Below are 127,677 nucleotides of genomic sequence, written 5' to 3'. Positions count from 1 at the left end.
TTAGATGGGCTGTGACAAATTTTACACTAATTTGTCAGGTACACCTTTCTAAAAATCTAAAAACCATTCAATGGATCCTGCCTGGATATGATAGTTAGATGTATTTTAAACAGGTTTTATACAAGGGGGCTTCTGCTGGTTATGGTGCTTCACGGACCTATTCTCTCACGGTGTACAAGGACTTATTATTCACACAAATCAAATGAGCAAGTTCTTCATAAATAAATTACAAGATTTTTAACAAAATACTAAATGATTAAATACACTAAATTAATTGAATGAATAGATAATACGATGAAAGGATGAAGTTCAGTTGTCATAGCCTTTCAATCTTTATCAAGAGATTTCTTTTTGATGTTTTCTACAGAGAAAATCATTTAGATGTCCCAACAATTTACATGTTTTCCTGTATATCATTGTACATTAATGTGTGTCACCACCACTGTCCAAGGTGCTAATCTTGGGAAGACGTGGGTTGCAGAAGCTGTCAGAGTGACTTCCCTTTGTTGATACAGCAAAAGGCAGGATTCTTGAGGAAACTATTGGGCACCATCAATATTTTGCTTGAACTCAACTCATCAAACTGGAGCTGACTTTCCCCTGTGTGTATTGTAACAAAAATGAATGTGTAATTCATTTTGCAGAACAGTTGTATGTCCCCGTAAGATTAAAGTATTGTTGGAATGCATTGTCTAAACTATTTTATAAAAAAAACAGCTTGTTGATATCTATTCTACTTGTTTCATAATGACTATACATATACATATATGTATATGTGTAACAGATACAAAAATGGAGAGAATGGCTAACGTCGAGAAAAAGGACATAATGAGAAATTCCAACGAGAAAGCGACATCCAATACCAAGATGCAGTGCATGGAGTTGCAGATGAAGGGAGAAATACAGGCCCTTCAAAATGACGTGAAAGTTGTGAATTTGAAGTCCCATGCTAAAAGCAAATCAATTTCTGCGGCTAAAGAGAATTTGGAATTAAAGGGTCAACCTGAAATTGAGAGGGCTCAAACAAAGAAGCTACAAATTGAATTAACAAAGTTGGCAGAAACTCTTAAAAGCCAGCAGGAGTCAGCAAAACAAATCAAGGACAGATTCCAAGTCTTCCATAAAACCCAGATGAACAGATAAACGGTGTTGAGTCTGCCCTGAAACCAGGACAGGACAAGCTCCAAGCTGAGAGGATGAAGGGGGAAAAAATGGCCCTTCCAAATGACGCAGAAGCTAAGAAGCTGAAGGTCCGTGCTGAAGTGAAGCTCGCTAAAAATAACGTGGAGTTGAAACGTCAACTGGAAATTGAGAGGGCTCAAACAAAGAAGCAACACATTGAGTTATTCAAGTTGGCAGAAGCTCTTAAACACCAGCAGGAGGCAGCAAACCAAATGAAGGAAAAAGTGGCCCTTCAATATGACGTGGAAGCTAAGAAGCTACGGTGGCCGAGAAGGTTCAGACAAATACAAAAGCCACAACACACCCGCAAATGCCACAACACAACACGAACGCCACAACACAAAATACAAAAGCCACAACACAATCGCAAATGCCAAAGCACAACACGAACGCCACAACACAAAATACAAAAGCCACAACACAATCGCAAATGCCACAGCACAACACGAACGCCACAACACAAAATACAAAAGCCACAACACAATCGCAAATGCCACAGCACAACACGAACGCCACAACACAAAATACAAAAGCCACAACACAATCGCAAATGCCACAGCACAACACGAACGCCACAACACAAAATACAAAAGCCACAACACAATCGCAAATGCCGCAACACAACACGAAAGCGAAAACGGAAGTAGCTAAGAAACTGCCCACGGGAGCGAGCGCAACGGTGTTACGTGCCTACTGGTTTTTGAACCTACTGGTTTGGCTACGTGTGCGTGTTTGTTTTGCCCCGACAGTGGCATATGTTGTCTGCCTCAGTCACCTGATCAGTCACACATTCGCAAACATATTGCTGAAAATGTTCAAAATGCATCCCATATCCAATGGATATGGTTGTCGCGTGTGTTGTCGCGTTCGTGTTGTGTTGAGGCATTTGCGGGTGTGTTGTGGCTTTTGTATTTGTCTGAACCTTCTCGGCCACCGTAAGAAGCTGAATGTCCGGTGTCGGAAATGAATCTCGCTAGAACTAACATGGAGTTAAAATTGGAAAGTCAACTGGAAATTGAGAGAGAATTGTGATTATGATTGTATAAGTGAGCACTACATCACTGCCACGTATAAAGAAATAAATAAAAGAACATACGTTTATTACAGTTTTTTTCGATTGCTAAACGACAGTGAGCACAACTGGAACTACATGTGCAAAACTCTAACTACAGTCTGCACTACCAACAGTCACCTGAGCTAAACAGTTGACATCACCTGCAAAACTCACTCCAAGCAACATAACTCTTAACACATGGCTCAAAACAGGCTCAGTGCAGCCAAACACTATGCACAACCCTCACTGAGATAACACACACTGTCACTCAGAACACACTGAGAGTAAAAACACTAGCATCAAACACCAATACAGAAAATACTACATTTTCATCTTTACAGTTTGAACAATTTTAGTGACTTCATAGAAAGTAATATTTTCTTCAATGAAAAGATTGACATTCTTTCACATGATTTATTTTATTTACATTTTTAGAACATAACAATTCTTTAAGGTAAATGAAAATTAGCAGTTTGCTTCAATAGTCTGTACTGTAATTTACAGAATTACAGTAATGAGAAAAAAAAGGTAGAAACTAAAAGTACATACTTTACAGTAATTCTAACAAATAATTGAGGGGCTAATCCTGCCTCTCTCTAGCATCAGGCCACAGGTTTTCGTCAACATCACATCTAATGTTCTCTCTTGCCATGCACCTATATATATATATATATATTTTGTGTGTGTTCACTAACAAGTCTAAAACAAGACACCTGCTTAGTCTTTCAGCTGAAATTGCAATCAGCAGTGTTTGAAAGGCACAAGGCTGAAATCTATTCTGTTTTGAATGTGTGGTTCACAGTTTTGACAGCAGTGTGTTAGCATTTGAACAAAGTGCTGTAAATCCACAGTGTTGTGCAGGTTGTGGTTAAAGTCATGGGATAAGTGTGTAGAGTTTTGAAAACTGTGTTCAAGCAATGAAAAATGAACTAGAGTTTGGTCCACATGAGCTGCTGCTGTGCAGATTGTAGTTAGAGTTTTGCACATGTAGTTCCAGTTGTGCTTACTGTCGTTTAGCAATCGAAAAAAACTGTAAAAGATCGCCACAACCTGGATTCGAACCCATGCAGTTGAGCAAAATAGCAAAATTTTATAAGACATCGGCGCTACGCCGTCGGCCAACCGAGCTGTCAAGTGCCACTGCTAATTTCAATACTTATCATGAAATTGCAAATCGTCAGTGGCAAGAACATCTTTTGGTTCAGGGTGAGCCAAGACAACTGGTTTTTGGTGGCGTAGTGTGAAATACATAGTTCTGTCAGGTTTTCTAGCACATTGCCCAAGTAGGATTACTCTCTTAATAACATCTAAACGCGTAGCCAAACCAGTAGGTTCAAAAACCAGTAGGCACGTAACAACGGAGCTGGAGGATGCCAGATCGTTTAAGAAGTAAGTGAAACATGATTCCTTGCGGCTATTTAACTAACAAACTAACGTTAGCTAAATGGTGCCACGCATCTTTTAGCTAACGTTAGTTAAATAACTAACTGTAGCCGCAAGGAATCCCGTTTCACTTACTTAAACTAATCCGGCATCCTCCAGCTCCGTTCGTCAAATATACGCTCGTTCCCGTGCGCGTTCCTCCAAAATACGCTCGCTCCCGTGGGCAGTTACTTAGCTACTTCCGTTTTCGCTTTCGTGTTGTGTTGCGGCGTTCGTTTGTTTTGTGGCATTTGCGATTGTGTTGTGGCTTTTGTATTTTGTGTTGTCGCGTTCATGTTGTGTTGTGGCATTTGCGGGTGTGTTGTGGCTTTTGTATTTTGTGTTGTCGCGTTCGTGTTGTGTTGTGGAATTTGCGGGTGTGTTGTGGCTTTTGTATTTTGTGTTGTCGCGTTTGTGTTGTGTTGAGGCATTTGCAGGTGTGTTGTGGCTTTTGTATTTGTCTGAACCTTCTCGGCCACCGTAAGAAGCTGAATGTCCGGTGTCGGAAATGAATCTCGCTAGAACTAACATGGAGTTAAAATTGGAAAGTCAACTGGAAATTGAGAGGGCTCTAACAAAGAAGCAACACGTTGAATTAATCAACTTGCCAGAAGATTTTAAAAAGCAGCAGGAGTCAGCAAACCAAAATGAACAATTGGAAAGCACAGATAAACGGTGTTGAGGCGGCCCTAAAAGCAGCACAGGACGAGCTCCAAGCTGAGCGGATGAAGGGGGGAAAAGAGGCCCTTCAAAATGACGCAGAAGCTAAGGAGCTGAAGGGTCGTGCTGAAGTGAAGCTCGCTAAAAATAACGTGGAGTTGAAACGTAAACTGGAAATTGAGAGGGCTCAAACAAAGAAGCAACACATTGAGTTATTCAAGTTGGCAGAAGCTCTTAAACACCAGCAGGAGGCAGCAAACCAAATGAAGGAAAGATTCCAGGCTCCCCATGAGGACACAATGAGCAAACAGAGAGCGGAAACAGACAAGATGGCTGCAGCCCTGACAGCATCACAGGACCTTCTCAAGGCTGAGCAGATGACGACTAACCAGGATGAAATGCAGCTATTTACGGACTTCAGCCAAGCTAAACTGGAGGAACAGAGGGTTGCTATCATTAAGCTCAAGGCTGCTCTGGAAAAGTCTGTGCAGGACCTGAAGGTCGGTCATCTCCAGTGGCAACAGGAAAAGTTTTCCCTCAAAGAACACTGTGCCCACTTATCTAATTCCGAGGGACAGCACATGGGCACGCAGACCCTGGGAACAGCCCAGGCTGTCCATCAAGAGATGGACGAACAGAGAGCGGAGGGAATCTTAGCTGCCCTGAAAGCATCACAGGACCTGCTTATGACTGAGGGTCTACAGCTGAATACAGCCGCAAAGAAGGACAAGGAGATACTCCAGAACCTCTGTCAAGCTCGACTGGCCGAACAGACGCAAATCAACGAAAGGACCAAGGCTGCTCTTCTTAAGACTGAGCATTGCCTGCGTAATGCACGTCTTGAGTGGCAAGAGGAGAGGTCTTCCCTGACGGCCAAACATGCAGAAGTCTTTGACACTTATCAATCCCAGCTGAAGGTCATCGCTTTTCTTCAAAGGCGGGAGACAGAGGCCAAGCAGACACTGGAGGGAATCCAGTCAGCCCATCAAGTCCAGCTGGAGGGAATCCAATCAGCCCATCAAGGCCAGATAGAAGAACAGAAAGCTGAGACCAACAAGATCTTGTTAGCTATGAAAGTTACCAATGATCTGTTGGAAACCTGCCGTCAGGAAAACTCCTCCCTCACTGCACAGCTGAAATCCTCACAAGGAAACACTCTTGCAGAGCTGCAGACGCAAGAAACGGTCAGCAAAAACCTCACAGCTGCTCTGAAGAAAGCTGAGCAGCAGCTAGAGAGTCGTATTATTGAGTGGCAGCAGGAGAAGTCTTACCTCACAGCCAGGCTGAATGAAACATGCATGGACACACGGACACCAAAACACATTAGTTAATATATATATATATAAAAATTTACAAAATGTGTGTACATAAACACACTAAAAATTATTTTTAAAAACCCACAAACACACATAATATAATATAAAATAATATAATATTATTATTTTTTTACATGTATACCGTACATGTATATTAGATAAATGTAAAATGGGCAATATAATGGTCTCAGAACATTTTAATTTTTAGTAACTTCACAAACTCCAACAACAAGTGAATTAGCAATCGGGCTTTATGTGCCCCTTGTTTATACATTCTGTGCTGTCGCTGCTAAATACAAATACGATTTAAAAGATAAATTAGAAAGCACTAGAGCTGCAACTAACGATTATTTTAATAATCGATTCATCTGTCGATTATTTGTTCGATGAATCGATGAATCGGATAAAAAAATAAAAAATGTAAAAACATTCATTTCCAACCCTTTATTGAAAAATAGAACTGACTGTGCACTTTCTAAATATCTTTTGCACTAACAGATTGCTCCTTGAACATCCCTAAGTAAGCAAATAAAATAGACTAACACAAAAAACATACACACATCGCATGATGTATACTTTACAGCCGCCAAATTAAATATATTAGGCACAAAATCATGAATCATCCCCGTGGTGCTCCCGTGCCCCTATCTTACAATCAGACATGTCAATCCTCCCGAATTTCAAAGCCCCTCCCGAAAATATCCCGGACCGACGTTTCTCCTGATTTCCACCCGGACATCAATTTTGCTGCACCACCCGTCACTGGGCGCGCTGTTTCAGACCGAACAATAATAAAGGTTACACCTTGAAGTCGAGCGCGGCGATTAGAACCTAAAACTACTGGCGCTGCAAAGAAAACCGCAGCACCCCCCCCCCCCGCCCCCCCGTTGCCCGCTAGGACCCGCACCCCCCATTTCAGTGTGAAATATTTAGGTCGCATTGGCTTCTCTTCCTCCGCATGTTTCAGAACAGTAGTACGGGTCTCTCCGATGTTCTGCTGCGCGAGCGCTCAACTTTTTTTTTCTCAGCTCTGCGCGGCGCGCGCAACTTTTTTTTAATACTCAAACATAATAGTCGCGCGACACAACGAATCGATAATGAAATTCGTTGCCAACGCTTTTAATAATCGATTTTAATCGATTTCATCGATTCGTTGTTGCAGCCCTAGAAAGCACAGACCTTTATCAAGGATAAAGCTGTTTCGTTGAATAATTATTGCTCTTTCAAATAGTACTACAACCACTACTAATATTTTAGTACTTCTAGCAGTATTTCTAGTATTTAAACTGGTAGGCCTATTAATAGTAAAATTACTTTTAGTATTACTAATATTACTAGTCCCTCTAGTACTACTGGTATTTCAACCCCCCATGGAGGAAATTCTTACTGTAATGTTTGATGAGACCCATCAATTAATAACTTCTTAGTTTTCTTAGCTTAGGGCGACTGTGGGGAGCGCGGTCTGATCCCAGGCCCGGCTAACCTGCATGTCCATGTGTCCTTGGGCAACACACTTAACCCCAGCATTGCTCCTCTAGCTGTGACTACAGTGTGTGATGTAAGTTACTGATGGGCAGGTGCCACTGTGTATGGTAGGTCCTGTCATTAGTGTATGAATGGGTGAATGATGTTATGTAGTGGTAAAGTGCTTTTAGTGGTCAGAAAACTAGAAAAGCCCTGTACTAATCTATTTTACCAAGTCCATTTCGTTTGAATAACAAACATGTCTCCCACTCCCCCATCCCAAGCCATTATTCAAAAATAAAAGCCTCAATGATTATCTGTACCTCAACCATAAAGCACAGAATGAAGATGTTTTGTTAAAATATGAACTGCTCTTTCAAATACTAGTACAACTAGTACTTACTTCTTCTACTGCTACCTACCACAATTACAACTACAACTAGTACTAAACCTTAAATTACTACAAAAATAAAAAATTCAATTCACAACTTTTATTATTTCTGTATTTTTTCCATATCAGCTTCTCCCATTTCTGTATTTTTTGCAATTCTTTAAAATTCCTAAAAAACTCAGCTTTTCCTATTTCTAATCTTTGAGCAATGTTTAGAAGTAATTTCAGCTTTTTTCATTTCTGTATTTTAAGCAATTGTTAAAAATTAATTTCAGATTTTTGCATTCCAAAGCATTTTCAGCAGGAAATGCATTTTCAAGTTACGTAATGTTACCCCCTTTACTTTATGATCAAGATAGACTGTTGTACATTGGTCATCAGGCATGTTCAATGGCATGACGTTCTCTCATGAAAAATACATATTCACCATGGACCCGGCTAGATTAACTTTTGATGTCTGTAAAATGTGTGCATATTTAAGTATTTAAGGGACAGCTGAGTCTTTTCTCTCTCTCTCTCTCTCTCTCCCCTCCTTTCTCTTTCTCATCTGATGCCTATCGCTTACAGGGTTTGCCTGTAACTTGAACTCTCATTTTCAACGACCGGCTACACTTCAATTTTTACACTGCTCTGTGATCAGATGATTAATTAATAGTAGTGAGGTCTATCGGGGAAGTATTTTAGCAACCGACCCTGAATCAGGTGGTAACCAGAGAACCTGTGGCCCAGCCCCTGGCCCCCAAAAACACAAATGGCTCGGGGACTACCGAGTCACGAAATTAGACACTCAGCTCTGATACACTGAAGCTCACGTGCCCCGAGACTCTCACACACACAATGTTTTTTCAGAAAGTCCTATGAAGGGCTGAGAACCGAGAGTGACCCTCGACTATAAAGAGTGTTTGAAGCCACTAGGAACTAACCAGGCCGGGGATATATTTTTTTGAAAGAGAGAGAAGATGATGTGTTCAGAGATCAGCCTACTGAATGAGGGATATCCTACATAATGTGCACCTTTACGTTGAAGTCTGGGATAAAGTGATGATGCACTAATAGGGTGGTTGCTGATGGTGGACAACGTATGCTTCACAAAATGAGAAGACATGCTGAAATGGAGCACAGCTATTGAGGATACTTGTTGGCATGGATCAAACTAAATGTCTTCACTGGATTAGTGCAAGCTTTTATTTTACTGTGTTTTTTTGTCAGTTTTGAATTTCGCAGTATGCACGGACTACCTTGTGCCTCTCTGGGCTGTTTTGGGCATCCATCTGATGTTAACACTGATCCGGCACCCGCTCAAGACTCTAACTACTCCAAACACACCAGAAATGACAGCAGACCTGCAGCACCAGACCCAGTGATATCCCAACCAGACGCTGCACCATGCAGCTCACAGCAGCAGCAGCAGTACAAACAGAGGAATGTCAATTATATCGCCGACCACTCCACCAGAACCCTTAAAGTAAAGGCTACCGACTCAAACTCTATCTGCCGCCGGCAAGAAGCAGATGACGACCCATGCTTTGAGTGTCCTCCGGCCTGCCACAGCCCGTCCCAGAGCTCGGAGGTTGATGAGGAGGAGGAATTCCGTCCAGAGATTGAGCTGAAATATCCTCAAATTCCCAGACCATCTATTATTATCAGACAGTGTAAGGTAAGATGGTTTTGGTCAGTAAATTTGGTTTTGAGATACATGAATTAAATAATAAACAATATATTTAACACATAAACTTAATAAAACAGGAGGTAGATCAGCTATAATATCTATCAGAGAAATATCTACCATTCTAATGCAGTTGTTTAATGTAATATATTATATCACCACAAGGTGGATGTAGATCCAAATTGAAGCTCTTCATACTCCCGTCAGGCACTTGTCAGGATATAATAAATGACCTCTCATCAGAAAACAAAATCTTCTCATCAATGAGATGTAAAGCTCTGAAAGACAACACATGTTTGCGGTGAGAGAGCACAGTGACTATATATTGGATGTCAGTGAAATGAGTCCTGATCTCCTGTTCAACTCGATATGTGAATCCTGGTCCCTCTAAACACACGTACCAGTGTCTTTCTGTCTGCGTCTGGTTGTACATATGGGTCAGCTATTCAGTCTTCACTGAAACTGCTTAGGAGATTTGAAGCCCAAGATTTGACTTTCTACTCCAAGATGATGATTAATACTGATCAGCAGTGGAAAATGTAGAGGAATGAGATGAGGGAGGGGTAGGTTTTAGGAGGAATCCCACAATCAACTCTTTTGATAACCTAATCCAAAGGGACGTTTTATCACCAGATGTTCAGACATCTGGTGGCTTGATTGTTTTATACAGGATTGTAACCGTTTCATACGATCTGAGTTAAGAAATGTCTTGGCATGAGGATTCCTTGAGCAACTAAAAACATTTAGCCATCTGCAATCAGTTCTTAACAATCTATGTTATGGCACCTTTTAACTAGCTTGCACCAGGCCCCCTATAAAACGGTAGTGGACACCTCCCAGGGTTACAAAACTGTGAATGTGTACAACCAACACAACGCAGCCATTATTGTGTTTTTGTAAGAAAGAACCCCAACCCTAAATAAGAGTTTTCCAAATGCTTACTTCAGCAAAATAAATATCAAACGTGGTCAACGCCCGGTGTGGTTTCTTCATCGAAGTGTAATACTGACGATCTAAATGCTGCATCCAGTGGAGAACAGGCCTGATCTGAGCATGTACATTTACCGTTGTAGGGCTCCATCTTCTCATCAGCTGACCCCCTTACAAACCACAGCAGAGGTTCTTTTTACTGCCCTCTATGTTGAAGAGTTCAAACCACTGAGTGTGAATATACTGTCATTTAACAACAGGAATATTGTGAAACGGAAAGAGAAACGAGTAGGAGTGCGCAGAGGTGTGGACTCGAGTCATGTGACTTGGACTCGAGTCAGACTCGAGTCATGAATTTGATGACTTGAGACTCGACAAAACGTACGTACGAAGACTTGCAACTCGACTTGGACTTGAACACCGATGACTCGTGACTTTACATGGACTCGAGCCTTTTGACTCGATAAGACTTGCTACTTCCCATGAAAACTGGGGGAAAACATTTTCACACCACCGCGCCGCTCTGTTTATCTGCATTTGTCAAATAAATGTGCGCCACCTGTATGCAGAGAGCGCGCGCTGCCTGCACGTCATCCAATCACTGCAGTCCATTTGACCGTATCAACGAGACAGCTCGTTCATGGTTACAAAAATCGGGATTTTTTAACCCGGATTCAGACTCCGATGGAAATCCTCGCCAACATTATGTCAACGTCCGTTTTAAAGTAGTGTAATGAGCTGAGTTAAAGTTATTAGTTAATCAGTTGGGCAGATGTTGCATGTGTTCACGTTATGCTCTGTTACCAGCTGTAGTTACGCGAGACAACCCGAGTTTTGGGGGGCCGTGTATGCGGAAGTGTTCGTTCGGCGTGATGACGGCCAACAGTCATCACGCCGAAGTTGAGTTGTTTTATATAAATAAATGCAGCGGAGTTGCAAGCCAGTCATCGCCTCCTTATTTACGCTGCAGCATTGGGGTGAGCGTTACAGAACTATAACACAGTCACAGTCGATCCACCATTACCCTTCCCTTCGTAGTCTATGTCTGTGAGGCAGCGCACCATCACCCAGGGTTCCCCGTCCCCACTATAATAAGATGACTTGAAATGACTCGAAACTAAAAAGGTACAACTTATGACTCGACTTGGGGCTTGCTTCGTCTTTGACTCGACTTGACTCGGGACTCGAGGGCAATGACTTGAGACTTGCTTCTGACTTGCCTTACAGTGACTTGTTCCCACCTCTGCGAGTGCGTGAGCGCGACTAACAGTCCAGCGTGTCGTTCCACATTCTGCAATTACTGCGACTTAATCATTAGTGTATTTGTTAAGATATCCGGCGCAGCCACAGATGTAGCTTTGATCCCCTGGGCCCTGAGGCTTTATCTATCTGCATGTCCGTATCAGAGCGTGATACGGTTGGTGCCTTTATCTCTGACGCCTATCTCAAAGCCAGACGACTTTATGGGACACTTCCAAGCCCGAAGGAATGGTCAATGGAATGTTCAGTTGTAAACAAAACATGCAAAGTCTTCAGGTTTACTTATCTTTGTTTCACACATGCCCACACACACACACACATACAGCAGTAAAAGATTACTGTTTTTATGCAAATGTGTGGGTGGTGTGAACAGGACAACAGACAGGAAAGAAGATGAACACTAGGTATTGCATTGCAATAATGTGTGACATCCTGTGTGTCTTTATTAGCCACTGTGCTAAGGCCATTTTTTATGACCTCATAATCACAACTTGATTTGTTCGGCATGTATGTGTGACTTGTATGACTTGTTATGCCCATTAGATTGATGTGTTTGTCATGACTGACAGTATCTTTTTGTGTTCCCTTCCCAAACACTTCCCACAGGAGTCAGAATTCCAGGAAACAGCGTGTGACACGTGGAACAGTACGGAGACAGAGGATGGAGGGTTATCAGGTACAGAAAACAACACCAGCTTCCTCCTCTTATCCCTCCACGCCCCCTTCTCCACCCTTCAGCTCCTGCGAGCTGGAACGATTGAGAACAGATTTGACAATGGAAAAAGTTTTGTCCGGACCTGTCCTCTGCTGATGGAAAAACAAGTGAGATTTTTATGGGGAGAGGAAAATATTTTGGAAAAGAATCTCTGTGCGTGTGAGGAAATGATCGGGTTCACACAGTTGTGCCCCCAATGTGTCGATGTGTCCTTGCGAAAGAATAGCTGTCCCATAACTTCTCTGTTCATGAGCGATCAGAGAGTCTTCTCTTTATCCGATCTGTTGAAAACTGTGATCCAGAGGAAAGGACGGGCATTCTGTGTGTATGACTGTGTGTGTGTGTGTGTGTGTGTGTGGGTGTGTGTCTGTGCAGTGTGTGTTCACTCACCTTGCCAGTATGTCTGCGAGGAACTGAGTGCTGGCGGTTACCTTGGCAATGAGTCTTGGGGCAAAGCAATGGGAGGGGTAGAGGGCTACAAATGGGTAAAAGGATTGAGTTGAGTGCCCCGATTAATAATGTGATTTGGTGTGTACATTGTGTGTCTACAAGAATGGCTAAAATGTGAGTAGTGTGTGTTACAGTAGACCTACAGGAGAGGGTGAGTAGCCCCCTCTGCAGCCAATCCCACTGGCTTTTGTTTGCTAACCCTATCTGAAAACATTACAATGAACGGATTTTAAGGGCAGGGGTGGTAGAACATCAACCAAATAATTAAGCCCGTCATAAGAGAACACTCAACAATAAAAGCTAACCTGACACAAAAGAATGTTTAATTTGAAAAGCTAAGAAGGTAGAGAAGAGGGAACTCCTCTGATGTACGGCGGATCAACAGGCAGATTTAGTTGACCAAACACTGATATTAATGCTTTACTAACCCAGTATGGCACTTTCGGTGCTTTTAAAAGATTAACTATGCATACACTCACTAAAAGAGGAAACATGAGAACATCTGCTGCAGTAGGTCCTCAAAAAGTTTTAATATCCACACAAAGGGCACAACTGAGGTGTTTTTATTCCAGTGACAGATATTATAACAATGCAAGCCGCTTTTGTCCTCTCTATTCCAAGGATGAAATGGGAAAGATTATGATGCACCAGGGGGTAATGTAAGTACAGACCCTCCTCTGTCTTTCTCTCTCTGACACACACACATGCACACAATTGTCACACTGACCTTGTTTTCCTGTGGTCATGGTGTGCGTGCGTGTTTTTGGAGGGCCTTCCTGCTCTCTGTGTAAATCCTGCTTATTCAGCTTATTCACACAAGCACACAGAGAGGCACAGACATCGAGAGAAATATATGGCTCTCCTGTGTCTCCTATAGGAGCTCACCCAGATCTGCCCACCTCCTACATTTAAACTCAATTATTTGTGTCTAATTTGTTGCTACACCGTTTATGATTAACAGCTGAATTACATAAAACAAATAAATAAAATAACCAGTTGTCATGTCCATGCTAGGATCTAGGTTTTGAGTTTGATTGCCCTGTATGTGTGCACGTTCCCAAGAATAAAAAGCTTTTATGTCTTTATTTAGAAATGGTACAGGGAGTCATAAATTATTCAATTTGTGTATTCAGGAATACAGTGTTCATAATTGTTTGAACATACAGTATGTGTGGTTTTTGAATTCTAGAGTCTCAAGCAAAATAAACTTTTGTTTGTTTATATGACATGGCAAGTATTGGGCCCTTTTGTCCAATTGCAGCCTCGCTGTAACAGAGCTATCTGCTCCCGTTCCTGTTGGCAGTCATCAGGGCGAGTGGAAAGGCTCTGTACAGTAGAGTTTAATACATCTGGGTGGCTTGGCCAGTAATAACACCCTCTGAAACAACATATGGGGACTGCAATAAAATGATTGTTTCTTGATCTTTTTGTATGTCCTCTTCAAACACTCACAGGAACAGTATGTATAAAGTATAAAGGCAGGAAATGGCATGCTGTCTGTCATTTTCTCATCAGTTACTCTGAAGTGAATTGTAAGTCATTTGAATAAAATTTCTTTGTCCAATTGGGACGTAACAAACAGATAAGAGGAAGGCTACAACCTGCCAAAGTTTTGATTACACAGAAAATACCCCACAGAAAGGCAGCCCTGAGAAAGTGTTAATGTTAAACAAAAATTAGATGTATTAGCCACAGTAATGATTATGGCTCTAGGGTAGGATTTATGTCTTTCTCTTTGCTAGCTCATACAGTCATGACCAGAGAAATGGTATTAAAAAATGAAATAGCGTCAGCTGATTAGAAAAACAGAAAGAGAACGTTATAAAGCTGGGGAACAAGAGACTATTTGCCTTGAGAGGCTGACGCAGCACTGACTTCACCAACCTCATCCAGCCAATCATCATGTGTGTGTGTGTGTGTGTGTGTGTGTGTGTGTGTGTGTGTGTGTGTGTGTGTGTGTGTGTGTGAGAGAGAGAGAGAGCTGGTGGGCCGACGCACTTGGGGGCCGGTCGATAGGCTTATACAATTTTTTATTTTATTTATTTTTATGCTTTTGACCGGCCCATAAAGCAGGGACAGCGGCCCATTGGTTCATTTTACGTACTGACACTGGGCTGGCCCAATCATCTCTTAGCAGAGACGCTGCGTGGAAACGCTGTGGGAACGCCCCTGCGTGACCGTGTCATGAAGAACGTGTGAAATCTAACCACTGGCGAGCTGGTACGTCATAGGCGTTGATGGACCCCATTGACTTCCATAGTATTCCTACTATGGAAGTCAATGGGGTCCATCAATTACTTTGTGTAATTGATGCTCCACTGCCAGCTTTGATCACCAGGGACTGGGAGTCAGTCAAGAGAGAGTGGGTACACTGGTCCGTGGCACTTACAGTAGTTCTCCGCTTTGTATGGGTTTTTGGGAACGGAACAGTAGATATGCATATCTACTGAGTCCGCAAGGATACTGTACTGGTCGGTGGTTGTGTCCGACCGATTTTAGTGGGCCAGGGCCATTTTTTGTCCCAGTCCAGCCCTGGGCTCATCAGCAGAGCCCGGGGCCCCCCCTGACTGACTCTGACTCCCAGGTTCATTCACTTTGTCACTTTCACATGTCAATTTTTTTTTATCATATAGTATCTTTTCTCCTCCCTCCCTTAGGATAGAAGGGATTTTGGGGGTGGAGAAAGACACTGGGGGGGGGGGGGATAATAGGGGGGGGGGGGTGGCTGGGGGGTGGGGAGATGGGATTTGGGAGGGGGGGGAGAAGGACATTTGAGGGGGGCATATTTGAGGGGGGGGTGGATAGAAGTGATTTGGGGGGAAGCTTTATAAAGTGTGACATTTGTATCACACACTGTCTACACTTTACTTAGTACAGAGTGAAAAGGCTTGGCCCACCCTGCTGAAGAACTTGCCCATGCGGGTTCTCTTCTTGTTGTCCTGTGCAGCTGTTGAAGGAGGCTTTGGAGGAACGCCTTTCGGTGGGTCGACCTGCAACTCTGGTGTACAAAACGCTTTCGACAGAACGTTTGAACTCTGTGACTTTATGAGCTCGAAAGCTTGTGTGATACTTTCAACCATCCAGTGAACCTCACAATTGTTAAAGAAATTCAAAATGTTCATGAAGATATACACTTCTTCAAAAATCTCTTTACTCATTGCTGCATGGTTGGCATTATTCTGGTCTATCTGAATGCGTTCGAAGAGGAAGTCCTTCAGACATGTCCTGATGAACACAGAGGTCATCGAAAGATAGACCTTTTTATTTGGTGTGTCGCCAGCCAAATTCACCAGCTTTGGCATGAATTGTTTTATTGCATCCACCAATATGGGCCTGTATTCTGCGTCCCTGTATTTTGCCTGAATTGGATCCTGTATGCGATTCAACCACGTTTCAATGAACCACTCTTCAAAAAACATCTTGAGAGGGGCTTGTTCAAATGTGTCTTTCATCGAAAGTACATTTTCACAAATGTCCAAAGGAACGTGGCTTCTGAAGGAGCTGTGTCTTTCTGACGTGTCATTCAACAAGGAACCTATAGCCTTGTTCCCCTCTCTCAGAATCATTGCTTTGATACATTTAATATCTTCTCCTTCTGACTCAGGCCGGCTGTCTGATGTGACATTGTCTGGATCTTCTGGATCCACGACTGGCACAAGCTTGTTGCTCAAAGCCATTTTCTTTCTTCGTACTTGACATTTGGACGTTGGGTTCATCTTTGCAGTAAATTCCCACAACATTATTGAGGCATGATGAACCATTGAGTTGAGTGTTTCAAGGGGAACGACATGCTTTAGAATAAAAGCATGTTCCTCTTTTCTGTCAGAGCTGTTGACATTTTCTGACACCTCCATGCGAATTATGTCAATCAAGTGTTTTGCGCTTGTACACACAACTTTGTCTCCAACTTCGAGAATGTCTTTGAAACTTTGAGTCAACATCTCATGTAGAAATCGACTTTTGTTGAATGGATTCAAACTGCCAGTCGTCGCTAAACATTTGTGGCATTCTCTGGATAGCTCGATTATGAATTCCATAAGAAGTTTTGCCAACAAAATATTAGTGGAGACATCGGAGATGCGTTTCTCTAAGTTGATCCACTGATCCTCTCTCATGCTGTAGAAAAAGCACCCGATCTTTGATAGCATGCTCCATTTTAAATCCTCTTTTATGATGTCTTCCCATTTAGGGTTGAACAAACATGGACAGCAAGTCTTAAACGCATCCATGACTGTCTTCAAACACCTTCAAATGAACAAATGATATGAGACTCGTCAACAAAGATCAGTCCCAACGGTTGGCTTCGTGTTTGACGTCATGGGTTGCTGTGACAACCGATTTCACAGCGGCTGGCTTGATGACGTTAAATGACGGTAAACGGTGGTGGAAGGTTTTTGCGGAGGTTGCACTAGTCTTGTGGAGATTGAATAGCTGTTACCCAAGAAAGGAGGGAAACAAATACATTGGCATTATTAGAGTTAATACATAACATGTATACACTAACTAAATGCTGGTCACGTGCTGTATCATACATTACAGCACCGCGTTAGAAGAAAGCCACGCAGTGACTTAAGGCCGGCGTGTGGATCTACTGGATTTATCCCGTCGACATCTAAAGATCACTGTAAATTTCCTTGCGATCGGGTCGCACCGAACGAAGCGTTGTCGGTCTGAGGCTCGTGATCTGACTGTAGATCTGTGGCTTTAACCTCTGACCCCAGGAACCCGAGTGGCTCCCTTCCTGTGCTGTTGTCCCACATGGACACCCGGAAAATCAATTCATTCAGTGCTGTTGTAAAATAAGAGCCTTTATTGTGGGGGTTGCACCCCACCAGTAAAATCAGCAACTTCAAATAAGTATTTGTGACTTTGACAATAAGTTTCTCCATAAAACTACATGATTTGCTTATATGATTTGATGCAGTTTTCGATTTAAGCATTAACTGTCCACACGTAATTCATTGTAAATAATTTAATTAAATAACACTGTGATAGGGAACATTTTTTCATACTGGGATGGGCAACTGGCGGCCCCAGGCCATTTTTGTCATAAATCTTGCCAGGAAGTGCGCTCCCCCCTCAATCATTTAAGTTGCCCTTCCCTGATATAAGGGTTATATTTTCAACATTTACGTAACATAAGCAGGCAGTGCTATATGTGTCACAAGACTAACTACACCAGCAGACTAGTGTCGGAAAAAACAGCCAGTCAAACAAATTACTTCTCAAAATAAATGAATAAAGTTAAGTTCTGTTACTGTTTACAAAAAGTATAGAGTGATATTAAAAAGTGCTCAAAAACCTAGTAAACAACAACAAACTAAAGGTATACTTTATACTCTTGTGGCTAAATAAGTTGAAGGATGTGAAAAAAATGTAACACATTATATATCTTGTATATTTGTTTATACAAGCGACAAACAGTGACACTCTAAGATGTTAACTGTTATTGTACATGTTGAGATGACTTCTTTGGCAGCTGCTGCAGCAAGTCGTGGTGACCGCCGCGGCAAGATGTGGCCGTTGCACTAACCACAGGAATTACAAGGCAGGAACTGTGGCAAACTGATCGATCACGTGTGGTTTACAATAGCTGAAATGATGTTGTTTGGGCCTCATGTGGTCAGATTACAAATACACACACACACACACACACACACACACATATATATATATATATAAATAAATATGTATATATTGTGGCGTCACGAGAGGCTGGGTCCTGGAGGGACGCTACATCCCCAGAAGATGGCTGTGTCCTGGGACAGCTATGGCCCCATCTGCTGGTGGACCCGGGAACCCCACCCCTCCAGTCACGCACACCTGAGACGGATCAACACATGATGAATTGAAGGGTTTTTAAGAGTCAGAGAGAGGGAGTAGGGGGGAGGAGAAAGCTGAAAGAAAGGAGCAGCAGACTGGGCGCCGAAGAAAGGACCAGACCACGACAGAACAGTAAGAGAGAAGAAGGGTGTTTTCCTGCCGGAGGGAACCGGTGTTTTTAGTTTACCTCAAGGAGAGGGTCTACTTAAGTTTATCACGGAGAACGTTCATTTCTGTTAGAACCCCCCCCGAGCAATAAAACATTATTTTCCGTTAACCAGTGTCCGAGCACTTCTTGAACTGTTCCGCAGAGAGCGGTGTGGCCTCCCGTGACGTCACAATATATATATATATAAAATCCATTAGGTTTTATGGGATCTTGATCTTATAATATTTTTAACGTTACAATGCATCTTACCAATATTTACAATTTGCATTCTTTCGGGGAGCAGGCTGAAAGTGGTTATTGTTACCAAGGCAACGAGCGCAAACTGGTCTTAATTTGTGCCCCCCACCTTAATATGAAAGTTTAATGTTAGTGCGGCCTGCAGGTTTTATATTGTAGCAACTCCGCTGTTAGCTGCTGTGTGGGATAATGTTATGATATTCTGGTTTCCTACTGTGTGTGTGTGTGTGTGTGTGTGTGTGTGTGTGTGTGTGTGTGTGTGTGTGTGTGTGTGTGTGTGTGTGTGTGTGTGTGTGTGTGCGCGCGCGCGCGCATCTGGGAAGAAAGGGACACTGGTGTGTGAGTCATCTAGTAGTGATTGAATTAGCTGAACTTTGGCTGGACACTCAAAGTGAAAAGGGGAACACGTAGAATAAAGGGAATGCATTACGTTCCCCCGACTGGTAAACACATCTCGGAGAAAGACAGGCTGACAGTAGGATTATCACCCATATTTTATTTAAATCACAGAAACAAAAGCAAACATCCTCTGTGTTATGTGCACGCAGCTCACAAAAATGCTTACAGTTCTCTAATGGCAATATTGTCCAAAACACACGTTATATTTGCAAAATTTTACTTGAGTACTGAGTTGTATCTTGTGGTTTTTCCACTATTGCACTGAGGTTGTAATCCCTAACGGTTGCTGGGTCAGTCACAAAAACACAGTGGAAAGAAAAAACATTAATGAGTTTGGGACGAATGAGAAAAAAAAGATTGTGGCTTAATGTTAAAAAAGAAGGGCGGATGACCAACAGATTATCAAATCTAACCAATGGACGATGGAACATATGCCGCTTCTCCATTTTGTGGATGGACTGCTGGTGTAAACCCACACTCATTCACAACTAGGTCACATACGAGGGGTGGTGTTTATGTACACTACAATTACATGCAATTATTTTGTAACTACCTCTTTACTGTGCTGCTGTGATGTGAGGTTTTACATTCTTCACAGGAGCAATGAATAAATAACTTACTTCTTCGATTTCCTAGAGCAAGAATCTCTCTCAAAACTCTGCATTAGGAAATTCACAATTTTCAGTTTTAAGAGCTGCTCCCACTCACAGGAAGGCCTCTCTGTCACCATGATTTCAGATAACTGCTATTTCCTGTTTAAAGTGGAAGTCCTTCGAGGCCTGACAAAGAAAAAATACAAGGGCCTCACTTGCAAACCTAGATGCACACCTGCACACACATGAACTGTAGGAAACCCTGGAGCGATAAAAGAAACTTCCGTCTCAGATATTGCACTTTAGATACCAGCAGTGTGAGATAGCGATGGGGGGAAGGGGAGTTTTCCACTTCCAGGCAGTGACACTGATCAAGGAAACCCCCTCCGCCCCAACCGAGGCAACAGCAAGACCTTCAGGGTTCAGACGTGTCTGCCTCACACATTATGTACGCTTATACACAGATATGCGTCCACACATGTCAGCTGAGGGACATATTAACGTTTGGAGCCGTCATCCCATTGGCACCATGCATGTCAGAAACTGAGAGTATAAGGGGTAAAGAGCGCAGCAGTTTTTGTGTCTTTTCTGGAGCAGGAAACCAATCGCTATCTGGACGAGTCTCATCAATGTAAATGTACCTCTCGATATCGTCATTGCAACAGCGGTGTATAGGAAGAAGAAGCACAAAAACTTAAACGGAAACCACTGAAGTTGCTTCACAAACAAGCCTGTTGCCATAGCAATTAGGAAGTGCTTTCTCCCTCTAATGGTAAAGGTTATCTGTTTAAAATAACTTTTAGTAAACTTTAATTTAAAGTCTTTTTTTAAGGTTAACAAAAAGAAATAGTCTGTCAAGACAAGGACACGTCGGTACATTCATGTTATTTATTCCATCTAAATGTGGTTTCACAGTTTGTAAAACACTTTAGCTTTCTTAACAGATGTTAGACAACTCAATTATTGTATTTGCATATGTGGTGGTGGGGTGTGATTAGCTCAGCTGCAAGGGGGGGGGAGCTGGGAGGAGGGGTGCAGGGAACGGTGCCGGCAGGTAATAAGCACGGCTGAAAAGCGTTGAACTAATTGTCTCCCCTGTGCTTATAATAGTGAACAGGTGCTGAACACGGGAAGGGGGTGAGCAAGTGCAGACCGGACGCGCTGAAAGCACGAGCGAACGAAAACCAAAAAGAAATAAAACATATTGAAACTCTCATTCTGGCTGTCGTTACTGGGGATCTGGCACGACCGTGCTACAGTGGCGCCCAACTAGGTATGGAACCCGGCGATCAGCAGGCGGAGGGGATGGCGCAGCCGGCGATCGCGCTCGGGCGGATGCTGGGAGAGATCGCCGCGATGCAGCGGGAGCAGGCCGAGGTCAACCGGCACTTTCTGGGGGCGCTCCAAGCCCAGTCGGATCGGCAGACCCGGGTGTTGGAGCAGCTGGTGGCCCGGCCAGCCGCGGCAGCACCGGTACCGGGTCCCCCGGCGTACGCGGGGGTGGTGCTGCATAAAATGACGCCGGCGGACGAGGTACAGTCGTACCTGGAAATGTTCGAGGCGATGGCGGAGGCATGCGGGTGGCCGGCGGACGAACGGGCAATCCGCCTGCTGCCACTACTGACCGGAGAGGCGCAGACAGCTGCCCTGGGTCTGCCGCCCGGGGCAAGACAGGACTACGCCGGGGTAAAGAGGGCCATCATGGACCGGCTGGGGCTCTCCCCCGAGGACCACAGGCGGCGTTTCCGGGAGGCGAGGCTGGGTCCGGAGGACCGTCCGTTCGCCTTTGCTCAGCGGCTACGGGACGCGGCCAACAGGTGGCTGCAGCCGGAGGGCGCGGGCGGCGCACCGGCGGTGGTGGAGAAGGTGGTGGCGGAGCAGTTTCTGCAGGGGCTCCCGCCGCGGACCTCGTCGTGGGTCCAGTACCACCGTCCGGCGACGTTGGAGGCCGCGGTCACCCTGGCAGAGGATCACCTGGCGGTCCACCCCGGCGGACGGGGCGACGCCGGGCGCCCGCCCGCGCCGCCGCAGCCGGTCCCCACGCCGCGAAGGAGGACCCAGCAGCCGGCGGCAGGGTGGCCCTTGCCGATGCCGCGGTCACCAGCTCGTACCAGGGGGGCCGACCACGCAGCACCGACCGGGGCCGGCACTCTTCCCGACCCGCCGAGGGCGCCTCAACCGCCAGGGCAGGAGTGTTGGAGGTGCGGGCAGCCCGGGCACTACCGGAGAGAGTGCCCACTGATGGAGGTGGGCCAGACGGTGAGGGTTGCCGGACCTCCAACACCCTCCCCCGGTCCGGGAGCGACGTACTGCGTTCCGGTAAGGATCCAGGGGGGTACATACCAGGCGATGGTGGATTCGGGCTGCACGCAGTCCATGATCCACCAGAGGCTGGTTCGACCCGGGGCATTGGTAGAGGCATCGCGGGTGTGTATTAAGTGTGTGCATGGGGATGTTCACGACTACCCAGTGGTACCGGTAGAGATTAGGTTTGGGGGGAAAAAGCATAAGATAAAGGTTGCGGTTAGCTCCCGCCTTACGCACCCCCTAATCTTGGGGACGGACTGGGCAGGGTTTCATAAGCTAGCGGGGCAGTGTGCGGGGGTGCGGTCACGATCAGCAGGGACATGCGGGATGTGTGCGGTGCTCAGTGGTGACGCGAGGTTGTCCGACGCTGCAGACAGGGACGGGGAACCGACGGAGCCTCCCCCGGAGACTCCGCGGGCTCCCGAATTACGCTCCATGGAAGATTTTCCACTGGAACAGTCTCGTGATGATACTCTACGCTCTGCCTTCGACCAGGTGATACGTATTGATGGTCATATGGTGCGCCCTGACACAGCATTATCATACCCGCACTTTTCATTGATCAGGGACAGGTTATACAGAGTGAGTCGTGACACTCGTACAGGGCAGGAGAACACCCAGTTAGTAATACCGAAAAGCCGTCGGGAAATAATTTTCCAGGCGGCTCACTATAACCCGATGGCGGGCCACATGGGTAGTGACAAAACTATGGACCGGATAACGGCCCGATTTTACTGGCCAGGCATTTGGGCGGATGTGCGCCGATGGTGCGCGTCCTGCCCGCAGTGTCAGCTAGTGAACCAGCCGGCCATTCCGAGGGCGCCGCTGCGACCGCTCCCGTTAATGGAGGTGCCGTTCGAGCGCTTAGGTATGGACCTTATCGGGCCGTTTCACCGGAGTGCACGGGGATATCGCTTTGTGCTAGTTCTGGTGGATTACGCAACACGATATCCCGAGGCAGTGCCATTGCGCAACATCTCCGCGAGGAGTGTTGCGCAGGCGCTGTTTCAGGTCATCTCCCGCGTTGGAATCCCGAAAGAGATTCTGACGGACCAGGGCACCTCGTTCATGTCACGTACACTGCGGGAACTTTACGAATTACTGGGAGTTAAGTCTGTTCGGACCAGCGTCTATCACCCCCAGACCGACGGGCTGGTGGAGCGGCTGAATAAAACCTTAAAATCCATGATTCGTAAGTTCATTCACGACGATGAACGTCATTGGGATAAATGGCTTGATCCTCTGTTGTTTGCAGTACGGGAGGTGCCTCAGGCCTCCACGGGATTTTCTCCCTTTGAGCTTCTGTTTGGCAGGAAACCACGGGGGGTGCTCGACCTGCTTAAGGAACACTGGGAGGAGGGTCCGAGCCCCGGTAAGAACGAGATTCAATACGTCCTGGACCTGCGAGCCAAACTCCACACACTGGGTGAGTTGTCACGTGAGAATTTGCTCGAGGCCCAGGAGCGTCAACAACGGCTGTACAACAGAGGAGCAAAGCTGAGACAATTTACACCGGGAGAAAAAGTTCTTGTATTGCTTCCTTCCTCCAGCTCAAAACTCCTCGCCAGGTGGCAAGGGCCCTTCGAGGTCACACGGCGGGTGGGGGACGTCGACTATGAGGTGGTGCGATCTGACAGGGGCGGAGCTACGCAGATCTACCACCTCAACCTCCTCAAACAATGGAGGGAGGCGGAGTCTGTTTCGCTGGTGTCCGCAGTAGCTGAGAGAGAGGAGCTGGGGCCCGAGGTCCCTAAATCCACCGATCCGACCCGGCTCCACTTCGATGCCCACCTCTCTGCGGCCCAGAAAATAGACTTAGCCCGGTTGCAAAGCCAGTTTAATGATGTGTTCTCTCTCCTGCCAGGTCGCACGGACCTCATAGCGCACCATATTGAGACGTCCCCGGGCGTGACCGTGCGGACACGGCCCTACCGGTTACCTGAACACAAGAGAAAAGTGGTTCAGCGGGAATTAGCGGCGATGCTGGAGATGGGGGTAATAGAGGAGTCCAACAGCGCCTGGTGCAGCCCCATCGTCTTGGTAGCTAAGAAGGATGGGTCTGTGCGGTTCTGTGTGGACTATCGCAGGGTGAATGACGTATCACGTTTCGATGCCTACCCGATGCCCCGGGTCGACGAACTCCTGGACCGATTGGGCACCGCACGTTTTTTCACGACACTGGATTTAACCAAGGGCTACTGGCAGATTCCCTTGTCACCAGAGTCCAAGGAAAAGACGGCTTTCTCCACTCCGTTTGGGTTATACCAATTCGCCATGCTTCCCTTTGGGTTGTTCGGGGCCCCGGCCACCTTCCAACGCCTCATGGACCGGGTGCTTCGCCCGCATGCTGCATATGCTGCCGCCTACCTGGATGATGTGATCATACACAGCACCACCTGGGCGGGGCATGTGCGGCAGGTGGGCGCGGTGCTGGAATCCCTGAGGCAGGCCGGGCTCACCGCCAACCCCGGGAAGTGTGCAGTTGGAAGGAGGGAGGTACGGTATCTGGGGTACCACTTGGGGGGCGGGCAGGTGCGCCCTCAGGTAGACAAGACCGCGGCTATTGCGGCCTGTCCGCGTCCCAAGACAAAAAAAGAGGTGAGGCAGTTTCTGGGGCTGGCCGGGTACTACAGGAGGTTCATCCCGGGCTTTGCGGAGCTGACCAGCCCCTTGACTGACCTGACCCGGAAAGGTGCCCCAGATCCGGTCCAGTGGACCGAGCGGTGCCAATGGGCGGTTGAGGGGGTAAAACAGGCTCTCTGCGGGGAACCTCTTCTCCATACACCTGACTTTTCTCTCCCTTTTGTCTTGCAGACTGATGCGTCGAGCAGAGGGCTGGGGGCCGTTTTGTCCCAGCAGGTGCAGGGGGTGGACCGCCCAGTCCTCTACATCAGCCGGAAGTTATCGGAGAGGGAGGCCAGGTACAGCACCGTGGAAAAGGAGTGCCTGGCCATCCGGTGGGCGGTCGACTCCCTGCGGTACTACCTCCTGGGACGCTCATTCACCCTCTGCTCGGATCACGCTCCGCTGCAGTGGCTCCACCGCATGAAGGATACCAACGCCCGGATCACTCGGTGGTATCTAGCTTTACAGCCTTTTAACTTCAAGGTGATCCATAGGCCCGGGACGCAGATGGTCGTGGCCGACTTCCTCTCCCGCCCTCCGGAGAGGGAGGGGGGGGAGTTGGTTCGGCCGGACGGCTCCCCGGCCTAAGTCGGGCGGTGGGGGTATGTGGTGGTGGGGTGTGATTAGCTCAGCTGCAAGGGGGGGGGAGCTGGGAGGAGGGGTGCAGGGAACGGTGCCGGCAGGTAATAAGCACGGCTGAAAAGCGTTGAACTAATTGTCTCCCCTGTGCTTATAATAGTGAACAGGTGCTGAACACGGGAAGGGGGTGAGCAAGTGCAGACCGGACGCGCTGAAAGCACGAGCGAACGAAAACCAAAAAGAAATAAAACATATTGAAACTCTCACTCTGGCTGTCGTTACTGGGGATCTGGCACGACCGTGCTACAGCATACTACTTTGAATTTACGCAATCGACAGAGCAGGGAAAGTATGACTTGTAAAGGCAAGTGCTTTGGGGTTTCTGGTACTTGGATGTGCACCACATAGACATCTGTTTCCTGCACGGCTCTGAAGGGAGTGTGCTGCCCAAGAAGGCGTCCCTCATATGACTCATCCTACTGTGTTGAGCAACACTCTTAGTCATTACATTATGAGAAAATCCATACAGATGTTCCGCCTCTTAGTTACCCCCACCTCCCACGGGTTTGTGAATTAAAGCTAACCCTTGGGTCCTTTTCTTTTGTTTGTCCTTTCCAGTAAGCCTGAATGGTAATATTCCAGTAAGCCTGCTCTGGTAATATTTTGGCAACTTAGGTCTTTAACAGGTCATACAACATAGATTGAACCCAAAGAGATGAAGAGAAAAAAGACGTATGCAGCCTAAAACAGACAGGGCGTCTTAAGCGACACTGTGAAACTGCAGAGGTTTGGTGAGCCGATTTAACAGAAGGGTGGTGGATTAGTAGATCCACTGACCATTCATCAATAATCTGATTACTCGTCATCCCAAAGAATGCCCGGGATATAGAGTCTGGGGACATAGCAGATAACAGAGGGAAGTTTTGTGATCAAAGGGAAGAATTAATGATCTTCTCCTAAAGGGCGTGCTCCAAACTTTAATCGTGTATTGTTAGAGAAATCATTTTTGAAGGACACTATTACACAGGCCAATGCTGCTCTTACCTCTGGTTTTGTCAGCTCAAAGAAATGAATGGGTTTTCTTTACCAGCCAGTCGCTGCACTCCCTTCACAGGAGGTGTCGGTGGGGGATGTTCAGTGTGTCAATCCGAGCCGTTTGACTCACAACATCTGTAGCTTGAAATGTGCAATGAAAGTGAATCCAAATGTCTTAAAATCCAAATCATGAGCTAAAAGATAATAGAACACTTTGGAGTTTCACTTGTGTTTATGGTGATGCTTACTAGAAGGTAACGGGGTAAAGTATGGCCCACATGAAAGAAAAAAAAGTATAGTCATACCTAAACCCTAGAGCTTCAAAGTAAACCTGGAATGTTAAAACTCCAGCAAACCATATTTATCAAATTCAAATGTTCAAATATATCACAGGAAACCACTAAGACAACATTTAGGAATGTATGAGTCGGGATGTTAGGAATACTTCTCTTTACAAAAAAAAAATCACTCACTTTTATTACAGGCGTTTTTCAGCCAGGCACAAACACCCTCGACATGTTCCCAATGATTTCCCAATGTGTGTGTGTGTGTGTGTGTGTGTGTGTGTGTCGGACGGGGTGCGGATGCCCCTCTATGCACACCCCGCCCTTCACTCGAGGAGTCCCCACTCATGTTGTTCAGGGAGCGAATGAAGGCAGAGGAGGAGGAGCCTTTACGTGACGTCACTCCATCCCTCCCACCCATGTGGAATTTACATTTTCTATGGGTCCTGACTGAGTGAGCGTGTGCGCTACAGTTACTGAGCAGTTAACGAAACCAGAGTCCCGCAGACACACCTCGAGCCGTGAAGTGACCTTGAGACCCGCCGATGTAGCCGGAACCACTTTGTCATTTTAAATATTTAACAACTCGAGTTGGAGAAGTCGGGTCGAGGTCGACTTTGAGGTAAGGTGTGTACGTGTGTGTCTGGCGCTCGCGTGCGCGCGCGTGTGTGTGTGTTTTTTCCTCCACCACTAACAAAAGCAGCACGTTTCAACTGGTTTCTGCTCCCGTCGGAAAAAGCAGCAGATTTGAGTTGTTTTTAAACTGAAAAAGTGACGACGAAAAGACCAAGGAGAAAGCGAGAGAATGAGATTGCAAAAAAAGAATACAAACTCTTGTCTCATTGTCTCCTTTTGTTGGGGCACGCGCATGAAGCTGACGGGACAGTGAGGAAACAACACGTTGAGGGTGCTGTTCAGCACGGAAAGGAATGATCGCTGCTATTCATGACACTTGATACTCTTTACGCTAGGAGAAGAGTAGTACAGCTAAACAAATCAGTGTTTATTGTCACTGGGGTTCGGAGGGAATGATACCGGTGTTTATGGGGCACGTTGTGTTCACGTGTGACAAAACGATTGTCTTAATCTGTATATTCATCCATCCCAACATTGGAGTGCTTAACAATCTGTTCAACTGCGCTATTTTCTTATTTGTTGCCATAGTTAACAGAAAAATAGTGTAAACTTAAGTCTTTAAATTCATAAGACAAAGTATTGTGGGGACTGTATTTTGTGGAAGTCCTGTTTCTGAGACCCTCAGTGAGTAAGACTTGTATGACTAATTGTGTGTGTGTGTGTGTGTGTGTCAAAGCACATGGCCTCAGTCAGAGCTGACACACTAGCCGCTGCTGTCACCAGCCTCAAACCCCACCTGGCGTGTCACGAGGTGTGTGTGTGTGTGTGTGTGTGTGTGTTTGCATGTGTCATATTTTTGACATGGCAACAAGTCTCAGACTAATGCTGTTTATTTTTCACAGTGCCATAAACTTAGTGAAACAGCCTCGAGAGAGATGCTGTCAAACTTTAACAAGTTGTTAATCAACCTGGGCTGGACCGACTCCAGCCGGTGTGTGTGTGTGCTTTCTGGGTGGAGGCGGATGGTGGCCCCGCTTTATCGTTTGAAGAAGTTCAACTCTGGTTCATCACATGGGCTGCAGTGGCATGAATGAGTATGTTGGAGGTGCCGAGCCTCCAAGGGTGTGCAGGGAGGGGAAAGTGTCTCCCACACGTGTGAATCATTTAGAAGAGAGCTTTGTAAACCATTTACATCTGTTCTCTGATATTTGAACCCCCACCATCCCTCCATATCTCCTGTTTCTCCCTCCCGCTGTCGGAAGAGGCTGATGCTCTCACTGCATGTATGTGGGTGGGTGGGTGGGTGTGTTTGTGCTTTGTGGGTGTTGCAACTGGAAGGCTCTTTGAATTATCATTGCACTCCAAGGACTTTTAAAAATATGAATGAAATGTCTGAGTTTCCATTCTATAATAGCATGAGTCCATTTGTGGTTCTGGTGCAATTTCTCAGATGTATCATTATAGTCTGAGTCCTTGTCCAGGCCTGAAGCTGACCTCAAGAAAAGCAAGGTATTTGGGTCAGGAATGTGTGTGTGTGTGTTTGTGCCCAGGAGGACTAAATGGCTACCACATGTAAGTTGACAGTGTTATCTCCCACAGTCCTGCTGCTCTTCTGTGACCACAGAATCTTCATTACTCAGCAGAAAGCACTGATCCTTTAGATCCACACTGCACAAGACGGTGTTAGTGTGTGCGGTTGTGCTTGCGTGTCACTAGACGTTTTGTTCTCTCGCGTTGGAAGACTACCTTGTTGCAAAAAGGTATTTTCCCCTGTAAAGAGCAATGTAAGGTGATGTTTGTGAGTTTCAGAGGGTCTCCGCTCCAAGAGGGAGGTCCATGGTTTTAGTAAACTCAGCTTCACTCTGTCCAGTTTAAGTCTGCATGGGGAAAAAAGTTAGTTTATGTTGAATCAAACGTCTTCTTTTGATAAGCATGTTTCTTACTCCAACAAAACAAATACAGCAGTGTTCAGTGTTGTCTGAACAAAACAACAAGCACGTAATTTTGCCTTAGAGCTGGATCACCTCCCCTGAAACAAAGACCACCATTACAAGCATGAACATTACTACTCTATGGTCATGTGAATTCACTTCACAACACATACGTGAATGATATTGATGCTTGTTTTTATAATCTGATTTGGTTGTTTTTTAAAGAGACTTGATTATTGGAAGACTGAGTGAAATTTTATGATGCAATGTAAATCCAAGTGTTGCAATCACAGACCAAGGATCTGTTTACATTGTGCTTTTGTTGCCATGGTTTTATATTATGATGTCACGATTCAGGTATTGCCTTTCTCAAAGTGTGTGTATGTGTGTCACTTCATACCAAAGTCAGACATCCACAGGCTTGACTTTTGTCTGAGCAGGCTTGGGACGTGATGTTAAGATAACATGCATACCAAAGACTAGAACAGAGACACACACACACACAACCGCATCAAGAGAGATCCAGCTTCTCAAAGCATCACATTGATTTTCCTGCTGTTATGCGGGCGCTTCCATCACAATAAAGCACCATTACTGTGCTGTACTTTGCATAGTCTTAGAATGGATGACACACAGAAACACAACCAACGGACTCTGAAGGCCTTCCTCCTTGCATCTGCTTATGTTGAAGTGTATAAAGGGATTGGAAGTCTGAGCTGCATGAATTAGATTAAGCTCTTTGTAAGTTAGTATCATGATATATGATCCTGTTGTATTACAACACAAATGGTAATGTAGGTCCAAAGAACAGAGCCAAGTCACTCTGTCAGAAACTTCCATAAAACGACGAAACCACATGATTGCCTAGTATCGCAACTAAAAATATGCTTATACATACTGCGCATTCTGAGTCTTGTCAAGCATAGAGCCAGATAGAACAAAGACTCGCTTGCAAACACCGGGTTATCATACGTGTGTGCGTGTGCTTGTGTGTGTGTGTGTGGACGATCAGCTTGCACCCCTGTGTGTCTGTCTGGCTAACTGTGGATTGTCTGGTTGCCCAAGGTAACACTTGTTATTGGGGCTTTCTGTACTAGCGTGTAAACAAAGGAGAACCTCCTAAATCCTCCCTGGTGTGTCCCCCCCGCCCGCCCCCCCCTTACCAATGAGAACTAAGCTCCCAGCTGGGCTCAGCCAGTAGCCGGTGAGGAGGGGCGTGACGCTGCTCCAGAAGGGAAAAGCAGCAGTAAAGCACAAAGCTTTGAATCTGGAACTGGAGCAGACAGCAGAGCCATAACAAAGACTCCTCCTTTTTTATGAGCCAACGCCACTTCACGCTGCTGAGCGGGACGAAAGCGCTGTGGCCTCTTAACTGTATGGCTTTTACACCACCACGGAGGCAATAATTGGAACTTCATTTAAAGGGCTTGACGTGGGTTTGTGTGTGTGTGTGTGTGTGTGTGTGCGTGTGCGTGAGGATTATGCAGTATAGGGGCACATGCCTACATCTCAGTGAGGAGGACGGCGTAAGGCGTGTCTTTGCAGCAAAACTGTGTCAGCCCACCTGTTCTCAAAGGGCCTATACATAAAAACACAAGACCATGTGTCTGTGTCAGCTGTGAGGGAGTATAGAACAGCCTTTTGTATTTGACTGACAGGTGCGACACCGATCTGTGCGCCCTCCCCAAAAATTCAGGACATGTGTTCAGAATTTGGTTGGAGTAAGCGCTTTGATTTTATTATTATTTTTAACCTATTTTAAGGAGAAATGCAAATCATTCTCACTCAGCGTGTTAGTGAAGGAATATATGTGTATGTGTGTGTGACAGTGTGCTGTTGTGTGTCTAAAGAAATAATCACTTTGCAGGTTCATCACATTCCCACTGCGTGACTCAAAAGTGGTGTCTGTGCCATTTCAATCCACCCCATTCACTGTGTAATCTGCCTCAGCCTGTGGCTCACAACGTGTGGCAACAGGACTGCATGAGCATGAGTTGAATACCTTCAGTCAGTGGGCTGTATGAATTGTCAACACTTGCATGTTTTATGTCAAAAGGGGACATCACCGTACAACCTGTTCAATTTGGGATTATCTTAATCCTTTGAACAGCAAAAAAAATGTTAGTTTAATCTTCATCCAAAGACTTTGGGTAAAGTGAACACATGTGGACCGACGCTCTCACTTCTAAAAGGCCAGATATGGAAGTAGTGAAACTGTCATTCAGTATAACAAAACAAAAACAGCAGTGATCAGTGTGCCCCAAAAAAGGTGTACAATTGGAAAGTGTATAACTTAAACCAGGAAATCTCTAAAGGACATGAGAGCCAGGGTCTCCCCTTTGGGTGTTTTCATAGTGGAGGTGGTCTGCCTCCCCTGCAAAACAAAGACCACCATTACCTGCACCATAAAACACTTTTATGAAAGAAAATGTTTTTCAGGCAGTTTTTCACTCGGCAAGTGTTGCATAGGTGAGTTTGGCTATTCAGAAGGCCGTCATCCACAGACCGAACAGGGCCAGTGTGCAGGTGTGTCTCAGACTGTGCGGGTTATCCCCCGGGCGCAAGTCACAACGAAGTACTCGGGCACAGATATGAAGATCTATGGACACCATTGTTCATACAGTTGTTACCAAGTGTTCTTTTTTTGTTCAAATGCAGAACATGTTTCTACACAGCATACGAGAAGTTGTCTTGCAGAGGTTCCGCTATTTCATTATCCAAAATTACAGTATCAGCTTTTTTTCTTTTTTTTTTAAAGGTTATTTTAACCAAACCACATCTCAGATTTCTAACTTAACCTTTTCTAGCTTTAGGAGTCATTTCCGCAGCACTTTTATTGCTATGCAAAATATCCAAATCATCAACGGAAAGTGTTTTTCTTTATGTAAAAGTGTGTGTACGTATTCGGATTGACTGGATTTGCATCTGAAGAGAACTATGAAATGGTGACACTTCTTCCCAAATACCATAAGAAATATCAAAGCTGTTTATACCTCAACACAAATATGCCTGCAATGAACTATAATCCATCATGATCTGGTAGTTATTGGTATCACTCACACACCAAGTGAAGGGAAAAAATGTTTTCACTGTAAACATTGGGCAGCCAGGGAGATAAAGAGCCTCATCAATTCAGATCTTTTCTTTTTTTTTTTTAAACAAATATTACTCCTGGCATTAAGGCGTAATAATGAGTTTGGGTGTTTACTTTTCATCATTATTGCAGTGCTCCCACAATGACATCTGGTTTTTAAACACACACACAGCTTACACCTTTTTTTTGTCTGTTTGTCCATGGACTTCATCTGTGCTCTATGAACCCTGATTGTAGATTCCCATAGCCCCGCGTCTCCCCTGTGACATCATCACATTGTGGGTGCTTTCGGGGGTCGGTAAGAGATGAGGCCCCAGTAATTCCCCAGCTCCTCTTCTCCTCTCGCTCGGAGGCAGGAAATACAAAACAGATTTCAACCCCCGAACTCCGGAGCGTACATTGAGAAACCGTTTCCCTCTTCACTGTGTCCTTCACAGCGTCTCATAATTAAGTCCTCTTTACCCGAATGTTAGATGTATTGGTAGTCTACATATATCTGACTAAAGATCACATTTCTGTAGCCACACTATTGTGTTCTGTATGAAAGTATACATTTGAAACCAGTGACGTCTTTGTGTACAGACAGAAATCCCATGTGTCCATGCTTATTGGCTGCTGCAGGTTAGTTATTCCCGAAGGGGAACTTGCACATCATTTTGCTTACACACACACATTCAGGCGTAGACTGACGATAAAGCTGTGGGTTTATTCATATTTTAATTTTTTCGATACTGACTTTGAATGTGCATCTGACTCTCTCTGTGCGTCACCGCGCTGTGCGCCGTGATTTATGTGTCCTCAGGAGTGGAGGTTCGTAAATGACCACGTACGCGCTGAGGCGGCCCGGGAAATGAGCTCATTGTCACTGCGAGGCCCTCAACTCTCTACTTCTCCTTAGCCTCCTCTGTCACTTTCTCTCGCATGCGCGCGCACACACACACCCCGCTCTCCCTCCCCCGACTCCCCCCACAGCTGTCAGTTAAAAGCTTGTGTGTGTGTGTTTTAATTAGGGCGTCCACTATGGCTGAATGGCCGCTTCATTTAGAGGAGCGCTAGGAGACGCATGCTCAGATCTGTCCCGCTTGTAACACGCAGTGAGGGGAGGGGATTTGGGGCGGGGGGGGGAGGGAGAAAGAACTGGGTGTGGGGGATGCTTAAGGGGTATTGATGACGCAATTTCCCCTGAGGGGTGGACCTCCCATCTGTGAGTGGAATAGACCGGATCTTGCCACAAGAAAACAAGACCCACAGAGAGCAGCTAGAAGAACTATGTGGGACAAGAGAGCATTTGGGGGTTGAAGTTTCAAGAAAATGTTAGATATTGATGAGATGTGAGTGTGACTAAACGCTAGCTGAGCTCATTGTTCTGTTTACGTATGTTTGTGTCAGAATAGGTGGAATTTATGTCTCTTTGGGGGGGGGGGGGGGGTTTCCCCTTGGTGTGTATGTGCTCCAAAACCCCAACAACGATAAAGAAAGCATAAGCCCAAAGCTTAGTTTAGTTTGCAAAATGTGCTCACTGAGCTTCCAGGTAGAAATGTCTTCCTCCTTTTTTAAATGATTAAGTGCTTTTCTTAATGTTAGTCTCCATGAAAAGCCTCTGTATATCGATTTAAATAGTGAACTGCTGATGCGTCATTCTTCATAAGCCTGAGCACCATCTCTGCGGCACACTGTGGAGAACAAACCCTGGCTGGCTGGTGACGGAGTGGGTGTCGTCGGCCATGTGTTCACAACCAATGACGGCGAACGGCCCGCCCCGTGCAGAGCCCTGGATGGTCTGTGCCCGTATCCTGCAGGAGAACAGGGGGAGGGGGTCAGATGGTGAAGCAGGCCACCAGCTGCTCTCCTCGCCTTATTTTATCTCAAAGGGGTCTGCGGCAAAAAAAGATGGCGTCGTTGACTCACAAGACCTGTGTTCTCCGACCCCCCCCATCATGACTTTTTCTGCCCATCTGCGCTCTTCATAGTTGGGTCAGATGAAGAAGAGGTCTTTTCAAGCGTGCATGTCGGGCTCGTTAGCCTCTAAATGTTCTTCTGTGTTTTGCAGCTTGTCTTTTAAAGCAATTGGGTTTGGCAACTAGTACCAGGCTGAAGAAAACACAGATAGTGAGCTGAGGGGTTCTGCAGAGTTGGGTGGTAATTCTCTTTGGACTTCCAGGCAACACCTTTCAGAGGACACATAGCGATTTTGTCCTTTGTTCGTAAAGATTATTACTGCGTTTGGGGTTGTCTTCGCCATCGGTGAGGCGCACTGGAAAAGGCTTTAGACTCTCAGTGTTGGTTGGCAGCAGCTTCTTCCGGTCCCTGAATGCTTTGTCAGGGCGGATGGCCGGTCTCCATGGCGACTTGGAGAAGATGACAGTTGGGGAGGAAATTGAGAAACGAGTCGGTGTTCTGAATGTGTTGTGTGTGGTCATGTTGCGGTGCCGGCTTCTGGTAATGCAATCAGTTGGCACCGTGCACTCTTATCCGCCATTGTATCCGCTTTAATGCAACCTGCCACAGTGGGTTCCACTCTCACACTCTCACACACACCACTGCAAACATGAACCACATGAACCACATTCATCCTTCTACCTTTCTTAATCTAAGAAAAGCCAAAGAAAAGCTTCCAAATATAGATTTTCTTGTGTGTGTTACTGTATGAGTGGTATATTATTCCAAATGTTTTAGTTTCAACCTCCGGTGTCAGTGCTGCTTTTTTGTTATTGCCCTTACAAGATTGATTTGATATTTCCTTAAACTGCCAGATTATAAACATGTGTCATTTCATAGCACATGAGATCAGTCATGAGGATAACAAGGAGTGAGTAAAGTCTCTTTCTTCTCTATTTTTGTTTCTTTACCTACTAGATGCATCTTTGATTTTGTCCATCGAAGCATCTGACCCAGTTTCTTTTCTTCCTCAATGTTTTTTACCAACGGTCTTCTCATTTTATCCTGGAATGCTTGGACATTTAGAATACTCTACATGTGGACATAATGGGGACCCAGTTCTGCTGGATGCTCGTTATAAGTTTGTTTGTGGATGTGTCTGCTGCTCGAGGGGTATGTTTCAACAACCAATAAACAAACATTCCTTGATTCCTTGAAGTTTTGCCCCGAAAGCTGTGTAACCGTATCCACACACTGACGTGGTGGGAGGCTTCGCTTCCATGGAAAACGATGTTCAATACTCCAGATATCGATGCATAAATCTCCTGTTTTTGTTGAATACAGCGCTGAAGCCCACACATAGCATGACACGTGTAAAAGGACAGATTGTGAGGCATTAAATGGAGGTCTCATTGGAGCATTTCAACTTGTTTATTTGTATCTTCGTCTTTTATCTGTGTAGTGTAAGATGTTCTTTATATACTCGCTTTAACCTATAGAGGCGCCCCCCGTGATAAAGCCAAATTGAAGGGGCTGCGGGGCTCCAATTTGAGGTTGCAGGCTCCCTTTGAACTCCCTATGTCACTTCCTCGCTCCCTTGGGGCAGAGGAAGTCGGAGCAGATGTGTTACACTAACGGGACACTTTGACAACACTGCTAGTCTGTAAATTCCTGCGTCTCACTACTACCGGCTTTAACCAGAAGCACCTTTTACGTACACCGTACCTCTGCTCACACGCAGCCCAAACCTGCTCTGTGCACCACTGCCACCTCATGCACAACCGCTGTCACTGGTTGACAACATGCGCCGCTCACCACATTATATCCTGTGAAGCAGCATGTGGACGAAATGTACAAAAACACCTCACTGAACTGGTAGTGTCTCCTTTTTAAGATCAGATTCATGAATATTTGATGATTATTCCATGTGTGTTCAATGCACCATTTTAAGATTTGCGCTGGACACATGGGTTAGTAAACAGATTTTTTTTTTGAAAGGTGAATAATCTGAGATTATAAGAGATTACCCATCACTGTGACTGTAGATGATGACCAACTGGAAAAAGCCGTATTTGCACAGGTCAACATATTCAGTCCATCCAGCGCACTATTATGTGGTGTTTTTGCCCCTTTGTTCAGCAGTGTGCTGCCACACACCATGTTTATCTCAGGCTTCTTTTGTTATGTAACTGACATGGTTTAGTTTATAAAATGCATGAATGTCGACCTCTTGTGGTGTCTTCACCTCATTGCAGAAATCCTCTGCATGTATGTTTTGGTTCTGAGGACCCCCCCCCCCCCCCCCCACACACACACACACACCTTTTTTCATTTAGCACGTGCAGTGAAATGCGACTTTGGCATCTCTGGTGCATGTGATTGGCCCGTTCTGGTTCCAAAATGTACCTCCTTGTTTTCAGTCTTTATCAGTGGCCAATACGAGAGACTTATTCACAGGCATGTGAGGACATGATTGTTTATAAATCTGAGTCATTCCTCAAACGGAGGGGGGGGTTGATCCATGTAACCACTATTTAATTTGTGTATGACGTTTATCAATTTACTCCTTTCGTATATGAGACTATATTACCAAAAATGTCACAAAATGTCCAAGGACGAGCAAGAATATTCATAAATTGCTTATAAAATCTACTTCGTCTCGCGATGTACATTTACAGTGAGTGGGAGGGAGGGAGGGAGGGAGGGACAGAGAAGAGGGAGAGAAAGGGGGACAGTGTGTGCCTAGCTATAAAACCGACTCACATCTCTAACCAGCTCAGTAGCAGACAGCTGTGCAGCACAGAGAGTTTTGATAGCTTTTTTTGGAAAATACATTCAAGATCAAAATAGCAGCGATGACGACCGTGTTCAGATATGCCGTCTTTCCTCATCTGCAGGGTGAGTTCAGCAAACACTGCACCTTGTGCGTTTCTTGTCTTAAATGTTTTGACTAATCTTTTGTCCATCATATTCTGTTCTCTATTCAGTTGTTTGGATCACAACTTTTATTTATTCATTTTTGTTAAATGGAGAATGTGAGCCATAAAACAGATACAGATGTTTTTATTTTAAATCTATAAAGGTTTGCTTGCAATACGGTATTATACTGTATGTACCCTGTGATTAACATGAGGAATGGGTCAAACTTGCTGTATCTGTTTATTTCTCAGCTTAAAGATGACCTGATGGTGACCCTTTGGTCCAGAGATGGTATATCTCGACACGTGAGGTGGTCAAAATTCTATTAAAAAAGGAAATACTAAACAAATAAAATCACAAGTATAGGTTTCTAATGTATTAAGGCAGTGTGCCCACATTTTAGGGGGCCAATTGGAAATCTCATCGATTTTTGAGGTCAGAAATCAGTGGATTGAAACTTTTGACGTGGATTGAAATATTGACATTATGCCTATAAGATATTGACAGTAATGTTCTCATTAATTTCTTCATTATACCAGGGAATACAATGTTCCTTTTCACTTCAATTTAATTCCAGCGCTGAATCCTTCTAGCACTATAGGGACAATTAAAAAAAACCTGAGCTGGTACCAGAGGATCAGACGGATGCTCACATCACGGGTTGAAAGAAGAGATAATCGATTACTGAAAATGCAAATCAGACTTTTAAGAGTTCTCTCCTCGCTGCTTTCGAGACATGTATGTCATAGTGACAATGATGGTCAAATTAAATTGATTGATTAAATCTTCACTTGTCTTTGTCTATGCAGATCCACGTGAGCCTGTTCTGTCGCTGTCCCCGGGGAGGAGTGTCATGGCGGAGCCCGACTACCTGGACGGAGACTGTGATGAGCTCATCAAACCTAAAAAGCTGATCAACCCTGTCAAGGGCTCCCGTAATCACCAGGACCTGCACCGAGAGCTGCTCATGAACCAGAAGAGGTCAGGAGAAAGAAGAGAAAATACGACATTAATACCTTTTGTCTGTCTCATTGAGATTCCCAGTTTACTTTTATGAACGGATGGAAGATTCAAATTTTACAACTAGTAACCAGAGCTTTACAAGATATGGTTGGAAATAGTGGTTTACTACATATATTGTGTGGTAAAATAATTTGAATGTCCAAAAGAAATAAACTGGTCCGACAGAGTGAAACGGTACCGAGTCCAGATCCAAGCTAATTTATTTACTCCTGGTAGATGAGTTAATACAGCAGCCCTCCTACTTCCTTGTAATTGGTCTGATTGTTTCCACGCAGACTCTGCTGATACTTGTGCAGTTTGTCACTGTTGTTGACCACACTGGTCCCTTCGACCTCCTGCAGCAGTATTATGTAAAGCTCAGGAAACACAACATTCACAGTGATCTATTATAGAAAACAATATGTACAGTCACATCAGTACTGCACAGATGGAGGAACCTGGTCTGGCTGCTGATACTAATACTGGATCATACAATACGGGACCTAATGCTGTTTGCGTGAGCATCCATGCATCAGCAAACATGCACAATGTGTTTTGAGAAAACCCTTTTGACACCAAATGTTTGTTTTTTCTCTCACCAAACAGTGGCGGCCTCTTTGTGCCTGAGCTATAAATAGCTACGTCAACACACATGGTGTTGGCAGCTGTTACATCACAGCAGCAGTGATGCTCTGTCCTAAACAGATCAAAGAGTGAGGTGCTTTCGCAGTGATAGAGGCAGGGCATTAATGAGGAATGGTAAGCGGCAGAATAAGGAGGTCAAACGGGAAAATGCTTTTTTTAGGGGAAAAATTTGGTTCCAAATGCTGCAGAAATTTGTCTGTAGTCTAGACAGAGAATGTCAGTATCAGTAGAAGTGTTTGAGATAAACGTAGTGGGCTTTTGGCAGGAGGTACTAGTGGTTTTTTTCGACATTCTACCGTGTACTGAAAGGATGGAAAGCCAGTCTGCATGCATGGTGGATTAGTCACGCTGGGGGGGTGGATGGAAAAAAAGGGTTATGTAATCAAGATTACAAAACATTCCTAGCTGAGGGCCTTTCGCTGCCTTTGCTTCATTAGCTGTGATGACTCTTCCCACACACACACACACACACCCACACCCACAGAAGAACATCAGGGCTTCAGCCACTACGTCTGGGGAAGCATTTGACATTCTTGCTAGTGTGCTAGTGTGCGCTCATGGGACGGGAGTCATAGATGCAAATTATGCCTACAGTGATAGAAGAGCAGAGTAAGCATCTTTTATAGTCCGGTCTTTTGGTTGTAAACACCCTCTCCTGCTTGGACCCCCTTGGGCTTGGTGACGTAATCTTCAGGATTTAATGATGCATTTAATTAAGACATTGTTGCTACTGAACTAAGGCAGGCCCACTATGATTTCTTTAATGAAATCAAACTGCCTGTTCAGAGTCGAGCTTTTTACAGAAAATGTTTAACTACTCCGAGTAAAGTCATCTTGATAATAGTAAGTAAGTAATCAAGGGCTGCAGCATGTTTTTTTTGACAGATTCCTTTTACTGCTCTTAAATGATTTTTTTTCTTGTGTGGGCCACTTTTTTGTGCCTCCATAATCCTTTTGGGGATTTGCTGTTCATTGGCTTCTGGCTTTTCTAGCTGACTCCAGCTCATCTCTCCTCCAATACGTCTCGAGTAGCCCTTCTCCCAAGCCTCATCCTCAGCCCCCACCCTTCTCTCCTTGAAATGTGTTCTTCTTTGACATTACGTAACATTTAATATGTTTTGCTCTTCGCAAGGGTTGCTCAGACTTTATTAAGATGTCCATTTTTGAATGTTGCTGCACAAACCCAGGCTGTCTGGTTTGTCACTGACTTGATCAACAACTTCCAAATGAGGAAAGGTTTTCCATTAGATAGTTTAAGATATGGGTTGATGTATTGGGATTGTTTTGTTACTCATAAAAGGAAAAACCTTCATTTCCTAAATCAGTCCAATGCTGCGTACCACTGCGTAGTCAGACATGTGGAACAATCTGAGATTGGGCTCCGGATCAAAACTGAAATAAGGATCTGCACATCAATCTAGAATGAGGTGGTGGTCATCACGTGCTACGCATGAATGTGAATGCTAATCTCCCTCTGAGTGCAGCACGGTGCCATTGTCCGAGGTTTACCGTAGTAATGCAGGGTCTCTCTCGTTGATTCTGCACAGGGGTCTGGCTCCTCAGAACAAACCTGAGCTCCAGAAGGTTATGGAGAAGAGAAAGCGGGAGCAAGTTCTCAAGGCTCAGAAGGAGGAGCAAGAGGCTCACAAGAAGAGGAGTGACCTGGAGATAGAGCTCATGAAAAGACAACAGAAACTAGAGCAGGTAATACATGTATATCTATGCATATATGTAACTTATATGGAGGCACTATGTAACTGTAATCACAGGTTACTGCTTGGACCTTGCAAGATGTATCAACAGATTATCACTTCTTTAATTGTCTGTGTTCTGGCAGCTGGAGCTGGAGCAACAGAAAGGTGAAGAGGAACAGGAGAACACCCCGGAGTTTGTGAAGATGAAGAGCAACCTGCGCAGAACCAAGCAGGAAGCTGACGGGGAGGAACGGACCACCTAAAAACCAGCCGGGGTGTCTGGGTCTGGCTGATTGTGCACGTGTTTGTTAACATGAAGACTTCAGGAGTGAGTGTGTGTTTGTGTGTGTGTGTTGTCTGTGGTGCACGGCGGTGACCTGGCGGCGGGTCTCGGACGCACTTCCTGGTTTTCCCCAACCTAGTTGTTCCTTCTCGCAGTGAGGAGAGACTTTACAGACTAAAGACCCCCTCCGCCCGCCTGCCATGGAGCGCCAGTACTTACCTCCGCTCCCCGCAACAGTCCAGCAGCACACAGCACCCCCTGCAGGAGGGACACTGACAGACATGTTTCATGCTGAACGCCCTGCGAGGGTGAAACAAGCTTCCGATGAGCTCTGATGGCGAAGAAAAAGAAAGAAAAAAAAAAACAACCAAACACACACAGAGGTTTCAACCCGTCTGTTTTCCCTCCTCTCACCACAGCAAGCTGCCGTTTCTCTTCACTGTTATCAATGTTGTTTTCATTGTTGTTATTTCTGTTCTCATCTTCAGAATCAAATGAGGAAAAGTGGACACTGGATAAACTCTTGAAGCTGTGTAATGTAAAAGCCAAACAAATGTGCTTTTGTTATTTATGTTTGTAGCTTTTAGCCCCAGGACACTTTTAGTCGTTCTGCATTTTAGTTTGTTTACAGCATAGTTTATTCAGCCAGAACAAGACAAAGGGAGTCTATGGTTTTGTGAAACACCCACATTTGCTATATATATATATATATATAAATATATATTTTCTTTCTTTTTTTTAAATTCATAACATGCCATTCCTCACCAAATGCAATGTTGAGCAATAGTTGAACTCCCGGGCATGAGCGTGACCTTTTCTCTAAATATTCTGTTGTTTTTTGTATGGATAAAAGTGTTACTTAATATGTAATTTAAGTTCTTGTTAGGGCGGTCTTTAAGAGTAACCCTTGAGCTCTGTCTGACTAGTCTTTGTGTGCTTTTATGAGCAAAGGACTTGTTAAGAAGCATACACACGGAGGCCACGGAGGTCATAAAAAGGTATAATCAATCAATCAACAGTTCTTGGGATCTGTGTGGGTCCCGAAACGTCTCTGATGAATCCTGGACCCTAATCACTGCAGTATTTTGTCTTTATAAACAATGGAGCCATACATGTGCAGGCAGATCATTTAACTAAATGAATCTAAACTAAAGTATCTGTTTACTGAAAAACAACGTGGGTCTCCAAAGGATTATAGTTTTTATTCTGATGGGAAGAAGCAGATTTGTGACACTGTTCTTCCCAAGAATCTTCTTTTGAATAAACATAATTTTAACAGATTCACTTTATTTTTCTTTATTTTGTCTGAAGTTAAGTCTGTGGATTTGTTATCAACCTAATAGAAGTCTTTATTTTCTAATCCATAGTGATCTAGAAAATACCAGCCGAGCGGAATGCCAATCAAACAGCTTATTGCAGTGATATTTTTACCGGTGATGGCGTTGACTTTGCTCACCGATTGCAACAGTCAAATGTGGAGATTAATAGTGTTTGAAATCACAGTTGGTCATATAGCATACGGGCACGCATTGTGTTCTGTGGCAATTTGTGTTGAATAAATTGTCAAGAAGAAGTAAATTAAGTTGAAATGAGAGGGGACTCGAGATTCAAGTTTACAGTGGAAATGAAAAGAAATGTTTATCACAAGAAAAATTAGTGAAAGTAATTTTATACTCTTTGGAAATAAGGGTTAGAGTTATATTTTGACACTTTAGTCGGTTGCAGTATAGTTTTGGCCTGGATTATCGTAAGAATTTTCTGGGGTGTGTAAACCAAACAAAATTACACTGTTTAGCCTTAAATCGGGTACATCCACATATGTCAAAGGCCTGCTTTTAGAAATAAAATAGCAACACATTCATAATTAACACCGAATTCAAAAGGATGTTAAACCTCCAACGTGTTTTTTTCAACATTGTCATGTCTGGTACCGTGATTATGGGTGTGTTTGGTCTAAAAGAGTAGTTATGACGATGAGTTAATAAAATGATAGCCTGACGTAGAGGGTTAACTAACTCTACCGGCAAAGCATCAGTGGGGGCGCCAGCTGCTGATCAACCTCAAAGAAGTGGAAGACGAAGAAGAAGATCCGCTGAAATGCAAATCCGAGAAGAAGAATTCGGTCTGTCATCAATACGCGACAAAGATGGCCGCCTGTGGGCTGTTCCGCTCCCTCTCTTCCAACTTTTTCACAGTTCTGCCTGTACTTACCCGCTCGGCAACACTTTCCCCGTTGCGGCTGGCTTCGCAACCTTACTTCGAAAGGACACTAGCCACTTCCTGTCGTTTAACAGCAGGTATTACCCCGTGTGTGGGTTTTAATGTAGCATGTTAGCTAACACTTGCGGTTGCTAGAGGGTAACATTAGCTTAAGAAAGGACACGTAATCTGACGGCGCGGCTCTACGCCTGTCTCTGTTTATTCTGGTTGTCATACACGACAGAAATACTCCGCACTCGTGCAGTAAGAGCATTGTTTTGGTCTGAGTCTGTTTTTGTTGTTTTGCAGCACTTAAATTCACAGACAAGCACGAATGGATCCGAGTAGAAGATGACGGAATTGGGACTGTCGGTATCAGCAAGTTTGCTCAAGTGAGTTGCCCCGTGCGTGTACGCGCACAGAAACACTCACATCCGTAGGTTATTTGCACCTGCAAACGGCAGAGTAAATACTTTTGCTACAGTCTTTGACCTTGCTTTCTGAAACTTGCAGGAGGCTCTGGGAGATGTAGTTTACTGTGGACTGCCAGAAGTGGGAACGCAGCTGGTCCAGCAAGGTATGTGAGTGACTGGTGTGGTTCAGGCTAACAGTGCAAACAGGGATAAAACCTTAAGTCATGCAACTTTATTTGAGAGCATGGAAGAGGACATTTAAACTTTATAACTGATGAAATATAACCAAATTTGAAACTTCATTTTTTTTGGCTGCGATGATTTAATTTACTTTTTTCTAAAAGCATGTGACTTGGACAAAACAATTATTTACGTTTTTTATCAGAGTGCTACTGATTATCTTGTTATGCTTAACAGTCTTAATTAGTTAAATCTCTACTTTCTTTTGAAATACTCAATTATTTAATTCTTTTCTTCTGCCATTATGAAAAATCGACTTGCACATAAGTGAGTTATTTTGCCTCTTGGTTTAGAGGAGTATGTCTGAAAAATGCATGAACATTTTTTGCTGTGTTGAGAAACCATCAATTGCTATATTTTTCATCCATCAAGTATTTTACTAGTTCAGTGAATTTGTTAAACTCATGGTTTGGCAAACTTGTATATAAATGGACTTGTTTCTAACCACTACTGTCACAGATGAGTTTGGAGCTCTGGAAAGTGTGAAGGCTGCCAGTGAGCTTTATTCCCCTTTGACTGGAGAAGTTGTAGAGGTTAATACACTACTGGCCGACAATCCTGGTCTGGTGAACAAATCTTGCTACGATGATGGTAAGCACACACATTATTAGGCAAAATTATACTACATAGATTTGACTATCGTTGGAGTTTGAACAGGATACATTTTTAAATATAAGTTTGACTGTTGATTCCCTGGAGTCTTTGGGTCATTGGTGCGGTTTTTAACTAATTAGTCTTTGTTAACTTCCAAAAATGATTACAGCAGATTGTTGTTAATGGTAATGCATTCGTTAGAACATATTCAAAAATATAAGTGGCATTGAGTGAAAAATATTTTAGTACTGACGACTTAATGTTTTCAATTTTACTAATGGTACTTTGTCAAAGCAATGGGCTGTGAAGATTGAGGAAAATGCTCTCACTTTACAGAATTTCTTTGGACAGTAGATGGCAGTGATGCAACATTACATAGGAGCCACTGTGAGATGAGAGAATTCCCATCTCGTGCCTCGTTTATCCGTTTTGTTTGTAGAGTTAACCTTTTTATAGTATATTGTGTCTTTGAGTGTGAACATCTTTCTTTTTAACTGAAGACTTTGCACGTGTTTAGCTCATTCTCTACATTGGAAGTACTTTCGTTACTGCTTCAATTAAAGACTTAAAAGTTGGATGTTAGTTATCCATCATCCAGAACATTTCATACTTTTTGCTATTGTCAGAAATACATCAATTAATCCGCAGTGCAGAAGTTCACCCATAACTGCTTTTCTTTGCTTTGTAGGTGGAACTTGTAAAGCCAAAAAGTTAATTCTCCTTACTGTAATAAGCAATGGATGTCAATGACTGAGTGTAAAATGTATTTGACTTGAGCTAAATGGTATGCAAAACTGTTTCTGACATCGCAGGTTAACTGATTTTGACTCATTCGTTGTAGGTTGGCTGATGAAGATGACCATTGGCAACCCTACAGAGCTTGATACTCTAATGGATGAAGCAGCCTATGAGAGATATATCCGCTCTATCGAGGACTAATCCAACCCATCCTAGCAAGTGCTACGCGCTCTTACAATCCTGGCAGGAAGATCCACAAGTTGTGCCTGTGTCAGCTATGATGAAATGCTTAGCACCCACCAGTGGATCTCCAGAAAGCTGACCAATGTAATGCTGTGAACATTAGAAATCCCTCTATCATCTACTGCTTAAGACTGACTTTAAAAAAAGCACTTTGGTCTTCAATTATCAATCATAATGTTGGTCGATACTGCATGCATGACCGATACATTGTGGATGTGGTACCTTTTTTTTATTAGAAAATAAACAATTCCTGAGACACTTTTCTTTTTCATTTTTATTAAATTCCGAAGTTCCGCCTTCATTATAAAAGGTCAGTTTTCATAAAATGACTGGATTTGATTTAGTGTTCCCCATGTGACTACACAAATGTATACCGTAATATTTACACATTAACATTTTTCATCACTTATTTTTAGTCAACCCATCCGTTATATCCACACGCAACCAAAAGTATTCACCCAATGTACAACACTAAAAAGCAGCCAACTGTAAAACATGAGGTAGAAGCCTTTTGTGTAACATGCCTCAGATTTGTGTGAATTTGCTGAATACTAAATTTGTCTCAAGAAATTTCCCTCACTCAATCCAGAGTGTAGAGTCCAGTCTAGAATCTTTTTTGTGTATCTTTTTAATTTAAGGATTTCTTTATTTGTGCATTTTACGGCTAGTAACTGGTCACTTTAAACGTGTTCCCTTTCTGTCGCGGTCTCTGGATCACCGGGCTAACGAGGCGGCGCCACAGAAAACTTGTCCTTGGCTGTTGGAGTCCTTCTGGCTGTGCCCCGAGGCGCGGGAGGCTGAGGGAGTCCCTCGATTCTGCGATAATTGCTCTCCAGCCTCTCCCTTCTCTGAACGCCCTCATGCATCACACTAGCAGTAAAGTCTCTCTCATTAAGGAAGGCGACCGTCTCATCCCGCTTGCGGCTCACGTATCCTTTCAGAACAGCATTGTAAGGATTTGAGGCGGCATCTGCGTCTGGATCTTCCTGTTGGTGTTTGAATTCCATGCGGGTGATGACAGGCAACAGGAACCGCTTCCCTTCTGTTACCAAACCCGCGTCCCGGTGCGCCAGGCCCAGAGCCTGAGAGACGAGGCGGGGGGGCAGAGGCACCAAGTCGCAGCCTGAACCCTTGTCCACGTACTGTCCGAACTCTTTCCGCACCAGAGCTACGTCTCGCAGGGAACGACTCCTCCGCTCCTCCAGGTCTGTAACTATCCGCTCGGCGTATGTCTGGCCAAAGACCACACCTGACCAGTGACGATAGCAGAAAAAGCAGAATTGCAGGTTACGGTGCCGAATTTTGAACTGGTCGTCAGGTTTTTTTTCATGATAATCGCCTCACCTGCGCGTCGAAGCATGGCTGGCGGACACTTCCAGGGTTTGTGAATGAGCTCATCGGGCAGATCAGCAAGTTCAGGACACCATTTCCTGACGTAGCTCCCGTAAGGGTCACAGGTCATTGCTGCATCAACGGGATGCATGACAAAGTTCCAATGGTCCAGACCACACATGCCCCCGTTCTGCCACATCATAGCGTCGATGGCAACGTCGGCATCCACTAGGGTGTCCTAAACACGAGCAAACGTTGGACACGGTGTCGCTTTGTGATATCTACGCGGGGGCATTTCTGTCCATGCGCGTCTCACCTGGAACCAGCGGTAACCTTCTTGCCAGGGCAGATAGAGATATGCGATGAGAAAAGATGCCACCACGTGTCTCATGTAGTTGTTCATCCAGCCTGTCAGCCACAGCTGCCTCATGGCTGCGTCCACCAGCGGGTAGCCCGTTTGTCCTCGCTGCCAGGCCTTCAGGTGGCCACGATCACTGCTCCACCGCAGAGCCTGCAGATACCAGTGGAAGAATAATGCCTTGGAATAAATGCAGTCCTTCGTTGTGTGATATAGGATTTGTACATTAATGACGAAAGTAAAGGGTACTTCGGGTTAACATGTTTATTCATTTCTAAGACATAGTGACTGCCATCAATGTGCCTGTGGCCAGTTTCTACCTTGTATGGAGGTCTCAGGGATTCCCAGGGGAGATCGGGAAACAATGTCAGCTGCCAGTAAGCCAAATCTCTCCACGCCAGCTTGCGTTGGAACTTTGGGGGGCGACAGCGTGCCCCTTTGGCATCCCACAATAGCCAGCGTGGGCTGAGTTGACCAAAGTGAAGGTAGGGAGACAGGCAGCTGGTATTTGGGGCATCTGCCCTGCCGGACTCTTTTTCGTAACGATAAACACCTTGGATACATGTCGAAATCATCAGATTAATGTCACGCTTAGCATTCCTTCAAATACAGATATGTTTACGGGAACACAAGGTCTCACACCATCATTCAGAAAGGCCTCTAGCCGGGCTGATGCTCCTTCCTCACTGAAATCCCAAGATGTACGGATGTTAGCCGCCCAGTCAATCTGAAGGCCAAAATAAACAGAAAATATTGAAAACCAAATTCTAATCTGATCTTCACCTCAAAGATTTTATTTTATTCCGTTTTCTCCTTTAACAGAACGTGTTGACAGGAATGGCAGGGCATTTCTGCTGCGGTTACTGACCGTTGTGCCATCCTTCCTGCGGGGCATGCGTGCCAGGCCTAGCGCGTCCAAAGAGACACCCACAGGCCAGTGGGCAGGTGTGGGGAGAGATGCAGGAGAGTCCAGGGGGGCCCCTAATGCAGACCCTGGGTTCTGTCTACAGCAGTTCCTGAAGTGAGACACTGAACCTATTCCTATACCAAGAGAAGAAAAAAACAGTTCACCGCCACATTACCTTATTTTTTAAAGTATTTATAGAGTTATTTTGATATTGACCAGAAATATTTAAGCAAAGAGGATTTTCATGTTGTTGTGACTTACCTCTAAGTCCAACCCCCTCCGTGCTGACAGAGTAAGGGTCTCGGAGACAGTACGAGTGGAACATCTTGCAAACGACACCATCTCTCCGAAGGGCTGACTCCACCACGTCATCCCTCTCCTTCAGCCACGGCTCATAGAGGGCATTGGCCAAGACAGTTTTCGCCCCAGTCTCCTCTACTAGCTCCTTAAGGGTATGCAAAGAAGATCTATTTGCCTCCAAAAACACAAGATGGCTGCCAATGCGCTCCAGAGATGCAGAGAAACAAGACAAAGCTTGATGAAGCCAGTATTTACCTGTTGAAAAAGGAACAGGAGACTTAAAGAGGAATTCATATTCATAAGCTGAAGTTATCTGTTGTGCGCAGCCATTACATGGAGAACTTACAAGCTCCCCCCACAGCCACTGTGATCCCAGGTCCCTCCTCCTCCTCAGGGCTCCAGATGAAGACCGGGATGACGGGTGCACCGACCTCCAACGAGCCAGTGAGAGCAGGGTTGTCCCCGAGTCGCAAGTCCCTCCGGAACCACAGCAGGACCGGTGGCCGGGCCGACGGGGAGCGGGGCAAACCAACAACCTGCTGGCCAGCGCCTTTACGCCGCTGCCGCCTGTTCTTGGAGCGCTTCGGTTTCTCCGATGGACTCAAAGCCTCGTCGTCCATCATCTTGTCACTTTCTTTGAACGTGTCTTGTTTGGAAACTGGCCCGGAGACACGCGCGGTCTGACTTGTTTCTGGTTTGTCCGTTTCATATTTGTCAATACGGGTGATTTTGTGACGCTCAGGTGCGTGGTTTGTCTGTGGGGAGCTCGCCTTGACCGAGGCCCCCGTTTGTGGTGAGCGGATGCCTCCCCGAGATACAGAGGTCGGAGGATTGGCTCCGTCTGCAGGTGGCTGAGGTCGGGACTCCTGGCTGGTGCCAGACAGCCGGTGATCATTCGTTTCCACAAGAGACAGCGACAGTGCAAGTTCCAGCTCGTCATCTTGAGTCTATAATTGAATCAGAAATATCCATTCTTATAATTAATGATAAAACTACTGCGTATAGTCATTGGGGGGAGGGTGACAAATGTATTTACAATATTTGCAGAACGTAGAAACAGCAACAAGCACAACAAGAGCAAAAGAAAAACAATACTTTTTGTTAATAAGATAAAACATTTGTATCTTACACATTTTTTACAAATAATATTTGTTTAGTCTTTTATTTCTTAGATGCCTTCAGGCGCTAGAAACTGCATAATGTATCTAGAAGCTGCACTATGTAGGATTATGTCATTGACAAATGAACGTGATTTGACTTACTATCCCACAGCAGATGCTAAGCTAACACAAGCTAGCTCTGACGTTGCCTAACACATTTTGAGCGCATGTGACGTCAGTTAGGTTGTAGGAGACGAGCAGTTACAGAAAAGTTTATAGCGAAGTCGTTAAGCAGGTTCACTGAGCCGAGAGTCGGCAACTCGTATCGAGGTAGACAAAAACAAACTAATACATTACAACACGAGGTGTCCTTGTATAGGACGCAGACCTTAGAGAAGTACTCCTTGTGGATGGAGGTGAGGGTGGCGTGCAGCGAGCCGTTGGCGGTGGCCAGCGGCCGGATGAGGGGCAGGAACTGTGAGCTGGTCTCCCGGTGGCCCAGAACCGACACACACATGGCAAAGAACCCCTCCGGATCCTCTCGACCCATCAGCACCTCCACTAACATCCTTCTCACTAAGACTTTACTGTCTTCGCAAGCCGATGTAGGCATCTTCAAACGCGGGCTGACGGTAGATTGTAGCTATAAAAATAAACGATTGACTGACTGCAAAGATTTGCGCAAATATACACCACACGAATGAGCCCCTTCGTCCTGAACATACTCTTCGGTCTCGGTTATCAAACAGGTTCATGTCGAGTTACACAAGCCATGTGTTAGTGTTTTGTAACTTGCAAAGTAAAATGGTTGTAATGGCGTCGTCTCACCTGTAGGGGGTGGACCAGTCTAATAAATAAGCGCTATGAGGTGGTGAAACCCAAGGGGGCCTGGCTGTGTGGTTTTTTCCAAAGCATCCAAGCAAGAAAAAATTGGGATTCCCTGTTTGCATTTTTATTTATTTGATTTTAGGGTAAAGGGTCAAATATATGATTAATGCTCTGGTAATTTCTTTTCTTTTTTCGATTCTCTCCATCTGCAGTGAGGATCACTCTGAAATGGTAATGAAGGTCTCAGATAAGGTGTAAAAGTGTAATGAAAAGGACCCACACAAACAGAGATCTTTTGGTAATTTTCCTTGACGTTAAAATGAAGTGGGGGGGGGGTGTCGTCTCCCTTGAGATAATCAATCGAGATTTTTTGTGTAGCCTTCATCTAGACAGGAATATGGTCCTTTTGAAGTTCACCCTGTTATGTGAGACAAAGCCAGGAGCCAGGAGTACGCAGCAGTGAATCCTACATCATAGTCTATATCCATGCTGTAGAGGGCTAAGGAATTGATTTTGTTAATGAGACCATGCATACACGCAGCAGGGAACAATAATATTTGACATTTCTGAACCAAACTCTGAAATGCTTTGAAGACATTGTAAGCTCCAGTTATATTACTTTAGTACTGGAATTAATCAAATACGTGTTTTGTTCATTCTCTGAAGTCATTTTCCAAAATACAATTTGGGGTCCCACGTACAAGCCAAGGGCACGCAGTCTCCAAGCTTTGATCTGATGAGAAGTCTGAGTGTATGAAGGGAACATGTGTTGAGAGCTATGGTATGTGGCGAGAGCAAGACAGAAAGAGAGGTAGAGAGAGAAAGAGATTGAGAGAGAGAGGGAATCAATAGTGTTTAGACAGAGAAGTGGAGTCTAAGTGTGTGATCAATAGAGAGCAGAGAGGAGAGATTAGCTGCTTTTCTCTCTCAAACTAACACTGACAAATTGGTGAATTGGTGTATCGGCCCTTGGGCTAAACGGATTGACCTGCTGTTTCCATGTTCTACCGTGTACTGTCAATAAAGATCTGTGTTCATTGTGCCTCTCAATGACGAGAGTGAATGAAGCACCGGGGAAAAAAAGCAAAACCAAGGAAGGTAAACCGGGAATTCTGAAGAGAGAAAAGCAAAGATCAGCTCAGACGCCCGAATGGCCTCGATTCTCACAAAATGTCCTCACCTTTGTCTCATTAACACACATGTGCACTCACATGTGCATCGTCGTGAACACTTTTATAAAACCATAATAACGTCTCCGGGAAAATTAATGGAAAGACAGATTAAAAACTAAGTGAGGAGAAACGGGCCACTGGTGTAGCTATTTGCAACTCATAAATCATTCTGACACACCCACGCGCATGTAGACGCATGCATAGACACACACACACACACACACACGCGCGTACTGTAATTAACCACAGGCTATTTACTCTCTCCTGCTGTAAATTAGACATGCAGACACAGTTATTACATTAGGGGGATCTGCCATGCAGAATACTAACAGGAGGAGGAGGGGACACTGGTACACACAACAAACTGCAAAATATAAACACACACATACAGATCCACAGAAAAGAGGCTATGGAAGAATCATAGACTGACGGTGGTGAAAATGAAGCTGCAGCACAGAGAATAGGGGCCCCCAGCTCTTTGTTCCCTGCTGCATTTCATTATCTGAAACGCCAGCCAACACACACGCCACACACACACACACACACACACACACACACACACACGCAACGCACCTCCCCCTTCCCCAAAGCTGTCTGCCTCCCCTCCACGCACACAGCACAAAAAGAGGAAAATAGAGATACTGCGTCAGTGCCATTCACTGGCATCTGAACTCCGTCATGACAACCATGTCTGCATGGTCATTCCGAGCAGATCTGCCTGTCCAGAAGCTGCTCTCAGTTGAACACTTCCATTCAGCACGCGCTGGCAAAAAGCACTTCCCCTTACATTCTATTTCAAGCAGAACAATAGGAGATACGGACTTGATTAAAGCAAGTATTGATACCCTGTCTTCGGTAGCTTGTCTCCATTAATTTCATTTGAAGTTTTTTTTCTTCCTGTCCTGGCAGTCCACCTCCTTCTGTTCGTGTGTGTGTGTGTCCTCTGGTTCCCCCTAACTCCCTTACCCCTCTCTGTCCCTCGGTTTTCCCACGGTGATCGATAGCTCATTACAATCATTGACTGCGGCTCATCAGCACCTGTTAAGGTCTGGAGAGACAGAGAGACGGTCCATGAGCGTCGGACAGAGTTTGTTACGCGATGCAAGCCCATTGATGTGACATTACAATACTTATTTTCCGCATTCATCGTTGCGGGTTTCTACTTTGTCGTCGCTTTATGGTCCGTGGTCTTAGAGACCATCTTATTATGCAACTCACGTGGGTACCATGGTTTGTTGCTATGGTGATTGCCAAGGGAGCCAGAGTATTATAGGTGTTTATCCGAGACAGGAGCAAGGCAACTCACCGTCTATCAGGGCGAAGCTTGAATTTACCACACAGTTTGGACCACACGTTAAGATCCATGCAGCAAAGGGACAAATTCAAAATACAGACGTCAGAACAGTCTCAGTGGATAGATTATTCAGTATTCATATTCCTGGAAGAAAGACCTTGTTCAAACACTCAGTTGTTTGTTTAATGCACCACTGCAGGGTTTGTTTTTGGAAAAGGGAGGTTGTGAGCAGGAAGAAGCAAACAGAGAGACTCTTTGAGACCATTATACACTTCAAACCCAGGGTGAAGGCAAGGATAGATGTGTTAAAACACAAAATAAAAGAGATAATGGTGAGACCTCAAGAAGTCCCCCCCATGGATTCATTCACAGTTGGTAGTCTAAGAAAAGGGCAAAATTGGAGTGTCAAGTTTTAAGGAAGGGGGATACAAATTACAATGGAGGACTGAAAAGAGTCTCTCAGCCTGTGCGTAAACGACACACATCATTTACATATTCATTATGTTTTGTGTACTAATGAGAGTGTTTGGATAATGAGTTCCACCACCACAACTGGCGGCTTTTGTTTGGCGCAAGATATTATAAATAGGAGGAAGAAGAGACTAGGGTCATTTTAGAAAAAGCGGGTGAGGTCAATGGTAAGCAGTTGATTTTAGTGATAATCGGATCAATTGTATTTGTTTATAGAATGTTTGTGAACAAGTACAACATCTCTGAGGCTCATAGAGATGTCAAAAAGAAAAAGCGCACATGATGGGGGTTGGTACAAGTTAATTAAAACATTAAAACTCAGGGCTCTCTTCGTCTTTCTCCTCGTGTCTCGGTGGAATAGGTAACTGCTGTGGTAATTACTGGCAGGGCATCAACTCTGAGCATTCTTTCAGGTCCCAGAAAAGTCTTCCAAATGACAATGAAGACGGACAATTTGCGACGCGCATTTGAGGAATGAAAAGTTGTTCGCTCATGTGTTAATTTACAAATGCAGCATTTCATAGACGAAGAGAGTAAACGATGCAGAAAGTGAATGAATGAGAAGAGAGGGATCGAAAATGTAGGAACAGGGGGAAGGGCAACGGAGAGATGAGCTACAAATGAGAGCGATGGCGGTGGCAGGTTGGCACAGTGCCATCCAGTCAGGACTTGAGCGGGGGCGGGCATGGGCACGGGCGAAGGGGTGAGGACAATAAGAATAGAAGAGGAAGAGAAACAGACCTCCATACTGCTACCATGGTGCCACGTTGGCACAGTGGCGCAAAACGAACAGCAGAGCGGGCAGAGAAAAGGAAGATAGAGAAGATATTCAAGGACAGCAGTGCGTAGAAATGACTAAGATGCCAGAAGACACGTGACGACTCAGACGAAGCCGGAGGAAGAGAAGCATCTGAGGAAAGGAGCGGATGATAACGTGAAACCGTAAACTGTCACTTGGTAATGACCATTAATGTCGATGGACTAGCCCCCATTCCATTCCTTTTTCAAATTTTCATTCGCTCCATGCCAGCCACTTTGTGGCATCTGCAGCGTGCCAGCCAGCGGGCGCCATGCCAGCCTGCGGTCGTGGCACTGCCGGAGCGATCAAAGCGTACGCCGTCTTTGCCAAAGACAAGGGGACTCACCTCTGAGGAGTTGCAGCTAATCGCCGTTTGTTTGCCTGGACAAAGCCAAGAAGAGATGCCCAGACAACGGTTCTCAGCGACTCAGGGATGGCACCTTTTTTAAGGGCGGCAAGGGCGCGAGGAGAAAGATGGCGCGCTGCCAAGCCAACAACCCCGCACACATTGGCGAACTCAAACCTCCATACGGTGAGCAGGACATTTCGGATGCCTTAAATGTTTTGGCAATGGCATCCCCTCAAGGGAGAAACCAGAAACATAGATGGCGTCATGCCAAAGGCAAACAGAGGGATTCGCGGGCGGAACCAGAAGCTGTAAGAAAAAAAGCGAAGTAAATGGATACAATAAATAGCAGCAGAAGGTTTGAAGCGAAGCCAAATTCAACAATGGTGGGAGTTTTCGACAAAAACATTTCCTCGATGCCAATTGCTGCACTGGAAGGAAGGTGATGGCCATTACAAAGACCTACATGGGATCATACAATTTCAACATAAAGAGAAAGAGTGTGTGGAAGACGAGAAATAACGAGCAAAATGAATAAAGGATATTGGAGAGGAAGAAAGTGGAAATATTGTGCCTAATGAAGAATAGTTGGAGTGGGTGGACAAGGATGATGAAGAGCCTCTTTCCTGCACATGCACACCTGGGCCATTCTTAAAGGGATATCCCCTCAGACCGCTGAGTGTGTTAAAGGGAGGGATGTGTTGGCATCATCTCCAGGGTGTCAAGCTGTGTTTCTGTATTGCCAGTCAGGAAGGGTGCTGCAGTCGTCAGCTGCAACTGTCTGGGCATCTCATCTGCAGCTAATTAACAGCCACACACTAATTCTAACAGCCGATCATAATTAGAGATTTAATCGCTCGTCAACGCTTTACTCCCCCCTTAAATTGTGCCTCCTATTAGGACACGTGCGGATAAGCTAAGGAACGCCGGATCTCCCCTCCCCTTCTCCTCGTCCTTCTTCCCTTCATCCTTGGCTCCAGACTCCAGTGGGATCTTAATTAAGCCTGGGCTTCATTATGCAAATGGAGTACAATAAACGACAGCGGAGGTGGAGTTGGATGCAGACTGAAACGGAACGGTGGGAGGGGAGCACTGGAGGTTGAAAAGGAGGAAGGTTACCAAAATCGTCCGTATAATGTTACTGCATTACAATATTTGTATGCCGTTGTGCCATGTACGTCTGCCGTGTACCACAAAGACATGTGGTTTGAGAATCAACAGATTTTTCTCAGATCCTCCATCTCTCCTGCCATTTGAAAAACTTCTCTGAAATGACACTGGATTCACGGAATCTTATCTCTCACGAAGCAAATTCATAGGGGAACGGTGACAATGAAACCCTTAATATCACCAGTTGGCCGTTGTCGTGGATACGAAGAACGATGGTAGCGATAGGAAGAGAGAAAGGAAGCAGACAGAAGCACTGACAGTTGCAGCAGCATGGCAGCTAATGTCATCTCAGTTTAATCATCGCATGGGATCATGGGGTTCATGAAAATTCATTTGCATATCATTAAATGGAGGGAGGTTATTTGGTGCAGGCCGCCGAAATGGGATTGGATGAAGTAGGAAAAAAAAGGCAAATGGTGAGGCTCGTTATTAAACAGCAATGTTTTATAGTCCGCAAGCCAATTCATTTAATTTGGGCGTAATTAAAATGTGTCAGACTCCATCAATCATTCCAACAAGGATACTATCAGTCTGAAAAAAGAATAATCATTGAATATGCGGTTGGACATTTTCCAATAACAGATTAACTGCTTTAGTTTGCTGTGAGCTTGACCCATTCACTCTTTTCTCTAATTCATCTGAAGGAGTGTGTCAAAACATTATTTGTGACTTATCTGTATTTTGTCAAGATATGTCTATCTATCTGACAGGTGGGGATGCCGCCTCAGGTTAGTCAATAACAGAATAGCTCACACTGTCTTTCTGACCTCAGTAGTAAGCTGTCAGTGGTGTGTATGCACGTGCATGCATATGTGAATTTTACCATTTGCATAAGTGATGTAATTAGACTGCCCTTTCACATGCAGATCAGTTTGACAACATGGCAATCACTTCAACACACACACCGCCATACACACACACACGCTTACAAACGCGACAGCACGCGCTTACTGCCGTGACCATCCTCATATCATGGGGAGTCTGTTGTCTGCGAGCAGAGAGTGTAAAGATTAACATAATCCAGCTAATAAGTGTGAGTAATATTCACACAGTGACGCATGGCGTAGACACTGTCCTGCTGATGCGTATTTGTATCTCATTATAGATGTAAAGCACTGAAAGGGAGGGGGGGGGGGGGTGTTGCACAGTGGATGGGGGAGGGTGAGGTGTCACAAAAAAAAGAATGAGTGTGTCTGAATAGGGAGACACCCAAGATTGACAACAAACACACATATTTTTTATGAAACTATTCAATCCACCTTTTCTACAGATTTAGAGAGTGCAGCTATAATCAATCAAATGTTTCAAAGGGTACCTCATATCCAGGATGCTGGTGATCGGTATAGGAGGTCTTTCTAAGACAATTTCACTCTTTTTCCTGCTTGTTTCCAATTCTAGGATGGGAAAGAGTGTCAGTTTTTGCAGCAAAGCATTATAAATAGAGTATATTTGCGCTTGCAGGCTAGCTCTGCTACATGATTGATTAAGATGGTGTGACGACCATTAAAAAGTCATTTAAAAGATGGATAGCGACCACATTTCCAAATAAAAACCACTTTATACCTGATGAAGTGCTGAACAAACTCTCTTTCAAAGACATTTACTGATTACTCTGCCTGTGTGTGTGTGTGTGTGTTTGCATGTGTAGGTGTATGATTGTAAATCAGCTGTAGAAGATACCAAAGCAATCTTCAGGACACAGTTGGGCAGTGGGATTTTTTTTTAAACTTAAATTCAGCTCTTACATTTTTTAGATTAGTAGAAGCAAAATAGTGTTCATTTGGACATGGATGTAATCTATACAAAACGTCAGAAAAAGGCCAACAGACGCACAACTGATTGAAATGTATCTGATAGCAAAGCATTGCGTCGACTGAAGCCTTATCCCAAGAACCAGAGCTGTGTCTAAATGTGTGAATGTATTTTAGCTCTGTCTCTTTAACTCGGGGCTCCACCACAGCAGCGTGCTTCGGGAATCATGCATAAACATGAGCTGGCCTTTCAGCTCTCTCCTCACATAACCAATCTAAATCTAAATGAGCCCCCACTACTGATACACCAGCAGGCAATGACATTACACCCCCCTGCCCCAGCCCAATCCCCTACTCTACTCTCCTACCCCCAGCAACACATATACACCAGCAGGCAATAATTTCACGCTATCCCTCAAAGCCCCCCTCCCTCTGCACACGCACTCGTACCCCTTTTTGCCGCAACCCCACCAGCTGCACAGTACTCATTTGATTAAGAGGGGGAGGACAGGGAGAGAAGGAGAAATGGTTGGGGATCACTTTATCAGGATGACTCTCTGAGATGGCTATCATCAGCTACGAAGCTAGCTCGAGGCCTGTGTTTACTTTGCAATTGTTCCTGCCGTGTATCGGTTCTGTCTGTTCCCTGCCACCCCAATCAGAACTGTTTTCTTCTGCAGGCGCATTCATGTATAATCGTTAAATGAACGGCTTGCTGCTTGAGAACAAGAAGCAGATAGCGGTTTGTGCTCGAGACTGAACGCCTACTGTGAAAGGTTGTTTTCCTTCTGAAGGAAAACAAAATAATAAAATTAGCTCTACCAACCTACGCTGTGGTCTTTTAAATGTTGCACGTGGAAATCTGTAAATCTCTAAATTCGCTGTAGTGTGCAATTTTACTCCCCTCTCTCCCAGACTCGTAAAACACATTATCATCAGCAGCAGAAGCAGCAATGTAATTCATCCGAGGTCGTTAATATTCATCATATCATTTAGTTACAAAGGAAACTCATCTGGCTGAATGTCACAGATGTAATTAATGAAGTGACCCCAGAGGTCAAGGCTCCATTCACCAAACGCCTTCCCCACACTGCCATGCTACACACATACACACGGTTGCACATCAAAAGCTTCCAGCCAGACACACACACACACACACACAACCTGGAATATGAAACACAGAGAACAGAGACGCTCGCATACCACAACATTCCCAAAATGGCTTCTCTTGGTTACCCAGGGATGAGACCAGAGCATGCACCAAAGCAGACTTTATTTAGCTCAGTGGAGTATGGGAAGGGAAAGGAAGAGAAACACACACACAAGTAGGGAAGAACTTGGGCAGGGAGAGTATAGAGACGCACTAAACCACTGGAGCAGGACATAAGGACAGGTGCACATCACAGGTATCTTTTTGGTCATCACTATGGCAACAACATATCCAGAAAAAAATTAAAAGAATAGTTTTACCTACAGTTAGGATAACAGAGTCTCATCACCATAGAGGACCCCAATATGTACATCTTACAGTCAATAAGATCAAGAGAATATGACAAATGAAATTTAAAATAATCAGCATACAAAAAACTGCCTTTGTGGTATTTGGAATGCACATTTCTGTACAGAAGAAAGCTCATTGGTATTGTCGTAAACATTGGTTAGTTTAAGAACAAATCATGACAGAGTAAATCAGTCCACATCCTTTGGAAAGTCGGTAGTGATGTCAGTCTGAGACAAGTTCAGCAAAGCTGTTTGCGATGGGCAAATGACTAGAAACTAGAGACATTGCAACACAGAAAGGCTGACACTACCAGTAGAACATTTGGGGCTGAACTCCTTCAATTAGCTATGCAGTACCAAGTATTGAGAAATGAATGCCCCAAACAGGTTTCTCTAAAAATGAAGCTTGAAAAAATATTTCTTGTATTCTGAAAGCCATTTTTATCTTCTGAGTCAGGGTAATTATTGAGATACTGAAAAACAAACCTGATGGAATTGAGCCCCACATATCCATTTGTTTACAACGGAATAACATAGGAGCAGTTTATCAACAGCATCACAGGTATCATTACAGTTTGTAGTCATTAAAGCCTAGTGGTAAAGCGATCAGAGCATGCATCTTTCTACAGTATCATTAGAAACTACAGTACATTAGCAGCAAACTGGACATCCTTAAGGGCTGAAGTTCAACACTATGGTAAAAAAAGAAAGAAAAATAAGCTGCAACATTTCTCAAGAGAAGTAAAACTCTTTAACCGCTATTTTACAGACTGCCATGGCTCTAGTTTGGGGTTTTGGTTACAGTTTCCAGTGTGCTTATGAGAGGCAGAAAACAGTAGCTTAGATATAGGGACTCCTTCCTTCTTTAAAAACAGCAATACATCGTCAAGTAAACAGTAGCGCTTATTTTTGTAGGTCATATGGTTAAAGTATTATCACGTCTTTGGATTTTTGTCTTAAAGCATTAATTATTGTTAGCTATTATTGTTATTATATTATCATTATTACAGTTAGAATAAAGACTGGTTGCAAATGAACAAAAGAAAAAAGAGGAAAGTTGTAAGGTAGGAGGAGGGGAAATAAATTAAGTGTACAAAAATAACATCAATAACATCCAGTTTTTCTCAGTTTTGCGCAGTAGCTCCCCATCTGTAAGTGAACAAGGGAGCTATGTCTCAATCATCCAATGAAGTCTCGAGTCAACCATACAAAAGCTAAATACTGTACATTTACCCCTCACACTATTAAACACTTTAGTTTCAATAAGGTTTTTGTAACAATCTATTACTCAGTGGTGAAAGCTCAGATCTTTTAAATACAGATGTTTTTGTAAATATCTTTTAATACTTAGTCCTAGGTTAAACCATGCCTCTTCTGTTTCAAAAACAGAAAAGTACAGTATTAAGACCACAATTTCAGCGGAGCCATGTTGAGCTGTTGACCTGAGCACAGAAAGCTTTACATCAATCAAATAACATTGGTATGCCATTGGTATATTCAAATAGAATGGAAAGGCAGTATGTCACCTTGCCTGAACATATCAAAGCTGTCATAATCGTTTACTAATCATGACACTATTATATCGAAGCAAGACAGTTTATCTCAGTCCATAAGATTTATATTAAGAAACTATTACTAAACACACACACAATGTAAATTTCAGTTTGGTTAAAGTTTTCATATACAGTATAATGGTTGAGTGCTATAAAAAATAGTTTGCCCCGTTCAGGACAAACTGGCCTTTTCGTTCTGTGCTATTTGGGCTGTTATCCAGTAAAGGAACATAGAAGGTGTACATATACAACAGAAGACTCATCATTGGCTTGTGTGGGGGTGAGGCTGCATTCTGGCACCGTATCAGTCTATTGGTACTCGGCTTAATTTTGCCAGCTGCAGATTTCACCCATTCACGGTACAGACGTCAGCTCTGCAGTTTGTTATTGAAAACAAACACAAAATTCACAGACATGAAACATTTTGGTTAGGAGCTTTGGAATCTGAGTCAGTCTTTACAAAAGCTCTATGCGAATACCTCCATCCCTTTCAAGGATATTTTTCCACGTTCTTTTTTTCCACCCAACTCTTCTCTCACTGTGAACTGCTTTGTTTTTCTTCAAGTTTATCTTTTGGAGCTCTTTATGTACACTAAAATCTCTTTGACAATTTATTTTCCAGCCTCTTTCAGAATGGCACTACATGCTACACAGCTGGTCATCTAGCTCTGGTGGAGGGCCCACTGTGAGTCTGTCATGCAGACTGAGAGGTAGACTGCAGGTCTAGCTGGGCAGTGAGGTCACATACTTGGAGAATGCTCTTTGGCCTCTGTGGCATCTGGTTGGTTATTTTAATCAAGGTGGTGTTTGGTTGTAGTAAGGTGTCTCAACCTCATAGGGAGAGGAGCTCTTTTCAACATTAAATGACAGACCGGGAAAGAGTTTAACAACGATATGAAAAGAGGAAAGCTGTATCGAAAGGACTTGGTTTGGGCTCTCTTTCAGTCAGGAGAGTTTCTCTTTGGGCCACTGTGGCTCGGCATCTTTGGGGTGTTCAGGTTTCAGGTTTGGCAGCAAAGTGGACAAGGAATATGTTTAGACAACAGTAGGTGCAGGGGGTTTTGTGGGGGAAGGGGGGCAGGGGAGGGAGGCGAGGGGGGAGGGGGGTGTCGGGGACAATGTAGTAGAAAAAAAGCTAAACGGCCGTAGTCTGCCTCTCTAAGCTCTGTCTCTCTCCCCTGCCCCTGCTGACAGCTCGGCCTGCTCCCTCTCTGCAGAGTCAGAGCTCAGGCTCCTGGCCCTCTTCTCCTTGGCTCTGGCATTCTGGAACCACACCTGTGAGAAAAAAAAAGATTTTACAATATCTAATTGTTCTGAAACAATCATTTTCAATCTTTAACAAATGCCCATTCAACCTGCAACCTATCATTTATGAATATTTACCTGCACAACTCTATGAGGCAGTCCCAGCTCCTGGCCCAGTGTCTCACACTCATGTCGGTTAGGGGTGCGGTGGCTCCTGTAGAAGTCTCTGAGCTGGAGTACCTGGAAGTGGCTCATCTGTGTCCGTTGACGCTGCTGCTGCTGATGTTGGTGCTGCTGCAGACTTAGCGTATCACCCCAATCTGAGCTCGGACCCCCGGATCCCTCTGGACTGGGAGAACCTTGGTCAACCATACTTGAACCCTCCTCACATGGGTACTCCTCATCGTCTTCCTCGTAGTCATCATCCTCTTCTGGGTTGTTCAGCTCAGTGGTTAAAGACAAAGAGCTCACAGGTGGCTTCATACTTAACTCTTTGTTAAGGATGACATAGCCATTGTTTGGGATGGGGTTGGAGGAGATAGACGGGCCTGGTCTGTCCACGACAGAGGACATAGCCATCCCTATCGGCCCGTTGGATCCATTACTCATCGATAAGTTGTAGCCTGCTCTTTCGGCCTCTGCCCAGTGGCGTGACCTCATATGGGCATCAAGAGCACTCTTTACCTTGAAGAGAGCCCTACAGAATGGGCAGCGCAAGTGGTTCAAACCTAAGCTGAAACTGGATCCTGGACCCATTGACCGGAACTGTCCTTTTCGCTCTCTGGCTCGTGTATTCTGAAACCAGACCTGTAAAGAATGACCAGCATGATTTAAAATTTTTGTTACACAACATCATTGCATAATTTTCTTTCCATCCCTCTCTTCAAAAACATTCACACGTAATTAATTACAACAGAAATCCATGAAATACCTGAACCACACGTCTCGTCAGGCCTACATCGCGTGCAATGCCTTCCAGGACTCCTCTGGTGGGGTTGGAGTCCATACTGTAGCGCTGATACAACACTTCAAGCTGTTCTGGAGTGATGGTGGTTCTCTGACGCTTATCCCTTCGGTGCTCTTCCTCAATCTCTCCAACGCTCCTCTGCCCTTCAAAACTTGTTTCCGACATGAGCTTTGAACTCTGCTTCATGGGTGTCAGGGAACTTTGAGAGAGGTTACTGAGGTTATTACTCGAGTGATCAGAGAGCGTGTTATTCATTTGTATGCTGTTTAAGTGTGAAATCATGGAATGTGTGGGATTAGGGTGCATTTGGGACATCATTTGGCTGGCCATCAGGGTGTGGTTGGGATGGAGCATCATGTAAGGCATGGTTCGGTCTGTGAAGCCAGAGTGTAGAAATTGGACCTGGGACTGAGCTGCCAGGAGGTGCCTGGTCTGATGTTCTTGCCAAAGCTGGAATGAGGGTAAGGACACTGGGCAGAGACTGCACTGAAACTGAGCCTGTGTTTGGGGTTGGTTTTTTTGCTGGGTTTCAGTGGACAGACAAGAGGTGGCATCAGGCAGCCGGATGTGGCTAGTGTCAGACTCTGAAGAAGCAGGGAGGTTTGGTGATGTATCCACAGGTTTTTCAACAGCTATATCAGAAGGAGGGTTGCATCTATGGCCCTGGCTAGAATGAGCCGTGGATGCAATGGCAGGTGCATCCTTTTGTGAAGAGGAGGAGTGAGGACGGGGTCTTTCTGGAGTCATTTCTGGCTGCAGGTTGGGCTCAGGTGGTGGAGTGGACACCGTTTTCTTGACCATAGCAACTTCCTTACATTGGATGTCTACATCTGAAATTTCATTTGGAGTTTGAACCAGAGAAACGCTCTTGTTAGCCTCAGAAGAGATTGTTTTATCTTCTTGTTTCCTAGTAACAGGTGTTGGTTCACCATTGACTGTTATATGCTCACTTTGAATGCAGAAAGAGGAAGAATCAAGGACAGGTGAGTCAGGGTTGGTGTAATACTCATAAGTCAGATCCATGGAGTTTTCATTCTGAGATTCCCCTTGTGCGTCATCGCCACAGCTATTATCCTCGTCATCATTCTTGTAGAGGCCATTTCTCTTTCTGTGTATGGTGTCGTGTTGGTTCTTACCCTCAGATCCATCATCAGTCCCCCGGTCTTGATTTTTACGTGCTCTCTGTCTTGCATTTTGGAACCACACAACAATGACTCTATTAGGGAGGGACAACAAAGCGGACATGCTATCATATTCTTCCTCTCTGGGATAGGGAGTTGCCTCAAACACTCTCTGCAGGGTCTCCAGCTGTTGTTCCGTAAAGCGGGTTCGGGATGAGCGTCGGCCCCTATGGGGCTCTCCTCTTGGGAGGTCTGTTGTGTGGGCCTGTGGGGAGGTATGGGCTTGAAGGGCTGGGGACAGCGGACATTGGGAAAGTGACAGAGGCTGGGTTTGTGCTAGTTTCCTGGGCTCCTCCAGGGCTATGGTTGGGGGATTATTGAAATTGTAAGGGGAATCCTTGTCTCGCTGGCGCTCTTTGAATAAGGTGTTGCGAAACCAGTGTTTGATAACTTTATGAGGCAACCCAGACAGACCAGACATCTTGTTCATGTCTCCATCACTGGGGAGGCTGTTAATATCAAAGTGTTTCCTCAGGACAGTCAGTTGCTCCTCAGAGATTCGGGTTCGGGTTCTCTTACCCTGATGTTCATGTATTGTTGGGCTGACCTGAGCTTGCTGTCCTGTTTGGATAGGGCTGTGTTGGGATGGTTGACCCATCAGCGCAGAATTGATCTGGGATGACTGACCTTGCAAAGCTGGGCTGAGCTGGGACTGCTGGACAAGCAAAGAAGGACTGAGCTGTGGCTGTTGCCCTAGAAGTGCTGTGTTGAGTTGAGATTGGTAGAGTTTTGCCAACTCAGGGTTCATACTTGAGTCTAACCAAGGCTGGGGCTGGAGACCCACAGACTGCATCACAACCGGAGAAAGGAGGGGTAGTTCCATGGGAAAAGGAATGTGGGGTAGAGGGAGGTTAGGTAAAGGCCGTTGGGCAATAGGAAGCTGGGACAAGCCTGGAGGAAGCATAGGTATTTTCTGTAAAGTAAGAGGTGTGGCCTTAGCTGGGGTTGTTGTTTGAGAAGTAGCTGTTGCAGCTGTGCTGGGGATGGTTGACTCTCGTTGTGAATATTCTTGAGATTGAGGAATTAATGGAGGAGAAGAAGAAGGTGTGGGGGTAGTTGTTGATAATTCTGTAGCATGAGCACACGTGTTTGTTATGGGATCTGAAAACGACGGTGCAGGAGAGGGCTCAAGACTTTTAACTTGGGACATAACTGGTTCCATTACTTGTTCTGATTTTGAGGATGGGACAGGAGCAGAGGCTGAAGCAGTTGAATTCTCTAAAGATTTAGGTTGTGTTATCGGGTACATCTGGTCATACTGCAGCCTGTACTCTCTGGAAAATCTCTCCAGTGCAGGAGTAGGAAACAGTTTCCTATGAATGTACTCCCGGTGACTTTTTAGAATCAAGGCATCTGAGAAAAATTTGCCACAGTCTCTACACTTTTCTCCCTTTCCACAACAACCTTTCTCTTTCTTTACCGATTCTTCTTCTTTATTTTTTTTGTCATGTGGCAAACTTTGGATCTCTTCGTTGCCTTCTAATTCTTTGTTATCCTTGATACTGCCTTCTGGCTTTACATCCTGTAGTCCACTTAACTCAACTTTTTCTTCTTTTGAGTAACTCTCCATCTTGTCAATATCAGAGCCCCCTGGTTCATCTGTTATCATATGGATTGGTATCTGCTGCTGGTGTCTGTGTCTACTTTGTAGGTATTGCAGTGCCAACTCATAGCCATAACTCTGCAGCAGGGCCCGAACAGGCTCACCATTTACAGCTGCATAGGGCACTCTGGGAGGAGGATATTGCAATCCATGACGAGTAAATAAAGAGGAATCCATTTCTGCTTTCTGACACTTATTTTTAATACTAGCAACAGGCATTTCTTCTTTTCCTTCGTCTTGATTAGAATTGCTGTGTCCTTGTTCGGACTTGTTGTTGGCGGATCCACTGCAGCCAGCTTCAACATTGGCTTCACACTGCACACGATCCTTTAATTGGCTAACAGTTGAACTTGAATGTTGTCTCGGAGTCTGGTTCTCATCGACTTGAGTTTGGCACTCCCTTTTAACTTCCACCGTAACTTGTTCTTTGGAGATGGAGTTGGCACATGCTAACTGACCAAGTTCTAGGTTCTTAATACTTAATTCTGGGTTAAAATTCATGTCCCCTGACAAATAAAAGGGTAAAAGAAGTTGCTGCTGCAGGGAGAGCAAGTTGTCTGGTGCCAGGGAGAAGTGTTGCTTAAGGAGATTTTCTGTCCCTAAGGGAAGGTGCTGCATCAATTGGGACTGGAGCAGAGCTGTGTGTTGCTGTAGCTGAGCGTGGGCCTGTGCCTGAGCCTGGGCTAACTGCTGCTGTTGTATTAACATTATCTGGTTTCTTGACGCTATAAGTTCTGCAACTCTACTTTTAGCCTGCTGGCTTTCTGTTGGGATAGAGAGGCTTGGCTGGGCGTCAGCTGCTGTACCAGGGCCTAATAGTAAAGAGGTTGATGAGTTTCCTAGATCTGGCCTCTTGGTGAACGGTAAACCCTTTGATGTTTCTTTCTTGTTGGGAGCCAGAGTAAGAGTAGTGGGGACTGAAACTGAAGCCCCTCCACTTGATGCTGGGGTCTGTGGAGCGGAGTTCTGGGCAGCACGAGCTCTAGTCTGATGAAGAACAGAGCGAAGATGTATGTCCAGCGTGGAGCTCTGGCTATAGCCCACTCCACACAAGCGGCATCGGTAGGGCCTAGGATCTGGGCCACGGGGAGCCTCGAGGACAGCAACACCTGTGCCAGAGTCCTGTAGCGCCCTTCTGGCCCGGTGGAGATGGGACACTGAGTTATAGTGGACCAGAAGAATGGTTTTCTGGGTAAAGGATTCAGAGCATATTGTACATTTGTAGGGCCTAGCTGGATCCAGATAGCGGTCCAATGTGGGATTGGAGCTCTTTTTGACCAGGAAGTTTGAAGTAGGTTCCATTATGACCTCCTCATTCGGCCCTTTCTCTGGCTCAGTTGAAACTTCATCATCTCCGTCACTTTCCCCGTTTACGTCATTCTCTTTAAATTGTACTTCCTCTTTTTGTTCCTCCTTTTCCTCCATGGCTAGGGCTTCTTCCTCCATCTCTTCATCCTCACCCTCTCCTGCTTCTTGACCCGCTTGAGGTGATAAACTAAAATCTTGTTGAACTGAACTCTTTTTTTGTTCCATGTATTGAGCGGTGTGAGTTGGTGAGTGTGTATTCTGTCCCTGTGTGTTGTCCAGCTGTGAGTGTGTGTTCTGCATGTGTCTCTGCAAGGCCTCTTGACTGCGGCACCGTCGGGCGCAGAGCGGGCACTCTGTTGCCGCCCTCATGGCATGATACTGCCAGTGCAGCTGAAGCTTCTCTTGAGTGGGGAACGCCAAGCTGCACCTGCTGCAACGGAACCGGTAACCATGGCGATCAGAAAGAGGAGGGGGGTCGCCAGTCGGAGAGGAAGGGGGGGTCTGAATTGGGGACTGAGGAGCCAGTCTGCCATTGTAAGGGTGAGTGGTGTTGTCTTCTAGGGGTGGGGTGAGTAGAGCTGTGACATCTTTGGGTGCGCCTACATCTCCCTCAGTGTTTTCAACTGAAATGCCTTCAAAGTGGAAAAATGAAAATAATAAATAGTGCATTTTAAATAACATTAGAGCCGAGAATTCTATGTATTTTAAACAAATTACAGTGACATGGTTTGGAAATGGTTACTCTAAATCTCTAAAAACTGTTTTTAGAGTGTATTTTAAACCAACCTTGGTTTTTCTGTAAATCAACCAAGACACTAGAATCTTCTGTCTCTGATTCTGTCTGCAGCTTAGACTGCGGTTGTTCCATGGATAGTGTAACCTGCAAGGAAAAAAAGAATGACTGTGTGTCAATTTTTGTTTTGTATTGGTGTAGGGATATTGCCAGTAATAATCAGTGCCCCTTTACCATGAGACTGAGAGAAATATGGGTTATTACCATATTTTCTTGATCCTATATTATGAATGAAACATTTAATTGTACAGAATAACAGCAAGCAAATATCCAGTTGTATAAACATGAGTGCCTGCACACCCTTTGCTAATATCATAAAACATTAAAGTGGGAATCTGTGAGTGTATCGTTACATCTTGCACCTGCCTGCACAGCAGTATAGACAGGAAAGCACATCAATTTGATAATAAGTGTATATGGTGAGATATGTGGGTCTGCCCTTCAGCCTCGTCCAGCATGCCCCCAGGGTTTAATAAAACTTTACTGAGCTGAATAATGAATTTATTTAAAATCATTCTTCATACAGAAAACCTTCATCTCCACAGCTTCAAGCACTAAGAAAAAATACCATATCTATGCGAACAGCTAGCTACCCTAAGGTAAGGAAAGACAGCTAAAGATGAGATTTACATGACAAGAGTTTTCTCTGCGTAACCGCGTCATATGAGAGGAAGAGAAGAACAACCACACATACACACACGTGTGTGCACACACACACACACACACTGCGGAGAAAACTGAAGGTCAGGCTTAATCTAGAGAACGTAATTGGAAAGCAAGGTACATAATGGCCATCATCACCTCAGTCTGAATTAATGAACCTCAATTACTATCTGAGAGTGAGGGAGGGTCGGAGGGGAGGAAGATGGTGGGGGTAAGGAGGGGTAAGGGGTATACAATACGAGGAAGAGAGAGCATTGAGAGAGGGAGAAGGTATTGGGCAATGAACAAAAAAACGGGTTCGTAGAGAGAGAGAGAGTAAGGGAGGGGTAACCCATAAGAAATCGAGAGAAGGCTTGGGAGAGACAGAAAGGGAGGGGCAGGGACAGGGACAGAGAATAGGAATGATAGGAGTAGGTGAAAGGGGGAGGGGGGAGGGGGGGACAGCAGAGGGGAGAAGGGTGAAAAGCAGTCAGTCAAGTGGAGGCGAAGAGCACAAGAGACAAAGGCCACTTAGCATACAGGCCAGGGAGATGGAGGATGGTGATGTGGATAGATGACCAGTCTTTGTTAGTTGGAGAGACACAGTAAAAAGCATGGGGGCCCCTTTTTAGCTTGACTGCACTTCTGGTAATAGAGGGCTACTTAAACATGCATTATAGAAAGACTGGCTTTTCCCTCACTCACTCACTCAGTCAAACCCTTCTCTCTTCCACTCTAACACACGTGCATACACATACACGCAGAATGCACGGCTGCATCAAAGATGATAGCAGGGAGCTACTTAAACATGCATTAAAAAAAAGCGGTGCCTTTCTCTCTGGTGCCTTCTTAATGGAATTGTCTCCCTACATTTTACTCTCCCCCATCCCCCATTGCTTGGCTTTCTCATTTTCTTTTGCTTCCTGACAAAACACAAATACAACAAGCGAACACTCGCATACACTTACTGTGCTGATGAGCTTGTCTACACAGTCCTGTGCCACACTGTGCACGTGCGTGAGATGCTGTCGAAGGTGTGTGTGTTGGAGTTCAACCTGGCACAAAGGGCACTGGACAGTCTTATAGAGAGAGGGGAATGGTTAAAAAACAGTTGAATTAGTAGGCTGGAAGAAAGCCTGTGTGTGCATGGGTTTGTGGGATTACAATGTGTCCGTTTATGTTTTAAATACATAAGTGCATGCTTAAATCCTTCAAATGTGTGTCAACTGCTCACCTGCTGGTTTGGATTCTGCTGGTGTATTCTGGGGCGTTTGGTTGAGATTAAGTTTTCCATTTCCTCACATGCAGAGGATGGACGCTTGACTGACGGAAATGACTCTCTCTTTTCTCTTTCCTCCTCCCTAGTTAGTTCTTCATGTGAAAAGTCATATGAAAATGTAAATTAATTGATATTTACCATGTAAGTAATCATTTTATCATGCCACCATTTTTGAACAAACTATGAATCAACATGCCTGTCTCTTCAGAAATCTGCTTTGTCCCCAAGTTACAATTGTCTTTGGTTGTGTCCAAAGGACCAGTGGTCTCACTGGAAGTTTCAATATCCTCACTGAGTTCTCCTGGAAGGGGACATGAATAATAGTTATGTTACACAAACATTGTACTTCATATAATATTATATGTGTTATATGTACAATATGTTCCAAGAAAACGTTAATTGTGCTAATTGTAGTTTACATAATCCTCTAGGTAGCATCCTTCAAAAAGACCAATGTTTTTGGACCTCACTCTATTCTTCTTGTTTGCCTCGGTATACACTATTGATCAATTATTGATTCTCCATTAGATTCTCCTCAGAGATGAGGTGGAGGTAATATGGACTTACAACTCATCAGTTCACCTCAATAAGTCTTAATCTTCACATAAACAAATCACAGGATTCAGTTGATTTACAACTGAAGTGTTGAACAACTAATTTTAGATTCCACACACTCCAGAGGATGTAAATTCAGTATTTTATCTAAAACAGATGGGTGAGCCTTTACTTCCCCCGTCCTTATCCAAGGAAGTAGTATTGGTCCATTGATTAGCAGGTGCTAGTTAACTGTTGTCAAGGGTTATTGGGGGTATAACAAGGATGTGTATCGACAAATCAATTTCCTTGATCAATATCTCAGCAACAGACATGACTTATTTTCTCCCTCTTTTTGTCTTAATCCCCTCTGCTCGATGACGCCAGATATTACAAGCAACACAACCACATAGTTCATATTCTCACCTGTGACACGGTCAGGGCTTTTCCTGATGGTAAAAATGGCTGCCAACTCCTCTCCACCCATTGGCTCCAGCTGTAGTAGCCCTTCCCTCTGCTGATGGGTTGGGGTTTGACTGTGTTTCATTACTTGTAGTTTAGAAGAAGATGAGTGGTTGCATAAGAGACAATGGAACAGCCACGATCCCCCATCAACCTCCCCGTCATACTGCTGCAGGAACTGAAAATAATGAGGCAGAAAGGAGAGAATTAAGATATTACAGTTTATAGTTCACGCTGAATAGATTTACGCTTAGAATGCTGCTTGTGTGTCCTAAAATACACATGTTATCAACGAGAGATTACTGACTCGGTAAACCCGGATGCTGGCCTCGTGGTGTGAACTGAGGGAATGTCCTCGCAGCTTATCCAAACTGCCGGTCACGTAGTCGCACAGGTTGCATCTCATCTGGACCGGGTTTCCCTTGGCGATGAGGGCCGCCCCCTCCTCACCCCTGTCCCCGCCCTCCTGGAGGTGAGCAGCGAGCTGGTATCGGGTGCGGTGTCTATCCGTCTGGCAGTGCAAGGAGAAGTTAGCCCTCAGCTGGGTGGTGTAGCCGCACAGCCTGCAGTGGCAGCCACCAGCGACCAGGGAGCACCACTCAGACTGGGGCAGCGACCGAGGGGCGTTCAGGTGCTGCTCCACAGACTCTAAGCTGTCAGACGAAAAGCAGGAGCAGACAAGGCATTGAAACACGCCCCCCTGGGAGAGGGGTTCAGTGGGGGACAGAGATGGGGCTGGAGGAGGTGAGGGGGAGGGGGAGGGAGAAGGAGTCAGTGTAGACCCAAGGGTGACGGGCTGATCTGCGACTTGCTGACTGGTCAGTCGCATATTCAAGGAGAGCTCCGCACCTATAACAGAGAGGGGTTCACTGTGACAATTACCAATTCAAATTCTCTTTTGCCGCCGTCGTTTTTTGGGGGTTTTTTTTGCTGAAGATCACGGTGTGAGATGCATTACTCACCTGCGTTCTGTAAGTTTTTCAGCTGAGGGGCAAGACTCCTACAGTGCGACAGGTAGTAACCTCTCTGGAGCCGCAGCATGTTGTGGGTGTGTTTCTCGCTGGTGGTGTGTATGCGCAGGTTGCGGGCGATGCTGGTCTCATAGTCGCACACATCACACCGCCACCGCTTGCCATGAGAGTGAGTGTGTGCAGGTGGTGTGAGCTTGGTGGGCTGTGTAGTGGGCGTGGGAGTAGAGAGTGGGGGCTTGTACGTGGGCTCATCCGCCGCGTTACCGTCGGAGAAGCTGCTGTTGCTGCTGCTATTGTTGATGGCGGCAATGTGGGACGTGTGCACGCTACCGTTCGAGTGTCCCCCGTTTTGGACGTTATTAAGGTGTTTATCCGACTGCATGTGTATGCTGAGGTTGCCTTTCGATGAGGTAGCATAGTCACACACCTCACAGCGGTAGGGCTTGTAGCCACAGGCATAGGTTTCACCACGGGCCAAGCGGGGATGGGGTTTTCCCGAACTGCAGTAGGCACACACACCTCGCGTTGCTGCGCCACACACACACTTTACCCCAGAGGCCGCGCACACACACTGGCCTCCCGTCTCCGGATGTTTCTCCTTCATGTGCACTTGCAGAGTGTGTTGGGACTTGTAGTGCCAGTTACACTTGGGGCATTTCAGCGTCTTGCAGGAGTTGCGGGAGTGCATTATGGTCATGTGACTGGTCAGGGAATTAGGAGAGAGGTCTTGGTTGAGGTTTTTAAGGACAGCTTCTTTCTGTTCTTCTTCTTTGTCTCTCTCGTCATCCATCTCCGTGTTTAGCTGGCTGTCATTTGGTTCTGGAGCTTTGGCACCATCTCCATTGGAAATGGAAGAGTGAGAAACCCCTGCTGGCCCATCATCCTCAGTAGCTGTACCGGCAGGCTCCATACCTGCCAGTGGAAAAGCCACGGTAGACTGCTGGGATTTAAAGCTCTGAGGAAACTCAGAAATCCAGCCCTGATCTCCCTTAATGTCTTTTACCTCGGTCTCGCTCAGCAGGGCAGAAAAGGAGGACGGACAAGTGAAGTGCTTTGGAGAGTTGGAAAGAAAAGGGGAGGGCTTTGGAGAGGTGGAAGTAATGGGGGAGGGCTTTGGAGAGGCGGCAATTTTGCTGTTGAGTGTGCCACTGGCCTTTGCAGTGCTGGAAGAAGAGCTGTGCTGGCTCTGTTGAGGTAATAAAGAACATTTGGATTTGGTTTGGCTTTGGTTTGAGATGGCCTCCTCCTCTTCCTTCGCCGCCTCCTCCTCTTCCTCCTCCTCCTCCTCCTCCTCCTTCTCTTTGCTGCTAAGGGCTGCTGGGAGGCCCCTTGTAACTGACGCCTCTACTACACCTACAAGCACCTCCCCTTCTTCCTTCCTTTGCCCTGACAAACATCCCTCCCCGAAGTCTTCCTTCATGCCTTGCTTTTGACACGCTCCATTCTCCTTTGAATGTCGGCCTCCTTCTTTCTGCTCACCTCCCTGGGTCTCTCCTCTAGCCTGGGACCCCTCTGCTTCCTCTTCCCCCTGCCGTGGCAGGGTCAGGGGCTCTTTGGCAGGGGCCATGGCTGAGGTATGAGAAGATGACCCCTGCTCTGGACTGACCGCTGGGGTCAGGAGAGGAAGAGATAAAGCCTGGGGACTGAGGTCAGCATCTCTCTCCTCTCCTCCCCCTCCGTCCCCTCCTCCTCCCTCACCGCTGTCCATACCAGAGGCTACAGCTGCCAAGCATTACTCCCCCACCTGTGTTTCAGATACAGAGAGAGAGAGGAGGAGAGCGCAAAACAGACAGAGAGACCGAAAGAAGAGGGAAGGGACAGAGAGAGAAAAGGAAATAAATCAGTTATGTAAATAATATTGCATAACAGCGGAGGACATTGATTACAGTCCCTAGATAGCATCTGTTCAATATGGCCTTCACAGTGCGCAATACAGAGGCTGGTTACTCAGGGGTTAGTGTTAGCCCTTAATGGGAAAATCAATAGCGTGAGCGCTAAACTAGGTAGAGGAATGCGGGTGAAGGCTACGCAGGAGGTCTATAATATTTCTCAGGGGATTGGATTAAATAAAGAACTGAATGCTTCTGAGCTGAAGGGCTTCCACTAAATTGCCACACTTTGATACACAGGGTTTGAAAACTGTTCTTTTATCTGCTTTTTCTATCTGTCGCTATAGATATTAGGAGGGGAAACTAAAGCTTTGTTTAGCATGAGCCTTTTTATTACATGCAGTGCAAACATGGGATGGTGACGATATAATAGACACTAGTTTAGTGATAATTCCACAAATTTGAAAAATACGGTGGCTTAGAAAATGTTGTTAGATGGGTTTTAAAGAAAATCTGAGATTTTTTTAGGCAATAGTTAGTGTTGGTGCAGTGCTGTGTATTATTTATCTCCTCTCCTCCTTGTGTATAAGATTATATACAAGCCTGCACAATACGAACACACCCATAAACATGAACAATGAAGCAATGGTGTACCTTAAAATGAATCCCATAACCCCCCCTTAATTCAAACATTATACATAATGCATTCATAGTCAATAATGATGTTTAAAAGAGAAACAATTTTAAAGCAATGTTTAATTAATCTTTATTTAAGAGTGTACTTCCTTGTTTTTTAAAATCTGGAACCAGCAAAGATTTGTGATATATTTTCATACATGAATTAGCATACACATTCCAGTCAATATTTTAAAAAATCCTAAAATGCATCAAGGATGTTTAAAAAAATAATCTTCCAAAAAAAATTAATCAATCATACATCAAGACAGTGACTCCCTAAAAAAATAAATCCTCCTCCTCCTCCTCGTGTGTTTTTTAACTGACGGAGGGATACCAGATGAGACAGATACATCTCTCTTACTCTGTGTGTGTCTCACAATCTCATTACTGACCTTTTTTAATCAAGAAGAGACCTTAATGTACCCTTTCACCTTCTACTTCAACAAACCACCCCCCTCCTCCTTCTCCTCCTCCTCCTCCTCCTGCTGCTGCTGCTTGAATACCCTCTCTCTCCCCTGCAGCCACCGCCTCTCCCCTCTCTGCACCTTAAAAGATATATGGCTCATATCGGCACTCTGATAGTGCTTTAATGTACTGTGTTTATGTCACAGGCCACAGACCCTTGCCCACTGCAGCTGTCCACTGTCCCGCTGGATAGTGCTGAGAGGCTCAGCCTGACTGCCAGCAGCTGAGAGGAGTCTCTAATCTGATAAAGATTTTCATTTACACTGCAATCAATAACCTGGGTCTATCGGCAATGTAACTATTTATACAAACATTCCTGGCTCTCTATCGATCACAAGTGCGGGAAACCATCATTTAACAACGTGGGTGTGTAGGCTTACAACTATGTGTGTGTTAATGTGAGTGAATCCTGTTGTGTACTGCAAACTGATCCTGATAATGTCAATTAAAACACAGGCATCAACACGCCTGAAATTTGACCTCTAATTACTGTACATATTAATACATGCATGCTTGTTATTGGGTGTGAATACAATAGAATTTGCAATAAAGGTTTCTAATAATAAACGTGCCCCCCTAAAATGTATCTCAGGCGTGTGTGTGTGTGTGTGTGTGTGTGTGTGTTTGCGCGTGCTTGTGCGTGTATGTGCTAACAACGGAAAGAAAGGGGTGTGAGGGGATGAGAGAAAGACCCTGAGAGTAGAGTTGTGTGGCTAAACTTTAAGAAAATTAATTTTGTTTGTCTCCCCAGGACCGAGACACATAGGACTGGACACGGACTAACGCGGTTTTGAACATCACGAGCTTTTACGTGAGGACTCATTCAGCATACACCAAGGTAATAGCACTAAGCTGCATTTTTTGCACTATCCTGGCTACCATACAACCGGGGCTGTTGGAGGACACCGGACGGGCAGCGACTTGAAGTTCACTCCCCGTCTCGGTCACCGAGCCACCGACCAGCACGCAGCCTCCGGACCACTTGAGCCTTTGTTTACAGTGCGAGCGCAACGTCCAACACTCCCGATCCAGCTAGAGCAAGAGTGATCGCGTCCAGTCCTCAGTAACAGGTGACTCAATGCACAAGCAGATAAACAAAAGCTCGATTTGCGCGATTTTACACGATCGCACTGAGCAAACAGCCCTTCCTTCCCCACCGCCCGGGGTCGCGTCCCCACGTCCCTTTAATATCGTAAACACACGGCAGACTTACATTTATGCAGCGGCTCTGGTACAAAGCTCCGTACGCTGAATGGGTAGTAGTCCAGAAAACAATCGCGTAGAGAGACCACTCATTCCTTGTGAATGATCCTCTGCGTTTTTACGGAGCTAGGAGGAAGGAAAAAAAGGGGTGAGGGAGAGAGAGCAGCGGGGTCCAAGTTGTTACCAAACAACAGTGTAATTAAAGCTACATGTAGGCTGTAGTGAACAGAAGACAGGGGACGGAGGGGTTTGTGCGAGCTCCAGAGGTAGAATGAGTTCTGATCACTGTGGGGGGAAAACACTTGGCTCTTTATTCCTGCTAATTAGTTTCCTTCAAAAAATGGCTGAGATTGCGCCTAGTGCGCATGTGCGTAATTGCGCAGACACCGCTAATTAGCCCGTTTGGATCAATAGGATTCCGCGAGAGACAGAGCGAGAGAGAGAGAGAGAGAGAGAGGGAGGGAGGGGGGAGAGGCTACAGCGGACGCATAGGGAGGACGCGGTGAAGACACACATTTTTTAAAAAGTACACAAAATTCAGATGAAAGGTTTTTTTTATTGCAAAAAGAATGCTGTCGCTGTAAAATTCTACTTTAGATCGATGTTAAGACAAATCCCAGCTGATTAAAAAAATATATATGCATATTTAGAGAGAAAACGATATTCGAAAAACAATCTCTAAATACTATAGTAATCTGAAACATGCTAAAATACCAACATTAGTGTCAAAATTCACCAACAGAAAGACACAATGGGATTTTACAGGAATACTACCAAGCCAGAAATCTCACACAAAACGCGTCAGAATCACCGCGACTCACTATTGAGAACAAAAACGCACATTCCAAGGCCTTTGAGGATTGTTTTAGCAATATTATGCAGACATATTCTTCGTGTTAATTCATACATTTAACCCTCAAATATAAGCATTATGTCTAGACATTATTTTCATGAAATGTTTAAATTGGTGTTAGAACGCCCACCTGCTTATGACAAGTTGTGGGATGTATTTGCAACCTTTCTGGTAGACACATATTCACATTTGATTAACAAACAAGTCAAAATATGAATATTTATAACAACAAGGCCAAAGGTTTCGTCTATGCTGGAATATGAAAAAAGAAATTGCACTCTTGACTGTTTTTGGACCGAGGTTGCAGGTGCTTTGCGGACATCGCTTTGCTGAGTAATTTCCTCCGTTTGGATAACGTTAAAATACATAAGCCTCAATTGATGTGTCCACCTCTGTGTTTGTCATCACATAAGACCTTTGGGGTTTTCCCCCTGCTCCGGCCGTCCCATCTTCGCCACTCGGTTCCATTGTTATGATAATACTATTGTGAATTTCACACTGGATGCGCAATCTGTCGATCGTCCATTTTCAAAAAGGTGAAAACTGCATTTATTTGTAAAATAGAATATTATATTTTATACTTACTTAGGTGTCGAATGTCCCATCTGACCTCGCCTTTATTTTAGTCTTGTATGAATATACATTTAGAAAGGTGTGAAATGAAACAGAGAAAGTCACAATGGGTAAAAACGGGCATATCATTGTAGAGAATTTAAAAAAAAAAGGCTATAGCATCAACTGCAGTCAGGTTACTATCTGCTTGCTGTTGCGTGAAACAACCGCACTGCAAGGCCATATCAGAATAGTATATGAATATTAATGCTATTTCCTTGTGTTGGTTTTGCAAGGACTGCTATTTTGATTTTTGCCTGTGTTGTTACAGGTCGGATTATTGTGTTGCATTTGTACTATAAATATGTGAATCTTGAAAATGAGTGGTGATATGATTTTAACGTTTTGCAACGTGTGTGTCAAAGCAGTGTGTGTGTGTGTGTGTGTGTGTGTGTGTGTGTGTGTGTGTGTGTGTATATATGTGAGTGTGAGAGAGAGGGAGACAAAAAGTGATTGATAGTCGGGGTGTGTCTGTGCGTATATGGGTTAAAATGATAATTGAAGTTAAAATTTATGTAGATCTGCTGTTATTTTTCATCCTTACATTTGCATCCTTTTTTAATACTATGATGTATCCATAATATACCAAATGTTTGGTTCTTTGAATGACCTGTAAGCAGAAATACAATATTAGGGAACATGTTGCTTTACATTTTAGACCAAATATGTAGCATCTTTGAAATTCATCACAAACAAAGGATTTCACATTTTACACTGCACTGATGGGACGGCATAATAAAATGCTCATATTATTTGCATTGCTGACCCTTGATGTAAATATCCATTTAACTTATTGCATATTTTCTTGCACTATTTAAAACAATGAAAAGGGCATAACATACACACTCATATCACCTCTTGTGCAATAAAAAACGTGAGAGGTCCTTGCATAAAGCAATATATGTATAGAATAGAAAAATTCTCTTGATTAGTTATTAAGTCCAGCACAGAAAATGTAAGACATGTGAACAACACTTCTGTCGTGATAAATAAAGAGATTTATTATTTTCCCGATATTAAAGCTCTTATCTGAATGCACATTTACAATTTATGAAGACACACACTCTCCTTTTCCTACACTTAAACATGCACAGGCGGTACTGTAAAACGCACCATGCCCTCAGGTGTATGCCAGGGGTTGTTGTTTTCACTGTAATATATAGTTAGCCCTACCGCCAATTTACCCTGTCAGTGTTAATGGGGCAATTAACCACCATGATACCCCCCAGGCAGAAGGAGACCCAAAAGCTCCCCAACTCCAAACTCGTCTTTATGACATTTATATGACAATATGTGGGGAAGCTGGGGACCCATCTGACACCTTGGAGGGTCCTTAACGTCACTCCCTCTCTTGCCCCCTCCCCTTTCTGCCCTGGGGTATGGCACTGAGCAGGAAGTGTAATACATCATGTACAAGAGAGGCCTCGTCCAGCAGGGATACAACTTTGTTCTCCAAAGCTTCAGTGGGACCATTCTGATTTACACACTGTGTCCACTTCTGCATGGTTCTGAATGTAAACCGACTTCTATAGAAAGCCACACAAACACAAACACACTTCCAGCTAACATACTCAGACTTGACCTCTCCCTTCATTCACGTCTATAAGTCCCCCCTATCTTTGTCTCTGCTCACATTCCCCCTGTCCTTCTTACATCCCCAAGGAGGCAATAACCTCCCTAGCAAGTGCCTCCCCTTGAGCCGTTGTCATAGTAACTTGTGGACTGGTCGACATGACAACCCCACCGTGGTCCAGAGATAAATGATAGGCCAGAAATGGAGAGGGAGAAGGCACAGGGGGATTTGAACCCCCTTTAATTTGGTTTGCCGGATTCTGATTTAAAATATACGTTTTCTTCCTCATTCAACATCAACCTGCTTTACATTTATACAGGTATTTACAGAAAGCGCCGGCCTCCGAGCATCTTCGCGCGATTGGCCTTGCTCTACGGCGTGCAGATGGACGTTATGAAAAATGTCAATTCTAAAAATGTTTTAATGATAGTGCTATTTTCCTTTCCTCTATCCTTACAACAAATGTCAACAATGGTAATTCTTTTCAAAGCAAACAAATAGAAATGATGGGTGCAGAATACCGGCAAGTTTTTACACTTGGATCTTTTGGAGTGTTAAACCCAGACTCTGTTATTCATGGTTACCACGCAATTCATTTGGAAGGAATGGAGATATATGAAATACCCGGAGCATAAGAATATGTACTTATTAAACCCTATCTTTCTCAACTTCATTTCCTGATACTGAGGACGGTAATGTGACCGACCCAGCACCACTTTATTGTCATACCAATGTCATCCCACGGCTTAAACAGATTTAGTTTTACTTCAATTTCCTCAATCAGTCTTTTTTGTCTGAGGAACAGGATTCATGGCTCCCTCTGAAAACACAAATGCAAAGAATTTGCCTGGATCGTTATTGAATAATATACATGTGTAAAAGGCACAAGTGTGGTGTATAGGTGACATAGTAGATTTGCACAAACAGTTTTCACTTATTTTTTCCATCATCCATTTTTCACAACTGTCCTGTTTTTTATTATTGGAGCGGTCTTTCAAGAAGAGCACCCGGCGAGAAAAAAACGCAGTCCTGAGCGAGATCGATAGCAGCCCCGGTGGTTTTGCGCCTCAGCTTTCCTCGATCTCTGACCCCTCTGTGGCAAACTTAGAAGAGATATGTCCTACGGGGATCAATATGGACTGTTATTAATCAGTACTGTAGATTTTATTTTTTAATAAATCAAAGGTTTTTATATGTACTTATTATATATCCTTAACAAAAATATTATACATTATAGTTTTATTACATATTATATCCACTCGCACATTCTGAGGCAAAACAAGACAACTGAATGATAAATGTTACCCTGTCATCCTAGAGGTTTCTTTATTCTATTGGCAAATAATTTCATGCATTAAACATTGTTCACTAGAAATTTAATATAATATAAATTTGACATTAATTAGATTTATGCTGTTTACCAAAATTCAGTGGCATAAACAAAGTACATACTGAAAAATAATGTATAAAACGTATTTGGCTTATACATTTTTTTTAATTTGCTTTGTCATTTTGTCCTTAAATGTGTGTCAGTAATAGATTTTCACTCTATTTGACTTTGTACAATAATAACAGCCCTGGCAAAGACAACTAAAAAACTCAGGTATGTTGACATCCTCAAACAAAATGGTTTCCGTTTTGTGCTGATTTTTTTTTCCTCTGTATTCTGCACTTTGATTATGATTCAGTCATGTTATGAAAGTGCTACTGTTTCTTTTTTGTTAAGGATATGTTTGATGTGGGGGGTTGTTCTCATTTTTGGTTGAATCTGCCTTTGACGGATGAATTTCTCCTTAGGGATCACTAAAGTGTATCATGTAATTTCATCTCGTCTCATCACCTCTGCTATGGCCTCCTGCAAAAGAACATTAATAACATTAATGTTAGATGTGAATGAGTCTGCCTACTGATAGCCAATATTTAGATTCAATCAAATTCAACCATAAGTTGGATGAACAGACAGACAAGGGGATAGAAAGGCAGACAGACAAGATGGATGGATGGGTGGATGAATAGATGGGTTGGGGCAATATTTAATTGTTATTCTTTCTATTTGCAGTTCACAATAAATGGCTTTGCCACAAGACACTCGACAATGAAAGAACCCGAGCAACAGCGCCCCTTGTTGTTAAGGGCCCGAAACTGCAAACATGCCGTGTAGAAAGAAAAAAACACACACAATGGGTTTCTCGGCCACCGTACATTCGCGGAAGTTGTTCATGAGAGAAAGGAATGGGAGATTTCTTTAAATACAACGTTAATTAAAACGATTATTTACGTTTCTTTCTCCCGCTCCCTTTTATAACAGGGTTTTCTCAATGGATGATGAATGGGAAGAAGAGGTACGGACAGAGTGTTTATTGTTTCCTGATAGCCAGATTACCTCCATGTGGCTAGCACGTTACCAACATTTTTCGGGGTTCTGATGGGATTACAAACACGGTTGATTTTTATGTCACCATTCATTCATGTGTTAGCTTTGAACTTTAACAGGTGGTCGTTTCAGTTAATATCATTTGTGTTTCATATAACTACTTCTGGTGGTTTTAACTTGTTAACTACTAAAAATGTAATTCCCTGTTGTGCTTGTTTAAATGTTTAAAAGTCCAAGTGTCTCTGTCTCGGCTTTTTTAGGAGCAGCTCGTTGTGGTGGAGCTCTCTGGTATAATCAACAATGACTTCATGGCCAAGTGTCGGGGCAAATGCAAGATACTGGTGAGTATCGGATAAGAATGTTGTTGTTTTGTCAGTTGTTGTTTTTTGTAATGAAAGTGAACAGGTCTCTGCTTGTGGCTGTCTCTGAATACCTTTTGTCCGTGTGTTCCAGGGTATTGACAGTGAGAAGCCCATGATGCAGGTGGGACAATATGTGTTTGCAGGGGAATATGAAGGTAAGGAGTAACCTGAATATCAATAGAGAAAGCATCTAATTAAACCACGTTGTCATGATGGAAATGTGTCCAAAAAGGTTTTGAATTTTGTGGTTGAATTAAAAATGAATGGCCCTGAACCCCTCCCCGCCCTCTAAAGTCTGATAATCAAGTTATAATAACTGCAATAACGGTACGCTAGGTTAGTCAGTCTAACATTAAAGTTAGTCCTTTTGATTCTAAAAGGTTAATTAACGGGGGACGTTGCACTTTCAAATTGTCCTAATTCATCAAGGGATGGTAAGATGTAGCGTTAACTTACTAAAGTAAGACTACTGATACTCCCGTGTCTTACGAAAGCCCTGAAATGAACAGGAAACCTGCTTCGGTGTGGATTAAAGTTGCATCGTCACTGGTCGCATAGTCACTGGTTGCATAGTCACTGGTCACTGATGGAGATCTATGTTCTCCTTTTTCCCCCCACCAAAATGTAACACAAGTTTAGCAAATTGCAAGTTACAGTAGATTGCATCACTTACAAAAAATGAGCTATGCAGTTCAATTCTGAGAATTGGCACAGAGTAAAGACCATTCAATAGAAGGTATAATAATAATAATATAGCATGTTGAATCTAATATCCATACATTGATTAGCATGATTTCAGAGTTTTCCAGCTCGTTGGAGTTTGCTTAAACACCTATGGATTCATGGATCATAAAATATCCTGCTATCCTTTGCTCTTCACAGACACTTTGGGAACTTGTGTTCTGTTTGAGGAGACCCCACAGAAAGGTAAGGTTTTCTGTATATTCTTCAATGTTAATTGTTTGGTTTACGATTTTTTTGGGGGCCTTATTATCCTTTTTGATATCTTTGCAGGAAAAGCAGGCAGTGTTCCAGCGCTTAAGTACATGTGCCACACCGCGAAAAAACTGATGATGCAACGAATCTTTCTTGTTGAGAAGAAAGAGGGTACAACCAGTACAGGTCAGCAAGAACTGCTTTACTCATTATGGTGCAACATGATCATTTTGTTTCAATGCAGTTAGTTAGTAAACTTGTGTTTAGTGACACATTTTTACACCGTGTTGCTCTTCAGGAGAAGCTTGGCGCAACTCCTTTTGGATTTTATGCAGTTTTACAAAGAATTCTGCATTGTGGAACATTGTTAAAAACGTGAATATAGCTTTTTTTGTTGTCCCATCAGAAAGTGGTGAGCAGATGGATGGAACCTGTCAGTCCAATCAAGAAGAAAAGCTCAACCAACCGGGAGAGACAGCGGGAAATATAGAAGGCACAGATTCAGAAGACTCAGCACTGGGCTGAGATATCAATGCTATGCTATTTTGTGACCTTTTTGTACTAGTGAAGGGACTACTCCATGTCTAAAACAGACAAGACAGTGGGATTCATACAGTTCTGTTAGAAGGAAAAAATGTATTAGTTGTATTATTCCGTATTAGTGTACGTCTTGTGTCTCAATTTCCAGGAGAATGTAACATCTCTTCCTCACTGAACCTCAAAATAAGTAAATTTGCTATTTCATGCTTAATTTAATTGCAGTTGAATGTCACTTTTTAAGTTAAGGATATATCTCAAAATTTCCAGAAAGTAGGGTTCGGGAAAAGGCAGTGCTACACCTATTTGCAGCAGGAAGTCCTGTCATTGTGTTCTGTGGATTTTGTCCACTTATCATCTAACCAGCGGAGAGACTTTGGCATGAATTGCCATGAGATGGGAAAGAGCTGGCATTTAAACTTCTTTAAAAGTGAGTTGAATACTCCATTCAATATTTAGAACCTATTTTTCAGACTTGTCATACATTGTTACATCTGCACTAACTATTGATTTATAGTGGTGAAGGAAACACAAATAAAAGCTATTTATTTTTTTGAGTCTGGGTGTTAATGTGTTTTGTTGTTGTTTTGTTGCTTTCATTTATTTTGGTAAAATGTTTGCCACAGAACAATTGTATTAATTTGGCATTTGGTTTGTTATTTGGGAAAACTTGTTGTTGAAATTTAAATGAATGATATACAGACCATTTGTAAAGTGTTTGCCATTGTTTTATCTCTATAATATACGTTAAAGTGCCGATTTGCGATTTGCTGTTGTGAATATTAACAGTTAGAAACGCTGCGGGTTTGTCTTATGAATGAACCGAGTTTGTTGTCTTTGAGGACGTGGCGGTTCTCAGCCAATCCAATCACCGATGCACCCTGAAGTGGACCAGTCAGCTTGCGACATCGCACTTGGCGTCTGAGCGCCTGATTGGTCGGTGGCGGTGTTTGTCATCGTAGCACAGGAAGTGCCTGGGTGTGTTTCCGAGGGTAGGGTCTTAAAACCTATGTCTTAAACTGTATCGACGAACTTCTCTGAAGACACCGGTGAGTTCTCTTTATAAATTGTGTTTAAAAATACAAAAAAGTAATTGAAAATGGTCTCTTACGTAGCTGGTGTTTAACAAGACGTATGACAGTTACGTTTCTGCATATTTGCATTCATCAGACGAGCACAAATGAAGGTTCGCTGAAAAAATAACGGTACGCTAGGTTAGCCAATCTAACGTCAACGTTAACGTCCTTTTGATTTTGCAAGGTTAATTAACGGGAGACGTCACGCTTTCAAACTGTCCTTATTCAACATGGGATGGCGAGATTCAACTTCTTGAGACGTAACGTTAACTTACTAAAGTGAGACTACTGATGCTGTCCCGTGTCTTACGAAAGCACTGAAATGAACAGGAAACCTGCTTCAGTGTAGAATAAAGTTGCAGAGTCACTGGTCACTGATGGAGATCTATGTTCTCCCCGCCGAATACTGCTTTACAATTCATGCTAATATAAAGATTGAAGATCATATTATAATAAAATAATTCTCCAGTGTTTGTGCTTGACTGATCATGTTTGTACTTTGAGAATGGTTAAACCTTAGGAATACAATGCATAGTAAAGTGATTTCCTACAATTTAACAGAAGTTTAGCAAATTGCAAGTCACAGCAGATTGCATCATTTTTTTTAAATTAGCTATGCAGCTTTACACTTTTAAACTGGGGCAGAGTTGAGTTTTGCTTAAAGTCCAGGTGTCATTGTGTATTTTTTGTATTTTCTGATGATTTATGTACTCTAACATTTAGCGTGGAGTTTCCTTAAGTAAAAATCTATGGTCAGTACTTGCATGAAAAACTATTTAAGCAGATTGCCCTGTTTGAGCAGTCATCATACATTTGTGTTCTCTTTACCCGTTGTCCAGACATTGCTGCAGAGGACGCAGGATGGAGCTGCGACCACTCGTTATGTGCTTTGCTCTCTGTGTGGTTTACGCCACCAGTAAACCCACCGAGAAGAAAGAACGTGTTCACCACGACGAACCCCTCAGCAACAGAGCTCACGATGATATGGAGAACTTTGACTATGACCATGAAGCTTTTCTGGGACAAGAGGAGGCCAAGACCTTTGACCAGCTCACACCAGAGGAGAGCAAGGAGAGACTCGGGTAAGAAAAACTGTTTGGGAAAATGTGCATTTCTTCTCTTGAAAAGCTGTGACTATTTAAAGTCACCGCTGTAATGACCTAGTCGTACCTAGTTTTTCGTCAAACAGCAGTTAAGTTTGTCTGAGGTAACACCATGTGATGTGAGGGAACACGCTGCATGTTTGCCAAATTTCTTTCATTCACCCACAGCATGTTAGTTGAGCGTATAGATGACGATAAGGATGGCTATGTCACTGTTGAGGAGATGAAGAAGTGGATCAAGCATGCACAGAAGAAGTGGATCTACGATGATGTGGATCGACAGTGGAAGACTCATGACCTAAATGGGGATGATGTGGTGTCCTGGGAGGAGTACAAGAATGCCACATATGGATACATCCTGGGTACAGCTGCAGACATATTTTCTTTTTACACAAATTATGTATCCCTAAAGTATTACCTGTGCACGGAATGGACACAGAAACAAATTTACCGTATACACATCCACACACTATACAAAGATGTGACTGCTGACTTGCAGATGATCCCGAACCCGATGATGGCTTCAGCTACAGGCAGATGATGGCTCGCGATGAGAGACGATTCAAAATGGCTGACCAAGACAAGGACTTAAAAGCCAACAAGGAGGAGTTTACAGCCTTCCTTCACCCTGAGGAGTACGACCACATGAAAGACATCGTTGTACTGGTGAGTGATTAACGCACCCAGCTGTTAATTGATAACACTAACACCGTTGTACTTCCTTTCTTACCGCTCTGTGTTCTCTTTCCTTGCTATAGGAAACTATGGAAGACATTGACAAGAATGCTGATGGTTTAATCGATTTAGACGAGTACATAGGTAAGTTTTAGTTCATTTTTTAATATAAGTACCATCAATTTATGCCGCACACTTTTTCACTTTTTTTGTATTTGGTGAAAGCGCAAAAATACAAAGTTAAAGTATTGAGCGTGGCAACACAACACCACCCTCCTTCTGTGCTGCAGGTGACATGTACAACCAGGAGGGAGATGCCTCAGAACCTGAGTGGGTGAAGACGGAGAGGGAACAGTTCACGGAGTTCCGAGACAAAAACAAAGACGGGAAGATGGACAAGGAGGAGACCAGAGACTGGATCCTGCCCAGTGACTACGACCATGCTGATGCCGAGGCCAAGCATCTGGTCTATGAGTCAGACACAGACAAAGTATGTACTGGAAATTCTGTGACGCATTTTGAATTTCATCGGATATGCATTGCATGTGCTTTTCCCTCGTTGTTCATTGGTAGGGGAAACACTGCGCTTTGTGTACTGACACAAGTCTTGTCGTGTGTTCTTCTCTCTCCATCAGGATGGCCGTCTGACCAAGGCAGAAATCGTGGATAAGTACGATCTGTTCGTGGGCAGTCAGGCGACCGATTTTGGAGAAGCTCTGACTCGACACGACGAGTTCTAACATCCACCTGCCTCCAAAGACTGTGTTCATCTTGCGTAACACCGTACTCCTCCAACAGTGGATGGAGTAACTTAAACAAGATGAGCTCACCTAATCCAACGCCATGAACAATAATTTATTTGATTTGTTGAATGTGTCCCATTCTACACACACACACCAATATTAAACACAGAGTTTGTCCTCATGCTCAGTTCTGTGTAAGATTGGGACATATCGCTAGCGTGTACTCTGCTTCCACACACACGCGCTTCCCTTTTCCAGTTCAGGCAAAGGACAAATAGTGTTGGTCGACAACTTTAGTCTTTTTTTTTTTTATCTGAAATAATGTTTTGTAATGAGAACCTAAACGAACAAATTTAAGATGGCATAATACAGAGTAGTTTATTGCACCATTTCTTTTACCAGTTCATTGAGCCGTGAAAAGAAAATCTTTATTTCTAGCCAGTAGAATTTTTCTCCTCTTTCTGTTATGTTTTTGTGCCTCAACTGAAGACTCCAGTTGTTGATTGATTGTATTTCATGTTTGTGTCACTGATCATAATGCGGTAACTCTGGAGTACAGAAGGGAGTTGAACGAGGAGTTAATATTAGATTCCAGTGACGAAAACTATTTGTACCAGTGCAATAGAGTATCATCAGTGGTGTCTTTGCTACACTCATCCCCACAGCATCCATGTTAACACAAGCTATAGTTTCTACACAAAGGCAGGTTGTTGAAGGAATCAAGAATTCATAATATAGGGATTGATGGATGCTTTTGTCCACAAAGCTGCCTAATTTTCTTTTCTTTTTCTCATTAGTCACATGTATGTGTGTACATGGGGAAACTACTTGTCTTCTTGATTACTGAGTTATCCTTTCTTTGTTACATTTTGTTAAATCTAGCTCACGTATGTGCCAAGCATTAAACCTTGTCTGAATATTTTTTTTAAAGTTTAGATTTGAAGAAAAATAATTTCCCATCAAACACTTTCCCTCCTAATTATGATTTATGCTAGTATTATCCTTACCACCATTTATAACCACTCTTGAGATTTTTATACTATAATGTATATGATGTTTTTTTACAGGCTCACAGCACCCTTTCACTTGTGACTTTAGTGGTTGGTCTGCAAACTGAGCACTCAACAATCAGGTCAGGTTTTTGTGATTGAGAGGAATGTTCTCAATAAAAAAAACAGCTAAATTATTTGTTTGCCAACTTCTTTTGACTTGAAGTACCATTTGCCAGGTGTTTTCACATGGCAGCTACTATTACAAGTGACAGGGTGTTCATCGCACTCAAGCCAAGCTATTGTTCTCAGGAAGTTGTTTGTGTTTAGAGAAAAACATACCAATGTTTTTTTTCTCTAGTCAAAAAACATCCTCACATTTACAATAACTGCTTTTATGATAATCTTGTGTTAGTACATAGCAGTTTAAAATATTCAGTTTATTCATGTTTATCCCAGCTTTCTTCCATTTTAGGTAATGCCGTTTCTTGCTTTCCTTCAGGCTGTTGACCTGATCTCTCACCTGTTGTTTCAGACTCTACCTTAAAGCTTAAGGACATTTATTTGCCCCTTTTGACCTTCCCACAATCAATCAAACGTGGACTTTTTGAAATCTACAGACATCACAATTGAACACATCTTTAGATGTTTATTTTCCAGGTCTGTCACTGCTATCCTGTTAATATAAAGCAACTGAAGCTTGGATGAGATTCTTATTCCCCCTTAAACTAGTATTTCAGACATACTTAAACAAATTTGAATTGGCCATTTAGGCGCTTCAATGACACGGTTAACTCTTCGGTCATCACCTAATCTGATCTGCAAGTAAATGTATTTAATAATTGTATCACAATCCTCAAAAAATGTATCTTCAATATGAAAATGTATTTCCACAAACGCATAATATTTGCCCACATATGTATGTTTTATTTGAGTAACATTTCAAAGTGTTTTTCTAATTCGAAAATTAAAATGAAATACAAACAATGTTACCCGACTTTCATTCATGCCAACATTCATTCATAACAATTGGGAAATTTAAATCGATTGCGTATTTATTGCTGTGTTTCACAATTAAGCCCGGACAGTAAAAAAAAGTATTGATATTGAGACGGGAAACCAAATTGCCACCAGGTAAGCCACGCTCTCCATGCACCCACCAATATCTAAGTAGGAGAAGTTCAAGTTGAAAGTTATTGCACAGCACAAGACCTTTTGTAAATGCTTTGGCCGAATGGGTTGTATCTCCTGCGGTAGTGTGCGCATCAACAGTTCCCACGGCAGTGAGCTGCAGGAGAAAAAGGATTGGTTTCTATACCACCTGGGTTACCTGGGTCGATATAGCTGTCCCAAACATCCTTTAACCCTTGCTGGTGATGTGGTAATTGTTCTGGACAGCTCATGTTAACCGTACTGAAAGGCATTCTTGCTGCAAGAGTTGAGGTGTTGGTGCTGTCATGTTGCAGCGTTTATAACATGCGCGCTCTGAGGTTCATTGATGCCAACAAGCCGAGCTTGAGCAGTTTCCTGTTATTTCGGTCTTAGCATGCAGCACAAGTGTAACATATTGGAGAAGTAGATTCAGCCTGATATTGATCTCTTTGTGTGCTTTAGAGTTTACACTGAATTACTTCTTAGCATTCTCAGTTACACATAAAGCAAAGTCATTAACTAGTAGCTAGCATTACAGAAAATCCAAAGGCTTTATTATGAACAAATTCAACTAGAAATATTCCTCATATTGTTAGTTCTATCCCAGTTTATCTGTAAGGTGGTGCTTTGTTTGTTTCAATGATTAGATACATGTGCTACGACTCATGTCAAACAAGCAGCAGTTTGACTGGTTGTGAATCCAAATATCTAGTGACATCACTTTCTAAATGTGATAAAAATGGGATTACATCGAGCCATCACTCTCAGCAGCTCTTCGTCGTCTGGGTCCAGCTCATCGCTATCATCATCCTCATTGTTCTTGTTCTTGTCTGCATCTTTATCCCCCAGGAAACCATCATCATCATCTTCGACCTCCCCTGGCCGGCGGATGACCAGCCTGCTTCCCATGTTTGTCGAGGGCCTCCGGTCCTGAGGCGGACCGCCGGCGCCTGGAGCTCCACTGGGGCGTCCCGACCGCTCTGCCTGGTCCGTGGATGTGGAGGGTTGGTCCAGCTCTGCGCTTTGAGTCGGGGATGTTGGCTGTGGAGTTACGCGAGGCGTGTCGAGGGGAGTCGTTTGTATGTGTACGAACGTGGCCTTTAAAGGCGCGCGCTCGGGCGTGGGCGGGGGTGTGCCCGCGTGCGTGGGGAGGAGTGAGGACAGCAGCGGGGAATACGGGGGCGTCTTCACGCGGAGTTTGCGGAAAGGTTTGTCTATTTCCGCGGAAGCGATTCGGGTATGACTGCATGGAACACTGCATTGAGAGGAGGGGCTGGTGTCGGGGTCGGCAAGCTCCTCCCCCGCGGTGGTGCACGTGGCATCGGGGGTTGCGGGGGTTGCGGGGCTAGGGTTGACGTCGGGTGGTGCGTCGGAAGGGTCGGTTACTGAGCGCGGGTTTTCTTTGGGTGGAGCCATACGCGTGAGGATCACATCCACGGGGGCTGGGTGAAAGGTGGGGGACCAAGAGGAGCATTTGATTGGGGTGGAGTCATCATTTGTGACAACCAAAGGGCTGGTCCCGGTGTCAGCGGGGATGGAGCTGGTGTCGGGTGCAGCAGCCTTTTTGAGCGGAGCGGGTCCCTGATATGAGGGCAGGTCTGGGTGGGTGTTGATGACAGGGTTGTCTAGTAAGCTGAAGGAAGGGTTGCAAGTTCCAAATTCTTCGTTGTTGCGGTGTACTTTCTCCGTGTGCGGCATGCCGCCACGGTGACTCACCTGGAGAGCAACCACAGTACACAAAGTTAAACCACTATCAAATTATTGTATTGTATGTTGTATGCCAATGAGTGTGGGACTGGGGTGTGTGCTTCACTTTGTACAAACCCTCTCCACCTCAACCATTCAATATACTATAAAAGTTATTTAAGGAAAGGTACCGGAAATAAAGGACAACAATATTAACTTCAGTACTAGTTATTTACTCACCAGTTGGAACCAACGTAAGCTCTGTGGGAGAAAATACCGTAAAGAACATTTCAGAGAATCACTGGCTAACAAATCTTGGTAAACACGAGAATGTATTGAGGATCTTACCACATTGGGGTGTTTGCCTTGAGCCACACAGCCTCTTTGCAGTGGGTTCCGCTTCCCCTTGTGTTTCCTCTTCAGCCACACCACCACAGACAGGGTACATCCAAGGAAGGACATGATCACCATGCTCAGGAACATGGCCTTGCCCAAAGTGCAGCTGATTGGATGCGTATCTCCCAGTGAACTATTGGGGACTGAGGGGTGCACAGACATACACATCAGTAATCCCACCCAATGCCACTTTATAATGGCCTATACACACAGGAAATACTTGCCATCAAAACTATTCCTCCCCATCCCCAAGAGTTTGCAGTTTTTATTTTTTTTCAATAAAAAGTGTGACCAGGCCGAAGACCATCCTGTTGACCCAGAGCAGTGTCTGTCCAAAGTAAATTGATCTGTAGCCTAATTTTCTGTAAACCTAAAAGTTTTTTATTAGCAAAATAAGTGAATTTGAGTTCCCTCTGGTAAACATCTAGTGTTGCCGTATTGTGAAAGGTAAGAACAGTATAGTGGATATTAGATGTTCTGAAGTGAGTAAGGAGCATCTGTGTGCTTATTTTACTTTAAGAATATTATATTCTCAATGCGAAAGAAAGACAAGAAAGAAAAACAAGCTTGCATGCTCTGCTATTTGTTTAAATTAGTATGGACTTCCTGTCTCCTGTTGTGAGTGGTCATTACGTGTTTGCCATTGTCCCCATCTCCCATTTTATTTGAAGTGTGGCTAACTCATATTGCCTAATATTTTTACATATTTATTTTGCTAGCCTTACTAATGTACACAGCTTAAACTAATTTTTAGGTTGTGGCATAGTGTTCCTGAATCAGGGGCTGGTGTCAAAGAAAGTTTATTTTCTTCTCATTTTCTCCTTTTCTCCAAATCTTCTGGAGATACGTTGCTTTAATATAAAAAAAAGCCGGAAAGTGGCAAAACCCATATTACATAGATACAAGGAACTGAGTCTCGGAAAGGTGCCTCTTCTCTGAACATTCTTCGCTCTTGACTACACTTTCTGAAAACGTCTGGTCCAGACAATTGATAGTTGATGCATTACCTCAAAAAGCTGAGAAATCTCAGAAAGGTTGCAAAGTACTCATGGCAGCCTTGAGAGTGTGCCCTTACTTGATTGTCCTTCAGGTAACACTTCCACCACCACAGTGGCAAATGTGGCTTCTCCCGACTCCAGGTCTCTTGCCATTACCTACAAATTATTTAGATTTCTTTATTATCACATCTCAATCCCTTTGTCTTGACTGTCTCTGGTAAGACAAAGGGGGTTATGCAAGACTTTCTTATACAGGGCTTCATGGCACGATGCAGCAGCACGTATTAGGTTTTCTACGGTTTGTTGCAACCGGACATGTTCATTAAAAAACAATCCAGTCCTTGTCTTTGGTAAGAACAGGTGTATGCTGGTGTATTTGAATGTTTGAGCCAATCAACTTGTGTTTTGCAGGCGTTACTCTGTCGTTGATCATAGTCCAAAGCCATCAAACTGATTCCAGTTTATTTCCACAAATCTAGTTGCATTTGGATGGAAGCACAGAAAAGAACTTTACAACATCCCTTGTTTGCTGTCTAATTATAGAACATCAACACTGTACTGCACAGTTACTGTGTGCACACCAAAGATTCTGGTTTTTCCATTTATTTTACCCTTGAAGTGAGCCAGCCTAATGAAGGACTATCTGTCACACGGCTTCCATCCAAATGAGGGAATCCATTAAAACGCTTATTGTACTTAGCGCGAATAAAGGATGATATCGGTAAGCTGACAAAATGTGAAGGAAGAATCAATAGTTTAGTCCTTCATTTAAATCAAGTGATACAATTGGGTTTTGACTGAGGCTCACCTCTAGGAGTTGTATCTGATTTGGTCGGAGTTGATTGGTCCTGGCAATCAGAAGACCCTCCTGTGTAATTTGGTAGATTTCTGTGTGATTGGATGTAGGACTGAAGGTGAAGTGGATCATGGGATTGAAGCCCTGTTTTGCAGGAAAAAAAAGATGATGGGTGATGAAATAAATCAAAATACAGACTTGCTTTGAGCATTTTTGTACTTGAGTGTGTGCAAATTTGATGTTATTTGTGTGTGGTACAGTGGTGTAGCACATACATGGTTAAAGTCTTGATCTTGTACTTTTAACACCAGTGCTTTGCTTCCATAAGTATTGACGAGGGAGGCCGTGGTCTTTCCGGCAGTCACAAAGCCTCGATATTCAGCTGTGTCGAACTCTGGAGGAAACTGGTTCATTGCAAGAACTCTGACCAACGCCGTGGCAACAGAATACTTCCTAGGGTCGTCGTCCTGATACGTCTGCGTGCAAGACAAGAAAACAGATCACCATGATTGGTTTAGGGAGTGACAAAGTAGAGCACACTAAATTTGAGAGACTTACCATGACCTGTAGATGCAGCTCTGGGGTTGTGAGTCTGTCTGCGGGTACGCAAATCATTTTCACCTCCCCAGTTTCTCTGTCCATCAGGAAACACCCATCATCGTTTCCTATCATGAACACAAGCACAGTTCCAGACATAAGCACAGCCCATTGGAAATATTAAAATGTGTTGGTGCGGATGGTACCTGAGATGATGGCGTAGCTGAGCGGAGAGCTAAGTCCTCTGTCTCCGTCCACAGCGTGAATAGGACCAGGAGAGAAGTCTAACACAATGTCCTGCAACAAACACACAATTGTTGGTCCTAATCCTCGGTGTCTGATACACAAAGACCATGTATGTCTGTGTGTGTGTAGTGTGATTAAGGGGGCCTTTTAGCATCTGACCTCTTCCACCTCTGTGACATTGACTGTGTACAAAGGACTGGTGCAGATGCGACTCGTTTCATCCTGGAACAGGAGCTCGCAGGGCACAAACTGTGGGTACTGGTCATCTCCATCCAGGATGTTGATGGTCATATTGGTGCTGGCATTGAAGCGCTCAGCAGTGTTCATTTCCTGGGACAACAAAAAGCTGAGATTTATTTAGAGGACATTTAACTGGTTACCTAAATTTGATAAAGAAATAAAATCTGATTTGTCTTCTATAACAGTAATGGAATATCAAGCGATCAAACCATATATTCAGTGAAGGACAATAGAAACTTATCTATGCGTTAAATTTAAATGTATGCGTGAATATATTTATTCTAAAACCATTCAAAATGAAATGTTCATAACTTACGGAGGCGTGGATGGTGACAGTGAGCAGGGTTTTGGTCTCATAGTCAAGAGGCTTGGCCAGGATCACCTGCCCACTGTTGGGGAGATCAACCTTGAAGTACTCTGCATCCGGCTGAAGAACACACACAAAAACATTAACAATAGCTACTGTTTTGATGGGGTTTTTCTTTTTGTTTCTTAAGTGAGAAAAGTAGAACTTACTGACGCCTGGTCGATGGAGTAAATGATCTTGTCATTATCTGCGTCTTTGGCCTGGACAGTGAACACCACAGTGTTCACTGGAGTCAGCTGGAAAACACATTGGTACTTTAGTCATCTACGTCTTGTGTCTGCGTATCCTTATATTTTTGAAAGTGCCTCACCTCATTGATAGTAAGAGACTGGACCATGTCTTTTGCAAACACAGGCAAATTATCGTTCTCATTGAGAACCTCCACCATGATCCTGTACACACTCTACAACATCCAAAAAAGACACATAGAGGTTTGCTCTGCTTAATTTCAGCAAATTCCCTCAAATCATCTGAATAGTAGCTCAATATCCTTCACCCCATGGGTCCCTGACCTAACAACACTTTGGAGTTGTCATAGTTATTTACATTTTTTCTTTATCTGTGGATTAACAGTAGTAGTAGCACAATGCGTGCTTCCAGCAGTATGTCTGCCTTGCAGACAATTGCTTTAAAACTGGGAAAGAATTCTTCTTAATCAAAATAACCAATTTGAAGTCAATTAAATGGTGTGACTGGAGGTTTGAGTGTGGGATGAAACACGCTTTGGAGTTATAAGTAAGATGAAAGTTGATAAAGCGTACCTGAAGTGCGTTGTCCTCATAGCATGATAACTCAGCCATTAGGACAGGACCCTGAGCCTGACAGAGACAACATGAGGAAACACAGAAGTTCTTCAATATAAGGACACCCTGAATAGTTGACCATTCACGTTTTTTCATTTAGGAACTAATTATTAATGAAAATGAATGATTCTATAAAATCATTGACTTTGAGGTCGACAAAAAAAAGCCAGGTCTCAATCACAAATAACTATGTAAATTCTTACTGGAACGTCTCTAATTCAATATGATCAAACATTTTAACACAGATGCTAAATGATGATAACCAGGATGTAACCCTATGACGAGGCTCCTGGCAAGACACCTAATATATTCATGTTCTCTTTTTAAACTTTACCTTTTTAATTTCATGATTTCAATTAGACTAAAAATATGAAAAAAGGTAGGAATTGAGGCTCTTGAAATGTTAAACTTTGTAGATATGATAAAATTCCTGAAATATTTTCTTTTTTTTCAGCAATCAGGGACGGAAGTAGATTGGCAAATAGAGAGTGAGAGATTGCTAATCTGGTTGACCCGTTAGCAGCTGCCATGATGTAGATCAGCTGGGGAGAGGATCATGGTAAGAGGTTGTGTTTGGTCCAGGAACCAGGCTGTAGGGTCCTGTTTGGAGACAGTTTGCTCTACATTTAAATACAACTTCCCTTAGCCATAATGTTGAAAGCTCCTATGACTTGAAACTTGACTTGTACTATTTTTTTGGCTTCCGTATTATAGGAGAGTTCCAACACTCAGATCAGTGGTGTTTCAGAGGCCACATCCTGACTCAGTTACCTCTCGGTCGAGGACCTTGTCAGCTGATGTGTTCAGCCGGATGCTTCCTTCATCCAAGAAAAACCAATCAGCATCTTTCCCATTCAGGCTCCAGTGAACCCCCTCCATTGTGGTTTCAGCCATGAGTTCAGCAACAACTTCTCCTGAATGGCTGTTTTCTCTGATCGTTGTGAATACATCCTGACCATCCAAACATCCATCCCACCCTGACATTCCTGTGTCAATGCAAACACATATGCAGAGTGTAAGAAGCCCATTCATTTCTGCTCAAGAACCAAACTCCTGTGGGAACAAACGTGACGTGGCAATACCCGTGACTGTGTAGACAAACGGTAGGACCAGCAGTGAGCAGACTAGAGCTTTGGCCTGAAATAAACTCCATTTCAGTTTAGCGAGTGCCATCGTTGGGCTCAGCAAGGCCGTCCTGAGGGAGGAAGGGGAAATAACAAACACATGACGAGTTAAACGTGATCATCCTTTCCCCTTCTACGGTAATAATGAGAGGGCTGAGCCCAGCTTTATTCTTTGTGTTAATGACAACTTGTCCTAAGAAGTATCATTACGTTAAGACCTTCTCTTAATGTACAAACACAGGCACGCACGCCTCCTCAGCATCATTTCCTTCAAATCCCTTTAAAGTGGGTTTAGGTATGGCGGTGAGAGCAGACCGCTAGCCTTGTTCTTTACATGGTCCTCTGGCGTAACAATACTTTGATAATAATTAATGCTACGATTTATATTCTGTGTTTGTGTTATATCTTCAAATTTTCTACAAGCACAGAGAAGAGTAACAATCCATCCTTTTAGCATTTGCTGTCCATATTTCTTCACCACCATACTCAACTTCTGTTATATTTCATTATATTTATTGTTATATATTTGAACTAAGGTGTGCTCACGTGAGTCCCTGCTTACAGTGATGTGTTTGTGTGTCTGAATTGGGTGGGTGGGGTGAGTGGGCTTTTCAGGATCTGGAATCCACTGCAAATACGTAGTAAATAAACACTCAACTGAGGTATCGAGTACACGAACACAGTCTGTGCCGTTCAGTGGACTGACCTGTTGTTGTCAAATCCTCTGCAGATTGTCTGTCAGTCTCCATATCCGCTTGACTTGTGATGGAACCAACATCTCTGATTCCCAAAGCCCTACAAAAGCCACTATACACCGCTCAAGGTAGATAGAGTGAGGCTTTTGGAAATAAACAATATAGACACAGAAAAAGACAATATATACGTAAACTGACAAGTACACAGCACCTTGTGGTGTAGCCCTGGATCAACGACAGCTCAGAAGCTAAAGCCCAAGGGTGGGGCTTGGCTGGTCAGAGACAAAGACTGAGCCAATCACATTAAAGATAGCAAGAATTCTATGGTGCGGTCAGAGACTGAGGTCACAAGTGAATTTAAGAGATTTATCTAGTACAAAGACATTTGACCTTCATAAATAGTTTATCCTGCAATCAAAGTTGAGCAGTAATATTTTCCATTTAGCTATAGTTTTGGTGCCTGTATCACAGAGCATAATAGGAAATATCATGTTTTTTATAATACTTTAAATATAAATCTGCAGTATTTGCCCATGTATTGAATGGGTTAGACCTTGTTGAAGAGTATCAGTATGTACTTTGTTTACGCAGCTTACACCTCCGGGATTTGTTGAATTAGCGTCACCGACATGTGACAACTAATGCGCCCTGACAAGGGATTAGCTATCAAACATCGGCTGTTCACCTTCTGAAGATTAACCCATATCCTTTTACACAGTTGTGCCATCATGGGTAGGCACACACACAGACAGAGACACACACACACACAGATGGACACTCTTAAAGAAGTTCAAAATTTGCTCAGGGATGGATTGAAAACTGCAAAGTCCTTGACTTAGAGTGCAGAGGACAAACGCTCCTCAGATTATATTTATTAGCTAGTCAATGGTATATCTTATAATAATTTTAGTTATTTATTGACTATATTAAGGTTGATTTTATAATAATTTGGTGGATTAATATAGTTGTATCATACTGCTGTGACTGGTCATGGCCACTGGATGTCAGCAGAGATGTGGTTAAAAGGATGACAGGGCTTGGATGATGGATGACTGGCTTGGACAACTTCATCATCTGAACATCTGTTTCCAGAATGTGTTTTTTTTTTTCTTGTAATGATGTTATCTCAACATGGAAATCGAGTAAAATCCCTCCCTGGTGCAAATGAATCATTTTAATCACTTTGTTTATGATGAAACACTTGCAGAACGTATGACTTCCGAGATTAGTGCTAATTACAAAATGTCTGCATGCTAACACGCTAAACTAAGATGGAGACTGAACATGTGAAACTTTGTCTTCGGCATCTAAGTCTTTCATTCAGCTAAACAAACGATGCATAGCTATATTTGTTTGTCTAATTTACTCCATTTGTTTTTCACATCGACACAACTGAAGTCTGTAGACAACGTTGTTGTGAAAAAAATGGAATTGTGAAAAAATTAAGGTAAAATGCAGAATCATAAATCTTTATTCTGCACTAAATAAAATCTCTTAAAAGCTGCATTATACAAGACTGCTCACAGCAGTTCTCAACATGGTGACACTTTAGCATGCGGCTAGCAGCTAATGGTGCTGACTGCCAATAGCACAAACTAATGCAGCAGTGCTGATGAAGCAAATGGGTGTCTACTTGAGGGTAAGCTGAGGATGAGTGCCAACGCTCATACCATCATATGGGAGCAGATCAGAGCTGTGGCCGCGAGCTAGCCAGGGAAACATGCTCACATCCACTTTTGCTGCTAGTGGTCAAATGTTGTTTATTGTTCCCTTTAACTAAAAAATGCTGTATTCCTAAGCGTACTGCTTTATCACTGTCTGTAAGTCCTCTTGGCCTGAAAGGGGCACGGCATCTGGAAGAATTTTGTGTCGTTTGAAAAAACACAGACGGGGGGATAGAGCAAGTCCTCTGGGTAAACTTTTAAATTGTGATTATTACAGACTAGCTGGCACGAGTCACTGAGGGGACATGGACAGACAGGGAAGATCTTAAAACCACGGGGTTTAAAGTAGAGTCATTTTTAATCCTGGATCTCTGGATCCCTTTAATAGATATACTCTCAATCTGTATAGAAAACTGGAGGGGTCAGGGGGTCTCCATTCATCTGCGTCCATCACAAAACACCTGGGCATTATCACACCAAAAAACAGAGGGTTGTAAGTCCTTCTTTTTGAGTTGCAGTGTCCTCTGTCTATCTCAGGGATACTGCTTGTGAGGGTGCACTCAAAGACACAGTAAAGAAGAGGACAACAACAAGAAGGCGAAGCCAAGAGTTGTGGAGACAGAGGGGGGGGGGGGGGGGGGGGGGCACAGTGGGATGCACACTGGGACCGTTTCCAAAGCAGTGAAACATGACTACTTGCGTTTTCCCCCTCCCTCTCTCTCTCTCTCTCTCTCTCTCTCTCTCTCTCTATGTGCACACACACATACACACACACACACACACACACAAACATTTCTGGCTTCTTATAGCGTGGATCCCCTCCACCTCCGGACCAGGTTTTAGCTGATTACCAAAAGGGGGTCTTCACTGGGAATCAACACTACTGAGCTAAAATATGTCTCCTTTTTTTGCCTGACAAAAGGAGGGAAAACAAGCGAAGAAAGGACTTCACCCACACCTATCCTTTCGCTTCTGGGAACAGACAAGAACCAGTGACCTCATGCACACCTAAAGTTTTCTTTTTTCTCTCTGTCGCGTTAGAAATTCCAAGCATCTTGAGCAAGTATAGGAATAACAATTAAACTCTATGCCTTTGTGATCGTGGAGGAAGAGTGCGTTGTGGATATGGCCCCAGGGGAAATGTAATTGTTTGTCTGCAGAGAAGTGACGCCCTGCCTGCATCCAGATGTTTCATGTTTCCCCTGTGTGCTTTTTGGAAACGAGCTGCTCGCAGAGAAAGCAGGGAAATCTTGTTCATTTCAAAAGATTAAGTTAGACAATGAATACTGGTTATTTTGCGTTAAAAAAATTGGGATTTTAATCCAGGCTTTATATTCTGATTCTGTCTGGAGAATGGAGAGCAGCAAACTGAGGACGCTCATGTTGCTGGAGTTACATCTGCTCTGTGTCTTTGCGCTGTCTGTACAGGGGCACTCCAGCCCAAAAAACAAGAATGGTGAGTTTACAAAAGCGTGCACTCGTGTTTGCTTTTTATTTTACATTTTGTTCATTTAACTTTTTTGTTTTCTTATTAAGATCTTTTTCCTTGATAAAAGTAGAAATACTGCAAAGTTTCATTATTGAAGTAATAAAAACTAAAGCGCTTCCTGCAACATATTCTTAAGTGTCAAAATGAAGTACTTATTTTTGCAGTACAGTCTTACATACCATATATTGGTATTCAGTTATTATCATTTATTTATTATTAACATGCAACGATTTATAGCTGTTGTGTTGGTAAAGATCTTCTGCACTACTTTACATAATTTTAGGACATTAGTTTGATTTATCTTCAGTCATTCATCAAATTTTATTAGCTGATCATGTTTTCTGTCAAAATTTTGATTTACAAAGAACTTAATCCTTTTCATTTTATTGTAATTCTCAAATACAAGTATTCATTATCAATTGTATTACCTAGTTACCTACCTACTTCTTTATGTACATGCACTAAGCTACTTTCCACCACTATACCCGTTTCCCATAGAGCAAAACAAACTCAGTGACTTTTAGCAGTAAGGATTTATCCCCCACTGATTCACACAGATTCACGCGCTTGTAACAGCTTAGAAACCACAGTGTCACCCTCCATTAGGAACACCATGACCTCTCTATGACTCTGTCACGAGTCTGTTTTATGTCTCTCTTAGTGATCGACCTCCTGGCCGCCCTCAACGTCTCCCACCACATAAGCGGTGGGGCCAGCCAGCAAAGTCCTGGCGGTGTGATGTACAAAATCCGTCCCAGAGCACCATACCTAACTCTCCCTCGTGAATATTCCTACTTGTACCCCCGCCTTCAGGGTAGTATGGGGGTGCATTTGGTGGGGCGTCAGTCTTCGGGGTCCAGCGCCACTCTTTTTTCCATCTCCTCGGCCTCCTCACCCATTGTCCAACTCATCTCCTCCACCCACAACTATTCTCTGCGTTTGGACTACCACGCTGGAGGAGGAGATCAGGGCCTCGTCAGTTTTTACTTCCCAAGGAGGAACCCTTTCTCCGGGGAGGAGTGGGTACGGTTGGCTATGAGCCTGGAGACAGATAGGCTGGCATTTTTTGTTGATTGTCAAGAAGCTGTTGTTTTACCCGTAAAAAGTCATGAGAGAATCAACCTGGAACTGCCTGAAGATACTGTGGTTACTCTCGCCGGCACACCGGGAAAGAAAGACAGCAAATTTAGTGTGAGTTTCTTGCAAACATGTGAGATGGCACCTTCACTCGTTTAGTTTACAAGGACATACCTGAGCTCAAAATGTATGCTTTAATTCTTAGTTAACTTAGTTACATTGCTTAATTTCTGCCCCCATTCAATGTGAATTCTGTATTTGCAGTAACAATTAGCATGTGTGCATTTCTGTTTTGAATGCAGGGATATTTGAAGACAGCTGAGATATCAATGAAAGCTTATCTGAGGAGGCCGTGGCTCTGCGAGAATGTTACAGGTAAAGAAGGATATTCTAAATCAAAACTGAAACAAAATGATTCTTGTTGATCACAAAATATGGAGATGTACATTAGAAGAATTCCATAGAAATACCCCACAAACAAACATTTTTAAGCTCAGTACAGAGCCGTCAACCATATCCTTTTTGTAAAGGATATGGTTGACGCCCAAGTACACTGGTGGGCATTTATTCAACAGTTTTGATCAGAATGCCGAAAAGCAGATACTTTAGAATCTGACTAAATGCCAGAGGCTGCAGTGTCAATCACTCCCTTCTTTTTTTCTTTTTCTCCCATTCATTGTCTGTATTGCCAACCTTGATAATGAAAACATATTTGCAGTGCTCTTGAAGTAAATACTTCTCTTGTAATAAATTATATTGGCTATTTAATAACTGATTAATAACGTTATATTGGACCTCCATTTAGAGTTCAAAACAGTTAAATACTGCTAATACTCAGTCGTGGGACCTTCATGGTTTGTGTACATTGGTGTGTATGTATGTTGGCCCTTAGGCAAATAGTCCCCCGTACGTTTATTTTGCCTCAGGTCTTCTTTCTTCTTTCATTAAGGCTAGAATTATCCAGGAATCTGCTCTCCCAATATGTGCCGCTTTCTCCTTTTAGATGCTCTGCCCCGCACTCAGTCTATGAACGCAGATAGCTCCGATTCCTGGACTCGAGTGTTCCAGCAGGATTCATCCTCCAGTAAACTTCAAACGAGCAGCAGGCCAACGGGCCAAACCAACCATTATCTCCAAGACGTCCATGGTGACCAGCTGCAGAGAGGTGTGGTGCTGGGGCCCCCGGGGTCTCCTGTTTCTCAGGCACAGAAAGACGACAGGCTGAAGAAGCTGGAGAGGAGGCTGGACGAGCTGGCTCATATGCTGGACACGGTCAACACCCAGGTACGTTTTGACATTTCAATGACAAGTATGTCAAGTGACGTATAGAAACGTTACATGGAGTTTTCACATTTCTCTGCAGAACGCAGACCTGCAATCACGCGTAAAGTACCTGGAGGGATGTGAGTGTGTGAGGCAGCGATGTGTGTGGGAGGGGCATGAGGTGGAGAATGGCCAGCGCTGGCAGATTGACCTCACCACTGTGTGTGAGTGCACATCTGGAAAGGTCACATGCTCAACTAATATCAAAGGTAAAAATGATTCAGCTTATGCTCTTTCACTACATACAAAAATGAACATAAAATGTCCCCCCCTCTCCAAGGGAAATAAAAACATGTTCGTCAAAGTGGAGGCGCATGTTTTGTCTGGATTTGCGTCTGCTGAGTTTTGCTGCTCCTGACCCCCCAAAACAAAGAGACCAGTATGTCAGAGACAGCTGAGACAGATGTGTATGTATACGAGGATTTGCGGATGTCTCTACAACTATTCCCATTGAATGCATTTCTATAGCAATCTGTTCAAGCTCTAGTTTGTGTGTAGTGCAATTCCGCAAATAGCAGCATGATGACATGCTAAATGATTATGTGTTTGAGTGTAGATTAAGACTTGTGGGAGGGGTTTGGAAGTCATGCAGAGGCAAGTCCGTCAAGATAAGGATCACCATTTTGGGGCTGATGATCAAAAAAGTCCCTTTCTAGTCACTTGGACACTCCAGGTTGAAAATTTCTAAAGTAACTTATTGCATGAGGGGAATGAAATGCTTTTCTTGCATATTACAAGAAAGCATTTATATTACCTTAACTCTAGTGAAATCTAGCCTTGTAAAGAATGGATAATAAGTGATAGATAATAATCAGTAATGTCTACATTAGTCTGGACGATCCAGGATTATTGGACCTGTTATTTCAAGTTTCTTCTGTTGAAAGAAGTGCGCTGTTGACAGCAAGGTCTGTGGTTTTTTAATATGAGGGACATTGTTTATTCTAATTATTTTTTGGCATTTCTTTAATACCTTAAAGAATGATGTGAGCGGCTTAAGTTAACTTGATTAAGAGCTATGTAATGATCAGTCTCTCTTTGTCTTTGTTTCCCTTAGTCCACCACCAAAGGGTTACACAGTATACACTTTGTCCTGTTCTGATTATTGTTTACATTTGAGCAACCATGGAACACACATGTGCCCAATCAGCCCATTGGCCCTTCTCTCACCCCTCTTGACTCCCCATTCTGTCACTGTCCCTGGCTTTTACATCCAACCCTCCCCTTAATTGTTTCTGCATGGTGGCCAGAAGAGTGCAATAGCACCCAGTTGATACACACTCGCAGACTCACACTCCCCGTACACTTACACATGCACTTTGAAGTCATGCATGCTTGGCTTGCTAGAGGAAATGCCTGTTGGCTGCTGGCACAGTAGGCAGCCTCACAAGCCTCACTCACACTCTGTGATTACTGCCTTCATTCAAACACAAACACCTTGTCTCTGTCTTCTGGAGGGTTGTCATTAAAATAAAAATCCGCTGAAATGTCATAGCTAGGCAAAAATAATATTAATGAGTTAACCGAGAACGTTTGATGGTACAAATTGAGCAATTTCGCTCTTTGCAGTGTTTAGTATGTGCTGCACATTAAAAAGGCATTTTTTGACAAAGTAACTCAAGCCGCCAAAATTTAGGGAAGCTGTTGTAACTCCAACAGTAGTTGCGGCCCATAAAATGAAGTATGTGTGAGAGAAAGCACATATATATTACATCCCAACAGTATGGCTACCAATAGGCAGGGAAATGGTGAAAAACATTTGCATTGATTGACAACGAGGGACCACCAAAGCTCAAACTTACTTTCTCTATGCTTACATAACCTCCCAGGACACGCTTTATCTCCTGGGCAGGGCCGGCCCTGCTCCTGGGACATTTAAGACACACTCCCACAAGCTCAAAAATGTTCATGCACTTAAACTTAATTGTCTCACTTTCAGGATGTGAGCTGGATGGTACAGTTCATAATGTGTCCTACAGCAGAGATGGCTGTAAGACGTGTACGTGTAAGGTGAGAATCTTTGTTTTAACACACACCAAAATAAATTCAAACAATTCCTCTGGTCTTCACTGTTCATCATTTGATTTATCCTATTTGTGATTTCATTGCAAACAGGAGGGTAACAGGGAATGCTATCCTCAACCCTGCCCTTCACTGGAGTGCACACAAAGGGAGACTGTACCTGGAGACTGTTGCCAGAGATGCAAAGGTAAGGACAGAGCAAAGACAAAAATCTGTCCCCAACAATCCTTGTTTAAGAGATACATTTGTGAATTAGTCTAGCTGTCAGCCCTGGTTTTACGAAAATATCTCCTATATATCAAAGGATCTCCACAAATCCGTGGAAGCAATTATTTGGGTTTAGCATTAAAAAAGCACATACACAGCAAAATTCTTAGAGTTAATTTTCCGGTGTTAGGCAAAAGTGCAGAGTTGAAATCACACTGCAAAAAGTCAATTGTACTAGAGAGCTGGATCTATTATCCAGTGTCAAGATCAGCATAATTTGATTTGATTTGATAATTTGCAACACTTAGTAGAGTTTAATTAACAAAATCATTGTTAATGTATTATTTTATATTATAGTAGTACAATATGCTTCAACAGACAACAGCGGGTTCAAATTTGCCTCCACAGGATATAAAGTAATTTAACGGAAAAGTGTAGTGAAATGGTTAAACGTTCTATCCTCTGAAAAGGGGCATCTTCTATTTCCTATTTGTTAATTTCTAGTAATACAACTAAAGGAATGTAAAAATGTGCTTGCAGGCTGTATCCATTCTGGTGTCCAGTATGATCATAGAGCCGAGTGGAGGCCGGTGGGGAGTCCGTGTGATGTCTGCTCCTGTTTGGTGGGTTTGACACTGATTGGCAATTCAACCCTCTCATCTTCTCTATCAGCTGTATCTGTTTTGTTATTGTTTTCTTCTCTTCTCTCATCAGGAAGGTCACGTTCGCTGTGAGAGGGAGCAATGTAACACACCGTGTAAAAACCCAGCTGCTCCTCCACCCAACACCTGCTGTCCAGTGTGTCAAGGTGGGTTTCTTCCATTGTGTGTGCCTGTGTGTGTGTGTGTTTGTGTGTTTGGCTTCAGTAAACTGCAGAGACGCAGCGTGTGTTTGCGTATGTGTTGTAGACTGTGGTGTGAACGGCCATGACTTCCCTAACGGAGCTGTGATCCCTACTGGAGACCATTGTCAGGAGTGCACATGTTTGGTATGGCATTAATAATCAAATTCAACTTAATATTTCGATTTATTGTGTCTATTTTATCCTTATTATATCTTTCTCCTTCAGAATGGAAATGTGGCTTGTTCACCACTACCTTGTGCTGCTTTCACTTGTCATAACCCAGTGCATCGCGCTGGAGACTGTTGTCCGCGGTAACCAAACTGTCTACTTTCATCTATATCACTGCAAAGCCTGCATCAATCCACATCATTCATCCCTTACTTTCTAGAAGTTTTAGTTGTGTACAGTGTGTGTATGTGTGTGTGACCTGTAGATGTGAGCAGTGTGAATATGAATCCAAGATGTACGTGGACGGACAGAAGTTCCTCTCCATGAGAGACCCGTGCCTCCACTGCCACTGCAAGGTAACTTCAGTCAGGCAAAGTTATTTATATGTGACTGGATGATGTGTTGGTAAGTATTTCAGACAAAGGGCTTCAAAGAAAATCTGTCAGAACCTACTGCAATGTCATAAATAAATGTGATTAAAACTGAGAAAAAAGATGTCTTCGATGACAATCTACATTTCTCATATCTGCGGTTAAGGCAGGAGGCGTGTCTTGTGAGCGCATAGATTCAAAATGTCCTACACCTCGCTGCAGTCATCCAGCAAAGCACACAGGGGAGTGTTGTCCCACATGCGATGGTCAGTAGTCTGTAACTGTAAATTAGTAAAAAATATGAAATGTCTACAAGTTTGTTTGCCCTATTGCATTCCATCTTCCAATTCCACTTATGCAGACTGAAGCAAATATTATTCAAGTTATTTTCATTTGTTCCCACGGGATGTGAGTATGAAAGGAGGATGTATGCAGATGGAAAAGTGTTTACCCCCGCTGGAAGTGGACCCTGCCTGCAGTGCAGGTGTAAGGTAAGTCAAACCACTATATTCAAGAAGGAAGTAATTCAGCTTTGAGGATTTTTTTATTGAAACATGGCGTTACGCATTTTATAACATTCTACCGGATCGAGCATGTGCATACTTATTGTTCAAAGTGATCTTTTAGTCAGTCAACACATTTTCATACTCTTATCTGTTTTAGGGTGGGAATGTCAGTTGCCGTGAAGAGAAGTGCCCTCCTGTCCGGTGCTCCAACCCCATTATGGACCCACGTCTCTGCTGTCCTATCTGCAAAGGTAATAATGCATTCAATAACACACACAAACTTGCACAGGTGGAAGTCATGAATGAATATACAACTCATCTTTTTCATCGTAGCGTGTGTGTTGGAGGGGGTAGAATATGAGGAAGGCTCCCAATGGAGCCCCGAGGGTCCCTGCTCCAGCTGCACCTGTTTGAATGGAGAGATGCTGTGTACACACACGCGCTGCCCCCCGACAGAGTGCCTGCATCCCAGCAAGACCACTGGTAAGACTGTTTGTGTCTGAGCTTTGTTAATATGCAGATGAAAGTGTAACGTTCCTTTCCCCAGGCTCCTGTTGTGCATTGTGTGAAAGCTGCACCTATAACCATCGTATCTACAGCAACGGTCAGAGGTTTACGACTCCTGACCACCCCTGCCACACCTGCACGTGTCAGGTGAGCACATCTCCATTCTCACACACACTCATGGTCCTTCAAACATGCTGATACAGCCCTCCCTTCCCCTCAGCATGGCAGTGTACAGTGTGGGAGACGACCATGTCCTCCACTCAACTGTTCTAACTCATATACACCGCCTGGAGAGTGCTGCCCTAAATGTCCAGGTACCCCAACTCAGAACTAGATACGGTCGTGAATTGCGCTTTTAAAAATGTCCTTTTAGTTAACTGCCAGTCATTATACTGCCTATGCGTTTGCATCTCCTCCAGACTGCTCCTTTGAGAACCGGATATTTGTGGATGGAGAGGCTTTTCCAAACCCTGTGAGAGCATGTGAGGAGTGTACGTGTGTGAGCGGACAGATAGACTGCCACCAGGCACAGTGCCCTCATCCTCACTGCAACGCGCCTCGACACGGAACATGTTGTCAAAACAATTGCAATGGTGAGGAAACGTGAACTATCTATAAGGAATACAAATGAAAAAGTAATTCAAGTTGACACAACATTTGTTTACATTAGGCTGCAGCTACGCTGGGAAAGAGTATCCCAATGGGCAGGAGTTTCCTCATCCTACTGACACGTGCAGGATGTGCAGCTGCATAGTAAGAATAATGAGCGTCGGACTACGCCTGCTGCGACGATCATCTGTGGACTTCCTTGTCAATGTCTACTGTGTTTCTTGTAGAATGGTAATGTCCAGTGTCTGATGAAGAGGTGCCCACTGCTGCAGTGCTCCAACCCAAATCTGCTGCCTGGAGACTGCTGTCCTCAGTGTCCTGGTGAGAAATGAAAGTGCTATAAAAAAAAGATTTGTATTTTCACTCATATTTCAACACAGTCATCGGAGATCAATGAGGCAATTAGTTTTACTATTGGTGCCCAATTATCAACATGTGGGTTATTCAACACAAATCAGAACACACAGACACAGAATATGAATTTTCCTTTTTTTATTGCATGACACTTAATTTGAACAGGCAAAGCTAACTCACTGACTTCAAGCGGCATTTTACATCCTATTTACATCCCCCAAAAGCTTTGTTTTTTTTCCTTTCTGTTTCCTACAGCATTTAATGTTTTTTATCCTTATTTTGAAAAGAGAAGCTTAAGAGAGACCTTTAGAACAATCCTTAAACCAAGTGTTGATAAATTTTATGGATTTTATTGTGCTAACATTCCCCTCAGCTCCTCCATCAGGCTGTGTGTATGAACAGCGATCCTACAGACACACCGAGCGTTTCTACCACCCGGCTGACAACTGTCGCTCATGTGCCTGCACCAATGGAACAGTTCATTGTCAGCACAAGTCCTGCCCCTTTGCTCCATGTTCTCATCCCATCACACTGCAGTGCTGCCGGACATGCGAAGGTACAATTTGGTATGTCTTTGTAAAAAAACTAGTCAAAAAAGTATATATATATATATTTTTCACTTCATGTCAGTAGACATCAGCAAATTTGACACGGTTATCCAGACACATTAAAAAACTCCTCTTTTTATGGTGTAATCACATTTTCTCTGTCTCATTTCCCCTGCTGGCTGCTTACACGAGGGCCGAGAGCGATCTAACGGGGAGACTTGGGATGATGCATCTGATCAATGTGCTGTATGTGTTTGCCGCGAGGGCTCCGTCCGGTGTGAGAGGAAGCACTGCCCACCGGCCAACTGTAACCACCCAGTCCAGAGACAATGCTGCATGTCCTGTGATAGTGAGTGAAAAGCCAACGGCTAATTTTCCAGTTGCTGAAGTTGATTCACAGGCATCTGTGTCAACAGTTTTAATTGGGAACTATATTCCCCATGTCGTTTCAAAACTATCTTAATCTGCAGTTTTTTTTCTGCAGGCTGCATGTTTCATGGTAAAGAATACCCCGATGGCACCGAGTTTGGTGATGACAAAGACCCATGTGGCGTATGTTACTGTTACGGAGGCGAAGTCATCTGCACCAAAATAGCCTGCTATGGAGAGTGCCGTCACCCTTACAAACCCCCCGGACAATGCTGTGGAGAATGTGAACGTATGGAAAGTCAAAATCTAATTATAGCCACATTTCTGGTTTAGCATCATTGATTTTAACCTTTGTTTGTTCATCCCTTCCCTGATTACAAAATGGCAAATTAAACTTATCTTTATTCGACAGGCTGTTTCTATAACAGTGTAGTCCTTGCAAATGGCAAGTCAATCCCTGACCCAGGAAACCCCTGCGCGGAATGCACATGCCAGGTATCATCACGACACACACGCATTCAGGTACACATCCCTGCTGGTTAATCTCATCATAGACAATTTGTCATGCTTCTTCTGTTACAGAGTGGTTCAGTGCGATGTATGAGGAAGTCGTGTGTAGCCGCCCGTTGTCCTCACCCGGTCACAAACCCTTGTGGATGCCCCGACTGTGACGGTAACCAGCTTACAACATATCACACTTCATGTTATTTAGAGTAGGTCATTAATTGATGTTTAACTTTGTGTACAGGTTGTCAATTCCAAGGTGTGACTTATGCTGACGGACAGGTCCTTCCAGGAGGAGAAGGAGGGTGCCAGGACTGCACATGCTCAGTGAGGGGGGAGAAGGGCAGCCCTTACTTTGGAGGTCTCTCTGCACCCTTTTATCTTCTGTCCATATGTACTTTTGTCTCCATAGAGCGGTGAAGTGGTGTGTACACAGAGAAGATGCCCTGCCGTGTCATGCCCACATCCAGCTCTGGATGGCTGTGCATGTGGAGTGTGTGATGGATGCAACTTCAATGGACGAGGCTGTTTCAACGGAGAGCGATTCCCACACCCGACCGACCGCTGCCAGCTCTGCTCCTGTCTGGTACTACAGCATACTTTAATTTGTATCCACTTTTAAATCTATAACTGTGAAGCTCCTTATTTAGTTGGTCCACATTTTTAGTCGAAGTCAGAGCCTGGGAAAATAACATGTCAAAGAAGTAAAAAAGGAAACAACCTATCAGTGATTAAAGGATGATTAACGTGTTGCTTCGGTCCAACAGGGGTCTATTTTTAAGTATAAACTTGCCTTTTGTACGCTCTGAAAAGTTTACTTCTTTACAGCAATTCGATTGACCTCGCTAAAAATGGATTCCCGTAGAGCCTCACATTAACACCAAACAATACAATTCTGGATATTGGAGTACCCCATCAACATGACTCTGTGAAGCATTTTATTTTGCACGTGGAGCATGAATACCACTTTTTTAGAGAGGAAATATGCGTGTGTTTTTCTGCATAGAACGGTGGTGTTGTGTGCGTGCATGCATCCTGTCCTCGTGTGGCGTGTGTGCGTCCTTTGACCCCTCCTGGGGAGTGCTGCCCCGTCTGCACAGGGATGTGTCTTCATCGGGGGCAAGAATACCAGTCCGGCTCCTCCTTCCCTTCTCTCTCTGATCCCTGCTCTTCATGCTCCTGCCTGGTCAGTCTGACCATTCTAAACGGATGAAGAACTGAAATCATATGGTTGTGCACTTGATACAAAATCAAATTGTGTAATTAATTCCATCCCAGCTGTTTCTCTTCCTTTGCAACTTGTCCCGCTTCTAATCAGAATGAGGTGGTGAACTGTCAGAAGAGACCTTGCCCAGTCCGGTGCTCCCACCCTGTTCCTTCAGACACCTGCTGCCCCGTCTGTGACTCCTGTCTGTACGAGAGTGTCGTCCACTCTCACGGTCAAACCTTCAAACCCTCCTCCAACCCCTGTCAGCGCTGCACGTGTGTCAGAGGCACTGTCACCTGTGTGCCCCATGTCTGCCCACCAACACCTTGTATCCGACCAGTAACCAAGCCAGGGCAGTGCTGTCCTGAGTGCTCAGGTACTTCCTGACACACTTTGAGTAAATGGAATCAGAAAGCTTAGAAAAAGCTCTTTCTAAAAGTCTACCTCAACAAACAAAAAAATGTAAATCTAATATTTAGTTATGAAATTCAACTTCATGCAATTAGTATTAATGGGAATAGATAACTGCCACCGCGAATTCAAAGACAGGCCATGTCACACATGCACAACATGAAAACATGAAGTTGACTAAAAGACACCGGATTTATAAATATATGTCTTTGTTCCTCGTCTGTATTTGGTCTCAGTCTGTAAACTAGATGGACAGGAGTTCAATGATGGGACGACATGGACCTTGAGTTCAAACCAGTGCTCTATCTGCACTTGCCAGGTCCGTCTCCTCATTTCTGTCTTTTACCTCCATATTTGCACTTGCCATGGGTTTAATCATTAATCCATTTGACTCTTGCAGGCAGGTGAGGTGCATTGTGCATTTCCTGAGTGTCCCAAGCTCCCTTGTATGCATCAAGTGACCGATCCAGGAGCCTGCTGTCCTCGCTGTAGAGGTAAATAGAGCTCTGAAAATATAATATACTGTATTATACACATATATTATTTAATCGCAGAGGGAAATTAAATGAATTGTCCTTCTCAGGTTGTATGTATGGAGGAGAGGAGCACAAAGAGGGCAGCAGCTGGTTTGCAGACTCCACCCCCTGTATGACATGTATGTGTGTGGACGGGGTGACCACCTGCTCTGAAGTACGCTGTTTATCTCCCTGCATCAACTTCCTTAGCGTGCCTGGAGAGTGTTGCCCTGTGTGTGCTGGTGAGCAAATGAGGTTTCACGGTAGGATTTTTTTTAGCTTTGGTGCTTGATAATCTTATGCTATCGTTTTTTTGCACAGACTGTGTATTTGAGGGCAGAGTGTATGGTCCAGGTGATAGTTTCCATCCAGCTGATGACCCCTGTCAGATCTGCACATGTGAGGTACAATACATACATACTTTAAAAAAAAAGGATCCTAATCATGACATTTTATTCCTAGATGAATTTATTAAAACCTTAAATATTAAACCTAAATAATCTGGAACGATTTTTTTTTTTTTTAGAAACGCCAAATGATTAATGATTTGTTTCAGTTGCCCCTGACAAAAGAAGTAGTTTTAGTAATAGTAGTCATTGTAATCCAACCTGTGTATGTGTCCCAGGTGATGCCGGACGGAGAGCAACACCTGAGGTGTTACCGAAAGCAGTGTCCCAGCCTCGTCGACTGTCCTAAGAGCAACATATTGTTCTCCGGGCCAGACTCCTGCTGTCCTGTCTGTGCACGTCAGTACCAAACTGCATTCAAGATATAATGTCTGTTCCCTCTGCATTGTCACTGAGCTATGTCCTATGTTTGAATCTTCAGAGCCTCTCAGTAACTGCACCGCTGCACTGATTGGCAACGAGGTCTTGGCAACGGATGACCCTTGTTTTACCTGCCACTGCAAGGTACCACGGCAACGACACCTTTTCTTAGACTCAATCCTTAATACGCTACGCAGCGCAGTGATCCTGTGTCTGTCATTTAGGACCTGACATGGACCTGCTTACACCAAAACTGCCTCCCACCGACTTGCCCTCTTGATGAACAGTTCAGCTCTCCCGACTCCTGCTGCCCAGTGTGTAAAGGTGAGATAACACCAGCTTTCCTCTCGTTCCTCGTACATTTACAAATATTTCAGGAAGTCTCATTGGCATTAAAACATCCACTATTGTCGTTGTTTCATGCAGATTGTGTAATTGAGGGCCAGAACAGACGCGTGGCCAACGGCAGCAGCTGGACCGACAGCGATGACGACTGCGTCACCTGCACCTGTAACGTGAGTGACAGAGATGCTTACACTGCTTGTGCAATGTTTGCAACTAACGATAGTATCACTTACACACGTAATCAGCACCATTTGTAAAAAAAGATATTATGGCAGAGATTGGATTCCATTGGCCTGTTTTTGTTATATAACCATGGTCTGAAAATAGAAAGTTTTGATTTTGGGATGGTGCCTATGCTGGACTAATAATTATTTGTGACATTTTTGTCACTTACATAGACCTAATGAAAGTCCTCACTTATTTTCCTAAACTCTAATTAAGTATTAATCTATGATAAGGCATCATATTTTACAAAGTGATTTGAGATTTTATTCTCCACTGGACCTAGGATTGTTTATCTTTTCCATTCTGACCACCATATTTTAAAGTAATCTTTCTTTTTCATCCTTAGCTGGGCTATATTGAGTGCAGCATTGAAGACTGTTTACCTGTATTTTGTCTAAATGGGCAGAAACAAGTGAAAATTCCAGGAAAATGCTGCCACGAGTGCCAAGGTATCAAAAACCAGCCAATACAGCGAGCTTCCACAGCTGCAGTGGTCCCTCTAACCGGTTTAATGTGTGTGGTTGTGTGTCTCTGTCTGTGCGTTGTAGACTCGGGGGCCTCCTGTTTGTACCAGGGAACAGTGTATCACTCCAATGAACAGTGGGAGGTGGATGAGTGCACCAGCTGTACATGTGTGTTTGGAGACGTGCACTGTCAAAGTGAACGCTGCCCTCCACTAACCTGTGCAACAGTCAGTCACCCATTCTCGAATGTTCTCATGACGCTTCACTGGTGCTTCACTGTCCTGAGTCTTTAGAGGGACATTAAATATCTGATATTTCTCATCTGTATTTGTGTGTGTGTGTGTGTGTGTGTGCAGGATGAGATGCCCGCTATTGTCCCAGGTTTGTGTTGTCCTCATTGCCTTCCGCGTCCAGCCACTTGCATTGCCTTCGGCGACCCCCATTATCGCACTTTCGATGGCCGCATGCTGCACTTCCAGGGAGCATGCACTTACATCCTGGCACAGGACTGTGAGAGTGGAGACTTCAGGTGAGTGTGTCCCCATCACACTGCATGGGAGCCAAGCAAGAGCTTCACAGTAGTAGATGTTTTGTCTTTGATATGGGTTCAGAAGGAGATCAGGCTTTTTACATGAAATGTTTAGTTTAGTTTAACTTTGGAAATATCAGATCAGAGTTATGTGTTCTCAACATTTGGAAGTTGGCGGAGGACTCGTTTGAAAAATAAATTTCACGTTGCATAATTAAATGGGAAAATCTGAATTAAATTTATTTTAAAAATAAATATTTGGTGACAGCTGATCTAACTCCCACAAGCCGAAGAAGGCAATTATTCATTTTCGAGTGCTTAATAAAAAATAAAAAATGGTCTTTACCCTTGATTGTTGTATATTTATTTTCATATTCATATTTAATTCTCGAGTGAAATACAATTTCCAAGGGCCAAAAAGATTTGGAGCCATAGTTCTACGCATATTTCTCCTGTGAAGTATCAGAAACATAGATCCATATCCAGTGTAGTTGCTTGTTTGGGTACACATCTAGTTTCCAAGAGGCCAGCTGTACAAACAACAACTTTATTTTTTAAGAACAGGCATTGACAACTTTTAAAATGGACGTTAAGAAAATACCATTAAAAGAAAACAACAATAAAAATAACATTTCATGTGACCTTTCATGGATGAAGATTTTTTTTTAAATGTTGAAGGAAGTAATGTTTTTTCTTCCCCGCCCTATGATGGCTCCTTGTGTGCAGTGTTCATGCCACTAACGATGATCGTGGGCGTAAAGGAGTGTCCTGGACCAAAGAGGTCACAGTATTTATAGGAGACATCACAGTGCAGCTGCTCCAGGACTGGGTTGTGAAGGTTTGTGTGTACAAATACTGGAAAGACTTTTTGCACAATTATGTTATTTGATATTCATCCCGACACCCATTTCTTGTACTCTTCAGGTGAACGATGAGGTCGTGACTTTGCCGTTCCTCAGAGAACCGTACATCTATGTAGAGCGACAAACAAACACCATCTTGCTCAACACTCACATCGGTCTGAAGGTACGGCCTTTATCACATCGTCTTTGGGATTTAGCCTATGGTTAATCACGCACGGGTTAACCTTTAGGTACTGTGGAGTGGTCGCTCACATCTGGAACTGAGTGTGCCAGGCTCCTATAAGGGCCACACCTGCGGCCTCTGTGGAAACTTCAACAATTACTACCAGGATGACCTCCGAATGCCCAGTGGACAACTCAGCGCGTCAGAGTCTGACTTTGGAAATAGCTGGAGGGTAAAACAAATATATAGAACACCACCAAATAAACAGAAAAAGTGAAATCATCATATAAAAACAAATAATTTAACTGCATGACAATCAGAGAACTGTCTGTCCTTTTAGGTCACGAATAGTAGCAATTCCCCCCCCTCCTGTCGCCCCGGTGAGAATGTTGATCCCTGTAAAGACGCAGGCTACCAGGCCAAGAAGGGGGCTAACGCTCGCTGTAAGGTCCTGAAGTCTGCTGCCTTTAAGCCGTGCCACCGCGTGGTGCCTCCTGAACCGTGGTACGGAGCCTGCGTGTACGACCTGTGTGCCTGCGGGGCCAATACTGACGAGTGTCTATGTGACACACTGGAGGCCTACGCCAGTCAGTGCAGAGAGGCCGGAGTCATCTTGCAATGGAGAAGCCCATCGCTGTGTGGTGAGTAAAATACACACTTTAAGGTCCTGCTAACGTATTGGCCTAAGTAACTGTTTTGCTTTCTGTATATTATGTTTGTCTCGGTGCTTCCCTCATTGATTTGGAGCATGGCTCGGTTAGAAAAAGGCTATACAGACACACCAGTCACAGAGGAACAAATAGTGAAAAATGCCTAATATGCCATGTGCTCCCAGTGCATAATTAGCTCTAGTATATCTGGTCAGTGGGAAGTAAACACCCATTTTAAGGTGATAAAGTTCACATGAGTACCATGTGTTTACGGCTGTTTATTTAATATTGTTAACGTTTGTCAGGCTCTATGTCATCAACCCTCGGGAAATCAGAGTTGGTTCATGTTAGATGTGCAGTTTGAAATCAAGTTTGCAATTTTTTAAAGTTCTACCAAACCACATGGCAAATTGACAATGTTATACTTGTGACCATTCGCAGAACAAATCAGCCCTGAAAAAAATGATTCTCTCGTTGACACCTGCTAATTCCCACTGGCCACCCTTGAAGCCGTAGCGTCCACAGTGTTTTCAGCCTCTCGTTGTTTTTCTCTCTATTGCTGTCTTCATCAGCTGTCGGCTGTCCAGTGGAGAGGGGCTTTGTGTTTGACGAGTGCGGACCCCCATGTCCCGTAACCTGCTTCAACGTGGCCGTACCACTCGGGGTGATAGAGACCCACTGCTTCAAGCCCTGCGTCCCAGGCTGCCAGTGTCCGGCTGGACTGGTTCTGCACAACAACTACTGCATTCAGCCAGAAAAGTGCCCCAAGATCATCCATGGAAGCCTTTCATAATTCTTAGCAGTGCTCACATTCAAGTGGACACTTAACTCGTGTGCACTGCCACCTCTAATAATCTTCAATCCACTCAAGGACTACTAAAGCTTTCTGTTACTGTACACAGTATGCAACAGAAAAAACGGTGTTAATATTGCATTGTTTTACTTTTATATGAAGCACTGAATATTTATACTACACCAGGGTTTTGTCCGTTTTTGTCACATGTTCATTGGTATTGTTCCTACTTATTTTGATTTATACATGTAGGTTTCATTACCTAGAGCCTATACAATATTTTAACAATATAATTTGCTTCCAAAAGAGCTTAATTTCTGCACTAAGCAATGTGTGACTGTGTATACAAGAGGCTACATAATCTCAGGTACCATTTCTTTTTGCTCTCTGTCATACACATAAACAAAGGCTTAACTAATATATGTGGTATTTTGTTTTATGTCATCAAGACTGGATTAGAATCTTGGTTAACACTTTTTTTACAGGTTTAAATGCTGTATATTCATTTGCAATTAAAGGTTTGGAGTCCTCACAACTGCTTTTATTGAGTGCCTATCTAGCCGAAAATGCAAAAATGGTAATAATATATAATGCACATGCATGATTACATAATCATAATGTATGAGGACGACATAAAAAAGAATTTACACATTGGGAGCCACCAAATTTCACTAGTGGTCCACTCACCATACATGTAATGTGTCATATGCTTGTGTATCTAATGTCTCCCACTGACAGATACACTCTCACTTTTGTTGCTTGGTAACCTGATCCAGCTGTTTTGCAGAGTATTGCTGTAACCATAGTAACAGCCTGTATAATTTAGCAGTCCACAGTGGTGAAAACATGCAGCAGGTAAGGTTCTGTGAATTAGTTTTTGTTTTTTTCTACGTAAACTACATCCAATGAATCTTCCTCCAGGATTGTATCACCGATCTGTACCGATCCCTCGGTAAGTCCGTCGGAGCCGAGTTTTCCTCTGAAGATGTGAGTGTCCTCTACCACAAAGTGTTTCATGTATCTTCTGACACCAATGAAGCGTATTTGGCAATGAAGAAGGTAAAAACTCTGACATTTTAAACAACAAAGTCGCAAGTGTTTGATCCAATCTTCCTTTGTTATTATGGGATACGCCTGCGTCCGTTTCAGATTGCAGGAGGAGACGATAGTTGGTCATGTGTTGGTGAAAATGTGTTGGATGTTCTCCTAGAAATGGAAAGGGAGAAGGAAAAGAAGGAAAAGGTAGTAAATGCAGTATTCCTTTTTCACACACATTATTATTTTGTCATTACTGCTAAGGGTCAATGTATTTATCTGCAGTTCCACTGGGACCTCCAGCTGCTAAATGTTGGAAATCTCAACACTCTCCGTGTGACGGACAAACAAGTTAGAGTCGATCCTCATGTGCTGAATCGTCTCCACCAAAGCACAGACCCCATTACGTTGCCACATCTGGTTGGTGGGGGGGAGCTGCGTGGGAGTGCGAGAGTTGTGAAGAGACTGAAGAAGGCAGCCAGGCAGTGCTGGGCGAGGTGAGCATCCTAACTCTCAACAGTCAAAATGTTACTTTCATACATCTCCAGGTTGGAGATATCAGAGTTTTCCATTTTAAAGTTCCTAACATGCTACTTTATCTTAATAAGAGTACAAAGGGAAAACGAGTCTGTTATATCTGTCATGCATTGATCAGCTAACATAAGGCATCAGACGATAGCATAGCAGACTAAGGAAGGCTGAAGCACCAACGTCTGTGAATGTAAAGCTTTAAGCAACGATACATTTGACTGCATATAATTTATTTTAAAGGTGTTTAATGGAGAATGAGTCATTTATTCATTAAAAAGCTAGATATAACTTTAAGTGTAGACACATTGCACACATTGCAGTATTGATCTTTTATTTACATTTTTTAATTCTAGAAACAACTATACCTTTAATTACTTTCTCAAGGAATCCATTAAGCATTTCATAGGATGTTTACTATAATTATTATAGTGAAATGTGCTTTAATTTATTCTCCTAGATTGGCATCAGAGAGTGTGCAAAGTCTATTGCCCTCTCCCTGGCAGGGGCAAAGCCTCGGGGTTAGAGGTCATGCCTGGGGCTGTGTCTCCCTATCGGACGTCCTCCTCTTGCTGGATGTGAAGTATGATGCGGTGACCCACTTGCTTTTTACTGAAATGCTTCAGGAGCACTACAGTAAGGGAAAGTCTCACTGGACTATAAATAAAATAATAAAACACAAAACACAAACTCCTAATTCAAAGTACTATTCAGTACTGTAGAGATTGGCTCAAGTGCTACATATTATTTATTTTCCTTCCTTTTCTTTATTGGGTATACCAAAGCTCTGCGTATTTGGGAGACCCTGCCGCCATGGCAACAACATAAGGAAGAGGAGGGGCTGGGGGATCTTGCAGATGAGGCTTTGGAATCAGGTGATATGCTTCGTTTGGCTGAGCTACCAGGAGCCTTAAGGATATACAGGTAACACACAGTAACAAGGTTATTAAATCACATTTAAGATGACTTGATAACCAAACATATTGAAATTAAAACAATGCCCAAACTGCTTTACAGAAACGTTTCCTGGTCTCAAAACTAAAAAACTAAAGTAAAAATACAGTGCAGTAATGTATGTTATGAATAAAACACTCCCCTTCACAGATGTATGAAAACACAGGTACTTTATCAAAACTCATGGAGACACTGCTAACAACTTTCCACGCCCTTTTATGAGCAGCAAACACAAGCACTGTAACAGAGATCCCTCTCCTGCAGGGCCTCTGTGAGTCCTGAGTGCAGGGAGCAGTGTTGGTCTGCCGTTTCGCTCCTGTATGAGTTATTCACATTTCATCAGCAAGAAAGGGACGCGCTAATAGTCCTCGGTGAGAGGTAAATACTTCAAGTCATGGTCAGGTTAAGTCTAAACATCAAAATAATCTTACATATTGTGTATATCGATATTTAATTTAGATGCATTTATTTAATTACTGTGTGATTTTGATCTCATTGTGCTGAACGTAAGTAAACAATCATACAAGGGTTTCTCCTTTGACACATATGGACTTCTATATGGCTCCTACCATGTCCGTAATGAGTTGATTCCTCAATATTTTACCTCCCAGACTGGACAGGGGAAGCCTAAGGCTATTGTGCCTGCACATCAGATTGGCAACTCTGAGAGCTCAGAGAGAAGAAATGTCTTACAGCGCTCTACTGGCAGCGCGGCAGTCCTGGGAAACATGGTGAGGCAAAGCTAAAAAGTGACAATTAAAATTCAATACTGAAGAGGAAAAATGTACTTACTATTATCAGTTCTTGCTTTTTGCTCCAATCAAATCATTTGAAGCTATATTCTGTCTGTCCCTCATGTACTTGTTCAGGCCTCATATAAAAGGTCCCTGCAGAGCAGAGCAGGCAGCGCTGTGGCTGCACAGTGAAGAGCGGAAGAAAGACTTTATCTCAGTGTCACCACAGCAGGTATTGTAAATCTGCATACCCTGATTCACAGAGAAAGGCAACACATGCCACACTCATTGCTAATAATTAGAGTAAGAGGCTTCTCAAGTAATGGCTTAAAAGGAAAACACTACAGTAGCGTTGGCCTTGTTACAGCAGGCGGTGCTGCAGCTGCTGGTGCTGACTCAGGAACAGGAGAGGAAGCACCTGGTCAAGTTGGCAAATGGGATCTCTATAGAGGATTTGGAAGAGCCAGGTTCCACTTTGCCTCTAAAAGAAGGTATGTCGATGGTTTTTTTTCTCCTTTCTGTCCGCTGGCCAGGTGGATTGCTTTTTTTTTGGATTCCCCTTATTTGTATTCCCCATCTTATTTCCTGTTTCCTATGCAGATAGCCATCAACAAGATGCTTTAAGAAATGGCTGTATAAAAAGACTTGGAGAACTTCGTGCTGACTTGCTGATGCGCAATAACACTCAGACCACCTTAGAGCAAACACACTGTCAACCACAACTGCAGCCCAACACAAGCAGTCAACCGACAGGGTGGTGCCAACACCATCTGGAGGATTGTTCCCTGCTCCTTTTGACCCATCTGATGGAGTTCCAGGATGTCCAAGCATCTGCATTACTGCCAGCGCTGATGGACAAGGTGAGTCAGGACAACCACAACATCCCATCCCATCCCAAGATCCAACAATTAAAGCAGCTCTATCAGTAAAGCCCAGACTGTTCAAATAATGATGTGTGTTTGTCTGTTAGAGTGCACAGTGTGTCCAAGCTCTGCGAGAAGCATACGAATCAGAACTTCAAGCACCGTGCTACACCAACCTGCTCCAGCTGATATCAAATGCCCCCTTTACTTCAGGCTCTGTACTACCTCATTATACGGACTTAACCGAAAAAAGCAAAGATGAGCAAATCACAGCTCTCTCCTTCTGCAGTGGAGCGGTTGATGATCACCACAGCAGTGGTGAGCCAGCTGAAGCTCCAATGGGGGATCCGGAGGGAGAACTAAATGTGACTCGAGCTGCAGAAAGGACCGACAAAGAGGACATCTGTAAAGGTGCTGCAAGCAGAGGCAAACCTGGACCAAACCCTTGCAGCCGCAATTACAACATGCCCCCCCCCCAACCGCTCCAAGATCGTGGAGCGGTCACGGAGGACCTGCCCTACTTGGAGATCCTACGTGTGTCAGATGCAACACGTCAGAGTCTTGACGCAGGCAGAGAAACCCACGACGAAAGAGAGGTCGGCAGTGCAACAAAGCTCCCCAGGAGTTATGAGAAACAGGGCTCGCTGATCACCCTCGCTTGGAGTAAACCAGCAGAGGACGACACAGAGGGTGGGGAAGGGGCTGCAGGAGAGAGCAAGGAAGTACAACCGAAGGACAGAAGCAGTACAGCTGAACACACAACGTGGGAGGGGACTACTGGAGTGAGGGACGGAGAGGAGATGAAACCTTCTCCGCTTCACTCTGATTCTACACGTCATCCTGTTGCACATTCCGCAGAACAACAGTGCAGCACAGGAGGACAGGTACTCTATGGGATTTGCAAAGCATAAAATAAAAATGTATGACCATGTAATGCATCTGATTGGTTTACCCTTTTTAAATCCTCCTTGTTCGGGCCGACGGTGGAGAGAGCACTAGCGGAACAACCCGAGATGGGAGAACCTAAATGCATCCTGCAAACACGTGCTTTAGTAGCAGAGACCCTGCAGGCTGCAGAAGCACATTGCTTAGTTGACCCCCCTGAGATTGAGCGGGATGGTGGGGACATCTGCTCTGAACTGATGAAGCGAACAGCTAATGTGGACAGAGAAGTGCTCGAGGTGGAAAGGTGTCCCACTGCCGCAGAGTCGGAGCTATGGGACATGAGAGGACCCGAAACCCCTTATCCAGAGGACCAGAAATACACTCAAGCCGCAGTAAGTTTGCCGATACACAGGTGTGTGCAACAAAGTGCTATGCTGAACATTTCCTCATCTGATGTTTGCTCTTATAAAGTTTGACAGTAGCCCTCCAAGGAGGGAGGCAACGAGGGATCCCACACTGATGGAGAGAGAGCGGGCAAGAGAACCAGTCTCAGAAATGGAGAGAGAAATCACAATGCGCAACCTGGTGGACACGCAAAGAAAGGTGGAACAGAGGCAACAGAGGGACAAAGAGAGACAACTTCTGAGGGTGAGAGAAAGGTGGCAGAGAGGAGTAGGGATCTTTCCCCACTAGTTTACAGGTCACTGTTTGGTGACATGTCACTCTGACGCGGTCTGTCCTGCAGGTTCAGGAGCGTCTGTCTATCATGCAGAACAGAATAGCAGAAGAAGGCCTACTTGGCCTGAAACATATAGATAGGCTAAGGCACCTCACAAAAGATCTACCACAGGTAAATACTGTATATTAAGGTAGTCAGTCTACATAATTGCATCCATCATCATGTAACCATCACTACCGTTTTAGGAGGATAAGAACCAGCAGAAGACAGTTGTCAGAGAGCGACTGGATCAGCTGAGAAGAGAGAGATCCTATGTAATGCAGTCCAAAAGAGAAAGGTGGGGAAACCTCTTTAAATAGACGGAACCACCAAAGAGTTTTACCATCACACCTTGTGTTTCCTCTTTGTCCTCTAGGAATACTGCCGGATTTAAAGAGCTCCTGGGTCCAGTAGCTCTCAACAGCAATGAAACAGACGAGGGAGAAGACTGAGAAACTACAGCTATATAAATGCATGTGCTGTTTTAACAAAAAGGGATTTACTATTAATTATTGCCTTCAACAGAGTCCAAACATTTTTAAAAGATTTTTCAAGCTCAATGCCGCAGATTTTTATTAATGCATTGGCCCTTTGGTTTTTATAGACTCACAATAAAAAATAAAAGTATGCATACACAATAAAACATCCAAAAATTGAATTGACTGTTTATTATACAGCTATCTTGACAAACGTAAGCATCAACATTAACGTAATTTATCAATGACCCCCTTTAGTTGTGTACACATTATCCCAGTGGCATTAATTACATACACATTACGTCGCAAAGGTGCATGTGAAAAGTTTAAAGAGGTCCCATCACTCTCCTTTCATGTGAACATACATATATGCACTGTTGGCCATTACTCACTTGTAAAAGAAATAATGTGACTAAAGGAAGGAGACCACTGCAGACTTTAAATGCACCTATGGACAGGGGCTATATTTATTTACAGATCTATAGGGAATATTGTAACATGGCAAAGAATGTAAGTTTGGCTAACAAGTCTACGATGGGAAGATATGTATAATACAGAGGTTTGCTGCGGGCCCAGTGAGTTTTCGGCAAGAGAAGATCTCCTGGTTCTGGTGAGTAGAGGGAAAATGTCTAGATGGGAAGAATTCTCAGCAAATAAACATTCTGTTTTTTCCCCCCTTTTCAATTGCCCCTATTTAAAGTCTACTAACACTGCAGTCCAACACAAAGCAGGAATATCTATCACTCTAATAAGCCAGAACATTCCACAGCAGCTCACACGGGGAGCAGCTGCATTACAAACAAAGTACACAAGTGTGTCCTCGAGTCAAATGAGAAGTTTGCAACTTAAGTTAATGTTCTGTGGTCTCAAACACACAAACATTCAAACCAACAAAGACCAACAAGATCAAACTAAGAAAACATGGTGCCCGGCTGACAGGTGTTTTAGTCCGGGGCTTTAATATTTCAGCAATGTGTCAACTGGGGACTTTACTGAAACAGTTGCATTTTCAAAGAAAACACACTTTTAGGGCTGTAATTAGATTAGCTCTCTTGATAGCAAGGCTTTGATAGTAGTGACACACTGAAATTTAAACAGGTGTGATGTCAGGTTTCTCTGTAGTCTCCTATCCGGACCCTTGATCTACATGTGCAAGATCATTCGGCAAGAAAGCAGCATGCGCGTGTGTTTGTGTGTGTGACAGACTAAACTACACTGTATACAAGAAAGTCAACAATATTTGCATTTTATACAATAGACCGGTGTTTCGCACAGTGAAAGGTAAAAGCCAAGGATGACGAGAGAGCGATCCAATCAACTTCATTCAGTGAACCTTCTTGCTGGAGACTTTGATGAGCACTACTGTCCATAAACACAAAATGGTCATCAGATGTCCAGCATATATCGCTGACTTATGGGCACAATGGAACTGAGGAGGGTTGATATAGTGTATCTGTATATACCTCTTTTCATGTGAATCTTGAAAGGAGAGAAATCAACATGTGTAGGAAGTGTTGAAAGGTGTTAGCATTGGGACTCAAGAAATGCGTCTGTAATGTGAATGTTTTTATGCGCGAGTCTTTCTATTGGTGTGCACACTGCACCCCTGGGCCATGATGCCCCCCTTCCTCATCAGAACTATCATTGTAGGCCTCTCTCCTGGCTCCACCTGACCCTTGACTCTTGTCAAATTCTGTAAGATCCACTTCCTCTGCATCTGCTGAAATAACAGGATTCTCAGCACGAGCAGGCAGTAAGCACTCGAGTTCCTGCAAGAAAAGAATGTTTTTTAGAAAAAAAATGAGACTACAATCATTAAAGCCTAATCAATCTAAAATTGTGCATTTGAAAATTTGAAATTGCATGTTTGAAAGTTGACTCACATTCAGTTTCTCTGGGCTTATCCAGTTGTTTTCAGGGAATTGGACATCAAACTTGATGTAAAGGTCACCCTTCTCAAATGGGTTTCTGTACTGAGGCATTCCTTCTCCCTTCACCATCCGAATAGAACCTGCCACACAATAACAAAGTGGTTTAAAGACATGCAGACGCAATAGGAATCCTTGCATTTTACAGGCTATGTATATTATATTGTGATATTATCAGACCACAACTTTCAGGCAAAATTGTGCTTTGAAAATGAGCATCCCTTATGATTCTGTTACATTAATAATGTCAAACCATATTTCACAATAGGAAAACTAGTGTTATATTACATGTAATTTACGAAACTTTAGTCAATGGTGTAACAAAGGCACTCTTGGAGTTTATCAAGACACAGGTAAATTAGCTAATAACTTGATAGATGCAGTAAATGTAGAATGTATCTTTTGCACCTTAAAATATCAGAAAAAGAAAAAATCAGGAATATCATGTCAGATAAAATCCATAAATGTGGTCTGAAGACTCACCTGGCTCAATGACCTTGCCAGGTGGATATTTGACAAGCAGCTGACGTCCATCAAGGTGAGCAACGGTCATTTGGAAGCCACACAAAGCCTCAACCAGACCGATACGTTGGACCATGTGAAGGTCACTGCCATCGCGGCGGAATTCCTAATTTAGATTGACATCCAAACTTGTTATGTGTCATAACATGTACAACAAATAAATGTAGAAAAATAATCTAAGGCGTGAAGAAAAAATACATACAACTACACCATCAGTATAATAAGCAAATTGTTTTGTTTACCTCATGTTCTTTCTCTTGCAGCACCAGGACTATATCTCCTGGTTCGACCCCTGGTGCCTGGTCAGCTTCCCCAGAGAACGTGATCTTCTGTCCGTGTCTCATGCCTTTGTCCACATGCACTTCAAGAAGCTTAGTCTCCTTGCACACCTTGTGACCCTCACATTTTCTGCAGCGGTCTTTCTCATTTATCACCTCACCTGCACAAAGACACATGCAGAGATTGGACAATTTCTGAGTGACGTATTGGGAGTTGTTGTACAATATCAGTCTTTTAAAAGCATAGCTGGTGTGAGGATTTGTTCGGACTAAATACCTTCTCCATTGCAATCTGTGCAGACTGACTGCATCTGTTGAACCATCCCAGGCGCCAGCTGTCTAATCATGATTCTCATACCTCGTCCTCTGCATGCCACACACTTCTGGACTGCTCCTGCCTTACCCCCTTGACTAAAAAGCAAACAGTAAAGACCCATCATGGTTAACAGGCAAGTACCTCCAACAAAACCACTCGAATTACATGCCACCTTCTTTCAGGTTTTGAAAATATGATGTTCAAAGCAAACTCACCCATTACAGGCAGCACAGAGCACATTCTTACTAAGCTGCAGTTTGGTGGTTTTGCCATTGTAGACGTCTTCAAGAGAAACTCTGCATGACAAAAAGAGATACAAGATGTGTGCAACAACACAATATCTTCAAAGTACCTATTGAAGCACCAAACTGTATTTATCAAACACACTTACTTCAGAGGATGTACCATATCTTCTCCTCTTCTCCTGCCTCCATTGCGTCCTCTACCCTGCCCTCCCATGAAGCCAAACAGTCCTCCGCCAAAAATGTGAGAGAAGATATCGTCCATGCCAGGCCCACCGCCTCCTCCCTCTCGTAGGCCCTGTTCTCCATAACGGTCATAAAGCTCCTTCTTTTCTGGGTTTGTCAGCACCTCATATGCAAAACTGATCTCTTTAAACTGGAAAATAAAAAAACAAAATGTAATCAGACAGTATCAAATAACATCATGGCAAAAAGGGCCAAACTAAAGTCTGTGTTGTGCCCCCTGTTATAAAGCACAAAGAAACTATAATGCAGTCTAGCCTTATGTGCCACATTGCGGAATCTCAGAGATGGAGACATTGAGAAGTACAAATCCCCCCGATGCGCATTTCACTGGGGGAAGAAGCAGTTTCACATTCTGTACTCTGATCTGTAACTTACCTCTAAAGTCAGGCTGTGTGATCAGAAAAAACTAAGTTAACAGAATGTCTTGGTCCCAATTGTTGAATAATTTAGCTACTGCTGTTTAACCATGCTTTGGTCCAACATACCTTGTCTCCAGCATCAGGGTTCTTGTCAGGATGGTACTCTTTGGCCAGTTTGCGGTAGGCCTGTAATAAATCAAAAACCAAAATGAACAAAGCTGTGTTAGCGCTCTGGAGACAGGCACCAACTGTCTCAAAAAGCTCCTGTAGCTAGTCACAGCGGGTATTAACTGTCCTCACGAGCCAAGGTTGTACTTGTGGCTCTGCTTTAAACCACAAACAGACACTGGCAAAAGCACCGATGAGTTTAACATCTCGAGAAACTCTAGCATAGAGAGGTCACATTTCAGATCTTCTGGCAAATCTAAAATCACTTCATTTTCACGCATTTTGAACGGGGGTCACGATCAGATGTTGTCATCACCCAGTAGGTATTAGAAGGAGTAACGAGGTGGGATGACAGGCAACAGGCTTGACATTAACGTTAGATTACGTTACATTAACAAAAACATGATACGTTGTCCCAATTAGCAAACATGTTTAATTAACCTATGATTGAATCGCATTTGAGGTAATTAACGTTTACGATACGCAGGAAATAAGTGACAATGCAAATATAGAGTAAGCTAAATACATGAATCTAACGTTACACCTCACGAAACATTTCCCTTCAAGTTTAGGAATACAGTATTTTACACCAAAGCCATAACAGCTGGGTTTTTTGGCATGGTACTTTTGTATCGAGGTTAAATGATACGTTTGGTTAGCAGTTGCTTCGTTACTGTAGGACTTGGTGGAGACTATTTGCTGGAATGTATCATGTATCTAACGTCATTAGCCGGCCAGCTATCACACTCGTGGTCAACAGTATATTTCTTGGTTTTCGGGAAGATTCAGAAAACATTTTTTTCTTAAATAAGAAAATCAAAATCATCGCTAATATTTTACACCAATGAATATCTTTAATAGTCCTCCAAACGCGGTGCCATTCAGTACTCCACAGTTATTCGGCTAGCTTAGCTTACTGGCTAGGTTAGCAAACTGTCAAGCCGCTGCTGAGCTAGCGATAGCGTCCCTTAACCTCGCTTACGTTGCTTGTATTTTAGGACAAAACTCACAGTTTAAAAAAAATCGGTTCCTTCTAAACACATGCCCAGCTCGTTTGAGATAGTAACCGATTTACCTTTTTTAGTTCATTTTCAGAGGCAGACGGTGAAACTCCGAGGATGTCGTATAGCTTCGTATCCACAACGTTCGACATGATGCTAACCGGCTACACAGAAAGACCTTCTGCGGAGCTTCAGCGGAGAGAGGAACCGACGCAAGAATCAACGGCTGCGGTTGTCCAGGGTTGCCAGATACCACGACAAACACCCACTCGGGAACAGATGTCACCAAACAACCTCCATATTATTCCACAAACGGTAACGGGCTGTAATTACGTGGAAACTGCTGTTATCTTCTCAAGTAATAAACGAAGTGGTACGTTTACCATTCGTCACGTTGTAGTATTACTGGTAAATTTATACCCGGAAGCCTAAATGGGGTGGAAATGGCTGCGAATTTACTTTTTGACTTAAATCAATGGAGTAAATGCAAAAAACACACATAATAAAAATATGTGTAGAAAATGTGTCCACTGAACATCAAAAAAAGCAGTCGTATCTTAAATTATTATTCACTCAGTGAATTTGGCTATTTAAATATATCCCCAAATCTTGACGTTTCCAAATGGAGGAAAGCAGCATTTAACTAAAGTTGGTGAATCCAAATGTCAAATCAACTGGGAGCAATAAAGATTTATGTTTTAGGACATTTTAGTATATTTTCTTTCAGAAAATTGTGAACAAATTGTGGTTATATGTGGTGTCAGTCAATCTCTAGGTACATCACACTGCTTTAGTTACCAACAATATAAAGCCCATTTTTATTGCTTATTACTCAACAGTTTAAAGTTCTGCAATTTCTACTATCTATAGGTTTCTGGATACAATATATGTATATAGCAACATTTTCCTGTTGTGAATAGGACTCAATAGTTCTTATTTAGATGCCTTTCAGCTGTCAAAGCCAATGTTTCCTGATGGTTTTATTGCAGCAGTATTTTTAAATGGCAAC

The 127,677-nt window shown here is 43.7% G+C and overlaps 10 protein-coding genes across 17 annotated transcripts; 6 read left to right on the top strand and 4 right to left on the bottom strand.

Annotated features, from left to right (window-relative positions):
• Positions 1-27,005: 27,005 nt before the first annotated feature.
• Positions 27,006-41,863, top strand: fam107b (family with sequence similarity 107 member B). 4 transcript variants are annotated; one of them, XM_037452081.2, is made up of 4 exons: positions 27,006-27,183; positions 37,769-37,940; positions 40,154-40,310; positions 40,444-41,863. In XM_037452081.2, exons 2-4 carry the CDS (start codon positions 37,813-37,815, stop codon positions 40,561-40,563), a joined length of 405 nt encoding a protein of 134 aa, XP_037307978.1. In that variant the 5' UTR covers positions 27,006-27,183; positions 37,769-37,812; the 3' UTR covers positions 40,564-41,863. The 4 variants fall into 4 exon arrangements, with proteins under 4 accessions (XP_037307978.1, XP_037307979.1, XP_037307977.1 ...); XM_037452082.2 differs by having other exon boundaries at positions 27,006-27,188; XM_037452080.2 differs by lacking the exon at positions 27,006-27,183 and adding an exon at positions 36,764-36,938.
• Positions 41,864-42,617: 754 nt separating this feature from the next.
• On the top strand, positions 42,618-45,268 carry gcsha (glycine cleavage system protein H (aminomethyl carrier), a). The gene is made up of 5 exons (XM_037450469.2): positions 42,618-42,880; positions 43,092-43,174; positions 43,296-43,359; positions 43,895-44,026; positions 44,871-45,268. The coding sequence occupies exons 1-5, from the start codon at positions 42,730-42,732 to the stop codon at positions 44,966-44,968; spliced, it is 528 nt and encodes a 175-aa protein (XP_037306366.2). The 5' UTR covers positions 42,618-42,729; the 3' UTR covers positions 44,969-45,268.
• A 140-nt stretch (positions 45,269-45,408) lies between these two features.
• Positions 45,409-50,161, bottom strand: si:ch1073-390k14.1 (deoxyribodipyrimidine photo-lyase). The gene is made up of 9 exons (XM_062562774.1): positions 49,396-50,161; positions 48,254-48,854; positions 47,869-48,162; positions 47,569-47,741; positions 47,343-47,427; positions 47,021-47,253; positions 46,659-46,853; positions 46,355-46,580; positions 45,409-46,259 (listed from the first exon to the last, which is right to left on the bottom strand). The coding sequence occupies exons 1-9, from the start codon at positions 49,618-49,620 to the stop codon at positions 45,733-45,735; spliced, it is 2,559 nt and encodes an 852-aa protein (XP_062418758.1). The 5' UTR covers positions 49,621-50,161; the 3' UTR covers positions 45,409-45,732.
• Positions 50,162-58,094: 7,933 nt separating this feature from the next.
• Positions 58,095-75,459, bottom strand: LOC119195508 (zinc finger homeobox protein 3-like). Of its 2 annotated transcripts, XM_037450470.2 has the most exons (11): positions 75,062-75,459; positions 70,868-72,620; positions 70,213-70,754; positions 69,870-70,083; positions 69,106-69,210; positions 68,865-69,001; positions 68,599-68,709; positions 66,982-67,075; positions 62,068-66,827; positions 61,275-61,943; positions 58,095-61,166 (listed from the first exon to the last, which is right to left on the bottom strand). In XM_037450470.2, the coding sequence occupies exons 2-11, from the start codon at positions 72,582-72,584 to the stop codon at positions 61,050-61,052; spliced, it is 8,466 nt and encodes a 2,821-aa protein (XP_037306367.2). In that variant the 5' UTR covers positions 72,585-72,620; positions 75,062-75,459; the 3' UTR covers positions 58,095-61,049. The 2 variants fall into 2 exon arrangements, with proteins under 2 accessions (XP_037306367.2, XP_037306368.2); XM_037450471.2 differs by lacking the exon at positions 75,062-75,459 and having other exon boundaries at positions 70,868-74,415.
• On the top strand, positions 74,562-82,855 carry gtf3c6 (general transcription factor IIIC, polypeptide 6, alpha). Of its 3 annotated transcripts, none has more exons than XM_037450486.2 (6): positions 74,562-74,686; positions 80,724-80,804; positions 80,917-80,980; positions 81,708-81,752; positions 81,840-81,947; positions 82,168-82,855. In XM_037450486.2, exons 2-6 carry the CDS (start codon positions 80,772-80,774, stop codon positions 82,284-82,286), a joined length of 369 nt encoding a protein of 122 aa, XP_037306383.1. In that variant the 5' UTR covers positions 74,562-74,686; positions 80,724-80,771; the 3' UTR covers positions 82,287-82,855. The 3 variants fall into 3 exon arrangements, with proteins under 3 accessions (XP_037306383.1, XP_037306382.1, XP_037306384.1); XM_037450485.2 differs by lacking the exon at positions 74,562-74,686 and adding an exon at positions 79,949-80,431; XM_037450487.2 differs by lacking the exon at positions 74,562-74,686 and adding an exon at positions 80,513-80,582.
• A 354-nt stretch (positions 82,856-83,209) lies between these two features.
• On the top strand, positions 83,210-87,587 carry calub (calumenin b). Its single transcript, XM_037450482.2, has 7 exons — positions 83,210-83,347; positions 84,214-84,456; positions 84,646-84,839; positions 84,977-85,143; positions 85,236-85,296; positions 85,443-85,642; positions 85,788-87,587. Exons 2-7 carry the CDS (start codon positions 84,236-84,238, stop codon positions 85,890-85,892), a joined length of 948 nt encoding a protein of 315 aa, XP_037306379.1. The 5' UTR covers positions 83,210-83,347; positions 84,214-84,235; the 3' UTR covers positions 85,893-87,587.
• Positions 87,588-87,729: 142 nt separating this feature from the next.
• Positions 87,730-96,154, bottom strand: LOC119195512 (cadherin-related family member 5). Its single transcript, XM_037450480.2, has 16 exons — positions 95,936-96,154; positions 95,188-95,300; positions 94,877-95,091; positions 94,064-94,120; positions 93,613-93,705; positions 93,452-93,538; positions 93,252-93,362; positions 92,855-93,025; positions 92,656-92,746; positions 92,471-92,577; positions 92,188-92,388; positions 91,925-92,056; positions 91,194-91,272; positions 90,071-90,261; positions 89,963-89,983; positions 87,730-89,752 (listed from the first exon to the last, which is right to left on the bottom strand). The coding sequence occupies exons 2-16, from the start codon at positions 95,276-95,278 to the stop codon at positions 88,754-88,756; spliced, it is 2,646 nt and encodes an 881-aa protein (XP_037306377.2). The 5' UTR covers positions 95,279-95,300; positions 95,936-96,154; the 3' UTR covers positions 87,730-88,753.
• A 2,241-nt stretch (positions 96,155-98,395) lies between these two features.
• kcp (kielin cysteine rich BMP regulator) lies at positions 98,396-116,157 on the top strand. Its single transcript, XM_062562778.1, has 46 exons — positions 98,396-99,044; positions 99,739-100,268; positions 100,457-100,529; positions 101,158-101,438; positions 101,518-101,686; positions 103,414-103,484; positions 103,590-103,683; positions 104,244-104,326; positions 104,418-104,511; positions 104,612-104,691; positions 104,773-104,858; positions 104,981-105,071; positions 105,253-105,353; positions 105,493-105,577; positions 105,750-105,843; positions 105,926-106,075; positions 106,140-106,246; positions 106,320-106,413; positions 106,519-106,692; positions 106,770-106,852; positions 106,936-107,029; positions 107,436-107,632; positions 107,803-107,959; positions 108,095-108,268; positions 108,392-108,474; positions 108,562-108,652; positions 108,728-108,810; positions 108,896-109,069; positions 109,490-109,669; positions 109,802-110,066; positions 110,338-110,420; positions 110,502-110,595; positions 110,685-110,858; positions 110,938-111,020; positions 111,242-111,362; positions 111,445-111,527; positions 111,608-111,707; positions 111,810-111,898; positions 112,300-112,402; positions 112,502-112,644; positions 112,774-112,946; positions 113,673-113,784; positions 113,871-113,972; positions 114,040-114,204; positions 114,313-114,613; positions 115,195-116,157. Exons 1-46 carry the CDS (start codon positions 98,942-98,944, stop codon positions 115,413-115,415), a joined length of 6,288 nt encoding a protein of 2,095 aa, XP_062418762.1. The 5' UTR covers positions 98,396-98,941; the 3' UTR covers positions 115,416-116,157.
• A 75-nt stretch (positions 116,158-116,232) lies between these two features.
• LOC119195510 (uncharacterized) lies at positions 116,233-121,655 on the top strand. Of its 2 annotated transcripts, none has more exons than XM_037450474.2 (17): positions 116,233-116,270; positions 116,337-116,474; positions 116,565-116,657; positions 116,736-116,947; positions 117,439-117,614; positions 117,764-117,902; positions 118,197-118,310; positions 118,544-118,663; positions 118,802-118,898; positions 119,037-119,157; positions 119,267-119,526; positions 119,637-120,413; positions 120,519-120,806; positions 120,886-121,062; positions 121,160-121,264; positions 121,339-121,430; positions 121,509-121,655. In XM_037450474.2, the coding sequence occupies exons 1-17, from the start codon at positions 116,262-116,264 to the stop codon at positions 121,582-121,584; spliced, it is 2,994 nt and encodes a 997-aa protein (XP_037306371.2). In that variant the 5' UTR covers positions 116,233-116,261; the 3' UTR covers positions 121,585-121,655. The 2 variants fall into 2 exon arrangements, with proteins under 2 accessions (XP_037306371.2, XP_037306370.2); XM_037450473.2 differs by having other exon boundaries at positions 119,034-119,157.
• Positions 121,656-121,785: 130 nt separating this feature from the next.
• On the bottom strand, positions 121,786-127,076 carry dnaja2b (DnaJ heat shock protein family (Hsp40) member A2b). The gene is made up of 9 exons (XM_037450481.2): positions 126,743-127,076; positions 125,626-125,685; positions 125,044-125,270; positions 124,868-124,948; positions 124,614-124,747; positions 124,301-124,497; positions 124,020-124,164; positions 123,492-123,619; positions 121,786-123,377 (listed from the first exon to the last, which is right to left on the bottom strand). The coding sequence occupies exons 1-9, from the start codon at positions 126,818-126,820 to the stop codon at positions 123,192-123,194; spliced, it is 1,236 nt and encodes a 411-aa protein (XP_037306378.1). The 5' UTR covers positions 126,821-127,076; the 3' UTR covers positions 121,786-123,191.
• Between the last annotated feature and the right edge of the window lie 601 nt (positions 127,077-127,677).

This window comes from Pungitius pungitius, chromosome 6 (genome assembly GCF_949316345.1).
Source record: "Pungitius pungitius chromosome 6, fPunPun2.1, whole genome shotgun sequence".
NCBI classification, from domain to species: domain Eukaryota; kingdom Metazoa; phylum Chordata; class Actinopteri; order Perciformes; family Gasterosteidae; genus Pungitius; species Pungitius pungitius.
This window is presented reverse-complemented; position numbering and strand designations above follow the sequence as displayed.

Bases quoted from the DNA above. Each gene is read 5' to 3' on its own strand.
- kcp (XM_062562778.1), top strand. From the start codon at position 98,942: ATGGAGAGCAGCAAACTGAGGACGCTCATGTTGCTGGAGTTACATCTG. The intron at 105,354-105,492 runs TCAGTAGTCTGT...TGTTCCCACGGG, and splicing joins TGTTGTCCCACATGCGATGG to ATGTGAGTATGAAAGGAGGA. The intron at 109,670-109,801 runs GTCAGTCTGACC...GCTTCTAATCAG, and splicing joins GCTCTTCATGCTCCTGCCTG to AATGAGGTGGTGAACTGTCA.
- fam107b (XM_037452080.2), top strand. From the start codon at position 36,896: ATGACGACCGTGTTCAGATATGCCGTCTTTCCTCATCTGCAGG. The intron at 36,939-37,768 runs GTGAGTTCAGCA...TTGTCTATGCAG, and splicing joins CGTCTTTCCTCATCTGCAGG to ATCCACGTGAGCCTGTTCTG. The intron at 37,941-40,153 runs GTCAGGAGAAAG...GATTCTGCACAG, and splicing joins CTGCTCATGAACCAGAAGAG to GGGTCTGGCTCCTCAGAACA.
- LOC119195508 (XM_037450470.2), bottom strand. From the start codon at position 72,584: ATGGACAGCGGTGAGGGAGGAGGAGGGGACGGAGGGGGAGGAGAGGAG. The intron at 69,211-69,869 runs GTGAGAATATGA...GTCCCCTTCCAG, and splicing joins AAGCCCTGACCGTGTCACAG to GAGAACTCAGTGAGGATATT. The intron at 69,002-69,105 runs GCATGTTGATTC...TTTCACATGAAG, and splicing joins GCAGATTTCTGAAGAGACAG to AACTAACTAGGGAGGAGGAA.
- gcsha (XM_037450469.2), top strand. From the start codon at position 42,730: ATGGCCGCCTGTGGGCTGTTCCGCTCCCTCTCTTCCAACTTTTTCACA. The intron at 43,175-43,295 runs GTGAGTTGCCCC...TGAAACTTGCAG, and splicing joins GTATCAGCAAGTTTGCTCAA to GAGGCTCTGGGAGATGTAGT. The intron at 43,360-43,894 runs GTATGTGAGTGA...CTACTGTCACAG, and splicing joins AACGCAGCTGGTCCAGCAAG to ATGAGTTTGGAGCTCTGGAA.
- LOC119195512 (XM_037450480.2), bottom strand. From the start codon at position 95,278: ATGGCACTCGCTAAACTGAAATGGAGTTTATTTCAGGCCAAAGCTCTA. The intron at 93,539-93,612 runs GTGAGGCACTTT...TGTGTTTTCCAG, and splicing joins AGTCTCTTACTATCAATGAG to CTGACTCCAGTGAACACTGT. The intron at 92,057-92,187 runs GTATGTGCTACA...CCTGCAAAACAG, and splicing joins AAGATCAAGACTTTAACCAT to GGCTTCAATCCCATGATCCA.
- calub (XM_037450482.2), top strand. From the start codon at position 84,236: ATGGAGCTGCGACCACTCGTTATGTGCTTTGCTCTCTGTGTGGTTTAC. The intron at 84,457-84,645 runs GTAAGAAAAACT...ATTCACCCACAG, and splicing joins GAGAGCAAGGAGAGACTCGG to CATGTTAGTTGAGCGTATAG. The intron at 85,643-85,787 runs GTATGTACTGGA...TCTCTCCATCAG, and splicing joins ATGAGTCAGACACAGACAAA to GATGGCCGTCTGACCAAGGC.
- gtf3c6 (XM_037450485.2), top strand. From the start codon at position 80,408: ATGGATGATGAATGGGAAGAAGAG. The intron at 80,981-81,707 runs GTAAGGAGTAAC...TGCTCTTCACAG, and splicing joins GTTTGCAGGGGAATATGAAG to ACACTTTGGGAACTTGTGTT. The intron at 81,948-82,167 runs GTCAGCAAGAAC...TTGTCCCATCAG, and splicing joins AGAGGGTACAACCAGTACAG to AAAGTGGTGAGCAGATGGAT.
- dnaja2b (XM_037450481.2), bottom strand. From the start codon at position 126,820: ATGTCGAACGTTGTGGATACGAAGCTATACGACATCCTCGGAGTTTCA. The intron at 123,620-124,019 runs GTGAGTCTTCAG...ATTGTGTGGCAG, and splicing joins TGGCAAGGTCATTGAGCCAG to GTTCTATTCGGATGGTGAAG. The intron at 123,378-123,491 runs GTGAGTCAACTT...CTTTTCTTGCAG, and splicing joins TAAGCCCAGAGAAACTGAAT to GAACTCGAGTGCTTACTGCC.
- LOC119195510 (XM_037450473.2), top strand. The intron at 116,475-116,564 runs GTAAAAACTCTG...CGTCCGTTTCAG, and splicing joins CGTATTTGGCAATGAAGAAG to ATTGCAGGAGGAGACGATAG. The intron at 120,414-120,518 runs GTACTCTATGGG...CCGACGGTGGAG, and splicing joins AGTGCAGCACAGGAGGACAG to AGAGCACTAGCGGAACAACC.
- si:ch1073-390k14.1 (XM_062562774.1), bottom strand. From the start codon at position 49,620: ATGCCTACATCGGCTTGCGAAGACAGTAAAGTCTTAGTGAGAAGGATG. The intron at 47,742-47,868 runs GTAAGTCACAAC...CTCTTGGTATAG, and splicing joins GGAGGGGGTTGGACTTAGAG to GAATAGGTTCAGTGTCTCAC. The intron at 46,854-47,020 runs GTAGAAACTGGC...TGGTATCTGCAG, and splicing joins CCCTGAGACCTCCATACAAG to GCTCTGCGGTGGAGCAGTGA.